Source organism: Phoca vitulina, unplaced genomic scaffold, assembly GCF_004348235.1.
Source record: "Phoca vitulina isolate PV1807 unplaced genomic scaffold, GSC_HSeal_1.0 scaffold24, whole genome shotgun sequence".
Lineage (NCBI taxonomy): Eukaryota > Metazoa > Chordata > Mammalia > Carnivora > Phocidae > Phoca > Phoca vitulina.
This window is the reverse complement of record NW_022589727.1, coordinates 8,233,999-8,377,835: the sequence shown is the minus strand read 5'-3', so window position 1 is coordinate 8,377,835 and position 143,837 is coordinate 8,233,999. Positions and strand designations below refer to the sequence as shown.

The following is a 143,837-nucleotide window of genomic DNA, read 5'->3' as shown; positions in this document are numbered from 1 at the left end:
CATGAATCATCAAAGAATTCACACTGGAGAGAAACCTTACCCATGTAGCCAGTGCAGTAAAATGTTTAGTCGAAGATCAGACCTTGTTAAACATCATAGAATTCATACAGGTGAGAAGCCCTATGAATGTGATGAGTGTGGGAAAACCTTTAGTCAGAGCTCAAATCTTATTCTCCATCAGAGAATCCACACTGGAGAGAAACCCTATCCATGTAGTGATTGTACTAAAAGTTTTAGTCGTCGTTCAGACCTCGTTAAACATCAAAGAATACACACTGGAGAGAAGCCGTATGCATGTAACCAGTGCAATAAAAGTTTCAGTCAAAGCTCAGACCTCACTAAACATCAGAGAGTGCACTCTGGGGAAAAGCCCTATCATTGTGATCACTGTGAGAAAGCCTTCAGTCAGAGTTCTGACCTTATTCTTCATCAGAGAATTCACACTGGAGAAAAACCATACCCCTGCACACAGTGCAGCAAAAGTTTCAGCCAGAACTCAGACCTTATCAAACACCAGAGAATCCACACTGGGGAAAAACCATATAAATGTCCTGAGTGTGGAAAGGCTTTTAGTCAGTGCTCAGCTCTTATCCTACATCAGAGGATCCACACTGGGGAAAAACCATATTCATGTAATCAGTGTGGCAAAAGCTTTAGTCGGCGCTCTGATCTCATTAACCATCAAAGAATCCACGCTGGTGAAAAGCCATATAAATGTGATGCATGTGGGAAAGCCTTCGGCACATGCACTGAACTTACTGAACACCAGAGAATCCAGACTGGGGAGAGACCACACACATGTGTTCAGTGCAGCAGAAGTTTTAGCCAGCTCTCTGATCTTATTAATCATGAGAAAGTCCATTCTGCAGAAGACAGGCTAAGTGTGATGAATGTGGGAAAACCTTTAGAGTATACACCGACTTTATTTCGTACCAGAGACACTATACCAGAAAAAAATCTTAGGAATGCTATTGAGGATTATGAAAAAGGTTTTAATCAGTGCTCAACTCTTCTGCTACATTAAACACACACACACACACACACACACACACACACACTGGACAGAAAACATTAAGTTCTACAATGAATATTTAACTGAGAGTTCAGACATTACTAAACTTAAGAATAATTCTGAAGAGGATCCTGTGAGTAATTGGGAAAACTTTCAATATGAATAAAAGTATTACTGAATGTCAGCAACAATGGAAAGAAATTTCTGTCTGCTATAAGGGAAAACAAGCCTCTGGTTTTTTATTCCAATATAATGCACAAGGGGAGAGTTTTATCATTATAAGAAACGAATAACAATGCAGAACCTTATCAGATATTGTAAAGATCATGTGATGGGGTGTGCAATCAGCTCAGAAGGAAATGTGTTAGTGTTATCTCAAACCTTTAGTGAGCCCTAATTATCTATTGCATATCAGAGAAGTTACTTTAGAGATTGTAGGGAAAACGTAAATCCCATATCTTAATTGGCATTCACTCATAATCGGCATACCACCGACCTCCTGACAACGGAAGAGTCCTACCTGATGCTCACATTAGTTATCTGTCATTAAATTCCCTGTGTGTGAACGTGCTATGCTATTCTGGTATTAATACTTACTAACTACATAACTCCAGTGCCCAGTTTTCCCAGAAAAAAATTTTTTTTCTTTGGCCTAGTTTTGGTTTTCCTAATGAGCTTGAGTTTTCAGGTTCCTGCAATAGTCACAGCAAATATGGACTTATTTTGCTTTTGGTAATGCAGTCCATAGACTAGTGGTTTGAAATCACTTCTTCAATATTACCATTTAATCACAGTTCCTAAATATGTGAAACAGAATTTTTTAAAAAAAATTCCATATGTCAGAGTGTGAAGATTTCTCTAGCACTGTTTATCTTGTCATCTATAGATTGAACAAAAATGAGAGCCAAAGTAATTCCCACATGACTAATTTGTATACCATATTCTGTCCAAAAATAAAAAGACTTACTGAATTTTTCAAGTGGCAACATTTATCAGACTTTGGTTTGTTGATTTCTGATATACATATGATAATAGGCTACTATATGCAAAGTTTTCAGCTGAAAAATGGAAACTTTTTTAAAAATAAAAAATCCAAATTGTTTTTCTAATATTAACCATTTGGTAAGATTCCACTACTATACTTTGAATATTCTCCATAATCATCCAGTTAATATATCACTTTAACACAATTACTGTTATTTACTATGTGCAAGGCATTATTTTAGGTTTTGTAGTATACACAGAATATACAAAGCATATGTGATAAAGCCTGATGTATACAGAAAACACATGTACAAGCATAGAGGTAGACAAGATGCTTGTAAGAGCTCAGGGGAAGTAGGGTTCATTCTGATTGGAAAGAAAAAGTTTGGGGAGCTCCTGAGACTTGAGTTTTGAAGGATGGGATTAGAGACATAAGGGCAGGAAGGGAGTAGTCAACAAAGGCACAGAAGCAAGGAAGTGTAAGAAATGATGTGGAGTATGTGCTTAGTCTTTAATTCATTCAGGACACCTTCTGTGTCAGGCACTACTGAGCACTGCTCGGGGGAGAGAAAGGGTTCCTGCCCTTACGCTCCAGTGTTTCCGCAAATAATGACTAAAATGTACTTAAAAGAGTAAGAATAAGGTGGAAATAAAAATGAAGTAGGAGAAAAGACTGTTAAGGAGTATGATGCTAAACAAGCAGGCACTTAAACTTTCTGGCATTTAGTATCATGTAAAATAGAAAAGTAGTAGTTATGATAGGATTGAGTTTCATATTTCTGCATTTTGTTCTCAAGGTAATGAAGACCACTGAGGTCTTTGAACCAAGGAATGGCGTGATCATCTCACTGCCTTCAGGAGAATAAAATTAAGAGGGGAAGGAAAAGAAAGAAAAACTATTTTGGAAGTCTGGAAATAAAAGCATGAGGGTCACAAGTCGAAGAGCTAAAAGGCATTGACATGACAATAATTTGAGAAGGGAGTAGGAAAAAAGTATAATTAATTAGCATCTGTTCTTTGGGGAATTTAAAAAGTGAAGAAATAGGATGATGAAATTTATATCTGAAGTTTACCCCTCTCTCCTGAGGATAAATTTTATTTATTTATTTTTAAAGATTTTATTTATTTATTTGACAGAGAGAGACACAGCGAGAGAGGGAACACAAGCAGGGGGAGTGGGAGAGGGAGAAGCAGGCTTCCCGCGGAGCAGGGAGCCCGATGCGGGGCTCGATCCCAGGACCTTGGGATCATGACCTGAGCCGAAGGCAGACGCTTAATGACTGAGCCACCCAGGCGCCCCTGAGGATAAATTTTAAGAGCCAGTTGCTTACTACACACTTCTACCTAGTGTCATGAACTTAACACACACCCCCATGATATCCTCCTCCTGAATTCCCTATCCTGGTGAATTGCGCTGCTAAACACCTTGCCATACAGATGAAATCACTGGTAGCCGTCCTGCACTCCCCACTTCCCCAGTTTTCTAAATCCACTTGCTCATTAGGTTTTAGAAATGAGTTACAAAAGTAACACTACTTACATAATTTTTAAAAGTCTGACAATATGGGGCGCCTGGGTGGCTCAGTCGTTAAGCGTCTGCCTTCGGCTCAGGTCATGATCCCAGGGTCCTGGGATCAAGCCCCACATCAGGCTCCCTGCTCGGCGGGAGGCCTGCTTCTTCCTCTCCCACTCCCCCTGCTTGTGTTCCCTCTCTCGCTGTGTCTCTCTCTGTCAAATAAATAAATAAAATCTTAAAAAAAAAAAAAAAGTCTGACAATAACAAGTGTTGAGAAGGAACATGGTAGATCAGTAATTGTATTACATCAGTAATTATATTACATGTAAATGGACTATAAGACAAAAATTCTTGCATTTTTTAAAGTTTATACGGTACTTACTCGAGCAAGACACACTGTAATGGCAAGGATCCGGGGAATTTGAAATTAAAGTATGGAAAAAGATACTCCATTAAAACACTAACCAAAAGAAAGCTGTTAATAGCTGTACCAATATTAGACAAGAAGTAGACTTTAAAGCCAAAGGCTTACTAGAGATGAAAGGGGATACTTCTATTGATAAAAGAGTCAATTTACCAAGAAAATATAAATATCCTGAAGTGTATACATCTAATAATTTTGCTTAAGTATATAGAGCTGAAATCGACAAAACTAAAATGAGAAAGATAAATCTACAATCCTAGTAGAAGACTTTCACACAGCTCTCAGTAAACAAGCGGAAAAAAATGTTTAAGAATATAGTACATGTGGACTTACAGGATATGTTAGCAAAATGACCTAATTGACATATAGGTAACAGTACAACCAACACTGGCAGAAAACTCCTTTTGGGTGTACAAAGAGCATTTACCAAAGCTGACTGTGTGCTGGTTTGTAAAGCAAGCGTCAACAAATCTCATCAGATTGAAATAATTTAGCGTAGTGCTGTCCAATAGAACTTAGTATGTTCTTGTCAGTATTGTTCAATACAGTAATCACACAGCTAATACAGTAGTCACTAGCCACATGTGGCTACTGAGCCCTTAAAATGTGGCTAATGTGACTGATGAACAATATTTTATTTAAATAGCCACATCTGGTTAGTGGCTACCACATTGGACAGCAAGACTTAGCATATGTTTTCAGACAACCGTAAAATTAGCTAGAAATCAGTAACACACACTAAAAAAAAAAAAAATTCCCAAATGTTTAGAAATTAAGACAATTTAAATCACCTGTAGGTAAAAGAAGCAAGCATAGTGGAAATTTGAGAGGTATTTTTGTCTGGATAACAGTGAAAATTATGGGAAAGAACTAAAGCCCTGATTAAAGAGAAATTTATAGCATTCAGTGCGTATATTAGGAAAGAAAGGGCTACAATTCACTGATTTAAATACCCACTGCAAGAAGTTAGAAAAAGAACAGTAAGTAAATGTAAAGAAAGAATGTAGAGAGAGGTTCATACAGTGGTGTTCTGGGTTCCTGTCGTAGCTTAAAGGGCAATTTTCACAATGTCCAGAATATTTGATGTCCTGCAAATGAAGGAAGAGGGTGTTGTCAAATTCCTTGCAGCAGGAACCCACGCAGGTGGTACCAAGTACATCTACAAAAGGAAAAGTGATGGCATCTTTATCATAAATTTGGAGAGAACCTAGGAGAAGCCTCTGTTGGCAGCTCATGCCATTGTTGCTGTTGAAACCCAACTGATGTCAGTATCATGACCTCCAGGAATACTGGGCCAGTGAGTTGTGCCGTACTTCGCTGCTGGCACTGGAGTCACCCCTTATTGCTGGCCACTTCGCTCCCGGAGCCTTCACTAACCAGATGCAGCCTTCCAGGAGCCGAGACTTCTGGCGGTTACCGATGCCGGGGCTGACCACCGGCCTGTCACAGGGGTGTCTCGTGTTGACCTGCCTACCGCAGCAATGGTAGAGCAACTCACCTGCTGTGTGTGGACACAGCCATCGCGTGCAGCAAGGGAGCTCACTCACTGGGTCTGATGTGGATGCTGGCCCAAGGAGGTCTGCGCATGCGTGGCACCATTTCCCGTGAACAGCTAGAGGAGGTCATGCCTGATCTCTGCTTCTACAGAGATCCTGAAGAGATGGCCGGGGAAGAGCAGGCCGCTGCTGAGAAGGCTGTGACCAAGGAGGAATTTCAGGGTGAAGGGACAGCTCCAGCTCCTGAGTTCACTGCTACTCAGCCTGGGGTTGCAGACTGCTCTGAAGCGTGCAGGTGCCCTCGGTGCCTATTCAGCAGATCCCTCCTGGAAACTGGTCTGCAGTTCCCACTGCTCAGGCCACTGAATGGATAGGAATGACTACTGAGTGGTTTTAAGCTGTTCTTCCACAGACACTTCAACAGAAAATGGAAATACAGTCGACAGACAATAAACGGTTTCTTTTAAAAAATGAAAGGAAAAAGAATGAAAGGAAAGAAATTGTAGAGCATGAATTAATGAAATAGAAAACAAACATTTCAGTTCAGCTTTTGAAAAGAATAAAATTGATAATGCCCTAGCAAAACTGATCAAGAAAAAAAAAGAGAGAAGGACCGTCTCTCAGTGTAAGGAGTACAAAAGTGGCCATCAATGCAGATCTACAGCCATTACAGATATAATATGAAGGATATGATTAATAATTTTATCAAAAATTTTGAAATTTTATCCCAAATTAACACAAGAAGAAATATGAAATCTAAATAATTTGGGGTCTATTAAAGAAATCTATCTGTAGTTTAAAATTTTTCCTATAAAGAATATTCCAGGCCAGATATCACAGTGGGGAATACTTCCAGATGTTAAAGGAAGAAATAAACCAATCTTACACAATCTCTTCAGGGTAATAGGAAAAGATGGTACATTACCCAACTAATTTTATGGAAGCTGTAGATTATGCTCCTTACAGGGGAAGATCTCATTCCTGGAACAAGGCCAGGAGGAGCCTGGCTTTCTCCAGGACTTTGGCACACCCATCTCGCCACATCTCCCTAGGATATCCTTTAGGCCTTTGATCACTCCAGCTGTCAGCTGAGCCTCCAGGGCATATTAAAAGGAATCTTTTTTCGGACAGACCAAATCCATCTACAATATCTACAATGCATATTTTATCACATTACACTTCTCTAGACAAAGCGTTTGTTATTTGTTTATAAACGTGGTCTGGGTTAGATATTTTCATTGGAGTTTAGCCTACTTACTCAATGATATAGCTAATTGCATGGAACCAGTGGAATTCTAGACCATCAGTTGGTCCAGGGGGCCCATACGAAGTTCTATAGGAATGGGAACATTTCTTGCCTTTAAAAAAAAAAAAAAAAAAAAAAGATTTTATTTATCTACTTGAGAGACAGAGAGAAAGAGCTAGAGAGCACAAACGGGGGGGAAGGGAGAGCGAGAAGCAGGCTCTCCGCAGAGCAGGGAGCCTGACGCAGTGCTCAATCCAAGGACCCTGGGATCATGACCTGAGCCACCCAGGCGCCCCACCTGTAAACCATTCTTTAGGGAAAGAAGTATCCATCTAAATTACGGGTCAGCAAAGTACCAGGAAGCCCAGGCTGCCACTTGTTTTTGTAAATAGTGTTTTAATGGAACCCAGCCATGCCCATTTGTTCGTGTGTTTCTACGGCTGCTTTCGGCTACAATGGCAGAGTTTCAGAGTTGCAGCAGAAACTGTAGGGCCTGCAAAGCTGAAGATAGTCATTATCTGGCCCTTTACAGAAAACAGTTGCTGACTCCTGACCTAAATGAGAATTTTCTTTATAACTTTTACTGATTTTTTTTTTTTTGCTGATTATAAATATGCTGCTAGCTTATTGTAAAAAGAAAATAAATTGGTAATATGTAAAAGAATAAAGATAAAAATCACTGTCTCCAGAAGCCTATTTTGAGAACCTAGAATTTTGGTGTGTGCCATTCTACATATATATGTGTACTATTTTTCCAAAAACAATACTGGTAATGGTAAACTAAATTTTCCCCATTGTTATTAACATTTTACATGTCCATAAGCACAGCTCTACATCATCACATTAAATCATGGCCAGAGTGGATATTTATAATTGCTTTCTCAGTATTCCCTCCCACCCCACCCCCACCCCCACCCCAAGCTTTCTCAATAATAGCACCTACCCTGATTTTCCTTTAGTAATTCACCCTTACTGGGCCATTATGTTTTCTTTAACTTTGACTTCTGACATAATTTCACACGTATAGAAAATTGCAAGAATAGTACAAAGAATTCCCAGACACCCTTAATCCAGATTCCCCAAGTGTTGGCATTTTATTACAATTTCTTTATAATTTTCTATCTACCTGCTTTGTTTAACCAGATAGATCTGTATCTATCTATCTATCTATCTATCTATCTATCTATCTATCTATCTATTCTATCTATATGTAGGGTTTTTTCCTGAATAGTTTAAGAGTAAATGGCAGATGCAGTGCCCCTTTGACATTTAAATGGAGCAAAAAGGAACAGGATTTTAAGCCAAAGTGACGTGGTCTGACTTCCATGAGCTAGCTGCTGTGTTGAGAACTGAGCAGAGTACAGCAAGCAGGGAAGCAGGGAGGCTATTGGCCTGAGCAACTGGAAGGACAAAATTGCCACTTTCCAAGATAAAGGAGACTATGAAAAGAACAGGTGTGGGGAGAAATTAAAGGTTTGACGTTGGGGCATGTTCGTTTTAAGGTGCCTAATTAGTCATTGTTCCAAACCCAGTTTACAAGCCGCTTCCTATTTGCAGGGTGGGTGTTCCCGCTAACCCTCTAAGACGATTGCCGGCACCATCCACCCCTGAGGTTGCAGGTTCACGGGACTGCGGGTCCAGGGAGCTACTGACTCCCACTTCACCTCTGGCCTGCCGTTCCTCCTGTGTGAGGCTGAATGGTGCCACCTGGAAGTGTGGAGGGGTTCCTGCTCCGTGGTAGAAACTGACCAGGGGGGGAGAGTGCAGAAACGTCGCCTCCCTCCTCCTCCGCGGGGGTGAGCGGGGCGGAAGGGGCCCGCAGCGCGGGTGCTCCGAACACAGGGAGACAGGCAAACAGCAGTGCCGAAGCGGTGAGACAGCTCAGCCACACCCGCTTCTATGTGCTCTCCTCCCTTCTTCACCTCCCATTTACCCTCCTCAACCTTTTCTGGGATTGCGTCACCCCCAAAAAATCCTTAGCAATAAGGTTTTTTTTTTTTAATATTTTATTTATTTATTTGGCAGAGAGAGACACAGCGAGAGAGGGAACACAAGCAGGGGGAGTGGGAGAGGGAGAAGCAGGCTTCCCGCTGAGCAGGGAGCCCGATGCGGGGCTCGATCCCAGGACCCTGGGACCATGACCTGAGCTGAAGGCAGACGCTTAACCAACTGAGCCACCCAGGTGCCTCCTAAGGTTGTTTTGTTTTTTTTTTTAATCTTAGGCTCTGTTTCCTTAGGAACTCAGACTAAAGCAGGCATCAGAGTGGCTATTGCTGGGATATATGAGCCTGTGGTTCAGAGAAGAGGTCAAGGCTGAGATACAGATTTTGCAGTCATAGATTGTATTTAAAGAGATGAGACCGGAGGAGATCACCCAGGAAGAGAATATAGGTAGAAAAGGAAGGAGATACGAAGAGAGATGAACCCTGAGCCCTCAGGCACCGCAGTCCAGAGAGATGAAGAGATAGCGTCAAGACCGAGGAGAAATGCCCCGTGAGTTAGAGGAAAACCAAGCAGGTTGTTCTCCAAGGCAAATGTAAATACGTCAGTTATACAAAATACTGCTGATAGCTCAAGCAATAGACGTCTAATAAATGAGTATTGGAATCAGCAATATGGAGATGAGCAAACTTTACTACAACTCTTTGTGTGGATAAGAATTTGTATAACATAGAGTGATGTCACATCTCTCATTCCTGACATAATATCTATTTTCTCTTTCTTTTCCCGCACCCTCCCCCCCCCACCCCCGCCCCGCCCCGCAACAGTCTGGCAGAAGTTTATTAATTTTATAAACCTTAGCTTTTGGTTTAAAAAGAATATAGAAATTTTCTCTAGTTTTTGTTTTTTATTTTGTTGACTTCCAATCTAATCTTTGCTATTTCATTTTTTTCTCTTTACCTTGGGTTTTTTTTTTTTTGAAAGATTTTATTTATTTATTTATTTGACAGAGAGAGAGAACACAAGCAGGGGGAGTGGGAGAGGGAGAAGCAGGCTCCCCGCGGAGCAGGGAGCCTGATGTGGGACTCGATCCCAGGACCCTGGGATCATGACCTGAGCCGAAGGCAGTCGCTTAACCGACTGAGCCACCCAGGCGCCCTCTTTACCTTGGGTTTAATTTGTTCTTATTTTGGTTTCTTAACATGGAAGCTGAGGTAACTTAATTAAGACTTCTTTTTTTAGAGAGAGCGAGCGAGCGCGCAGGAGTGCCGGTGGGGGGCTGAGGGAGAGACGGAATCCCAAGCAGGCTCCAAGCCAAGGGCAGAGGCTGCCGCAGGACTGGATTCAGGACCCTGAGATCATGAGCTGAGCTGAAATCAAGAGTCTGGCCCTTAACCAACTGAGTCACCCAGGTGCCCCAAAACATTTTTTTCTAATGTGTTTTATTGCTATAGGGGCGCCTGGGTGGCTCAGTTGGTTAAGCGACCGCCTTCGGCTCAGGTCATGATCCTGGAGTCTGAGGATCGAGTCCCTCATCCGGCTTCCTGCTCTGCAGGGAGTCTGCTTCTTCTGACCCTCCCCCCTCTCATGTGCTCTCTCATTCTCTCTCTCAAATAAATAAATAAAATCTTTTTAAAAATGTGTTTTATTGCTATAAATTTCCCCATAAGTACTGCATCCCATAGATTATTTTTTCAAATATTTCTGTATACTTCCTGTCTCACCTTTGAGGACTCAGATTACAATTACACATATCAGGGCGCTTGAAATTGTACCACAGCTGTCGATGCTCTACTCATTTTTTCTCAGTGTTTTCTTTTCCTCTGCTTTTCATTTTGCAGAGTTTCTATTACTATGTCTTATATACTATAATTTTTTTTCTTCCTTTCTTCTATTACACTTTAACTACAATTAATCCCATCTGTGTGTTTTTTGTTGTTTTTGTTTTTGTTTTAAATCTCAGACATTGTAGTTTTTGTCTCTAGAAGTTTAGTTTGGTTGCTTTTTGTAACTTTCATATCTCCACCAAACATGCCGTGTTTCCAGTAGCTTCTTGATCATATGGAATGTAGTTATAATTATCTTTATGGGCTTGTCTATTAATTCTTTGTCATTTCTGGGCCAATTTAGTTGAGTGGTTTTTCTTATTATGGGTTGTATTTTCCTGCTTCTTTGCATGATTTATAGTTTTTTTTTTTTAAAGATTTTATTTATTTGACAGAGATAGACACAGCTAGAGAGGGAACACAAGCAGGGGGAGTGGGAGAAGGAGAAGCAGGCTTCCTGCTGAGCAGGGAGCCCAGTGCGGGGCTCCATCCCAGGACCCTGGGATCATGACCCGAGCCGAAGGCAGACACTTAATGACCGAACCACCCAGACGCCCCACATGATTTTATAATTTTTTAAAATATTTTATTTATTCATTTGAGACACACAGATACAGAGAGAGAGAGAGCATGAGCAGTGGGAGAGGCAGAGGGAGAGGGAGAAGTAGACTCCCCGCTGAGCCAGGAGCCCGATGTGGGGCTTGATCCCAGGACCCTGGGATCATGACCTGAGCCGAAGGCAGACGCTTAACCATCTGAGCCACCCAGGCGCCCCATGATTTATAGTTTTTGATTGGATGCCAGACATTATGCATTGTGCCTTAGCAGGTGCTAGATATTTTTTATATATTCTTGAGTTTTGTTATGGGATGTATTTAAATTATTTGGATACAGTTTTATCCTCTCAGGTCTTGCTCTTAAGTATCTTTTAGGGAATATGAGTCTAGGGTACATTTTTCTCCACTAAGGAGGCAGGACCCTTCCTATTATCCAAACCCAGAGTTTCTCAGCCTCAGCAAGGTTGATATTTAGGGCTGGGTAATTTGTTATGCATTGTAGGATGTTTAGCAGCATCTCTGGCCTCTACCGACTAGATGCCAGTAGAACCCATCTTCTCCGGTGTAACAACCCAAGAAAAGGTCTCCAGATGTTGCCAAATGTCAGGGAGGGGGAGGGCAGTAGTGGTAGGCAAAATTGCACTTGAGAACCAATGTTCTGACGCCCTGTGAATTATGAGGTTTTCTACTCAGATACCCTTGGTGAGCTCCAGTGATTTCTCTCTCTAATCCTTTTGGATCATTCTTTCCCCGCCTCAGGTAGTTTCCCTATACACAGGTGCTCATCAGTACTGGACTCGAGGGGGGCCCTTTGCAGATCTCCAGTGTTCTCTGTCTAGTTCTCTATCTGGTACATTGCCCTGCAAAAGCTAGCCACCGTGGCCTCCGAGGACCCCTGGCTCCATCTTCTCAATTCAGGGAGCCTGCCAGGCTCTGCTTGAGTTCTCCTTTCCTGTGCTGTGTGCTAGAAACTCTCTCCAGGTAGTAAACTGAGACCACTCAAATTTGCTTCACTTGTTTCCCATCTCTCAGGAATCCCATCTCTCTGATCCTTTGCTGTATGTATTTTGCAACGTTTGTTCAGGCAGGTTAGATCTGGTCATCTTGGCCCAATGGATTTTGTGTGTTCATGATTTAAAAACAAAACAAATTTCCATCATAATCAGAAAAATCCAGGAGAGGAAAATTGATAATGCAAGATGGAGAGTGTTGGGAACATGCCTTTGAGTAAGTGTGAGAGGACAGGTTAGGGCCAGTGGAGGATTCAGGCAGAACAGATGATCCAAAGTTAAGAGGGAAGAAGGCATTAGCACACCAAGATATGGACACTTTACTCTTTTCTAACTTTTTTTTCCCCAGTTGTAAATATCAGTGTAATAGGTATAGACGGGGATAGGGATGGAGAGAACATTTATATAGGTGGATAGAGAAAATTAAAATGTTAATGGGATGTTACTAGGATTGTGAACTTATGGGTCACTTTTTGGGTGATTTTTATTTCTAAACTCTATTATTACTTCATAAAGAAAACAGGCAAAGAAACATTTTTAAGAATTTACATAGGGAGCTGGACACTTTGTTCTATTCTCAGCACCTACTCATGCTACTTCTTTGCCCAAAAATGGTTTCCCATCTCATTCAAAGTGTAAGTCATAGTCCTAACAATGGCGAACCAGGTCTTCCACGATCTGGCCCCACCCTCCCCCCTGACCCCATTTATTCCCTGGCTTCACCCACTACTTTACCTCATGTTTATTCTGCTTCAGTGACTCTGCCTTCTGTTTCTTGAACAAATCATTGCTCCCACATCAAGCTATTTGCACTTGCTATTCCCATGCATGGAACGTCTTTCCTCCAGTTTCATGGCTTGCTTTCTTATACTTATTCCCATCTTTCCTCAAATTCCACATTTTTTCCAATTTATTTTCTCCTTACCACTCATCATATGACATACAATATGCTTTTCCTTTCTCTGCTGCCGTGTGTAGTTTCCACACACAAAAGCCACAGACGTAAACTCTAATAAAGTTTTGAACGTTAGCAACTTCAAATCCACGGGTCTGATAATAAAATTAGGGCCCCAGAGAACCATGTTTGGGGAGGGGCTTCAAGGGTCACATACAGGGGGTGCTTGAGGGGAATGCTCCAAGAGTAATGTTTGGAGGTGGGTACAGCATAGACTTGGCAGTGTAATCCCCAGTCTTGAGCCCTAGATTAATGAATCTGTATGAAGGATGGAAGAGAAACGCCAGGCACGATTGTGCAAAAAGCTTTTCATCCACAGATGTTCCCAACACCAATGTTTAGTTATTGTTGGAATGTAAAATGTTATGTGTGTGGTGCAGACAGAGTGGAGTAACAAATGGCAGAAGTTGACAGAGGCCAAGTCATGGAAGGCCATGCTAATTTTATTAACCTATAGTGCATAAAGTGTTAATTCTAGAGTTTAGAATTACAAAGCTTTTCTACAAATAAGAAAATACAAAGAACCTATATTAATCAGGACAGAAACCCAATTCAGTTATTTTAAACAAGAAAGGGACTTTATTGGCTCACAAAACTTTAAAGTTCGGAGGTAGGGCAGGCTTTAGGCACAGCTGGATCTAGGGCCTCCAGAAAAATGACATCAGAACTGAGTTCTCATTCCTTTCTGCTAGCCTCTGAGTTTCTCCTCAGACTCTCTCCACATGATGTAAATTCAGGCTTACACAGTCCTTAGTTCGTGGGATCTCTGTACAGCCTTCTTTCCAATAGTTCCAGCAGAAGTTCTGTCGAGAGCTCTCTTTAGCCTGGCTCGAGTCACATGCCCATTCTTTAATCACTGTGGCTAAGAAGCTGCAGGACTCAGGAAGGCCAGACCTGGTCACCTACTCATCTAAGCCACAGGGAATGGGTTCCCCACAATAAATAAGGATTCTGTTACCAGAGGTTGGGGAAAGAGATGCTGAACAACAACAACAACAAAAACACCCAACAACATAGATCCACACATAACCCAACAGAAAAGCTATTATAGGTAAAGGACATGAACAAACAATCCATGATAAAAGTGGCCAATAAACATATGAAAATAACCTCAACCTCACCATCAATCAGGGAAATACAAGATGATTTTTTTTTCTTTATTGCCCATCAGATAAAAATTAACAAGCATAGGTAAGGCTATGTGGGGAAATGAGCATTTTCCATACATAGGGTAAAAACAGTTATGAAGACCTTTGGGAAGGCTAAGATGGGTCTATCAGAAAGCACATCCTTGGACCCAACCATCCACCTCATACAACTCCATCCTAAAGAAATTCACACGTTTACAGAAATACATGAAAAAGATGTTTACTTTGGCAGTGTAATAGCAAGAGAAAAAATAAGGGAAAAGTTGAATAATGGGATTTTCATAGTAGTGCATCCTAATCAACCATTAAAGAAATTTAAAGACCACAGGATTTTTGAGACTAAAGGAAAAAAAAAAAAGCAAGCTGAACAATACACATCTATGATCTTATTTATGTAAAAATAGCATTTATTTAGTGTATGTATATTCATATGGAAATGTACGGAAAGGCAACTCGATGGATGGATGTCAAACTGCGGACAGTGGAATGTGACAAGTGCTGGAGAAAAGGGTCTCTTTGCTCTTATACTTGTGTATCATTTAAGTTTTGTGTAATGAGATGGTAGTCATTTATACTTTCATAATTAAATGCAAATGGCCAATAAACATAAAAAAGATGTTCCTTCTTATTAATAAAAAGAAAGACACGTTTTGCCTACCAGATTGGTAAAAATATTTCAGGATTCAGGGTTGGTGGGGGTGGAGGCAATCAGGCACTCTACTGATGGGAGTTGTAAATCGGTACCATCTTTTTGGTGATAGTTCTCAAAATGTTAAATGTGCACATTCTCTGACCCGATAAATCTATTTCTTGCTATTTATCCTACAGAAATATCCACACAGGCAGCAAAATAGATGGGTAAGAATGGTAACAATACCTTTATCTATAATAAGAAATTGGAAAGAACTTTTCCGTCAATAAGGGGTTAAATAAATTACAGTATATTCATGCAATGGAGTAGTGAGCAGCTATAAAGAACAGTGTCTTCCTCAAGGCGAGGGGGAGGGGAGGCAAGTTTCAGCGCAGTACACGGAAAATGGGGATATGTACCTACCTCATATGGTTGCTGTGAGGATTAAGAGTTAATCCACGGTAAAGCACTTCCAACACTGCCCGTGTGCAGCAACCACAGTGTCAACTATTAACACATTTTGCTTAAATATGTATATGCCTAAGTCTGGAAAAATAGCAAACCAAGTAATTATTACTTCTAAGTAATAGTGTGAAAAGGAATGTCCTTTTGCCATTTAACATTTCTGTATTGTAGAAAATTCAAATGAACGGGTTTAATAAGTTTTTAAATTTGTTAACCAGAAAAAGCATAAAATTTATCAATCAAGGTTTAACAGCCATCACTCACTGCACTGTGAAAAAATAGATATCCCTGTTAAGTTCCAGAACTAGATTTGAGTTTTAGCTCTAATTGGCCACATGCAAGTCACACAATCTCGGAATCGTTCTTTCCTTGCCTACAAATCTAAGTGAGATAGGTAGAGTGACTAATCCAATGCCTGGCGTGCAGATTATGTCAATACATACACCCCTCCCTTCAATTTACATAAATGTGATCCACATATTGCTAAATCAAATTTTGGGAGTTTAACCTCCAAGAAAACCAGAAGAAAATTCAGCAGTAAGGAGCAAATGCTCAGTAGCTATCGGGCAGTCATCAGCAGTCTGCATGCCAGTAACAATGACTGCTCTTTTACTAACCAAACAGATGGCACTGCTTGGCAACTGACAGATCAGCACCTCATCAGAGGCCGCGCAGCCCCCAAAACTGCTAACTACGATGATCTGTGTGGGTATCAATTAACATCTGGATGAAATAATAAATCACTGAAGAGTTATTTTAAATCAGTTTGTCTAGTGGGGACTTAGCCTACCCAGAGATGGTGAGTACACAGACTGCCATTTCTTTTCCCATGTACCCTAATCCAGTCTTTTTGGGTCCAGCCCATTTTCCCCACAGAGCCTTGCCTTGGCCTCAGAATCCTTTCTAAACAATGCACAGGTATCAGAGCTGACAAGACAAACTCACATTTGCCAAGTCTACCATCACTTTCTCTAAGCTCTGACATTATACCAAACATCTTTGGCATTTGTGACAACTGTACCACAGGGAAGCTTCTTTGTATACAGGAGAGATACAAGATCTAAAAAAGAGAGTGAAATTCTAGCAACTGAGAGGTGCCTCCCTTCTTACCTACTCTGATACAAGAATTCTGTCATCTCAGCAGAAGAATTAAAAATATGCCACCTCAAAACCTACTTGGAAAGAAGCCAGTTATAAATAAATAAATCAACTCAAGATCGTTTTATCTTAGAGCGGAGGAGTTTATAGCTTTATTGGACATTGACTTGTTTCCTCTCAGCCACAAAGAGAAAAAGACCCAAACAAAAGTCCCTACATTTTCTTGTATAACTTAAAATACATTATATCATTACTACATATTTATACTTCAATAAATCTTAATCTATAAAGCACATTTCTTATAATTAATTGTTATCAGAAAAATCTATAAACAAGCTCCATTCTGCCTCACTTTTCCACCAGCTGGCCTTGCATTTATTACTATGCTTTTTAACAGGCTCATGCAAATCTCACCTTCCATTTTTAAATTTGATCCAAGCACCAGATGTAACCAAAATCTCTGGAACTATGAAATCTTTTTATTCACATGGGTCATTTTCCACACAATTAATGCCCACTATAAAAAAGCCTTTTCCGTATTCTCTATTTTAACTTCCAGAGTTTTCCACTAAACAGTAAAACCACAGTACTTGGGATTCTCAGCCAAGGAGTATATAATCCTACTACTACAATGTATTACTTTTATACATTTTTAAAAATGTGTTAAGACTTAAAATTTAAAAAAAAAAATAGTTCAATCAATTCTGATAGTTAATAAACTAGTTGTTAATAGCCTATTGTTTATTTTTAAATAGAACAATCCATTCAACTTAACATGTAAGTACAACCTCGATGCTACTAGAGATTGATTAGTTTTTTTAAAAGACCCACAAACCTCCAAACTGTGATAAGAGTATCTTGGACTCACCTCTGAAGATTGCTGGAGAGCTGGCTAGCTCTTTGAGCTGAGTCTTCCTTTCCCCCAAACACAACACCCTGGTAAGAGAACTATGGCTCTGGGAATCTCAGAGGTGACCTCCCCCAGGACTGCTCAGAGGGAAGAAGCTAACTCACATGAAACAGCTTTAGACCAAATCCCCAATGATTTACAGTGGAAGAAATAGCTACCTACCTACGGTAGGGTTACAGTACCTAGCACAGTGCCTTGTCGGTAGAAAATGTTTAATAATAAATGCATGGCTGTTTTGTTAGCCTGCTGCGCAACCCTTTTGTACCAAAAGAATAAAACAGCAAACCTGATACTTGTTGCCCACCTGTCATGGATTTTTATGTCCTTAACAAAAAGAAAGGCAAAATAATAAATTAGATCTTCAAGTCTCTTTTTGTTTTCTAAAAGCCAAGACAGCCCATTACCCTCATGTTTACATTTGCCCTTCAACACTGCCATTCACTACAAATTCTTCCCTAGCGTTAGAACGTTTACTCTCATAGTTTTAGAAGTGTTTCTTGTTCACACTGTCCATTTTCTACTGGTAACACAGAACAGTAATCTCATTAGCGGGATGCCTTCAAATTAGACAGGATAAGCGGTGTTTTGAGCTTCCCTGCAGGCAGATAATTACACTGAGATAAATTCTTGATATACTTCAATTCTTGGATCAAAGTATTTGTTTATCTTGCCCAATCTAGATGTCCCATTCACTTTTTGATGTTTTATCACCATCACTTATCTGAGTTTTAAGGCTCATTTTACTTTGAGGCTTTTGGTCATCCTTTATCTTCTGTTTTCTGAAACGCATATTCAAATTAGGTAAAAGGAAGCAGAAGGGTAAATTTTTTTAAAAATGGTTTCAGTTTTCAAATTTTATAATTCTTATGTAGCCTTTTAATGTAGAAGGGAATGTACCCTTGCAAAGAACATTCTAATGATCAACACAGAAATAATGTGTCTAAAAAGGAAACTTTTAAGGGACAAAGAATCAGGTAGTTCATTATTTGGAAAAATAATAAGAATATAAACATCACATGGAAGATTTAGGAATTAACACCTGAATTAAGTTTAAAATTTCAGTTTCTAGGCAGGTATGACATTGTTTCTTTCAAGATAAAGTAATAGTGGGTGAAGATTTTCTACATTTCCCAGTGGATTTTCTTAACAGTCTATATAGGGAAATAAAACTATTATGTATCATTTCATGTTTTTAATTTTGTCTTCATTTCTGAAGAAAAAGACCTGAGTGCTGATTTTTTTTTGTAATTTCTTAAACTTTCACAACATTCAGAAGTTTCTCTGCATTGTGTCTTCGCTGATGTCTAAAAAGATTTGAGCTCTGACTATAAGATTTCCCACACTGAACGCATTCATAAGGTTTCTCCCCAGTATGGATTCTCTGATGATTAATGAGCCCAGAATTCTGGCTAAAGGCTTTTCCACATTCAAGACATTTGTAAGGTTTTTCTCCAGTATGGACTCTCTGATGTTGCACAAGGATAGAACTTCTGCTGAATGCTTTCCCACATTCAACACATCCATAGGGTTTCTCCCCACTGTGGATTCTTTGATGAAGAATGAGGGCTGAGCCCTGACTGAAGTGTTTTCCACATTCATCACATATATGTTGTTTCTTTCGAGAGGGATTTCTCTTTCTTTCAAATCTGCCCTTGGGGAAACAGGCTTCTCCGTACTTAAAAATTTGAGGAACACCTATATTGAGAGTGCCAGGAACTTCATGAGATTCTACTGCTGAAGGAATCTCCTGCTTTGGAGCTAGTGCTCCATTTTCAGTCCTACCATCATCGTCTGAAATAAAGAAAAAATGTAAATATCACTCGTTTCCTATTCTGGAAGGAAAGAGACCTGAAGAAAAATTTAGTAAAAGTGAACTAAAAGTAAACAGCTTGCATACATGTACAAACAGCACTCTGAAAAACGGTGTTAAGGTTGCCTACTCCAAAAAAGAAAAAACTGAAATGACTGATTATGAGGCTAAGGGAGGTAATGGCATGCTAACATAATGAGGAATTAAAAGGTTATATCTGAATAAAAGTGGTTAACATAAGCAAGTGGGCTATACAATACTAGTCAGAAAACAAAGGGCAGAATGATGGCAGAGTCTAAGACTGTTAGACAAAGTGATGCAAGCTAGGTCTGGCTGAAACTTCTTAAGAAATATAAAAGTGGCCATTAGGAAATCATTATAATATTCTTTTGCTCTGAGAAAGAAAGAAATCACATCAAAATATAATGGTGTAAATAACAAGCAGTCTGTCAGAAAAATGACTATTTCTGAAATGAGCAAGAGCAGGCAGATCACGGCCAACACTACATTAAAAGCAGAACCTGGAAGATGTCCTAATAAGAAACTGAAGATAGGGGCGCCTGGGTGGCTCAGTCGTTAAGCGTCTGCCTTCGGCTCAGGTCATGCTCCCAGGGTCCTGGGATCAAGCCCCACATTGGGCTCCCTGCTCAGCAGGAAGTCTGCTTCTCCCTCCCCCACGCCCCCTGCTTGTGTTCCCTCTCTCGCTGTGTCTCTCTCTGTCAAATAAATAAATAAAATCTTAAAAAAAAAAGAAAATGAAGATAAACTGGGGGTATTCTCTGTTAACTCAGGACATGACACATATATTCAACAGGCTCTTGGTAAATGAAAAGTTTTCCTGTATATGAAGGTTGCACTACTAGGTATTTGCCATGGTACTTAGAGGAGTTATTATTTCTAAGCCTCAGTTAAATGAGTCCAGTGAAACAAAAGCCTGAATTAATTACCAACATGAGGTACATTACCCACCTGCAGGAAGCAGTATGAACAAGTCTCACTAAGACTTTCCTGAAACTTCAAGCCTTGAAGAGCACAGTTACTAGAGGGTGAGCAGCAGCAATTAGAAAAGTGGTAAACAGTGGGCAAGTCTATAATGATTACCAAAGGGATAAAGTCAAGAGAGAAGACTAACAACAAGAGACTGAAGGGTGCAGGGGATCAGTGAGGCCTGGAGACATGAACAAAAGAGAAGCAAGTGTTAAAGTTATGTGGGGACAAACGGCACAGAAAGAAAGAAGTTCCCCAGTGTGGTAAAGACTAGACCCCTGGAATAAGGCTATTTACAAATAAGGGAAAATTATTCTAAAATTCAGGGAGGTGAGAAATCTTCTACCCAAGAAAACGTCACCTCCAATGACCAAGGATAGTGGTTCTCGAACTTCATTTCAGAGAAGAATGTCCCATGAAACACGTAAAACTACAGGCTCTCAGAAGACCTCAGCCCCACCCCACCAGTTCTGGTTCCCTACACTGTCCCCTCAGATGGGAAGAAAACCTGAGGAGACCCCATCTGTGGCACATACCAGCATTATCTACAATTACCTCAAGGAAAGATTCCCAAAGCAGTCTCGAACAAATATGAACAAGAACCCAGCAGGTTGAGGAATATACTGGCTGGTATCAAAGTATACTAAGTATATGGTGTCAACTGCCAATATACTGGGAAAGACTAGTTTAAACGACTTATTATAATCGTGAGCTTTTTATTTTTCTGTACTTAAAGCATATTTTAGCTACAGGACCTATTTCTGTGTAAATACTTGGAAAATGTGAAGAGTTTTATGCAAATATCATTTCTACAAAAGACGCTTCTTAGCAAAAAAAGACTTTAGGTTGAAGAAAAAACAAAAATAACCAAAAATTTAGAAAGACTTCAGTGGTCAGCAACAAAAAGAATGAATCTGAAGAGGCTTCAGGTAAGCTCATTGTGCCAAGAGGATTAGGCAGGAGACTGAAAGGATATGAAACAGATGACAGAGAATACTGCATGCAAAATAAGGGACCTAGGGGCAACTGGGTGGCTCAGTTGGTTAAGTGTCTGCCTTGGGCTCATGTCATGATCCCAGAGTCCTGGAATCAAGCCCTGCAACTGACTCACTGCTCAGTAGGGAGCCTCCTTCTCCCTCTCCTCCCCGCTGTCGTGCTCTAATAAATAAATAAAATCTTAAATTAAAAAAAAAATAATAATAAGGGACCTAATCGACAAGCGGGTGCTGGCTCAAAATAAGTCAAATGCCAGTCTGAAATGGGCAGGTCTTCAAGAGGTAAAGGGAAGAAAAGGCTAATGATGTTAATATCTAAGAATAAAAGACCTGAGGTCTGCAAACCAACTGTTACAAGAAAAGAATCAAGATCCTACAGTGTGTCTATGTCTACAAAATCAGGTTAAGGTGATTATTCCCTACCCCCTAGTGGGAACAAGCAAGGAGTTCTGGACAAATGGCCCATACTCTCTTTCACCCTCTAGCCCACTTGGGAGTTTTGGTCCTCACCACAGTGCCTTAGGGAATGGAGCTCCCAGGATGCCCACTTGAGCTGGTTCTCCACAGCATCAAGCTCAGAATTTGGTAATCCCTGAGCTTCTTCTTGAGAAACTATCTCCTCTACCAGAACTTCCCGTTTTCGTCGACGGAGAGAAACCTGGAAAAAAATGAAGTTTGATTCAGGTGAGAAGAAATTTGGTAAGATTCAGAACTAAAAACACACAAGAGAAACCGTAACAACACACATACTGCAAGGGCCTGTATGACGAAGCATAGCTAGAGGGGAACAGTGGGGGGAGGGGCGGGGATAAACATAATTCTAATTTAGTTGAGCAGAATTAACTCAGCAGCTTTGCCTACTGCTATGCCAGTGCTTCTGACCCAGGAGAGTGACACGAGCGGACTCACCGGCTGTCCAGGATCATCGAGCTCACTCTCTAAATCCTCCAGCACTGTCACTGCCTCCTCTCCATTCTCTGGATGATGCTCTCGAACCCAAGTCTGCAATTCCTTGGGTAGGATGGCAACAAACTGCTCCAGCACTACCAGCTCCAAAATTTGTTCTTTTGTGTGTGTCTCTGGCCTGAGCCATAGACGGCAAAGTTCTCGAAGCTGACTCACAGCTTCACGGGGCCCAGGTGAATCCTGGTATCCAAACTGCCTGAATCGCTGTCGGAAAACCTCTGGATCAGGAAGATGGTTCCAAGGGATGCTTGATCCCTCTTCACCATCAGGATCCTCCTCCAACTTCACTCTCAGAATTTTTTCCTCTTCATCTGGAGTTGGGATTATTAGTATTGAATCTTCTTCCACGGACTGTGCAGACATCCTGATTTATAATACTTCAAGAAAAGTCAATCAAGGCAGGATACAGGCCTCAGGGAAATACTCTGTTTTCTTCACAGGCACTCCTGAGGGACAAGAAATTAAAACAAACAAACATAAGTAACCAAATATCCTAAGAATTTGAATATATACTGATAAAGGAAGTAAAAGATACTTGTTTTTTTACCGGATTAAAAATTCCAATCAATAACCTACAGCAGAAGTTGGCAAACTACAGCTCACAGCCAAATCTGGCTTGCTGCCCATTTCTGTACAATGCTGTACTAAGAATAGTTTTCACTTTTACATGGTTGCAAAAAATCACAAGAATACTTCATGACATGTGAAAATGGTAAGAATTTAAAAATGTCTGAGTCCATAAATAATTTTATTTGTTCACGGTTCATGCTACAATGGCAGAGTTGAGTCGTTTCAACAGACACAATATGATCTGAAAAACCTAATATTTACTATCTGGCCCTTTGGAAAAAAAGCTGGCCAATATATGACCTACTAGGTCAACAAATCTTATTTCAATAATTAAAAGAGTCCAAATAAGAACCTGTCTAACTCAATGTTTTCTAAATGCATTTGACCCTGGAACACATTATTTGCAACTCAGGACTGCTGGTCCTTGACCCACGTAGGTCTTAAAAGTAGGGACTGCTTTTCTGTTATCTGTTTAAAAATTTTTTAACAAAATGCTTTTTAGGAGTTATGTTTTTTAGGAGTTAAGAACGATCTTTTAAATGTTTAAGAACTCCCTGGACTTGGGGCACCTGGGTGGCTCAGTCGTTAAGCGTCTGCCTTTGGCTCAGGTCATGATCCCAGGGTCCTGGGATCCAGCTCCACATTGGGCTCTCTGCTCAGCAAGAAGCCTGCTTCTCCCTCCCCCACTCCTCCTGCTTGTGTTCCCTCTCTCCCACGGTCCTCTCTGTGAAATAAATAAATAAAATCTTAAAAAAAAAAAAAAAAGAACTGCCTGGACTTAAAATATATGTGAAAAAATATCCATTTGCTCAGTAACAGATTAATACTGAAAAAAACCTAACCACTAGGTGCCATGCAATGCAAACACTATTCAGTCACCCACTACACCATAACTGCATTTAAATCTATAATGACCGGCATTAATCACGGCAAATTCAATGAAGAAAAGGCACTAGCATAACACCTTAACTTCTTGCAGAGGCCCAGAGTCATCATCTCACACTGGATGACTCACAGTTTTCCCAGCTTCTACCTTCAGGGTAACTTTGTGCTATTTCTGATCCTTTCCTTGTATTTGCACAGTCATGCCCATGCCATTGTTTACAACACATACTAGGAATGAGCCATGCAGCTATTCAGTGTATCTATTTAGGGACCAGAATCTGAAAACCAAAGATTTCACACAACTTCCTGAAACCCTAACAAGACTAATTATCAGAAGACACCTTATCAGACAAGTAATGCAGACAGGTTTAATTACTCTGGAGTGTGGTGACCTTTTAAATAGGGTTTAGCCAACAGATTCGTTAGTTCCTATTCCAGGACCCTACCTTATCAAAGGCTCAATCATTCTACAGAAAAGAAATCTTTCTTCCTTTTATGTTCTCTTACAGCAGCCTGCTCGTGGGCCGTCAAGCAGGTGCAAGGAGGGCAGGCCCGTGGTCGCTACAGCATTTGGGCGGGGAGCCGCGTCCCAGGTGATCTCGTCTCACTCCCGCGGAGTTCCCCTGCAAGCCCCGCCCCGGCGTCCTCCACCCCCCTTCCCTGCACTCCCGCCGGCTGATTTCAGATGACCAAAGGCCACACTGCCCCAACAGCGTCGGGGCTACGGCACTTCCGCCCGCGTCCGGCGGAACTACAAGCCCCGGCAGCCCCTGCGCAAGGCCCGCCCTCTCCCACCTCCGCCCAAAACGAGTCCCAGAACCCTCCGCGAGACGCCAGGCCTCGAAATAGAACAAAACCGGCCGATGGGGGATGGGGAAAGACGAGGGTCGCGGAGGACACAGGAGATGGAGGACTCTCCGATAGTGCGGAAAGCCCGATCTGGCCTTCCTTCTACACCTATCCGCCCCCCAACTACTGGACGCGGAGACCGCGGCCTGTCCTCCGCGCCTCCCGGGAAGCCAAGGTCCCCGCCAAGCTTCTTCGCTGATTCCTGCCAAGAGGTCCGCAGCCTCTTAGCCCAGCGTCCCCCTCACGCCCTTCCCCCCATTCTCGCGCAAACCTCCACCTCAGGATCCGCAGCAGCTTCGCTGTCCAAAGCAGACGCAGAAACGCCGCTCACAAACCGTTTCCCAGAAGCCCCCGGCGCGGACTGCTTCCGGTCTGCGGGTCCCAGGAGGCGGGGAGAGGCGAAGCCCCGCGTTGCCATGGAGATGCACTCCGGGAGGGGGAGGGGCGGCGCGACGACAATGACCGCTTTGAGGCTGCACTTGGCCTCGCGCCACTCTGGATAGCCCAGAGTTCTGCGTTCCGCTTAAGAGACAGGGAAAAGAAAGAGAATTCTGCCATTAAGGTAGTCTCTACGGTTTCACAAGCCAACTGACAGGCATTATCTCATACGAAGCTCACGGTAACCCTCTGAAAGAAATAATAAAAGCGAGTATTTATGAGTGCTTACTGCATTGTACCAGCCACCCGTATTGTCATTTTCACAACAGGTCTATGATGGTAAGAACTTTTATTATTATCCCCATTTCTCAGCCGAGATAGATAACTGAGGCACAAGTAAATAACTTGCCTAGAGCTCATAACTAGTAAGGGGGAGAAAAGATTTGAAACCAAAGCATGACTCCCACTTTTGGCTCCCACACATGTTACGCAGCTTTATTTTGACCAAATTATCTGTCAGGGAAACAAGATGAGACTCTTAAGAGCTTTGGCAGTGATCTCAGTGAATTTGCAAAGTGCATGGTCATCTTCTGACTTCAGACTTGACATTTTATACCACAAAACAGCTGCTGAAGTTATCATTGGAAAAGTAAATCAGCCCACTTCATTCCCCTATTTAAAGGCCTTCAAAGGATCCCCACTGCCTTAAGTATGATGTAAAAACTCCTTACACTGGCCTGCAAAGCCCCCTGTGGTCTGTTCCCTGCCTCCCCACTCTGACCTCAGCTCTTAGGCTCAGTGTGACTCTGGATTCTTAGCCTCACTGGAAGTCTCTGCACCCTTCATAGCAGAGGAGAGTGATCTCATTTATTCATTTCCCTGTTCTGTGCTTTTTTTTTTTTGTCTGTAAGTCCCATAAGGTCAAGGACCTTGTTTGTCTTGTACCCCACAGTATCCCCACCTAGTCCTAGGATGCTGACTGGTACATAGAGAACTCAATAAATATTTGTTGAGTAAATGAATGAATGGTGGGCTTGTCACACTGCCCCTTTTGCTAGGTCACATGTCAGGCATCAGAAACCACACAAAAGAGCCCTGTTGTTTAAGGTCTATGTTAGAAGTGCAGGTCCAGCCTTCCAGAAGCATTTCAAGATCCTCAGGCTTCAGCTTTCTGCTTCATTCAGGCCTTCATAAAGTGCCCCCAGCCTCTGCTGGATTCGTGAATGAGAGAGCTAGTGAGCAAGCTGCTGATGGTATAGCACTAATTTACCATCTGACCAGAACTTTGGCTCCCCAGAACTCCTGCTAACTCTGGTGCCTCTTCTCTCTTTCCTCGTTTAGGAGGCTACAAAATCCAGCCATTTCACACTCCTGCTTGGCTACTGCCACCAAGCTGCTTGGCTGTTCTTCCCAACTTTTCCCTCTTTTGTGACCCTAAAGGCTAGCTCAAGGCATTTTTGTTTTATTTTGTTTGCTTTGAGGTTTTACATCTAATGTTAGAAAACAAAAAAGATAAATAATATCAAACAAATAGTTGGGGACATTGAAAGTTGCAAAATTTTATAAAACTCTCTGCTTGGGATTCGTTTTATTATTCTTAATTCTAAGAGAGTAAATGGAAGCCACAATGAGGTTTCCCTAATTTATTCTTTTGAGGGCAGGGACCCACAGCACCCACTTTGAAACACCATCCTTCTGAGCCCCATTATGTGGGCTCTTTCCTGAATGGTGGCCCCTGTTGCCTTCTTAAAATTACAGTCAAGATAGGGCATCATGTTCCTCTGAGCAACCTGAGTGTAAGGAATAGCTCCATACCAGCGCTGGACAACCTTGCCCATACCTACATAGGTCATGTAGGAGAGGTTCGAACTGCAGCTGATTTGGGTCTTGGCAGAACACCTTGTGATCCTCCCAGAATGTGAGAGCATGAGAGGCTTGTGAGGAGCTGCAATAAGGCCATTTGCCACTCATGTCCCTGTCTTCCAAGGAGGCTGGCAGTTCTTCATTTCTTCCTGGGTTGTGATGAGGGTGTCTGCCTCACCTGATACAACAGAGCATTAGCCCCTTAGCAACAAGCCATTCCACATCTCAAGTTGAAGTCATCTGACTCCTTTTGTTTTGGTGTTATCCTTTTGGTGTGAGACAATAGCTGGCACCTTTTGGCTACTCTTGGTTTCACTATGTAGGTACTGATCTGTCTAAATCTAAAAAAGGCTCATTGTTTCTTTACCAGCTAAATCTTTTGACCTTGCTTTGAAAGCATCTCATTCATTAAATAATGGTAAAAAACAAAAACAAAAACCAGGTAGATACTACCTGGATTCCAGAGACCTAGACATGACTATAATGAAGTCATGATTCCTTCTTTTAACATTACTGTCTTGTTTAGGAGATGAACAAAAAAAACCAAGTGTTTATAAGGCAGTAGAGAAGTACTCCAGTAAAAGAAAAACAGAATGCCATGAGGAAGTGTGCTGAAGGGGAAGAGAGGCACCCAAAGATGGAGGAAGCAAAGTAAAAAAAATTTTCACATTGGAAGGGAAAGCACAGCTCTCAGACCTGGTTTTAATCAGATTTCATCCAAGAATAATCATAATCTTTTCTAGCTTTTCTGTAACAATTATTTTGAAGCTCTCAGTCCTTCCCCTTGGTTCAGAAGTATTTCTGTCTGGGCATTTAAAATACATTGGTTAAAGATTCTGTTTTAGCCAATAAGTGCACTGAACTAGGAGTCTTTTGATTGCAAGTAGCTAAAAGCCTGTGGCAGGCTTTGTTTACTCCCTATATAAAACACTCTCCAGTCACCTGGGTGGCTTAGTCAGCTAAGCATTGACCCTTGATTTCAGCTCAGGTCTTGATCTCAGGGTCCTGGGATGGAGCCCTTCTCTGGCTGCCCGCTCAGCAGGAAGTCGGCTTGTCTCCCTCTCCCTTCACCCCTCCCCCTACTTGCTGGTGTGCACATTCATTTGTTCTTTCTCAAATACATCTTTAAAAAAAAAGTACTCCCCATTACTTCTAATATATTCCCGATTTTTGATTGGAGGGGGCAACCCTGTGCCCAGCCACAGAGAGTAAGCTGTGATTGAACTAAGCCCTCCATGACCATTTTGTTTCTCTTTGCCAGATACTCACTTTGCCTCCCTGGCCGCTAGGAATGGCCATGTGATTCAGTTCTAGTCAATGAGATGTAAGAGGAAGTTGTTTGTGTCCCTCAAGAAATTTCTCTATTTCATGTAAGTTGTCAAATTTATTGGCATAAAGTTGTTCATACTACTTCCTTAATATCCTTTTAATGTCTATTGGATTAGTAGTGTTGTCCCCTCTTTCATTCCTAAAATTGGTAATTTTTGGTTTGCTTTTCTTTATCAGTTTGCTTCTAATTCATCAATTTTACTAATTTTTCAAAGAATCAACTTTTGGCTTTGTTTATTTGCTCAATTATTTGTTGTCTATTTCATGGAGTTCTCCTTTTTTAAAACAATATACAGTAAAATTGACTCTTGGCATATAGCTTTATGAATTTTAATACATGTATAGATTTGTGAAACTACCACCAAAATCATAATGCAGAATAGTTCCATCATTCTATAAAACTTCCTCAGGCTGTACTCACAACTTTTCTACATCCCTAACCCGTAGCAACAACTAATTTATTATCCATCAAAATAGTGTTGACTTTTCCAGAGTGTAATATAAATGGAATCATAAAGTATATAAACTTTTACATACCTTTCATTCAGCATAATGCCTTTGAGATTCATCCATGTTATTGCATGTCTCCATTGTTCATTTCATTTTATTGCTGAGTAGTATTTTTCTGCAGCTATCGTAGTTTGTTTCCATTAAATTGCCTTTTCATCATCTTTTTTTTTTTAAGATTTTGTGTATTTATTTGAGAGAGGGAGTGAATGAGAGAGATAGAGCATGAGCAGAGGGAGAGGGAGAAGCAGACTCCCCACTGAGCAGGGAGCCCAATGTGGAGCTCGATCCCGGGACTCCGGGATCATGACCTGAGCCAAAGGCAGACGCTTAACTGACTGAGCCACCCAGGCCCCCTGCCTTTTCATCTTTTAAAAAAATTAATTGGCCATATTTCTGTGGGTCTATTTCCAAACTCTCTAGCCTATTATTCTGATCTATGTGTCTATCTCTTTGATAATACCATACCCTTGATTACTATAGCTTTATAACAGTTAAAAATCTGGTAGTGTGAATCCTCCAACTTTGTTTTTCTTTTTCAAAATTATTTCAAAGATTTAGTTCATTTAGCACTCCATACAACTTTTAGAATTAGTTGCCTATATCTACAAAAATATCGTACTGGAATTTCTATCAGAATTGCATTAAATCTATTGATCAATTTATGGACAATTGGCATGTTAATTATATTGAATCCATCAATCCCTAATACACTATATCTTGCCATTCATTTTGATCTTCTTTGATTTTTTAAATTTTTAAAAATTTTTTATTTTTAATTGAAGTATAGTTGACATACAATACTATATCAGTTTCAGGTGTATAACATAGTGATTCAACAATTATATACATTATGAAATGCTCAGGGGCGCCTGGGTGGCTCAGTCGTTAGGCATCTGCCTTCGGCTCAGGTCATGATCCCAGGGTCCTGGGATCGAGCCCCACATCGGGCTCCCTGCTCAGCGGGAAGCCTGCTTCTCCCTCTCACACTCCCTCTGCTTGTGTTCCTGCTGTCGCTATCTCTCTCTCTCTGTCAAATAAATAAATAAAACCTTAAAAAAAAAACAACATTATGAAATGTTCACTTTGATAAGTGTAGTTACCAGCTGGTATCATACAAAGTTATTATGATAGTATTGACTATATTTCCAGTGCTTGATTTTCTTTGATTTTATTCATTAGCACTTTGTAGAATTCAATGTACAAATCCTGCCCATGTTTTGTTCAATTTATTCCTGAGTGTAACTGGTTTTTGGAGCTATTTAAAATGATATATTAAAATACCTAGTTGTACACTGCCAGTATTTAAAATATACAGCTGACCCTTGAACACGTGTTCAAACTGTGTGGATCTCCTTTTATGGGGATTTTTTATATGTATAAATACAGCACAGTACTGCAAATGTATTTTCTCTTCCCTATGATTTTCTTAATACCATTTTTTCTCTAGCTTACTTTATTGTAAGAATACAGTATATAATATATATACAAAATATGTGTTAATTGACTATATTATAGGTAATGCTTCTGGTCAAAAGTAGGCTCAGGTCATGATCCCGGAGATCTGGGATTGAGTCCCGCATCGGGCTCCCGGCTCAGCGGGGAGCCTGCTTCTCCCTCTGACCCTCTCCCTTCTCATGGTGTTTCTCTCTCACTCGCTCTCTAATAAATAAATAAATAAAATCTTAAAAAAAAAAAGTAGGATATTAGTAGTTAAGTTTTGGGGGAGTCAAAAATTATATATGGATTTTTGACTATGCAGAAGGTTTGGTGGCCCAAGCCCCACATTGTCCAAGGGTCAACTGCAATTGATTTTTGTGTATTGACTTTTATCCTACAACCTTGACAAACTCCTGTATTAATCAGGGTTCTCCAGAGAAACAGAAGCAAAGGGTATATAACATATATATAAAGAGATTTATTAGAGGAATGGGCTCATGCAGTTATGGAGGCTGAGAAGTCCCACAGTCTGCTGTCTGCAAACTGGAGAACCAGAAAACCTGGTGATATAATTCAGTCTGGTTGCTGTCCCAGAGGCAGGAGAATATGGATGTCTCAGGTAAAGCAAAGAGAGCAAAATTGCCCTTCCTTTGCCTTTTAGTTCTGTTTAGGCTCTTAAGGGATTGGATGATACCCACCTGTATTGGTGAGGATGAACTTCTTTCTTCAGTCTACTGATTTAAATGCTAATCTCTTCTGGAGATACCTTTACAGACATACCCAGAAATAATGTTTTATCAGCTCTCTGGGCATCCCTTAACCCAGTCAAGTTGACACATAAATTAACCATCACAACTCCATTAGAAGCTTTTTTATAGATTCAGTGGAATTTTCTATGTGGATAATCATGTTATCTACAAAAAGGGAAAGTTTATTTCTTAATTTCCAAACTATATTACCTTTCCTTTTCTTGCTTTATTGCACTGGTTAGGACTTCCAATACAATGTTGAGTAGGAATGGAAAGACTGGACATACTTTCTTTGTTCCCAGTCATAGAGGGGGAAGGGATTCAGTCTTTCATAACTGAGTATGATATTGACTCTAGGGTTTTTGTTTTGTTTTGTATAAGACTTTATTTTTTTTAGAGCAGTTTTAGGTTTACAACATTGAGACGGAGGTTGGAGAGATTTCCCATATACCTTCAGCCCGCATACATGCATAGTCTTCCCCATTATCAACATCACTCATCAGAATGGTACATATTTTACCAAGGATGAACCTATATTGACACATCATAATCACCCAAAGTCCGTGTTCTACCTTAGAGTTCACTCTTTGTATTATACATTCTATGGGTTTGGACAAGTGATTAATGACATACATCCATTATTATGATATCATACAGAGTTTTTAAAAAATATTTATTTATTTCAGAGAGAGGGAGAGCACAGAGGGAGAGTGAAAGGGAGAAGCAGACTCTCCGCTGAGCAGAGAGCCAGATGTGGGACTCAATACCAGAACCCCGAGATCATGACCTGAATCGAAGGCAGACACTTAACTGACAGAGCCACCCAGGCACCCTCATACAGAGTATTTTAACTGCTCTAAAAATCCTCTGTGCTTTGCCTATTTCATCTCCCCCGTCCCCAGGCAACTACTGATCTTTTTGTCTTCATAGTTTTGCCTTTTCCAGGAAGTCCCCTATATAGCGGAATCATACAGTACGCAGTCTTTCCAGATTGACTTCTTTCACTTAGTAACATGCACTTAAGGTTTCTCCATGTCTCTTCATGGCTTGATAGCTCATTTCTTTTTAGCACTGAATAATATTCCATTGTCTGTATGTACCACAGTTGATGCATCCTTTCAAAACCTCCTGAAGGACATCTTGGCTGCTTGCAAGTTTTGGCAATTATGAATAAAGCTGCTATAAACATCTGTGTACAAGTTTTTGCGTGAATGTACATTTTCAGCTCCTTTGCGTAAATACTAAGGGCATGATTGCCGAATCATAGGGTGAGTGTGTGTTTGGTTTTGTAAGAAACTGTCAAAATGTCTCCCAAAGTGCCCGACCATTTTGCATTCCCACCACCAACGACTGAGTTCCTGTTCTCCATATCTTTGGCAGCATTCGGTGTTGTTAGTGTTTCACATTTTGGCCTTTCTAATTGGTGTGTGGTGAACTCTAGGTTTTTAACAGATGCACTTCATCAGTATGGGGAAGTTACCTTCTATTTGTAACAAAAATGGATGATGAATTTTGTCAAGTACTTTTTCTGCATCAATTGATACGACCACAGGGTTTTTCCTTTTGAAACTGCTCATCTGGTAGATTACTTTGATTTTTGAATACTGGGCCAACCTTATAGTCCTGGGATAAACCCCACTTGGTCCAGGTGTTTTATTCTTTTTATACATTGCTGAATTCAATTTGGTAGTATTTGTTGGGGACTTTTGTGCCTACGTTCATTAAGAATTTTGTTTTTCAATCTGTTAGTCCCAGTGTTGTTTAAATTGGGTAATTTCCGTTGATCTATATAAGTGACTATTTCCTCTGTCATTTGATTTCTTCTACCGAGCTCATCCAGGGAATATTTTACTTTGGTTGTTTTCTTTTTCAGCTATAAAATTTCCATTTGTGTCTTCTTTATATCTTTGATTTCTTTCCTGATGTTTCCTCTTTCCATTCATTCACCCTTACTTCTTAAGCATGGTTATAATACCTGATTTAAAGTCTTTTTCTGACAGTTTTTTTTTTTTTTTTAATTTATTTGAGAGAGAGAATGAGAGAGAGCAAGCACAGGAGAGGGGGGAGGGTCAGAGGGAGAAGCAGACTCCTTGCCGAGCAGGGAGCCCGATGCGGGACTCGATCCAGGGACTCCAGGATCATGACCTGAGCCGAAGGCAGTCGCTTAACCAACTGAGCCACCCAGGCGCCCTTTTTCTGACAGTTTTAACATGTGTGTCATTTAGGCAGTGACATAATTTGATTTTCTTTTTCCTTGCAAATTGAGATGTTCCTGGTTCTTCCTATGCCTAATACTTCTGCATTGTATCTCGCACATTTTGATACTATGTTATCAGATTCTGGGTATCCTTTTAAACCCTAAACAGAAAGTTGATTTGTTTTAGCAGGCAGTTGCTCCAGGTAGGGTCCGGCCACAAGTTCTGGGTGGGCTGTGGTTCCAAAGTCAGTTCAATTTTCTAACATTTCCAGTCCTTTGTGCATGCCACCTGGTGGCCAGTCTGGATCTGGGGAAGTAGTCTACCCTGGAGCTCAGTTCTCAATGCCTGTGCCCTGCTCTTTAGGGTCAGATCCATGCATGTGCACTTTAGAGGTGAGCAGAGGTGTTCAGACATTACTTTTAGGGATTACACTTGATCTTTCTACTCTTTGCAATAAACTCAACATTTTCTGGCTCCCTGAGGCCTCCGCTAGTAGTCTTCCAGCTAGAAAGCTCGGGCTTTCGTTTCCTTGCTCTGCTGTTGACTTCTCTCAACTACATTTGCACCCTGCTCAATCAGTGATAGGACACAGAATAAAAGCCACGGGGATTGGCACCATGCTCTTGGAATCACAGCTCCTCTTATCAGAGCTAAGGGTTCCCCTCCCTCTGAGTTTAAGGTGACTTCCCTGGGACCCCTGCCATTGCTGTGTTGCTGCTGCTGCCATGGCCGTAGTGTTGCCTGGAGGTTGTGGTAGGAGAGAAGTCGAATGAAGAAAAAACGATCTGGGATTGGAGTGCCTGGGTGGCTCAGTCAGTTAAGCGTCTGACTCTTGATTTCAGCTTGGGTGGAGATCTCAGGGTTGTGAGATTGAGTCCTAGGGGGCTCAGTCAGTTAAGTGTCTGACTCTTCATTTCAGCTTGGGTGGAGATCTCAGGGTTGTGAGGTCGAGTCCTGGGGGGCTCAGTCAGTTAAGTGTCTGACTCCTGATTTCGGCTTGGGTGGTGATCTCAGGGTTGTGAGATCAAGCTCCGTGTTGGACTCCACACTGGGCATGGAACCTGCTTAAGATTCTCTAGCTCCCTCTCCCTCTTCCCCTCTCCCACCTCACTCTCTCTTAAAAAAAAAAGGGGGGGGATTTCCCCCATTCTTTCTGACCCTTAGGAGCCCTTTTCCTATAGCTTAAGCCAGACACAGAATATTTCTCTTGGAGTTCTTCCTGTTCTCGCTCTGTGTGCACTTCTGGGTTTCCCGCTAGAAGGCGGAGTCTAGGCTAGGAGATACCAAGAAGGAAAAAAGGGTAAATTCAAAGCAGTTCAGTGGAACTTCAAATTCTAGTTGTCTTCCCCAATCTGCTGGTTATTATTTACTTTGAGGAGCCCTCAGGGAACTGCTTCATTCACTCTGTCCAGCATTCTGTGGGAATCTCTCTGTGGAGAGAGACAGAGTGGAATGTGCTTACTCTACCTTCCTGGAACCAGAGCTTCTGTTTTATTTTTATCATTGTGTCCCTTCTACTTACTTTGGTTTTAAACTCCTCTTTAACTTTTTCCTCCAGATTCTTTTTTTTTTTTTTTTTGCCCCAGATTCTTAAGGTGGATAATTAGGTCACTGATTTTAAACCTTTCTTCTTTTCTAGTGTAAGTATTTCAAGGAACGGAACATCAGGACTTGAGTCCCGCTTCTCTGTAGGTTTCTTAGCTCCTTCCTCCATGGGTCAGCTTCATCTGTCAGCTGTTGCAGCATTCCCTGCCACCATAGCCAGTCACGGCAACATCTGGACATAGAAACGTATCATCTCTTCCATGTCTCCTTTTTAGAGGAAGCAGACTTTTCCTGGAAACCATAAAACAGGTTTCCGCTCATGTCTCATTGACCCAGATTAGGTGATATGCTCGTTCCTCTTTTTTTTTTTTTTTTAAGATTTTATTTATTTGAGAGACAGAGAGAGAGAGCATGAGCACGGAGAGAGGCAGATGAAGAGGGAGAAGCTGACTCCCGTTGAGCAGGGAGCCCGATGCGGGCCTTGATCCCAGGACCCTGGGATCATGACCTGAGCCAAAGGCAGACGCTGAACCGACTGAGCCAAGCACCCCGATATGCCCATTCCTAAATCAAAATCACTTGCAGGTGGAAGAGGATTACCATAACTGGCTTAGGTTAATCATTTGGAGTCGAATGGATATTGAGAGGTCAAACTGTAAAACCACTTAGGTGACAAGACTGCTAATAGGCAATGAATAAAAGCAAAGTCTAATGGATTAATCCCGTTCTGATGCAGCCCCATGACCCGTCCAAGTGGTGATGTTCCACCTGGCGTCCTGACAACTGCAGTACACTGGGGGCGGCAAGAGACAGGAAAAGATAACAGATGTCTACCCGGCTGATCATGAGCTCGGACACTAAAGTTCCCACACATTGCCAGCCAATGTCATTCTAGCCTCTGAAAAAAAATAATCCTTCAGCTGAAGACAAGCTAGTTAATCTGAGCTAAATTCAAATTCAAGTAAGATTAAGAAACCCAAATAAGAAGATACGTCCTTTAGGTAAAATTTCAGGAATCAATAATTAATTTAGCATATAGTGTTATACAAGGAAATACCTTTTTTTTAAAAAAAGTAGGCTCCACACACAGTGTGGAGACCAACATGGGGCTTGAATTCACAATCCTGAGATCAAGACCTGAGCTGAGATCAGTAGTCAGTGGCTTAGCCGACTGAGCCACCCAGGGGCCCCACAAGGAAATACTTTGTATTCAAGATGGAAATTACAACTAATTTTAATATTATTTACTAGCTGTCCAGGATCTGTTACACATATAGTCCATCCAAATCTAGGGCTGCTGGTATAGTCTCATCACTGCCCACCCTCAATGTTAGTGGCAAAGAGAACATATTTGGGCTCACATTCAGTCGGTTCTTTCACCGAACACTTGTCTGGATTTTATCTTCCAGACCCTCTGCCTTTTACAACATTCATTCCATAGGGTTTTTGCTTCTACTTTTGCTAGACCTTATTAGGGCAGGGATTATATAAAAGTAATTTCCTTCTTGTTTCCTTCAATGCTTTTGTTTTTTGTTTTTATTTATTTTTATTTTTTATTTTTTTAAAGATTTTATTTATTTATTTGACAGAGAGAGACAGAGCACAAGCAGGGGGAGCAGCAGAGGGAGAGGGAGAAGCAGGCTCTCCGCCGAGCAGGGAGCCCAATGCGGGGCTCAATCCCAGGACCCTGGGATCATGACCTGAGCCGAAGGCAGACGCTTAACCGCTGAGCCACCCAGGTGCCCCTTGTTTTTTGTTTTTAAAGATTTTGTTTATTTATTTATTTGAAAGAGAGAGAATGAGAGAGAGAGAGAGAGCACATGAGAGTGGGGAGGGTCAGAGGGAGAAGCAGACTCCCCACTGAGCAGGGAGCCCAATGTGGGACTCCATCCCGGGACTCCAGGATCATGACCTGAGCCGAAGGCGGTCGCTTAATCAACTGAGCCACCCAGGCACCCTCAATGCTTTTGTTTTTAATTGAGGCAAAATATACATAAAATTTACCATTTTAACCATTTTCAAAAATATTTATTCATTTAGAGAGAGCATGAGTAGGGGGAAGGGCAGAAGGAGAGGGGAGCATCTCAAGCAGACCCCACGCTGAGCGCAGAGCCCAACGCAGGGCTTGATCTCACGACCCCGAGATCATGACCCAAGCCAAAATCAAGAGTCTGATGCTTAACCAACTGAGCCACCCAGGCGCCCCATACCATTTTAACCTTTTTTTTTTTTTTAAGATTTTATTTATTTATTTGACAGAGAGAGAGCGAGAGAGGGAACACAAGCAGGGGAGTGGGAGAGGGAGAAGCAGGCTTCCCGCTGAGCAGGGAGCCCAATGCGGGGCTCGATCCCAGGACCCTGGGACCATGACCTGAGCCGAAGGCAGACGCTTAACGACTGAGCCACCCAGGTGCCCCCATTTTAACCATTTTTAAATGTATAATTCAGTATTATTAAATACATTCATGATGTTGTGCAACCATCACACTACACATTTCCAGAACTGTTTCTGTAACAAAGAAACTCTGTACTCATTAACTCCTTATTCCTCTCTTCCCCCAGCCCTGGTAACCGCTAGTCTATCTTGTTTCTATAATTTGCCATTCTAGGTACCTTATATAAATGGAATCATACAATATTTCTCTTTTTGTGTTTCACTTATTTTACTTAGCATAATGTTTTCAACTTTCATCCACGTCGTAGAATTATCAGAATTTCATTGCTTTTTAAGGCCAAATGACATCCATTGTATGCATATATCTCATTTTGCTTATCTGTTGATCTATTAATGAAAACTTGGTTATTTCCACCTTTTGGCTATGGTGAATAATACTGCTATGAACAGGGGTGTACAAGTATCTGTCTGAGTCCCTGATTTCAGTTCTTTTGGATAATATATCTAGGAGTGGAATTGCTGGATCATTTGGTAGTTCTATGTTCAGCTTTTTGAGGAGCCATCAAATTGGTTTCCACAGTGGCTACACCATTTTACATTCCCATCAGCAATGCACAAGTGTTTCGATTTCTCCACATCCTTGCCAACATTTGTTATTTTTCTATTTTTTTAAAGATTTTATTTATTTGAGAGAGAGAGAGAGCATGAGCATGGAGAGAGGCAGATGAAGAGGGAGAAGCTGACTCCCAATGAGTAGGGATCCCAATGCGGGGCTCAATCCTAGGACCCTGGCATCATGATCTGAACTGAAGGCAGACGCTTACCTGACTGAGCCACCCAGGCGCCCCTTATTCCACAAGTATTTAAGTGCCTATTATGGGTCAGGAACTGTGCCAGATGCTTCAGAAACACCAGTAAATGGGTCAGTTCATACTCTCAAGAAACATAAAATAGCGGCATCAACACAGAAGCAGATATAAGTGCCCGTTTGGTGGGGTAAAAAGTTATCACAATTCTTCTCAAACATGCAAAGGAAAATGGTGCTAATTTCTTAATAACTGATATTTTTGCTTCTTGAATTCCCACCCCGTTGGGTGGGTGGTGAAAGAATGTAATTATTCAGTCCATTTTCAGTTCAACTCCCTAACATGGCTATTTCCTGCTCTGCCCTTTTTCTGCCATCTGGATATCTGGGGAGGGGGCTTACATTTGCCTAGGTGAGGTGGTGCTATGGACTGGGTCTCAGATGGGCTTGCTGTCCTTCTGTTCTGGTCTCTAGTCTTCACAGGTGGTCGGCCGGGGTGCTTGCTCACCACACCTATGGCAATCAGTGATTTGTTTTTTTGGCTAGGCTGGAGGCCAGTATCTTTTCCTTCATTTGTCATCTCTACATCGGTTCTAGCCACCCTCTAAGGTGTGACTGAGACTCCTAGCTGATCCTGGGCCTGCTGGGTCCTGCAGCTGTTAGCTGTAAGATCCACAAAGTAACTTTGTGCAATGGTCCCGACTCTCCAGCTGGTGCAATCAGTTCTTTTCCAGGGTCCCCACTGAGCAGGGAGAACTGCTATAGATCTTCTAAGTCATATGTTAGCTGGTAGAGGCCCTTTGCCTAACACTGCATTGCCATTTTTAGAATAGTCCAGTGTTGGAAAACAGGAAGTCTGTTGAGCAATTGCCCTCCCAATGCACTCAAGAGAAAGTGGGCCGAACACTTTCCCCTTTCAAGTTCTCTCCCAATCCCCTCTGGCATTTCTGCAGGGGTTGGGTGCAGAGGTAAAGGGACACCTGTGTCTGACCTTCTCTTTGCCTCACCATTATTCCCAGGGGGCAGGAGGTCTTTCACTTTTTTCTTTTGCTATCTCATGACTTCCCAAAGTATCCCGAAGTATCATTCATCCTCCTCTTCCTTGGGGCCATATTTGCAGCTTGATAATTTGTGTGATAAATGTAGTACCAGTAAGAACAGACTGCTATGTAATGAATAGAAGGGTGTGGTAGTGGTCCCCAACCTACTCTTGGCGTGTTAGGGTAGAGGGCTTCCTCTAGGTTTAAGGTTTAAGGGCAGCGACCAACATGTGATCTGGTCTCTGAAGAGAATGAGACAGAGGTAAAGAGGGAACATAGGATTATAAGAAGTGGCATCTAAGCTAAAATACACAGGAGTTAAGTGCAGAAGCTGGTAAGAGTTCCAAAGGAACCCATGCAAAGGCCTGGAGGCAGGAGAACTTCTGATAATCCAGAATGGCTTTGGCATAGAGTATGAAGGATGCAATGGCAAGAGATAAAGCTGAAGTGGTAAGCTGTGGTCAGATCACAAAAAGCCTCAAAACTTTGTGTAAGTGTTAACTTTATATTAAAAGCAATGGAAAGCCTATGTTTTGAGCAAGGAAGGGACATGATCAAATGTATGTTTTTGAAAGATCATTCTGGTTGAAAGAAATGGAGGCATATGAAGAAGTCAAAGCTAGGGCCATTTTGTTCCCCCTCACTTGGGGGATCAGCTACCAGCTCAAATTTTGTAAAGATACGCTAGAAAACTATAGAGTCAGAGGGCCAGTGACATCACCATATTTAAATGTTCAGAGATGCATCCTCAAGGAGGGCAAAGGATGAAGAAATAGGAAAGGGATAATGGCAGCCAAGGTCCTTCAGAAGTGGGAAGGAATGGTGAGGGACCAGAGAGACACCTCTTCTATTCAGAGGGGAAATGATGGGTGAGGTGCAGATAGGTTGGCAAATTTGATGACAGGAGGTTGTAAGTTATCTCTTGTTTCTTTCCCGTAATTCAGGAGGCAAAATCAGCCATCTGCCCATGAAAAGGACGGTGGCCAAAGAGTGTGGCAAACACTGTTGGTTGACCCAATGTCATTGCCAAAACCCACCTGCCCTGCCGTTTTCCCTCTAGAGGTTGAAAACTCATGCTTTACCAAACACATTTGCAACAAGGAAACATAAGCAGAATTTTGTTGGGAGTTTCGTGGAAAGCTTTTACTTTTCCTAGCAAAGGAGATGGCCATGGCTGGAGCTCCAATTCCTCTTTCTTCCTGACTTGGCCCTGGATGTCATTCCTGGAGCTGGGAAGCTCTCTTGCCTGTCTGAGAAAATAAACATGAGGGAAAGGCCAAAAGAAGGGCAGAGACCACATCCAGATCAGTCGTTGTCCACCTGCTGACTGACAGTCAGCAGCAACTCACCTCCAGATCTCTGGTTACAAAGCCTTACTTGTTTAAACCACCACAGGTGGATTTTGCATCCAGAAGCATTCCCAATACAGGAAGGTTTAAGGGCAGTGACCAACATGTGATCTGGTCTCTGAAGAGAATGAGACAGAGGTAAAGAGGGAACATAGGATTATAGCTAATACTAAAGGCCAAGATGAAGTGAAATTCATAAAAATATCAATTTCATTTGGGAGTATTTACTATCTATGGAAATTAATCTAATGCGGGTGCTAACATCCTACTAATTTTTAAAATCAAGGTTAGCCCAAGTCCTGGTAAATCTCCATTTGAATGAACTAGCATTAGGAGACCTATGTAAGTTCATGATTAACTCCCAGGACACAGCAATACCCTTTAAAGATTTTGTCATGTACTTAGATGATATGACTCACACCACCTTCTGCAGGAGAAATTCAGATTATTCACAATGCAAAGAATGCAATCTCTTAAGGTTTATGGCAGCACCAAGTGAAGACAACTTCCCTCAGAATGCCTGATTTGAGATTCTGTCATTTTATTCATAGTAACAAGAAACTCTGTCTTTCCATAATTAAGCAATAATTCACAATACACATATCTGAGGCATTTGCTGCTTTCATAGATGGCTTGTTCCTTTAATTACAAAGAGAATGAACCCAAAGATACCTATACTTTCAATAACTGAAAATATACAAAACCCTCTATATATTAATATTCACTAGAGCTACAAAGTATAATCGCTATCAGAAAACTCTGTAATTACAATTTACACTCACTTCTCCCCTTACCATTCTTACATTATCAATATTCTAAGTAGAGCACAGTAATCCCATAATTGTTTCTGCAGTTACTCTAAGCACTAGATGTGGTTAGGTTTTCTGATAATACAATGTTTATACTTCACAAGGATCCCAAAGTTCACTATAAGCCCCCTCTTCCCTTCTCCCAAGGACTTTCATTTCTAATGATTGCTTTCATATTGGGTAACTGTGGCACCACAGAACACATTTTAATGCATGTATTCTTGTAACACAGTTTTATCAAGAATCCCTAGAAAAGGGAACATCATGTTGTATACTGTCAGAATAATTGCAATAACATATAAGTCAGTCATTTTAAACAGGAAATCTGACTAACTTAAGTATGGGCAAAACTCAGCGGACTCTTCAAAGTAAACTTTAGAAATTTTGTACAAGAGTGTCAAAACACAGGGGCTGGTGTCTTGACAGCTTGTCTAGAAACAAACCTTACTGAGAATGCATAAGACCCTGAAAATGGTTGTCTTGAGATGCCTGAAATATGCTCACAGCTGATTTATGCCAGAAAAGGGGCCTTGAAGAACACTGAAGGAGAGCTGTCAGCTGGTTAAGGGTTTCCTTCTCCACGTGAGCTGTGGCACACTTCTCCATTATAGACCACACTTGCTCATATTCGTGTTCTATCAGTCTTATTTGGACAGTCTTTCTTCACCTCCCTTTTTTCATTTTTTTTTTTTTAAGATTTTATTTATTTGACAGAGAGACACAGCGAGAGAGGGAACACAAGCAGGGGGAGTGGGAGAGGGAGAACCAGACTCCCCGCTTTGCAAGGAGTCCGATGAGGGACTTGATCCCAGGACCCTGGGATCATGACCTGAGCTGAAGGCAGATGCTTAACGACTGAGCCACCCAGGCGCCCCTCTTTTCATTTTAACATGATCATGAACTTTATACAAGCACCCATAGATAGCCCTGTTTATTATAACATTCCTTATGTTTATGCCCTTACCTAAGGCGTGTAGAGCCATCTTGCTGTTTTCACTGAATTATTTCCAAATTACATTGTAAAGGAGATTTTTTTTCCCTACATAGAAAACTACTTAGCGGGCGCCTGGGTGGCTCATTTGGTTAGGCATCTGACTCTGGATTTTGGCTCAGGTCATGATCTCAGGGTTGTGGGCTCCTCGCTCAGCAGGGGAGTCAGCTTGAGAATCTCTCTCCCTCTGCCCCTCTCCCCACTCACATACTCTCTCTCTCTCAAAATAAGTCTTAAAAAAAAAAAAAAGCCTACTTAGTATCATCAATAGTGTAGGCTTTTGTGAATTTTCATAAGAGATTAAATGCCTTTACTCATCTACCCCCCAACAATGACTCTGGACATTTCAGCCTTGGTCTGAAGGTACACATTCTTTTGGGCCTCCTCAATCCTATTCTCATATTTTGAGTCTGGTAACAAAAAACAAATGGTAAAAATTTTTTAAATGCTCTAATCTTTGGTCTGGGAACTCCAATGCTCAAGTTATGGAATGGGGGAAAATACTTATTTTAATCCTGAGTAACTCACACATTCCTTCTCAACAGGGAAAATTTGTCTAAAAAGAAATGTACTAGTTCATTATTTGTGTTAGTAATGGAAATAGAACATGTTTGAGAATGTCTGTTCAAGAGCTGCCCTAGGGATGGAAATCCAAATTAAGCTTTCACAAAAATCTCAAACATCTGAATTGACACTGTATTGATAAGCAGAAGAGCAAACAACGTTGACAGAAGATATTTTACATTCTCTCCTGTAGCTTTTATGACTTTTGAAAGCAAACTAGTGCCCACTGAAATACTAAAGGAGTGTTTGTGCTTTGTGTCTTTTCCTGCTGAAAAAGGTCTGAGCAAATGCTTTGATTCCCTTACAACACTGATGGGACTTTTTCTTTCGTGTGTCTTTTCCTATGTCTGAGAAGATTTGAGCTCTGACTAAAGGCTTTGCCACATTCATGACACTTGTAGGGTTTTTCCCCAGTGTGCGTTCTTCGATGCTGAATCAGGACGGCACTCCGGCTGAAAGCCTTTGCGCACACGCCACATGCGTAAGGTTTCTCCCCACTGTGGATTCTCTGATGGAGGATAAGGGCTGAGCTCTGACTGAACACTTTGCCACATTCATCACACTTGTGTTGTTTTTTTCCAAAAGGGTTTCTCTGTCTTCTTTCAAACTTGCCATCTTGTTCACTGCCTCTTCTATACGTGCAACTCTGGGGAGCATCCACAGGAAGGGTGTTAGAAACGGTGTAATGCAGCTCCATGCCTGGAGAAGTCTTTTGCGTCAAAGCTGAATTCACATTTATAGTTTTCGGGTCTTTAACTGAAATAATACACAGAAAAGCAATGTCACCAGTTCTGTTGACAGAACTCTCTTTCTTTTCTGTTCAGAAAGAAAGAAAGGCAAATAGAATGATCCAAAGGAAATATATATGGATTATTTATTGGCTAGCATGTTTATAAAATAGCACCACGATGTGGAAGATGGAGACAGGAAGTCACAAAACATTGAGAAGATCATAAGGCAAAAAGGAAAGATTTATATATTGAGGAGACAGTCAACTATAAAGACGAAAAGCTCCATGCAAAAGGTAGAATGGTGAGTAGAGTAAAAAGCTATATCAGAGACTGAAAAAAATATCTGGAAGAAAAGGGACTAGAGGATGAGGAATTATGGGAGAAGCAGAGAAGCAACCGATGGAGAGGAGCCAGATGTGGCAGTGGGTAGTAATAAACAAGACTCAGTATGAAGGTCAATAAATAAAAGTTTAATAATGATAAATGAAATGAAGAAAGCCAAGGGGTCAAGAATGAATATGGAAATATGGTCAGAAATACAAATTAGGGGGGAAAGGGGGAGGATTATAGATTAGGATAACTGACATCTCAAATAAATCAAGGGTAGCAGAGTACCCATTTACAAAAAACCTCTACTCTTATATGTATTTTATAGTACTAGCTGAATGGCATTGTTACTGGTGTAAACAGAAATCATTTTGTAAATGGTAAGGATTCTGTCTCAAATTCATTTTTGATAGCTCAAATTCCAAAGTGACTTCAATGTCTGGTCCCTACCATCAAAATCCAAGGATGTCCACTCTCGCCACTTTTATTCAACAAAGTACTGAAGTCTTAGCCAGAGCAGTCAGACAACATAAAGAAATAAAAGGCTCCAAGTTGGTAAGGAAGAAGTAAAACTCTCATTATTTGCATATGACTGATACTTTATCTAGAAAACTCTAAAGACTCCACCAAAAAACTATTAGAACTGATACATGAGTTCAGTAAAGTCGCAGGATACAAATCAATGTACAGAAATCTGCTGCATTCCTATACACTAATAATGAAGCAGCAGAAAGTGAAATTAAGAAAGCAATCTCATTTACAACTGAACCAAAAACAATAAAAGATCTAGGAATAAATTTAACCAAAGATGTGGAAGACCTGTACTCTGAAAACTATAAAACACTGATGAAAGAAATTCAAGACAATGCAAAGAAATGGAAAGACAGTCCATGCTCGTGGGTTGGAAGAACAAACATTGTTAAAATGTCTATACTACCCAAAGCAATTTACAGACTTAATGCAATCCCTATCAAAATACTAACAGCAATTTTCACAGAACTAGAACAATCCTAAAATTTGTATGGAACCATGAAAGACCTTAAATAGCCAAAGCACTCTTGAAAAAGAAAAACAAAACTCGAGGTATCACAATTCCAGATTTCAAGTTATATTACAAAGTGACAGTAATTAAAACAGTATGGTACTAGCACAAAAATAAACACATATATCAATGAGAGAGGACAGAAAACCCAGAAATAAACCTATACTTTTATGGTAAATTAATCTTCCACAAAGGAGGAATGAATATACAATGGGAAAAGGACAGCCTCTTCAACAAAGTGTTGGGAAAACTGGACAGCTACATGCAAAAGAATGATACTGGACCAGTTTCTTACATCATACACAAAAATAAACTCAAAAATGTATTAAAGACCTACATGTGAGACCTGAAAACATAAAAATCCTTGAAGAGAACAAAGGCAGTAATCTCTCTGACATCAGCCATAGGCAACATTTTTCTAGATATGTCTCCTGAGGCAAGGGAAACAAAACCAAAAATAAACTACTGGAAGTACATCAAATAAAAAGTTTCTGCACTGCAAAGGAAACAATCCACAAAACTAAACGGCAACCTACTGAATGGCAGAAGATATTTGCAAATTACATATCTGATAAAAGGTTAGTATCCAAAATATATTAAGAACTTACACAACTCAACACCCAAAAAACAAATAATCCAATTTAAAAATGAGCAGAAGACAAGAACAGACATTTCTCCAAAGAAGACATATAGACGGCCAACACATATGAAAAGATGCTTAACATTACCCATCATCAGGGAAATACAAATCAAAACTACAGTGAGATACAACCTCACACTTGTAAGAATGGCTAAAATCAAAAACACAAGAAAAAGTGTTAGTGAAGATGTGGAGACAAAGGAAGTCTCTTGCACTGTTGGTGGGAATGCAAACTGCTGCAGCCACTGTGGAAAACAGTATGAGGGTTCCTCGAAAAACTAAAAATAGAATTACTCTATAATCCAGGAATTGCACTACTGGTTATCTACCCAACAAATACAAAAACACTAATTCAAAGGGATACACGCACCCCCTATTTTATAGCACCATTATTTACAGTAGCCAAACTATGGAAACAGCCCAAGTGTCCATCTATAGATGAATGGAGGAAGAAGATGTGATGTGTACACACACACACACACACACACACACACACACACACACACAGGAATATTACTCAGCCATAAAAAAGAATGAAATCTTGCCATTTGCAATGACATGGATGAAGCTAGAGAGTATTATGGGAAGTGAAATAAGTCAGTCCGAGAAAGACAAATACCATATGATTTCACTCACATGTGGAATTTAAGAAACAAAACAAATGAATAAAGGGAAAAAAAAGAGAGAGAGACAAACCAAGAAACAGACTCTTAACTACAGAGAACAAACTGATGGTTACCAGACCATCAGTTACCAGGTAGGGAAGTGGGGGGATAGGGGAAATAGGGGATGGGGATTAAAGAGTACAGTCATCATGGTGAAAAACATAAAATGTAAAAAATAAAACAAAATAAAAAATGTAAGAAAGGCCTCTGTGAGGACATTCAGAGGTAGAACGTAGTTCTTGTCAACCCTGGGGTCCCAAGACCTGGCTTTGAGGCTGATTACTTTTGCTGTCACTACCAGAAAAAGCTGCTGAGGTAGGGGTGGTTCCCTCCTGATCCTGATGCAGTGTGAAAAGACTTTCATTGCTCTCTAGTTAAGCCAAGACAACTGCTAGACTGGAGGTGTTAAGTGCCTGGTACAAGCCTCTTGGGAGCAGGTACTTGTCAATTAAGAGAAATACTTTCTAAGTCTCTAAATTTTTGTATTTTGTTTTTCCTATATTTTCTTATCAAAAGTACCTTACATCAAAAACTAATGATGTAATGTATGGTGACTAACATAACATAATAAAATAAAATTAATTAAAAAAAAAAAGTACCTTGGAAAAACTCTAACCCTGCCCTGTGGAATATGGAAGCCGTGCTGGGGGGAGAAGGGGAGATCCTCCCAAGTGGGGTTTCCCTCTTCATTTCTGACTCCCATTTTATCCAGCATGATCATCTAGAAGGAAGGTCTCTGCTCAAATGTCGCTCATCAAAGAGGCTTTCTCCGCCACTTTATTAAATAAGACTCTGTCCCTACTTTGTTTAGTAAAACCTATTCCCCTTATTCTGCTTTGCTTTTGTCCCACAGCACTTACCTTCTGAGTATCTGCAACAGAAGAACAGGTTGCCGTGCAGCCATTTTGGAGCACTTTTGTAAAAAGTGATGCAGGCAGCAACAGAGATCAGTTTAGGGTGTGAGGGTAAAGTCATCTTAGCAGCAGTATGGTGATTTTAACACTGGATGCCACCAGTAACCAAGCAAGAAGCTAGACAGAAAATGATGAGGTAGACTAGTGGTCTTTAGACTGTGCCTCTGGGGTCCCTCAGGGGGGACAGGCCAAGTTGGAGCCCTTGTGGATGGACGCTGCTTGTTCCTGCGTCAGTAGCTGTGCTTTCATCTGTTTTATATACTGGGACTCCAGGCAACATTTCATTTCAGAAAAGGGCCATGCTTTCTTATTTTTTTTTTTAAAGATTTTATTTACTTATTGGGCACCTGGGTGGCTCAGTCGGTTAAGTGACTGCCTTCGGCTCAGGTCATGATCCCGGAGTCCTGGGATCCAGCCCCGCATCGAGCTCCAGGCTCAGCGGGGATCCTACTTCTCCCTCTGACCCTCTCCCCTCTCATGCTATTTCTCTCTCTCTCAAATAAATAAATTTTAAAAAATTTTAAAAAGATTTTATTTATTTATTTGAGAGAGAGAGAGAGCATGAGCACACACAGAGAGAGGGGCAGAGGAAGTGGGAGAAGCAGACTCCCCACTGAGCAGGGAGCCCAATGTGGGGCTCGATCCCAGGACACAAGGAGCAGGACCTGAGCCGAAGGCAGACGTTTAACTGACTGAGCCACCCAAGCGCCCCAAGGGTCATGCTTCTTCAAAAAAGGTTTGAAAATCCCCATGGAGATGATGTAAAGGATTTAAAAATCTGAAAGATATCGTAAGACTCTCTGGGAAAAAAACAAGAACAAAACACTGAGAATGATCATTAGCACAACATCTAATGGTGGAAGTCCCCATGGTGACGAGGAGGCAGGAGGGGAGATTTGAGACCGCTTGCCGAAAGCAGCTGAGACGTGTGTGGTGGGCTGAGAGGCCACCTTTGTCCCCACCATGAACTGAATCCCGCCCCTCACCTTTTTGTCTTGAGCGAAACTCCGGGGATGCCCATGGCAGCGGCTGCTTTCCGGGCTTGATCCGGCTACGTGGGGGCTCCTGAGTGATCTCCCCGGCTGTCAGCTTCTCTGCAGGCATGTCCTCACTTTGTCCAAAAAAGACCTGGAGGCAGTTAGGTATAACTGAGGCTGAAGAAGGGAATCTTGTTGGGACTTTGGGATAAAATAATAGAGAAGAAGGGGCGCCTGGGTGGCTCTGGCTTAAGCGTCTGCCTTCGGCTCAGGTCATGAGCCCGGGGTCCTGGGATCGAGCCCTGCATTGGGCTCCCTGCTCGGCAGAGAGTCTGCTTCTCCCTCTCCCTCGGTCACTCCCCCTGCTTGGGCTCTCTCTCTAACAAATAAATAAAATCTTAAAAAAATATAAAATAAAAAAAATAATAGAGAAGAAACTACACAGAAAAATATCCTGGGATTCAGGAAAAGGGAGGAAGAAAGCAGAGCCACACTCTGTTTTCCGGCACAGGCGGGAGGACATTCACTACCCTACGTGTTTAGTGTGCTGAGTAGGAGTACAGTTTGAGAGCTCTACTCCCAGCGATGCCCCAGAGCTCCGAACTCAACCTGGTCACTCACCCCCACCAGATGCCTTTTTACCTGCTCAGTTGGCTCATCAAGTTCTTTCTCCAGCTCTTCCAACAGGGTCACAGCTTCCTCGCCGCTTTTTGGACTATGTTGCTGAACCCAAATCTGCAGCTCCTCAGGCAGGATGCTCAGAAACTGCTCCAGCACCAGCAGCTCCAGGATCTGCTCCTTGGAGTTCACCGCCGGCCGCAGCCACTGATGGCAAAGCTCCCAGAGCCGGCTCAGGGCCTCCCGGGGCCCCGCGGAATCAGAGCAGCCAAACCGCCTAAAACGCTGGCGGAAGGTCTCTGGGCTGCAGGAGTGGCTCCAGGGGAGGCTGGAGTCCAGATCACAGGCCTGCTCTTCCTCTTCCATCTTCACTATCAGAATGCTGTCAGACTCCTCTGCAGTTTGTGGAAGGAGTGATGACTTGCTCAGCTTTGCAGACATTTGGACTGGGAACAGAGAGGTAGGCTTTAATCTTCAAGAAGGTGAAGTTTTCCTTAAGGACACTCCTTAAATATGATTAAAGAAACAAGTTGGCGGGAGGGGGGGGCCGCCTGGGTGGCTCAGTCCTTAAGCCTCTGCCTTCGCCTCAGGTCATGATCCCAGGGTCCTGGGATTGAGCCCCGCATCGGGCTTCCTGCTCAGCGGGAAGCCTGCTTCTCCCTGTCACACTGCCCCTTCTTGTGTTCCCTCTCTCACTGTCTCTCTCTCTCTGTCAAATAAATAAATAAAATCTTAAAAAAAAAAAAGAAAAACAAACAAGTGGGAACATGACATGGACAAATGTTTCTTAGAACAATACATCTAAGATTAGAAACAGACTATACGGCAAGTATTGCCCTTAATCTTAGTATAAACCACGCTTTCGGGGCGCCTGGGTGGCTTAGTCGTTAAGTGTCTGACTTCGGCTCAGGTCATGATCCCAGGGTTCTGGGATCGAGCCCCGCATCGGGCGTCCTGCTCTGCGGGAAGCCTGCTTCTCCCTCTCCTGCTCCCCATGCTTGTGTTCCCTCTCTCACTGTATCTATCTCTGTCAAATGAATAAATAAAATCTTTAAAACAAAACAAAACCAAAAATAAATAAACCACACTTTCAAAGAATACTTCCTTAAGAGAATCTAAGAGCTAAGATGCATTAATTCATATGCATGAGTAATTCCCAATTTATTCTGCAAATCATGCACACTATTCTGCACATCATGCACACGAGGCTGACTAAGTATCACAATAAGGGATCAGCCAGGATTGTGCAGGAACTCCTGGAGAGCAGAAATAAGGGAAGCTCGAGAAAAATTATGACTCTGGGGCAGGCTCAAAGAGCCAATTAATTTTTTTTCTAGCCTGCTGCAAAGAGTGCTAAGAAATAGTCTCATGAGAGAAGTAGTTTCGTGTGGATTTTTTCAACGTTTACTATTAAACAGTATTAAATATAACATTAGGTTTAATACTATCAAGTAGTATTAAAACAATACTATTTTGACAGTAAAGGAACCATTCAAAAGAAAAAGTAATTGCATATTCCTCCATCTTAATGTGCTTCCATTAATTCATATTCACTTCCGCTTCTGATCCATAACATCTTTATTATTTACCTTTATCATAGAATATTTAGGTTGTTCCTAATTTTTACTATCATAAATAATGCTGGAATGCACATTTTCAGGAATATATTCTTTTTCCCCAAGTTATTCAAGGATATCCCAAGGACTTGGCTTAATTGGGCTCAAAGGAGAGTGGCAAATGGATTGCTATGTATTATGAAATGAATTACAGAAAAGATTGTTTATCAATCCACAATGTCAACAGCAACAGAGTGATGTATGAGGGCAGCAATTTCCCCAAGTGTCATAGCAGAAAGAGGTTAGAAAGACACTTTTAGCACCATTTTAGTATATGCATCACTGGTAACTGATGAATAATTAAAAAATCTTAAATGTGCCCCTGTTTTTCCTCTTTAGGCAATCTACCATTCCCCCCCCCCCACTTCATCAAGCGCTGTCTTAGGCACCAAAGATACAGAGTGACCTGAACAAAGCCTGTGGCTCCTTAAAGCTTATATTAAGAGAGAGACAACAATGTTACCAAATAAATGATACAAAAGTGATTGCAATGTAGCAAGTGATAACAAATGACACACAGATAATTTACCACGCACTGTTATCAGCACCTTAAATATAAACTTATTTAAAACCTCTCAAAAGCCCTGTATGGTTATTTTCACGCCCGCGTTGTAGATGAGGAACCTAACAAGGCAAGCTCAGGTAGCGTGACCACGGAGGGGCAGGGCTGGGGTCTGAATCCAGGCCATCCACTTACCCACGGTGCTGCGTGGTCAAGAGGCCGGAGGCCGGGTCCCAGGGCAGAGAAGGAGCAGCAGACCGGACGATATTGGGCCGGGACAGACTCTAGGGTCGAGACCTGAGCGGCGGGAAGGGTTGAGGCCATGAGTTTGGAAGCCGTTTGGGGGCGTTACATTGAGGGACCCTAAATTAAGCCTCTGGAAGTCACGGAGAGAGAGGGGCGGCCGGGGCGCACTCTGCCTCTTCAGCACCAGCCGCCGACACGTGCCGCCCGCACAACAGCTCTCGGCGCTACACAGGAGACGGGGAGCCCGAACCCCCAACACCGCACGCGAGCTGATAACGAACCGGCTCCGTGGAGCGGAGGCTTCGCGGAGAGCCCCGAATCCGGGTCCTTCCGCAGAGGACCGAGTCTCACTCCAAAATCCCTCCTCCAGCGGGCCGGCTCGCGGAGGGCTGGCGCCCGAGGGCCCTCGGACGCGTCGCCCACCTGCCCCGCCCCGCCCCGCCAGCGCCCCTCCCGCGCGGGTCCCGGCTCCGCGAGACTGCGGGCGGCGCGCGGGCGCTGGGGACGCTGCGCCGAGCGCAGGTGAGCGCGCGCCGGCTGGGAGCCGAGCGGGTTCGGCTGCGGCGGCAGGCGCCGCGGGGCTGCGCGGGGAGGACGAAGGGAGGGGCGCGCGGACCCGCGGTGAGGGGCAAGGAGGTGCGAGACCAGGTAGGAGCCGCGGGAAGCGCCAGGGGCGACAGGAGTCGGGGCGGGTATAAAGAGGGCGGGCGCGGAGGGAGGAGCCGGGAAGGCTGCTTCGCGGTGGTGGCGGGGTGCGTGGCCGCCTCCTCCCACCCCCGGGTGGGGACGCTTCTCCCCGCGGCCTAGGGGCTCAGAAGAGGCCTCGATTCTCACCTCCCGACCGGGAAGAGCGACCCCGCGTTATCCGGAAGACGCCGGGGAAGCGCCGGATTGGAAGCTGCTTCCGGTCCCCGTGGCCGGGTTGGGGGCCGGCCCGGGATGGAGCAGCGGTTGCCATGGAGACGAGCCGCCGCCACCGCCGCCGCCGCGGGCTTTCAGTGTGACGCGGCCCCAGAGTTAGGGGAAGGGGATAACCCCGACGGGTGGGAATCCGGCTGCTCGGCGTCCCTGTTCACATAAACCGGCGTTGTTGTTTCTCATAGTGCTTCTACTTATGTTATTCCATTTACTCTCTCAATAACCCCGTAAGGTTATTCCCAGTTTACAAGAAATAAGCCCCAAAGTTTCGTGACTTGCCCACGATCACAGAGAGGGAAGACTCCTGCACTTTCTACCTTTAAGTACAACTTGCCTCTAATATCCGCGCCACTGGGGTTTTGCTCCAGATAGTGCTGTTTTAAGGAACAGGTTTGACCCCCTCACCCCTGCCCCATGCTTTCACAGGAGAACCTAATGGCCCTTAAAAAGGTGAGAACCCACCTGCACACGTATTTTGGCATATATTTTTTTTTCCTCAGATAATCTTAAGTAAATTTAAGAATAAATTTGGGGCTAAATGAGCTACAAGGCCACGTATTGGCTTCCTCTTCCAAACACTTTCCATAGGGACTCTTGGAAAATGTACTTGTGGAGGGAAGTAGGGAATTAGGAAGAGAACGGAGGATGCTTAAAAACAACTTGCTAATTAATAAACAACAGTAACAGGAAAAAAACCCTGGGCATGATCTCTCCCCGCAAAAAGTATGCCAATACTGGAGTCTGAAATAAAGGGAGAAGAGGCTGCTTTATTCTGTCTATACCAGACCTAGAGGGTTTTGTTTTTTTTTTTAAAGATTTTATTTATTTATTTGACAGAGCGGGAACACAAGTAGGGGGAGTGGGAGAGGGAGAAGCAGGCTTCCTGCAGAGCAGGGAGCCTGATGCCCGGCTGGATCCCAGGACCCTGGGATCATGACCTGAGCCGAAGGCAGATGCTTAACAACTGAGCCACCCAGGTGCCCCCAGACCTAGAGGGTTAGGGGAGAAACCTGTATCTTAATTAATCTACCAGGACTTTAAATTTGAAGAAATTCTTGCATCAATAGGGGACTTTCACAGAATAAGATTTTTTGTTGAGGCAGCTGCTAACACAAATAGCAAGATAGCCCAAAAGTGCAGACAAGAATGTGTTTACTCTGATGGTAGGTAGGTTAATTTAATCAAGGCAACGAGGCATCTGAAACAAGAGCGGTCAATGCCTGACAATGGTGTGAAGTCATAGAAGGTAGTTGAAGGAGAACATGGACAACAGTTGAAAGCTGCAAAGAGAGTAAGGAACTGTGAAAAGCAATAGGATTTGGCAAGAGGTCAGGAGTGAATTGATGGATTTGGATTCCACTAGATATGCAGATCATTCCCAAAGCTGAAGTTAAAAAAACATCTAAAAAACTTATGAAAGTTTCACAGTATGTTTGATAAAGCACAGGTTTTGTTTGCCTTTTATTTTTTTACTTTTGGGGGCAGAGTGAAAAATTAGCAGGAACAAGGTCCTAGTAGAGAGCACATCTACTATATACCAGATGCATGGTACTAACTGAGAATTCAAATGTAATATACAGATTCTTGCTCTTTTTTTTTTTTTTTAAAGATTTTTTCATTTATTCATTTGAGACAGAGAGATACAGAGCATGAGCAGGGGGAGGTCCAGAGGGAGAGGAAGAAGCAGGCTCTCCGCTGAGCAAGGAGTCCGATGTGGGACTCGATCCCAGGACCCTGGGATCATGACCTGAGCTGAAGGCAGAGTCTTAACCATCTGAGCCACCCAGGCGCCCCGAGATTCTTGCTTTTTAGGAACCGATAGACTAAGAAGAAGGGTGTATAAACTGACGGTTGTGAACAACGTGGCAGATGTTCTGATGGAGCTATCTACAGGATGCTATAAAAGCACAAAGAAAGAAGGTGCTGGGGCAGGGGGGAGAGGTGGAGAGAGTGAGACTGGGATTGATGGGGGAAAGCTGAGTGCCATGTAGTCCAAACTGAGGAGCCAGTGCAGAAATTTTATATTTGCTGAGATCGATGGATGGCAAGCCATGAGAGGCTCAGGGTGAGGATGAAGAAAGAAGTAGCTTGCTTTAAAAGATGTGGCAGGCCAGGTAAAAGGCTATGAACTAAAATTTGAAGTAGGATCTGGAGTAAGTGGCACAAGCCTATCTGCAGTTCAGATAGAACTCTGTGATGGCAATGTGAAGGTTGGATTTGGGAGGAGACAAAACTCAAGGCAGGGTGACCAGCTCTGAAACTATTGTGAAGATCTGGACGGCAGCTGTTGGAGATCTGAACTAGTGCAGAGGGAGTGAGGATGGAGGCAGATCAGGAAACATTAGGATGCTAATGCTTGCTTGGTGGGCAGACTGACAGATGATTGGATAGTGTATCATTTAGGTAAATTTTTTAAAAGATGGTATGAGCAGGTTTGACAGTGGGTTATGTGGACATTTGAGGAGAATTTTCAGTAGATTGAATCTGAGGCTGAATAATAGGTGATAATCAATACCCTCTACATAATTGGACATTTTATGAGATTATGTAAAAATAAATATCAAACATGCCATATACCTGAATGCTTCCCTTATATAAGCATATTAAACTCCCTATGAATTTCATAAACCACTTATTAATGCAGTGAAGAGGGCAGTCACTCTATAATATTATATTCACTCTTCTACTTTTCTTCTTCATCACTGTATTTCTTTTTTTTTTTTAAGATTTTATTTTTAAGTAATCTCTACACCCAACATGGGGCTCAAACTCACAACCCCAAGATCAAGGGTTGCATGCTCCATGGACTAAGCCAATTAGGCGTCCCAATCACTGTATTTCTTTATCCCAACATATTTACTCTCCATCTGGTTAGAAACTTTTACAGGTGTGGATCTGTATCCATCTGTACACACACTCATTTTTTTCCTTGCCTAAAGAAGCATGAAGAAGTATGTTAGAGACAAGCTGCCATGTTTCTACAAGGATCCTGAGTTAGAGAGTTAGGTTTAGAAATAAAAGGCAATTTGCCTACAATGGAGCTATGGTTTCCAAGAGGGTGGTGGAGAGTGTGTGTAGGAAGTCCAAGTGTGCGTACATACTGAATAGCTGTGAGAGTTTGGATGAGTGAGCCATGTGTCCCTTTGTGGAAGACAAGAATGAAGTATCAAGTTAGGAAAACAACTAAGGAAGCATCCCAGACTGAGTTTATCTTCCCATACTTACACCCTCAACTGCCATTCTTCTCAGATTCCTTCTTTGATAGTGAAACTCCTGTTGGCTCCGTATTCCAGGCAGAAGTCTTAGAAGTCATCTTGGATATTTCCCTCTTCCTTGTTCACTGTTTCCAGAAGTGAGCAGACAGACCTGGGTTCACTCCTCAACTCTGCCACAAGCCAGCTGTGGGTAAGTTCCTAAAATTTGCTAATCCTTGTCTCATTACAAAATAGGGATCACAATAGTCATCTCGTTGGAAGAAGATTAAATAAACTAATGTAGGTAGGTAAAGCTCCCCAGGCAATTCCAGTGGGCAGCTATATTAGTTTCTTAGGGCTGCTATAACAACCACAAAATTGGTGCCTTAAAACAACAGTTCTGGAGGCCCAAAGTCTGAAATCAGTGGCACTGGCCAAAATCAAGATGTCAGCTGAGCCGCACTCCCTCTGGAGGCTCTAGGGAAGAATCCAGTCCTTTCCTCTTACGGCTTCTGGTGGCTGCCAGCAGTCTGTGGCTTATGGCTGCCTCACCCCAGTCTTTAAGGCCAGCATCCTCAAGTCTTTCCTTTTCTCCCTCTGGTAAGGCTGCATGTAATTGCTTTTAAGGCCTACCCAAAAAATCAAGGGTAATCCCCGCCCCCGCCCCATCTCAGGATCCCTATTTTGTTCACTCCTGCAGAGACCTTTTCTCCAAATAAGGTAATATTTACAGGTTCCAGGAATAGGACCTACTGTCTTTGGGGCCATTTTATTGGTCTCCCACAGCAGCTGAGGTTGAGAACCTCCATATTAACTAAATAAAGAACTGCCTCAAAAGGAAAGCTTGTTTGGGAAAATAAACATCTGATAGGCATTTAGGTTTTTTGGTTTGTTTGTTTTTTATTGAAGTATAGTTAACATACAGTGTTACTTTAGTTTCAGGTGTACAATATAGTGATTTAACAATTGTATACATTACTCAGTGCTCATCATGATAAGTGCACTCTTAATCCCCTTTATTTCACCCCTCCTGCCACCCTGAGAAGAGTTTTAACCCATGGTCTGTGGGCTCTCTATCTGTGTGCCTGATGTGGTAACCACTAAATACATGTGGCTACTTAAGTATAAACTTATTAAAATTAAATAAAATTAGGAATTCAATTCCTGAGTCACTTTTGCCAATTTCAAGTCCTCAGTAGCCTCATATGACCAATGGCTGTCACACTGACGCACAAGCATCACGGTACAGAGCTCTAATGGACACCACTGAACTGTGTGTTTCTAGGTGCGTATGTGTACTTCTCTGGGGACAGGGTCTAACAGAAGACACAAGTTATCAACCTTGACAAAGACTAGCCTGTGATGTGATTTATTTGCCCCATAATTTTGAAATTGAATTGGTTTCCAAAATGTAAATTTTGATTCAATACATTAAAGAAAATCCACACTACTCACTTCTTTTGGAAAACTGAAAAATCTAAGAATACTGATCCTGCATTCCCTCTGGACAAATGTTTCTTGGAGCGAAGTAGCTGCTCCCTGTGGACACTTAGAGCCTGCTTTCCCCAGTTGCTAAAAGTCCCCACCTGCCCCTTTCCAGTTCCATCACCTGCGTAGCTTCTAGTCTGAGATTTCTGGTCTTCATCTTCTGTCTGATTCTCAAAGATGTCCACGACCCATATCACTGCTTCTCCAAGTTGAATGTGCATAGGAATCACTTGAGGATCTTGTTAAAATGCAAATTCTGATTCAGTAAGGTTGAGGTGGGGCCCAAGTTTCTACATTTCTGACACATTCCTAGGTAATAATAATACTTTGAGTAGCAAGGCTCTGATTGAATCTGGGAGCTGGGTCATGATATCTAGCAACAAAGAAACAAAGGCAATGTCTATTTCCTAGACTAACTTAATGAAGAGCCAAATTCAAGCTGCTAGAAAGCTGGTCCAAATATCAGACAGGTTACAGCACTAGGAGCGGTACTGTACAATTGGTTAGTGAAATTTCTCTCCCCATCTTTAAAGTGGCTTGTTTGGTATTTGAGAGTGAATTTGTACCAATTAGAACTTAATTTATTTTTTATTTTTTGAAAGGTTTTATTTTTACTCCACTTATCATACAGTACTATTAGTTTCATTTGTATAATATAGTAATTCAACACTTCCATACAACATCCAGTGCTCATCACATAAGTACATTCCTTAATCCCCATCCCCTATTTCCGCCATCCCCCCACCCACCTACCTTCCCTCTGGTAACCATCCATTTGTTTTCTGTAGTTAAGAGGCTGTTATATGGTTTGCCTCTTTCTCTTTTTTTTATCCCTTTGTTCACTTGTATTTCTTCTTAAATTCCATATATAAGTGAAATCATATGGTATTTGTGCTTCTCTGAATGGCTTATTTCACTTAGCATCATACTTTCTAGCCCTATCCAGGTCGTTGCAAATGCCAAGATTTCATACTTTTTTATGGCTGAGTAATATTCCATTGTATATATATGCCACTTCTCCCTTTTTCTTTTCCCCCTCACATCTAGGGTTAGGGTTCAGGATAGGACTGGGGAAAGGGTGAGGGTTAGGATTAGGGCCAGGGTGAGGGTATGGGCCTTGTATACTGCTGTTCGGAGACCACTCCATAGGATGTTGGTTAGGGTTAGGGGTTAGGGGTAATGTTACGGTTCAGGTTAGGGTTTTGGTATGAGCCTGGTATCCTGCAGTTCAGAGACCTCTCCAGACTTCTGCTTGGGTGTGATTAGACATGGCATCCATCCACCAAGCTGAGGCAAGGGAGTGACTTAGAGCTCTAAATACTCTTTTTTTAAAAAAAGGTTTATTTATTTAGGGGCTCCTGGGTGGCTCAGTCAGTTAAGCATCTGCCTTCGGCTCAGGTCATGATCCCAGGGTCCTGGGATTGGGTGCCACATCGGGCTCTCTGCTCAGCGGGGAGTCTGCTTCTCCCTCTCACTCTCCCGCTGCTTGTGCTCTCTCTCTCTCTCTCTCTCTCTCTCTGTGTCAAATAAATTATTAAAAAAAAGATTTATTTATTTTAGAGAGAGAGAGTATGTGTGTGTGTACACTAGCAGGGGAAGCAGCGGGGGGCAGGAAGCAGACTCCCTGCTGAGTAGGGGAGCCCAAAGCAGGCCTCCACCTCACAACCCTGAGATCATGACCTGAGCTGAAACCAGGAGTTGGATGTTTAACCCACTGAGTCACCCAGGTGCCCCTAAATACTCTTTAATTAGATGTTCAATTGTTACTTCTGTTTTTATCTCCACCTTCACACCCATTTTCAGAAATATTATCAATTCTTAAAGGTTTGGGATCTTCCCCAGAATAACTCGGCTGCTCTCAGCTTTTCTTATTTTGTGTTCAGGAACCCACTTTCTCAATTCTAGTGTTAGGGTTAGAGTTACAGTAAGGGTTAAGTTTAGGGGAAGGTTATGTGCCTGGTATCCTATGGTTCAGAGACCTTGCCAGAGGGTTAGGTTTATGGTTAGGGTTAGGGAAAGAGTTACGCTTAGGTGTTCCAGTTACAGGTTAGTGGTAGGACTAGGGTTTGTGTTAGGGTGATGGTTAGGGTGAGGGTGAGGGCTACTGTATGTGCAAGGTGTCTTACAGTTCGGAGACCTTTCCAGAGAAGAAAATCCTAGACTTCTGCATAGGTGAGAATAGACGTGGTAGCCATCCACTGAGCTGAGGCATGGAAGGGATTGGGTACTCTAACTAATCTTTAAACAGATACTCAGTTGTTCCTTCTATTTTTATCTCTGTCGTCACACTCATTTTCAGCGCATTATTATTTAAATACCCATTAGTTAAATAGTAATATTAGTTCCAGGTATAATATTAGTTCCAGGTGTATAACATAGTGAGTCAGCATTTCCATACGGCGCCTGTTGCTCATCACAACAAGTGCTCTCCTTCATACCCATCACCTATTTCACCCATTCCTTCTCCCACTAAAACTAGTTTAATTATTGCACAGATATGGGTGGAGTTGTTTTTAATTGCCCACTCAGCAAATGTCTCCGAGTTGAAGTTTGCCTCAGATTCTTAGCAGAAACCATTTTACCAAACATTCTGAAGATGATCAAACAACCTAAAGATGATACATATCTTCCTAGTGTGGATTTCTTGAATGACCAATAAGGGCTGAATTCTGACTCCCCATTCCCCAGTGTGGATGATGCAGTGCTGAATAAGGGTTGAGTTTTAAGTAAAGGTTTTTCAAGAGAATGTCCCAAAACTGAAATATGGGAATTCACAGATTAAAAGGGCCAACGCTTTGCATGCACAACATGAAGGATGAAGACCTATATCATTCTGGAATTTCTCAAAATATAGGACAAATTTGAGATCCTAAGAGCTTCCGGAATCTAACTAGCTGCAAACTAAAAATTGAAAAACGGGATGATATTAGACTTCTCAGTCTAGAAGATGATGAACAATGCCTTCAAAATCTTGAGGAAAATTAATTTCCCACTTAAACTCTGATGAATGATATTCAAAGTAGGAATAATTTTCAGATATGCAAAGCATTAAAAAAAACGTTACCTCCCATGCACCCTTTCTCAGGAGGTTACTGGAGGTCTACCTAAAAGAGAGAGTAATCCAAGTAACAAGCATAGGGGATTCAACATAGTAGGTAATGGAAGAAATTCTCGAGAGGGTGATAAAGGAGATCGAAGTTGAAAGTTTTGGAGCTAAGAAGATGGAGAGTTCAAGGCACATGCCTCCAAGGGGAAAAGTACTGCAGACAGAGTACTCGGTGTGTTTGTTATGTTCCATTGCTGAGAGCAGATGCATACTTTGGGGTGAAAGTTTGCAATTCTGGCAGGATTAGTGATGGGTACATAGAAGACTAAGCAAAGGGGGGAAACCATACTCACTTATCATTAAATCCAGGCAAAATGGTGTGCAAGAAATTTAATTATAGTACATTAGAAGGCTTAGCTATGAATAATACATACATCATCATTATAATGTGAACACTGAAATCTGATCTAACCAAAATAAGTTGGAAGTATATTGGGAGGTTTGAGGGAAGGGGTGAATGACAATTCTGTATATGAAGGTAATGTGGCTGTGTAAGAGAGCTAAATCCTTATATTCCCTAAAATGAACTTAATAACATGTAAAAGGCAAATATCAAAAGAGATGGCTGTCTTAAGTTATTTAGAACGTGTAAATAAATCCCCATAGAAACAGCTATACGAATAGGAATTTGGATGCAGTTCTGCAGAGCAGGACTTAGTGGTGGGATGGGGGGGAAGGGACTGCCCTTGTCCATTCCAGGTCTTATAGACCAATTTGACTTTTCCATTATGAGTATCATAACATCAGTTATAGAGAATAAACTACAATCGCACCTCCCATTCCCTTTAAGCCTTCTGTAAGGAGCTTCTACCCTTAGCCCTTCCCTTGTCTTCCCTATTGTCAAATATAATTCACTTATTTTAGTCCTTATCTTCTCAGCATTTCCCATTATTACCTACAGTACTTCTTCCACTTTGAATTCTGTCCTCCCTTACTCCTCTGTCTTCGGGTTCTCTTCCTTCTTCTGAACACTCCTTACAGTGGTTCTTCTTGTTCGGCATTCCCACATATTATTCGTGTTCTTCATTGTTCTGCCTTTGGTTCCTGCACTTTTCATGCTCTAGGCTCTCTTTGGGCTAGCTCATCTATTTCTACATATAAGCCTTCAACTACCATCTCTAAACCAGTGAGTTCCAGTTTAGATCCTGAGCCTGAGCCTTTTCTTGAGCCTCCTCCGCATAGAGGTGACTTGAAGAAACATCACTACTTGTTTGTTTCACAGGCACCGTAAACCAAACCTGCGTTCTTCCTCACTTCCTCTCCACTCGCCTCTTTCTCTTCCTTATCTCCTGGATGAACACCACCATCCCCCCAGTAGAAATCTGGGATCTTCCAAGAAGTGTCTCTGTCGCTCCTGTGCATGTCAGATGGGGTCTGTGTCCCATTCATCCTTGTGTTCTCTGTGTCATTTGTTCCCTTGAAGGTAGCTGGCACAGTGATCTCTAGTTAATTCTTGCTCCATAAATATGTGAATAAAATGAGGATCAAACTGATAAAAGGGACAGTTTCTGAAATTTAACAGACTGTTCAGATAGATTTCAAGGCACAGAAGACAGACAACCCGCAAGGAGAGCCCACTGGTCAGAGAGCTGCTGCAGGAGGATATGTTGGAATAAAGCATGATGGCTTCATGACATTTTCACGTGAAGAGACGGACATCTGAAATTTCCCACAATACCGAAAATCCACGTCTGATAAGACAGTAAAGCCTAATGAGAGGAGAGATGTATGGTAGAATTTCAGAGTCTGCTATAATCTTGGGTGTTCAGCACATTGTCCATACAGAATCTTGCTTCTCGCCTTTCTCCCAAAGCATAGGGCTTCAGCTATTCATTCATGAGTTGGTTCTCCCCAAACTGGAACTGAGCATTTGGTAATAACTGGGTTTGGTGCTGTATTAGCTCCCTAGGACTGCCATAACAAATTGCCATGAACTTGGTGGCTTAGGACAACAAGAATTTATTATCTCATTGTTCTGGAGGCTAGAAGTTTGAAATCAAGGTGTTGGCAGGCCCATGCTCCCTCAGAAAGCTCTAGAGAAGAGTCCTTCTTTACCTCTTTCCAACTTCTCATGGTTGCTGGCAATCTCTGCCTCTGTCATCACATTTATCTGCTTTCTTCTCTCTGGTCTAAGTGCGGCTCCATGTCTCATTTCCCTTTAAAAGGACACCAGTCATTGGATTTAGGGCCCACCCTCATCCTGTATGACCTCATCTTAACTAATTACATCTGCAAAAAAAAGGTACATTTCTAAATAAGGTCACGTTCCAAGTTTCCAGGTGGACATGAATTTTGGAAGGATACTGTCAACCCATTACAGTGCTTTTGCCAGCTAGCAGTTCATTGAAATTCACCCTTTACCTGGTCTGTAAACATGAAATGGGCCTCTTAAATATTTTTCCTTTACCAACAAGCATGATGTTATGATTTGTCAAGTAGGAGGCTCTGGAAGACATTACAAGAGAAAGGGGCTTCCCGTCCTGGTTCTGGTGGGCTGGCTCGACAAGCTTAGCATGCAGCTCTCCAGGAGGCAGCAGCAGATCTCCCTGGCAGCAGTTTCTTTCTGCACCCTCTTGGGCCGGTTCAGAGCAGAGTGCCACTAGTGAGATACTTCAGAGTGAATGACTTTCCCTTGCACTCTGGAGAAAAGGCTTCCAGTAAGTTCCATTACCGTGGCACAATAGAGACTTCTCTGCTGTGCAGTGAGCCATGGCTGTGCACTGTAAAGGAGGCTGCTCATAATCAGGTGGACACTCCATGGATATAATTCAGTCTCTTACCCTAGTCACCCCAGTGCTTGCTCAGGGAGCCATAAACAAAGTGGCCACAGTGGTAGGGATGGAGGCTATGCATGGGGTTCAGAAACATGGACTTCCCCTACTCAGTGTTGATTTGTGTAACATTACTGCTGAGTAGCGAATCTGTCAACAGAAGAGGTCAACACTAGGCCGCTTATATGGCACCACTCTCCATGGGGACCAAGCAGCCACCTGGTGGCAGATTGATTACACTGGACCTGTTTCTTCACAGAGGAGGCAGAGATTCATCCTCCCTGGAATATGCATGTTTTCTGAGTGCGGAGTTGCCTTCTCTCAAGATAACACTTCAGCCAGCTGTACATCTGTGTACTTACGGAATGCTTTATGCATCATTGTGCTGTTCTGCACGGCATTACTTCTCAGCCAGGAGCCCATTTCACAGCTAAAGAAGTACAGCATGGGGCTTATGCTTATGGAATCAGCTGGCCTTAACCCTCATATTCCATCACCTAGGAGCAGATGGCTAATTGAGAGTTGGAGTGGCTTATTGAAGACTCATTTGTGGTGCCATTTGGGAGACAATACCCCAAAACAATGTGATTCTGTCTCACAGGATACAGTGTAAGCTTCGAATCAGCAACTGTTATAGGGTGTTCTCGCTCCCATAGCCAGAACACATGGATCTGAGCATCAAGGGGTAGAAGTGGGAGTGGCCCTTCTCACTCTTAAACTCAATAACCCATTTGCAGGATTATTTTTCCTGCCCCAGAAACTTTGAGCAATGCTGTTATGAAAGTCATAGTCTCCAAGGGAGGAATGCTTCCATTAGCAGACACAGTGGTTCAATTGAATTGGAAAGTGAGAATGCCTCCTGGACATTCTGGACTTCTTATACCATTGAACCAACTGGCCAAAAAAAAAAAAAGTCACTCTAGGTGAGGTGAACTCGAGTTGCTGCTATAAATGCAGACAAGAAGGACTATGAAACCCAGGGAGTTACTTGGAGGTGCCTAGGAGTGAAGGTTTTGGTCACTCCAGGTGAATTTCAGGCTGAGGATGGGGGAAATGTGGACTGGGGAGTGGAAGAAGGAAGATGTAGATATCATTGACAGCCTCACAGCAAATTGCAGAAACCATGACAGCAGGAGCTTTGTGTATTCTCTGTTATACATACGTGTTTATTTTATATGCTAAACAGTTTCTTCCATCTCCTTCCCGTTGTTATTTTATGTACCTAGAGTTGAAAGTTAACTTCACAATGTATTCGTTAGGTAACAGAATATTTAGTGGGACTTTGCCTGAATTTGAGGAGTAGTTAAGATCACCAGTGATGGATACAATGACTTTTGGCACTGTGTCTCTCCGTATTTTGAGGAAAAGGTGAGAACTTTACCTTAAAGACAGATAGTTGTATTTTGTTACAAGAAAAACTGGAGTTGTTTTATTGATGTACAGAAGTTCAAAAATGTATAGAAGAGTGCACATGGAAGCTGAATAGCCACAGAGCTACCCTCATTTGTATTGCTGTGCTTTTGCTTAAGCTATTCTTTGAGTCTTAAATGGCTCTTCTTATTCTCTCAAATTTGAGGCCCAGCTTGTTTCACCATGAAGTGAACCAATTACTTTACCCTATAGTGATTTCCTCCCCTCATGTCCCTGAAGAACTTGACTACATCACACATTTAGCACCTAATTATACTCTGAATGTAATTTTCCTCTAATTATTTGATGTGTTATACTGCCTTTCCACCAGCCCCAGTCCACCAGATCCAAAGCTCTTTAGGACTATGGCTCTTTTTCTTTCTTTTCATTATCCATCAAAAACACACATATGAATACACACTCAATGAATACGTCTTAATTAAATAGCTGTCCTCACTCACTTGCTGCACTGGTTAATCTGCTTCTTGCTCCAAATTCACTTTCAGCTAATACAGTGTTTCCCAACCTAATTTGACTAGAGAGTACTTTTGACATTAATATACAATGTCTCAAAACCACTTGGGAATTTAAAAAAATCTCATCAGTTTTTTGCTTTGTATATAGTAGTGATTTATATAAAATATTTTATTTTGGATTAACATATCATAAAATTCTTTTAAAAATATACTCTATAACGTTGGTTAATATGACTTTTCCCATTTCTTAAAAATAATTATGTAAGAAGAATTAAAAGGACATACTGTAGTTCCTCAAAAAATTAAAAATATGATCCAGTAACTCCACTTCTGGGTACAAACTTAGAAGAACTGAAAACAGTCTTTTTTTTTTTTTTAAAGATTTTATTTATTTGACAGAGAGAGACACAGTGAGAGAGGGAACACAAGCAGGGGGAGTGGGAGAGGGAGAAGCAGGCTCTCCGCTGAGCAGGGAGCCCGATGTGGGGCTTGATCTCAGGACCCTGGGATCATGACCTGAGCTGAAGGCAGACGCTTAACGACTGAGCCACCCAGGCGCCCCTGAAAACAGTCTTGAAGAGGTATTGTTCATAGCAGCATTATCTACAATAGCCAGAAGATGAAAGTCAAACAAGTGTTCACCGAGAGATGAATAGATAAACAAAATGTGGTATTATACATGCAATGTAAAATTATTCAGCCTTAGAAAGGAAGGAAATTCTGACACATGCTACAACATGAATGAATATTGAGGATATTATACTAAGTGAAATAGGCCAGTCACAAAAAGACAAATACTATGTAATTCCACTTACATGAATGGAATCAATAGAGCAGTGAAATTCATAGAAAAAGAAAATAGAATGGAGGTTGCCAAGGACTGGGGGGGGAGGGAGAGGGGAGTTGGTGTTTAATGGGTACAGTTTCAGTTTTGCAAGGTGGAAAGAATTCTGGAGATTGGTTGCGCAACATGAATATGCTTAACACTACTGAACTGTACCCTGAATGGTTAAGATGGTAAATTTTATGTTGTGTATATTCCATCACAATTTTAAGAAATCCAACAGAGTCTATAAAATGAAATTTATAGAGAAGATTATTCAGGAACCAGTAAAAAAATATTGAGAAAAATTAAAGAGGACCAAAATAAATGGAGTGATTAGAAGGATTAGAAGACCTGATATTGTGAAATGACAATTCATTCTAAAATTATTTGTAGATTTATCTGTAGATTTATTGCAATCCCAATAAAAATGTCAATACTTTTTCTGGAAATTAAAAAGGCCTGGTACTAACATTTATATAGAAACGCAGAGTTTAGAAGAGCCAAGACACTCTTAAAGGAGAAGAATGAGGTGGTACCCTATTGCCTGTCAAGATGTATTAAAAGTCTGCAGTGGGGCACCTGGGTGGCTCAGTTGGTTAAACGTCTGCCTTCGGCTCAGGTCATGGTCCCGGGGTCCTGGGATCGAGCCCTGCATAGGGCTCCCTGCTTGGCAGGAAGCCTGCTTCTCCCTCTCCCACTCCCCCTGCTTGTGTTCCCTCTCTTGCTGTGTCTATCTCTGTCAAATAAATAAAATCTTTAAAAAAACCAAAAAGTCTGCAGTAACTAGAACAGTGTAGTATTAATGTAAGGATAATAAACATATCAGTGGAAGAGATTAAAGATTCCAGGAATAGATGCACACATACATGGTTATTTGATGATTGACATGAATAGCACTGCAGAATAGTAGGTGAAAGATGGTCTTTTCAGTAAATAATGTGGCTCAGTTAAATATCTATATAGAAAAAGTAAAATAAAATTTTATTCTTACCTCACACCATACACAAAAATCATTTCCAAGTCAGTGGTAGACCTAAATGTGAAAATCAAAACAATAAAGATTTTGTAATATAACGTAGGAAAATGTCTTCAAGGTATTGGGATAGGGAGTGATTTTAAAAATAGGATACTAGGGGCGCCTGGGTGGCTTAGTTGGTTGTGCTTCTGACTCTTGATTTTGGCTCAGGTGATGATCTCAGGCTCAGTGGGGAATCTGCTTGAAATTCTGTCCCTCTCCCTCTGCCCCTCCCCTCACTTGTGTGTCCTCTCTCTCTCTCAAATAAATAAATCTTAAAACAATAAAACAAAAATAAAACACTAAAAGCACTAGTCACAAAGGGAAAAATTATGAATTTGACTTATTAAAATTCTGAACTTCTATCCCTCAAAAGACTGAAAAGGCAAGCAAGTGTGGAATCCCAGGATGATTATTGCCGTGCAACAATGAGGGGGTAAGTAATTAGTCTTATTTGAGTGGCAGCACTGAAGAGAGCTCCACTAACTTTTTTTTTCTTTTAAGATTTTATTTATTTATTTGACAGAGAGTGAGAGCAGGAACACAAGCAGGGGGAGTGGGAGAGGGAGAAGCAGGCCCCCTGCTCGATGTAGGACTCAATCCCAGGACCCTGGGATCATGACCTGAGCTGAAAGCAGACGCCCAATGACTGAGCCACCCAGGCACCCTCCAATAACTTTTAAAAGTAGTATTGTTGGAGGTTCCAGATTTGTTTAAAAAAAAAAATTAAAGGACCTTACAGCTTCAGTAAAGAGTTTGGGCTTTAACTTTGATAAGTACCTAGAAGACTAAGCAAATAAAAAAATGAAGCCATGTAATGATTTTACAGGAGCAAAAATATACAAGGATGTTACCAGAAAGAACATATAATTATACAGTACTTTTTGGTTCATCTCTGAACAGTATTTATGAGCTCATAAATCATAATATGGTAAACATGATTCGTTAATATTATAACTATATTTAGATATACTGTATATGTTTAAATATAGAATAATATAACATTAAAATTAAACATAGAATATTTATATTTAAATATATTTTTATTCATTAACACTGTTATAACTACATTTAGAGAAGAAGGAGGTGATAGGGAAAGAAGTAAATCCCTAGCTTCCCAGGCGGTGATATAGTGTTCTTTACCCTCTTCTCCACAAGAGGGCACAAGATGAATAAGATTTTCAATTCCATTGTTTCATTGCTGGCTTTTGGTTGTTACCAGCCAACCACCGCGTACTTCCATTTTGGTATTGTTGACAAACTGCTATTGTTAACATCTAAACAACCATCTTTGAGTTCAGGGCACTGTGAAAGGGATGTCCAGACAAAAAGGCATGATTCAAAGCACTCAGAATCTAATGGGATCACAGAGGGGAAAAGAACAATCCATTTGGAGGACATGCTAAGGGCCCAAGGAGTCCTGCAGGTCACGAGCTGGGGGTGTTCCTTTGGAGAGGTTGGAGTGGTGGGGTGGGGGGAGGGTGGGGCACAGCCGGCAGCAATGTCAGTGATGCATTTGGACATTGCATTTGGACGAGGCAGTGGGGATGGGATAGACTGCACGTGGTGGTATCAACTGTGAGAGCACTGAGGGCCCAGGATGGCCCTGGGAATGCAGGAGATTGTACTCTAGAAGACTTGCGCGTGGGGAGGAAAGGTTTCGCCACCAAGACTCTGCCTGCAAACACTGGGCAGAGCCAGGTCTGTTCTCCCTTCTTTGCTCCTTGCGGCCTGCTATGTTCCATGTTCACTCAAGGCTCCATGACCTCCACACACACCCACCCTGCCCTGCCCACCACACCCCATGGCCGTCTTCTGGTGTACTTCACCCTCTCCTCACAGAGGCCATTTCCTGGTCCAGGGCTCTTTTCTCATCGAGACGTGTTTTCCTTCAGGCCTCTCCCCACTTATCTGAAGGTTTGCTCTCACATATCAAGCCTAGGCTACCTTCTTGTGCAGGACCTCTAAGCTCCTCTGACCAACTATTCCCCTTCTTTTGTTTTTTTATTTTATTTTATTTTTTTTAAAGATTTTATTTATTTATTTGAGAGAGAGAGAGAGAGCACATGAGAGGGGGAGGGTCAGAGGAAGAAGCAGACTCCCCGCTGAGCAGGGAGCCCGATGTGGGACTCGATCCCGGGACTCTAGGACCATGACCTGAGCCGAAAGTAGTCGCTTAACCAACTGAGCCACCCAGGCACCCCTATTCCCCTTCTTTTAGCCTGTTTCCTTTCTTGAGCTTCCCTGGTCTCTAGGCCTCTTCTCCTCTCCCACCACCGACATTGTCATCCTTCTTTCCCATGGTGTCACATCTGTCACCCAGTCAGCTAACCTCTCTGAAGGCCCGGAAACGGACTGACTCCCAGGACCCATGGGGTTCTCATGAATATGGCTGGCACTGTTTACACACTTCCATTCCTCCTTTTATGGCCTCTTCAAGCTCTATTCTTGGCATTTCAACTGAATACAAGTATTTTCAAAGCCATGGCTCTGCTTTGGACTGAACTTGAGAAGTAGAAAGGTATGCACTACCTTTCAAATGTTACTAGGAGAGGATTTTTTTTTTAAGATTTTGTTTATTTATTTGACAGAGAGAGACAAGCGAGAGAGGGAACACAAGCAGGAGGAGTGGGAGAGGGAGAAGCAGGCTTCCCGCTGAGCAGGGAGCCCCATGTGGGACTCCATCCCAGGACCCTGGGATCATGACCTGAGCCGAAGGCAACTGCTTAACAATCGAGCCACCCAGGCGCCCCTAGGAGAGGATTTTTAATTGAGCTTGTCCACTGTGCCATATAATGGTGTCATGGAAATCACACCAAACCAGGGGTCCTAATGCACAGGCTGGTCTCCTGTTGCTGCCCTTCCTGGCCAGGGCACCTGGGGCAAGTGAATTTACCTCTTGGAGTTTCAATTTCCTCGTCTGTAAAATGAAGGCAATGGTAGTAATTACCTCATAGGAATGTCTTGAAAAATAAATGAGGTAATAAATGAAGGAGTATTTGCTAAGTGTCTACACTAAAAAATGTAGCTATTATTATTACTATTATTTCTTAATCTGTAAAACTCAAGTGAGATTGCCAAGGGAAGACTGAATGATCTCCAAGAGGCTCCTTCAGGCTCTGTCTTCTGAGTTTGTCAAATACAATTTGCCATATTTGCTGGTCATGCTCTCTCCTTTTCTTCTCTGACAACTTCCACGTCACTGCAGCCCTTGGAACACCTCCATAAACAGCTCTTTGCACTAAATTCCTCTCTGCTTGAAAGAGTGAGTTGTTTCAGTTTCTGGGTGCAGAGTGGCTTTACCATCTGGGGAGTCAGCCCCAGACACCTGGGGCACACAGACCAAACCAGAGGAGTCACTGCCACTTCTGCTCACATTTGGGTTTCTAGGTATGAAAATGGGCCAAAAGATGCCATATTGGTTGCCATGACAAACCACCGGTTGTATACACATGTTTTTATTTCTATTCTGGAGCGAAATCTCATACAGCCTGCAATGGGGCAGTTTTTCTGGGCCTGAGGGAGGGCTGAACCTTCACTGATGTGCTGAACTGATCAGGTTGCCCAGCCCCCCTTAGGACATTTCTGTTTTTTGGCTTTTTGCTGCCTTCCTGCTTTAGAACAGTAGCCGTGAGTCAACCCGTTGTTCATCGCATGTGTAGTCTAGCATGGCAGAATTTGAAAATGGAGCTAGAATTGCCCCAGTTTGGGCTGAATGATAGGTGCTCGTTTCCCGGGTATGGTCAAGACTACTTACAAAGGAGGTTTCCAAAAACTGGTTCTGTGATCCCAGCTAACTTCCTATCTCTGGCCTAGAAAAGAGGTTTAAAAGACTAGAAAAGGCTGGATATGAGAAGGGATTTTGGAAAGAGCTGCTGGTGGTGCTGGTCCTAGCCTGTGCAGTGGAGGGAGAAACCAGAGGGCCTGTGTGGGAGGGGCCTGTGCTCCCACAGTTTGTAGGGGCAGAGGGAATGTGTGAGTGTTTTCCAAGGACCAGACTTGGGCCCTCCAGTGAGAAAGCCGGCATGGGGTTGTTTTCTGTCCCAACCTAGAAGGCTGCCTGATGAGCAGAACCCCACAGCAGAGTAAGGTCTGAGGCTCCATCAGACACATAAACATTGAGGAAGGGGTCTTGAGTGACTGGCTAGAAAAAGATCCACACACTCCATGGAATCTCTGAAAACCCCACTAAATTACCTCAGGAAGGAAAGCGCTTGCTTCATGGGGAGGGGCTGATGCCAGATCATCATAGAATTCCAAGTTGTGTGAGAACTTTCCTGCCCCACTTTCACCTCCACCCTGGGTGGGGTCAGAAACCATGGCAAAGGGTGGAGTGAAAATCATGAAACAGGTCGGAGAGAAGAGAAATCTATCAGGACTTTTCCCCCTGCCAACTGGCAGAGGAGGAAAAACCCAGCCCAAACATGAAGTTTAAAGTTAATTATTATTATTTGCAACCATGTGGACAGAACTAGAGGGTATTATACTAAGCGAAATAAGTCAGAGAAAGGCAAATATATGATTTCAGTGATATGTGGAATTTAAGAAACAAAACATGAACATAGGGGAAGGGAAAGGAAAAATACAATAAGGTGAAAACAGAGAGGGAGGCAAACCATAAGACTTTTTTTTTAAAAGATTTTATTTATTTATTTGACAGAGAGAGACACAGTGAGAGAGGGAACACAAGCAGGAGGAGTAGGACAGGGAGAAGCAGGCTTCCCACGGAGCAGGGAGCCCGATGCGGGGCTCGATCCCAGGACCCTGGGATCATGACCTGAGCCGGAGGCAGATGCTTAACAACTGAGCCACCCAGGCACCCCAAACTATAAGACTCTTAACTCTAGGAAACAAATAGGGTTGCTAGAGTGGAGGTGATGAGTGGGGGAATGGGGTAATAGGGTGATGGGCATTAAGGAGGGCACTTGATGTAATGAGCACTGGGTGTTATATGCAACTGATGAATCACTAAATTCTACTCCTGAAACTAATAAAAAAAATAAAGTTAATTATTATTATTATTCTGGACACCACACTTGAATTACTGGCTTGACAGTGACTAGAGGACCTTTTGTTACTCGTAAGGAACCAAAAAGTCTTAGGAGCTGCCCAAGTGTTTCTCCACAGGGCAGGGAAGAACTAACCCCACAACAGGGGAAAAGAGTGATGCTCTCTGGTCCCCATCTCCATGAAGCTTGTTTGCTCCATAGAAAGGCCAGGCTGGTATTCTGTGCCAGAGTTACGAGTCCATAGAGTGGCCATAAGGAGTGGCAGTGGCTCTGGGCTTTATTCTGGTGCAGGATCCTGAGCCCAAGAGTGTTCTTGCCCCACTCCTAGGAGCAGAGGGCTTTCATTTCTCCCAGAAACAGTAGATCTCAGCAAAGCTTGAGATGGGATGGGGGGAGTAGAGAGAAAGGGGAAGGTGTGAAATAGACTGTTCAGAGGAAGGGGATGTGAACTTGTCTAAGGAGTGTGGTGAGCCTGGCTGGCAGGGCTGGTGCTCAGTTGAGATTTGTGAAAGAATCTTCCTGGCTATGACATCCCTGTCTCTGGTACCTGCTCCTCAGGTTTGATGGCTGAATGGTTCTGGTTAACCAGCACTGGGGTAGAGAACAGTTGCAAGGTGATTAAGGGTATCAGAAGGCAAGGGGTGATGTGCTGGACCACGGATTGTCTAAGCTAAACGAGGAAGAAAATGAAACATTGGCCCTGCAGACCATGCCCTATGGGTCCAAGTGCTGGAGCTGGGATTCTGCAGAGAGTGGGAACCACAGGAAATGGTGGTACCAGGACAGCAGTCTTCCAAGCAGGCTTCTGAAAGCAGTACATTCACTTGTGAGAATAAAGATCTGGGGTTAGGATGTAGGCATCGATAGCTGAGCTATTATGGAGGGAGAGGGAGAGATGGTTGTGGAGATAATGAAGGACTGAGAAGCCAGAGTGTGGTGGCTCATCCCTGGTATGGAATTGACAGCAGAAGGGTGGAGAGGACTGGTTCAGTCAGTCAGGTGCTAAAGTCGCCTCAGAATGAGGAGGTGAGTAGAAATCAGCCAGAAGGAGAGTCAGGTGTGATAAAGTCTTCTGAGCCTGAACTTTCAGGGAGCTCCACTTCAAGGGAGGAGAAATAGATTGGAAATGGATCTGGATGGTTGCAGTGACTGGAATGCTGCAGTACAATATTCAGTTATTAAGCTCTAGACCTTCCCCCCCGCCCCCCCACACGGCCTGAGCTGACCAGGCCTGGACCATTATGCAGTCTCAATCGAGGACAAACGGACCTTACCCCGCTCACCATCACCGACACCCTCCAGAGGGCCCTTAGGACAGGATGTGCTGCAGGAGGAGTGAGGCTGGGAAGGCCTGGCATGTTTTCCTTCAGCCCTTCTGCCTTCACTCCTTCATTTGGGGCAGAGAATTATTTGTCTGGTGCAGGGGCTAGCAAGGCGCCACATTAGTGCTCTCCAAGTGTCTTCATGGCTGACGGGTGGCTGAGGCCGGCAGTTAGACGCAATCATGTTTGATAGGTCCTGGTGTTTGAACCAGCAGCTATAGAAGGGTAGTGACCTCTGTCATTTCTCTGTACCACATATACACGGGTAAAGTAAACTGGAACAACACGTCTGAATGGCTCTTTCCCCCCAGGGAGGGGAGTTTCAACATGTAAATCATACTTCTCTTAGCACTTTGAGACAATGAAGGCTTATTCAGCATCCTAGGTTGATATACTGCTCTGTGCTTGCATGAAATATCAGATGTTACAATCACTCGTCCGTGGGAACGCCCTGTTCTGGATCCTCAGTGACACTGACTTGTCAGTGTTCAGGTGCCACGCCTGAAACAGCAGCCGTGTCGTTAGCATCCCACTCTCCTCCATGACTCCAGCAACCGGCTCGGGACCTAGTCCGAGGCCTGACACACGCCCCTGGTCTGCAGAGTCTTCATTCTTCACCCCCAACCCTCCATCACGGTTGAGGTCCTCAAAGCCACAGGAGCCTATGGGTTTTCCTGGAAGAAGTGAAGGGGCTTCAGCAGAACAGGGAGGGAACACAAAGAGGGGCAGAAGGAGAGTGGAGGGGTGAAGGAGAAGCAGGGGAAGAGAAGGGTGTGGGTCTGCAGTGTGGGACACTACCCATGCAAGCAGGACAAGAGAGATGTTGAGAGATGCTCGTGAAGCCTGGGGGTGGGGTATGGCAGCCAGATTGCAATCGGGCTAGGTGTGAGGAAATGGGAGAGACAAGTGCAGACAGTTCTTTGAACAAGTCTGGCTGAGAAAGGGCAGGGGAGAAATGGGGCAATAACTGCAGGGAAGGTGTTTTTATGATGGGTGAGGTTTGAGCATCAACAAAAAGCCCACTTTATGTTTAAATGCTCCTTGGTTCTACAAGGCCAAGGCGGTATGTAGTCAGTCGTAGGTAGGGACAGTATGACGAGCTTTGACACCTCTGATGAGACTGTGGTGGCACCTGATCACGTGTATATCACAGCACCCGTGGTTCTTAGCCGAAGTTCCACTCTAGGACAGTCTGGGCTGGGGAGGGCGGTGCACAGTGCCGGGATTATTTGGAAGCACTACAGGTGGTTGGCAAAAAATAAATAAATAATAAAAATAGATTATTTATTGAAGAACAAGAAAAGAGAAAATAACTCAGAAAAATCTTCATGTAATTGAAAATTACTTCTAAAAATCTACCAACACCTAAAAGCTATGTTGGATTTAAAAACAAATATCACCCCCCCCCCCCCCCCCCCCCAGCTCTGAAGAGGCTTGCCTAGAGCCCAAGTGTTCTATGGATATTCTAGGGCAATGATCCCAATTTTAGGAGACAGTCAAGCTATAGTCAGAGAGTATCTGATAACTAGAGACACCTCGTCATAAACACATGCAGTTTGCACCAGCTCATGGGGAAAAAGAGAGTGTGGAGTCTGGCACTTGCTGGTTATAGGCAAAGGAGGTTAACTTGGGAGAAATGGGCATATTTTATTACAATATAAGTTAACAGAATGATTTCAGAGTGGTGAATGTCTTGGTAAAAACATGATCAAATGACATCATACCTCAAAAAAACTAAAATTAAAATTGAATAAATTTTAAATTGAATAGGATGAGTGTAACTGATAAACTAAAGCACATAAATTGTCTTTTATTTATTTATTTTTATTTTTTTAAAGATTTTATTTATTTATTTGACAGAGAGAGACACACAGCAAGAGAGGGAACACAAGCAGGGGGAGTGGGAGAGGGAGAAGCAGGCTTCCTGCGGAGCAGGGAGCCCGATGTGGGGCTTGATCCCAGGACCCTGAGATCATGACCTGAGCCGAAGGCAGATGCTGAATGACTGAGCCACCCAGGCACCCCACAAATTGTCTTTTAAAAGGGCAGAATTCAGGGCACCTGGGTGGCTCAGTCGGCTAAGCATCTGTCTTGGGCTCCCATGGTCCTGGGATTGAGCCCTGCATCGGCCTTCCTGCTCAGCAGGGAGACTGCTTCTCCCTCTGCCTCTCCCCCCACTCATGCTCTCTCTCTTTCTCTCTCTCAAATAAATAAGTAAAATCTTTAATAAAATAAAAGGATAGAATTCTGCTCCTTGCCAAGGTAGAGTAGCAAGAGACTGCATTTGCCCTCCTACCTGAAACAACCAAAGAAAGAAAAATGAACAAAATATATGAAACAGTGGTTTTGAAGAGACTGAACCTCAGGCAAAAAAGACCGTGATCCCTGAGATCAGGGAAACGAATGAGTGTCCCAGCTTATTTGAGAGTTTTCAGGCAACAGTACAGGGAAGGGGACCCAAGCAAAGTAAGACCCAACTACATGTTGCCTACATGAAATCCACGTAATATAAAGACATAAATAGAGGCAGAAAGCAAATTGGTAGTTTCCAGGAGTGGAAAGAGGGAAAACAGGAAGTGACTGCTTAATGGGTATAGGGTTTTCTTTTGGGGTGATGAAAATATTTGGGAACTAAATAGAGGTAGTGTTAACACAACATTGTGAAGGTACTGAATGCCATGGAATTGCCATTAAATGGTTATTTTGATGTTATGTGGATTTTACCAGGAAAAAAAAACTGACCAGGCACACAAGGGAACAAAACAATGTAAATGACAACCAGCAGAAACCAGAGACCCACAGGAGATCTAGAGAATGCAGTTATAAAACTCAGACTTTAAGATAATTGTGCTTGCTGCATTCATTGAGAGATGAAAGATATGACAGTATTTTGACAGAGAAATGTAAACTATAAAAAAAAGAAACCAAAGGGAAATTCTAGAACTGCATGTAGAACAATCAATATTAGTAACTCAGTGGATGGGTTTAATAGCAGAATAGATAGGTGAAGAGAAAATTAATAAATTTTTGATGGATTAGAAGACAATATCCAGAATATAGTATTGAGAGATGAAAAGATTAAAAACACAAAGGTGAAGATTAGAGACAAAGAAGTTATAGAAAGGAATCCTGTAAGGAGAGGAGAGGATAGGTGGGACAGAAGCAGTATTTAAAGTGTTAATAGTTGGGAATTTAAAAAAATGGATTAAAGATATTAAGCCATAAATTTATATCTGACTTCCAAGCAGAAACAATGGAATCTGGAAGACAATAGAATGGTATCTTCAAAATGCTTAAAGAAAATATCAGCCAATAAATTGCGTAGCCCGCAAGTGCTCTAGCAGTTTATAAGTGGGACATTAACTTAGGATAAGAGAATCACAAGAGATGGGTAAAGATTGTACAGTCCACTAAAGAGGCATTAGCAAGGGATGTTTTCCAGGCAGGTGGTTAGGAAATCTCAAGGACTACTAGTAGAATAGTGAGTTGGTCTGTTTGGGTGAAGCTGAGCTCCCATTACTAGGGGTGGGATGAAAATTGAGTCTGGAAAGGGTCAGTAGGAGCAGGATGGTGAATGATCTCATTCTACAAGTGATGGGAAATACTGAAGGTGTTTTTGTGGCATCCTGCTTGCTTCTTGGTAGGATACTACTACTAAAAGTCTTTCTCACATTTTCCTGCTACTACCCAATAGGTATAAATCATACTGTCTCTTGGTACTTTACAATGAGTGAAATTAAATTTAGATAAGTACCAGCTTCAGTCTGCGCTGTACTTTCATTCCCTTGAGAGGAAATATTACTGATTACCACTTTTAAAGAATCCAATTGCAAAGAATCTTATTTCCTCTTTGACTTGTTCCTCTGGAGCTAGAGTGAGACAGTAAATTAGGGAATGAAGGGAAAATAAAGAAGTTCCCCTTCAGAGTTGTTTCCATATGGCTGACCTTTAAATGACTCTCTCTCTTTCTAAGCACCATACTTTCAGTCCTAACCTTTGCCTTTCTGTCTCCATTAGGGCAGGAATACTCCTTATATACCCATACTGTCTTAATCAGTCAACGTGAGCCCCATTTTGCTGTAATTGTGTTTTCCTCACCTCTGAGTGCCACTCCCATTTGTCCCCCTCCTCTAGAGACCAACTCTGATATGATACCATATGATCCAGCAATCCCACTTCTGGGTGTTTATCCAAAGGAATTAAAATTACAATCTTGTAGAGATATCTGCACTCCCGTGTTCATTGCAGCATTGTTCACAATAGCCAAGATATGGGAACAACCTAAGTGTCCTTCACCACGTGAATGGACAAAGAAGAGATAGGTACAGGTATAGGAATATATACACATATACACACGGTGGAATGCTATTCAGCCATGAGAAAGAAGGAAATTCTGCCATTTGTGACAACTTAGATCAATCTTGAGAACATTATGCGAAGTGAAATAAATCAGAGAAAGACAAGTTCTGTATGATATCACATATGTAGAATCTAAAAATGTCAAACTCAGAGAAACAGAGTAGAGTGTTAGTTACCTGTGGTGGTTGGAGGGTGGAGGAAGTGGGGAGATACTGGATAAAAGGTACAAACTTCCAGTTACAAGATTAACAAATTTGGGGATCTCATGAACTGTGTGGTGATTATAGCTATTAATACTGTATCATATACTTGGATGTTGCTAAGAGAGTGGATCTTCAATGTGTTCACACAAAAAAAATGCTAACTATGTGATGGATGAAGGTGGTAGCTAACACTTATGGTGGTAATCACTGTGTGATATGTAAATGTATCAAATCAACACTTTGTACACCTTAAACTTACACAATATTAAGTGTCAGTTGACCTCAAGAAAGCTGGAGGGAAAAAAAAGATTTCTCAAGTTTAATTTATAGCCCTTTTGCTGATTTTAAATTTCCACTATACATTTGGTATAGTGCTCTACTTCCAACTGCTGTGTGCGATGTGTAACTTTCCAAGCAGGGTGTACACAAGGGGCTTTCAGGGTCACGGATATATGTACACATTTAATTTCATTAGGTGGTGTCAGGTTGCTCTTGAGAATAGTTGCACAAGTCTTTCTCTCACCACCAGAGTATGAAAGTTCCGTTTCCTACAAGTTTGCAAACATTTGGTATTATCCAACTTTCAAATTTTAGCCCATCAAATGAGTATAAAGTGATGCTTCATTCTCTCATTACTGAGGTTGAGCTTTTCTTCACATACTTATTAGCCATTTGGGTTTGCCTTATTTATATCCTTTGCCAATTTTCTAATTAGGTGCCCTATCTTTTTTTGTGTTCTGCAAGATTTCCATATATATTTTAGAGCAGTACTGTCCAGTAGAACTTTATGAGATGATGGGAATGTGTTCTTTAAAAAAAAAAAAAAAAAAAAGACTTTATTTATTTACCTGAGAGAGAGAGTGTGTGTGTGTGCAGGGGGAGGGCAGAGGGAGAGGGAGAGAGGAAGCAGACTCCCTGCTTAGTGGGGAGCCTTATGTGGGGCTTGATCCCAGGACCCTGAAATCATAACCTGAGCCGAAGTCAAATGCTTAATGATTGAGCCACAGGGCGCCCCTGGAAATGTGTTCTGTTTGTGCCCTCCCAATATGGTAGGCACTAGCCATGAGTGGCTGTTGAGTACTTGAAATGTGACTAGTGCAACCAAGGAACTGGATTTTAAATTTTATTTAATTTTAATTAATTTTAACTTAAATGTAACTAGCCAGATGTGACTAGTGACTACTACATTGGACAACGTGGGATCCAGGTATTAATACCTTGTCAGTTTTTGGCATTGCAAATATCTTTTCCTGATTTGTCAGCTGTTTAATAGCTTAAAAGAAGTTCTTAATTTTGATGTGTTTAAATCCATACATCCTTTTGCTTTATGGTTTGGCTTTTTTAAAGGGTCTTTTTTAGGGAAGAATTCTCTATAAACTTCAGTATCACAAATATAATCTCTGGAATTTTCCACTGGTACCTTTAAGCTTTCCCTTTAACATTTAGTTCTTTAATCCAACAGAGGCTCTTATTTGTAAATAGTGTAAAGAACGTGCTTTGTTTTTCTGCACATAATGAATCAATTTTCCCAACTCAATTCATTAAATGGTGCTTTCTTTTTCTGGCAGAGTGTGGAAGCATTTTTTAAAAGATTATATACCAGGTCCAATAATACCTAGATCTGTTTGTTAGCCCTTTGTTCTGTACAGCGGTCCATTTGCCTGTTCCCATGTGAGAATCCACTGTTTTAAAACTTTAGCTTTATAGTATATCTTCATAATTAATTGGTAGGACAATTTGTTTTTCTTTGCTTTTCATGATCAAATTGAGTATTTGAGAAGCCTTATTCTTCTGTTAAATTTTAGAATAAGTTTATCATTTTTTTCAAAACTCTTGGTGAATTTTAATAGGGATTGCATTTAATTTATAGTTTAATTTTGGAAGAACCAAATTCTTAACGTGTTGTTGTTATATCCATGTACATTTATGTAAATCATTCAGGGTTTTTTTTCATGTTTAACAGCTTTTTTTCCCCCACACCTTTTTTTTTTTTTTTTAAGATTTTATTTATTTATTTGACAGGGAGAGAGAACAAGTAGGCAGAGAGGCAGGCAGAGGGAGCTGGAGAAGCAGACTCCCCGCTGAGCAGGGAGCCCGATGCAGGGCTTGATCCCAGGACCCTGGGATCATGACCTGAGCCGAAGGCAGCGGCTTAACCGACTGAGCCACCCAGGTGCCCCTCCCCACACCTTTTTTTTAAGGCTTTATTTTTAAGTAATCTGTATACCCGACATGGGACTCAAACTCACAACCCTAAGATCAAGAGCCGCACACTCCACCAACTGAGCCAGCCAGGTGCCCCATCATGTTTAACAGCTTTATAAAAATAAAATCATCATACAAAATCCTGCACATATTTGAAATGTGCAAATTGGCAGGCTTTGACATTTGAATGAGGCCATGAAACCATCACCAATATCAAGATAGTGATAGTGAACAAATTCACCCACCCCAAATTCCTTGTGCCCCTTTGTAATCCTTTTCTCCTATCCCTCCCCACACCCCACATCATGCAACCAGTGATTGCTTTCTATCACTATAGGTAGAAAGAGTCCTTTGCATTTTCGAAAGTTTTTAATATATGGAATCACACATTATCTGGCTTCTTCCACTCAGTATAAAAGTTTTGAGATTCATCAATACTGTAGCATGAATCAGTAGTTCATTCCTTTTTATTGCTGAAGAGTATTCTACTGTATGGATATACCACAAATTTGTTTATCCATTCACCCATTGGTGGACATTTGGGTTGTTTCCAGTTTGGAGATATTACAAATAAAACTGCTATGACCATTTGTGTAAAAGTTTTTGCATGCAGATATATTTTCTTTACCCTGGGTAAATATTTAGATGTGAAATGGTTGGGTCATATGGTAGATGTAAGTTTAACTTTTTAAAAACTACCAAGCTGTGTTTCCAAGTGTTTGTACCTTTTTACATTCCCATGAGCAGTATATAAGGGTTCTAGTTCCTCTGCATCCTTCCCAACAGTTGGCATGGTCACTCTTTGTAATTTTAGCCATCCTGATAGGTGTGTAGAGGTACCTTGTGGTTTTAATTTGCATTTCCCTTATTAATTTGCCAAAGGTATTGGGCATCTTTTAATCTGCTTATTTACTATCCATACATCCTCTTCAGTGAGCTGTATTCAAATCCTTTGCCTATTTTAAAAAATGGGTTGTATTTTTTATAGTGCTTTGAGAGTTCTTTATATGTTCCATGTAGTAGTCCTTTATCAGATATGTAATTTGCAAATATTTTCTCTCAGTCTCTTGCTTGTCTTTTCATTGTCATAACAGAGTCTTCTGAAAGCAGAAGTTTTACTGAATAGGTCTAATTTGTCAAATTGTTTTATAGGTTATGGTTGTGTATAAAGAAATTACATGTAAGAAGTGTTGCATAGATGAAACCTTTGCCTAACTCATTTATAAAGAATTTTTCACAGAAGTTCTGTCATCTCAGGTTTTACATTTAGGTCTGTGTTTAGTATTGCTGCATAACAAAATTACCTCAAATGTAGTGACTTAAAACAACACAAATTTGGGGGACTTTGGGGAAGATGGTGGAGTAGGAGGACCTTAAGCTCACCTCATCCCAGGGATACAACTAGGTAACACCTGCGTCAGTGTAAATAATGCAGAAAATGACCCCGAGACTGGCAGAACAGGTTCTCCACAGTTAAATGGAGAGAAAAAGTGACAGTGAGCAGGGTAGGAAGGGCAGGGTGCTTTGGGAGCTAAATGGACCACAGCTGTCCATGGGTGGTGGGGCGGAGGGATGCTGCCGGTGTGGAGAAGGGAGAGAAACAGACGCTCACACTAGGGAGCCCACATGGGGAAGATGAATCCACATAACATTTGGCTTTGAGAACCAGAAGGGCATAATTTCATGAATTCTTATAATCAGTAGGGCTTAACACTTGGAACTTTAAAAATCGGTGGGCTCAGCTCTCGGAGAGCAGTGGGGGGTTGGTGAGAGGAAACTGAGTCCTCACCCTTAAAGAGATGGCACAAAAAACATCCACGGAGATACAGCACAGAAGCAGCAGTTTGAAAAATGCCTGGCGTATACGGGAGGGAGATTTGCTTACTAATCTCAGAGTATATGCTAGAGGGGCAGGGATTGTTGGGACTTCTCCAAGAACAAATGAGCTGGCGGGTGCCATTGCCCTCCCCCCACCCCCTAGCCTAGGGACACCAGTGGGAACCAGTGCTGCACCAACATGGCTACCTAATGTGCTAACAGTGCTCCCCACCCCCTTGTTCTCTTGTGGACACACACCACCCTGCAGCTAGGCCTGGTTCCACGTCCCCTCCCACAGCAGACCCACCTAAACCTTGCTAACACTGCAACCCCAGCCCCACATGCTGCTGCTTCTTTTTTTTTTTTTTTTTTTAATATTTATTTGACAGAGAGATAGCAAGAAAGGGAACACAAGCAGGGGAAGTAGGAGAGAGAGAATCAGGCTCCCTGCTCAGCAGGGAGCCCAACGTGGGGCTCAATCCCAGGACCCTGGGATCATGACTGAGCCAAAGGCAGATGCTTAATGACTGAGCCACCCAGGGGCCCCACCCCACCTGCTTCTGTGAGTCCACCTGAGACAGTGGACCTGTGTAGACCTTGCTGACACTGGGTACCCTGCCTCCACATTCTCCTGCTGACCTGCACCCTCCAATATGCATTGGCTAGACCCCATCTAAAGTGATGCCACAAGCCTGGCAGTGTACAAGCAGCCCTGACAGGGGCCAACTCCACTCCAAAGGGATTCTTCCCTGGGGAGAGGGGAAGATAACCACACATACCAGTCTGACTGCACTGCCATCTGTGAGCTGGGAGCAGGCATTTGGTCTGACTGTCGGCCCCATTCACTAATGAAAGCTTTTCAGGGGACAACACAGGGAAAGCACCCTGCAGTTCTGTACTGCTGCATCTCTGGCAAATGTCTGGTCTGACTCAGCTCAAGCCCAGGTCAGTCCCAGACTGGCCCCTTAACAACACAGGGACCAAGCATGCCAAGCATGCCCACAACAGGCAAAGAGAGCTATTGCAGATGACTGGACTGAAGGCAGTTGCAGCTCAGCCACAACAGCAGGGTGCACCCAACACACATGGGGAACACTTCTGAAGTGACAGGTTTTGGAGAACAGGGAACATTGTACTGCAGGGCACTACAGGACCTCATCTTCATAACACCACTATTTTCAAGAGCAGGAGAAATAGCTGATTTTCCTAACACATAGAAACAGACACAAAGAGTTAGACAAAATGAGGAGGAGGAAGAATATGTCCCAAATGAAAGAACAGGACAAAAGCACAAGAGATCTAAAAATATCACAGCAAGAGACCTAAATGAAACAGATAAGTAATATGCTTGATGGAGAATTTAAATTATCGGTCATAAAGATACTCACTGGACTTGAGAAAAGAGTGGAGGACCTCAGTGAGACTCTTAACAAAGAGATAGAAAACATAAAAAAGAACCAATCAGAGATAAAAAAAAAAAAAAACTCTATACCTGAAATTAAAAATACAGTAGACTAGAGGAAGCAGAAGAAAAAAAATCAGTGACCTAGAGGACAGAGTAATGGAAAGCAATCAAATTGAACAGGAGATAAAAAATAATAATAAATGAGGGTTAAGGAAACTCAGTGACACCATCAAGCATAACATTTGCATTGCAGGGATCCCAGGAGAAGAGAGGGAAAGGGGGCAGAAAAATTATTTGAAGAAATAATAGCTGACAACTTCCCGAATCTGGGGAAGGAAACAGAAATCCAGATCCAGGAGGCACAGAGGTCAACCCAAGGAGGTCCAGACCAAGACACATAGTAATTTAAATGGCAAAAACAGTGATAGAGAATTTTAAAAGCAGCAAGAGAAATCAGTTACATACGAGGGAAACCCCAAAAGGCTATCAGCTGATGTTTCAGCACAAACTTTGCAGACCAGATGAAAGTGGCATGATATATTCAAAATCCTGAAAGAAAAAAAAAAACCAACAAACCTGCAACCAAGAATACTCTATCTAGCAAGGATATCATTCAGAATAGAAGGAGATAAAAGGTTACCCAGACAAACAAAAGTTCAAGGAATTCATGACCACTAAACCATCCCTACAGGAAATGTTAAAGGGGATCCTGAGTGAAAAGGAAAGATCATAAGTAGGAGTAAGAAAAGTAAAAAGCAGAAAAGAAGTAAAATTAAGTATTTCTATAAAAATCAGTCAAGGGATTCCCAAAAGGATGTTAAGTATGACACCAAATATCCAAAACATGGAGGGGAGAGGAGTGAAGAATGGGTTCAAATGTGAGCAACCATCAACTTAATACGGATTGCTGTGTGCATAAGATGTTATATGCAAACCTAATGGCAACCACAAATCAAAAACCAGTCATAGACTTATGATTACCAGAAAAAGGTGGGGGTGGGGAATGGGTTAAATAGGTGAAGGGGATTAATTTAAATTCCAGTTAACTAAATTCCAGTCTTATCTGGAATTTAAATTAAAACTTAAAAAAATAAAAAATAGTGCTTACTTTGGCAGCACATCTACTAAAATTAGAATGATACAGAGATTAGCATGACCCCTGCTCAAGGATGACATGCAAATTCGTGAAGGGTTCCATATTTTAAAAATAAAAATAAACGAATAAAAGTATAATTTATTTAGATATTTTCAAATATTAAAAAAACTAGTCAGATATGCAAAGAATAAAGAGAAAGGAATCCAAGTATATCACTAAAGAAAGCCCGCAAACCATGAGAGAAGAAAGCAAGAGAAGAAAGGAACAGAGAAGAACTACAAAGCAATCATAAAACAAGTAACAAAATGGCAATAGGAATGCTCCTATAAATAATTACTTTGAATGCGAATGGACTAAATGCTCCAATCAAAAGGGTGGCAGAATGGATAAAAAGCAAGACCCATCTATGTGCTATCTACAAGAGACTCATTTCAGACCTAAAGACGCATACAGGTTGAAAGTGAAGGGATGGGAAAACATTTATCATGCAAATGGAATGAAAAGAAAGCCAGGGTAGCAATACTTAATATTGGACAAAATAGACTTTAAAACAGACTGTAACAAGAGACAAAGAAGGACACTCCATAACCATAAAGGGGAAAATTCAACAAGAAGATGTAACAATTGTAAATGTTTATGCTTCCAACATGGGAACACCCAAATACATATAGAGCAGCTATTAACAAACAAAGGAAGAAATCAGTAGTAAAACAGTAATAATAGAGGACTTTAACACCCCACTTACACCAATGGATAGATCATCCAAACAGAAAATAAATAAGGGAATAGTGGCCTTTAGTGACACATTGGACCAGATGGATCTAACAGATATAGTCAGAACATTCCTTCCCAAAACAGCAGAATACACATTCTTCTCAAGTGCACATGGAACATTTTCCAGAACAGATCACTATTAGGCCACAAACAAGTATCTTCAACTTTGTAAATCTTTTTCTTCTCTAATATCTGGTAGTTAACTTTAGGGTTTATATTATACATCTTTAACTTATTACAATCTACCTTCAAGTGATGTATCACTTCACTTATAGTATTAGAAACTTATAACACTTTACTTACATTTCTCCCCTCCTAGAATTTATCATCCATTTTATACATTTGTTAAAAACTCTACAATGAAATATTATTACTTTTGTTAAGCTGTCAATTATTTTTATTTATTTTTTATTTTTATTTTTTTTAAAGATTTTATTTATTTATTTGACAGACAGAGAAAGATAGCGAGAGCAGGAACACAAGCAGGGGGAGTGGGAGAGGGAGAAGCAGGCCTTCCGCTGAGCAGGGAGCCCGATGTGGGGCTCGATCCCAGGACCCTGGGATCATGACCTGAGCCGAAGGCAGATGCTTAACGACTGAGCCACCCAAGCGCCCCCAAGTTGTCAATTATTTTTAAAGGGACTTAAATAATAAGAAAAATATATGTATTTACCCATGTAGTTAGTTACCATTTCTGGTGCCTTTCATTTCTTTGTGTAGATCCAGATTTACTTCTGACATCATTTCCCTTTTGCTGGAAGGATATCCTCTAATATTTTTTTGTAGTGCAGTTCTGATGCTGATGAATTCTTTCAGCTTTTGTGTGTCTGAAAACATCTTTATTTTGCCTACATTTTTTAAAAGATATTTTCAGTGGCTATAGGATTTAAAGTGCAGTTTCTTCTTTCAGTACTTTAAGGATATTGCTCCATATCTTCTTGCTTACATTGTTTCCAGCAAGAAGTCTGTTGTTCTTACCTTTGTCTCTCTGTACATAACTCCCCTGACCTCCTTCCCCAGCTGCCTTTAAGAGTTTCTGGTCACCGTTTTTAAAAATTGCTTTTGGGGCGCCTGGGTGGCTCAGTCGTTAAGCGTCTGCCTTTGGCTCAGGTCATGGTCCCAGGGTCCTGGGATCGAGCCCCGCATCGGGCTCCCTGCTCAGCAAGAAGCCTGCTTCTCCCTCTCCCACTCCCCTGCTTGTGCTCTCTCTCTCTCTCTTTGTGTCTCTCTCTGTCAAATAAATAAAATCTTTGAAAAAAATTGTTTTGTGACTTGGTGTAGTTTTCTCCATGTTTCTTAGGCTTGGGATTCATTGAATTCCTTGGATCTTTGGAGTTTTGTTTGCAAAAAACTAGGGAAAATTTCAGCCATGGAATAAAATATTTTTGACCTCCCATTCTCTTCTCTCCTATGAAGACTACATTTATATATATGTTAGGCTGATTGAAATTGTCCTGCAGTTCACAAAGGTTCCCTTCTACCTTCTTCTTCCTCCTCCCCCTCCTCCTCCTCCTCCTTCTTCTCTGCCATTAATACCATCCAGCGCATTTTCATTTCAGACATTGTAGTTTTCTTTAAAAAAAAAAAAAGATTTTATTTATTTATTCATGAGACATAAAGAGAGAGAGAGAGAGAGAGGCAGGCTCCCTGCAGAGCAGGGAGCCCGATGCAGGACTCAATCCCAGGACCTTGGGATCATGACCTGAGCCGAAGGCAGACGCTTAACCGAATGAGCCACCCAGGCGCCCTGGACATTGTAGTTTTCATTTCTAGAAATTTAATTTAGGTACTTTTTAAAAATATATATCTTACATTTCTATTTAAAATTTTGAACATAGAGAAGACAGTTATAATAATTGTTTTAATAGCTTTGCTTATTCTAACATCTGTGACAGCTGTTGGTTGGTTGGTTTCAATTTATTGATTATTTTTCTTATTGTGAATTGTACTTTCCTACTTCATTGCCTGGCGACCTTTGTTTTAATACCAGACATTTAATTTTACCTTGTTGAGTGCCAGGTATTTTTTTGTTGTTGTACTGTTAATATTTTTAAGGTTTATTCTGGGATGTAGTTAAATTTCTTAGAAAAAGTCTGATCCTTTCAAGTCTTATTTTTATGATTCTAGTGGGTCCAGAGTAGTGCTTAGTCTGGGTCTAATTATTTCCCGTTACTGAGGCAAGGCTTTTCTGAGTATTCTACTTAATGCTCTGTGAATTATGAGTTTTTCCAGTCTGGCTGGTGGGAATAGGCACTGTTCCCAGCTCGGTGTCAGTACCAGCCACTGTTTTCCAGTCCTGTCAGATAGTTCTGTTCCTTAGTCTTAGGCAGTTCCTCTCCTCCTGTGCTGGTAAATACTTCTCTGCTAAATACTCAAGGGTGACCCTCTCAGATCTCTGGGATTCTCTCTCTGTCCTAAGCACTTTAACCACCTTGCTCTCCCTGTGACTCTTCAACTCAGGGAGACTGCTAGTCTCTGCCTGGGTACCCTCTCCCTAAGCTCTTAAGGCAGTAAGCTGGACAAAAGAGCTCACGTTATTCTGTTCTTGTCTATCAGGTTAATGTTTATTATTGCCCAATGTCCAATATCTTTAAACCTGTTGTTTCATATATTGTGTCTTGGTTTGTTTGTTTATTTGAGGCAGGGATATAAAATCCTGTTTTATGCTCTTGTTAATCCATCTTGAGTGGAAGCAAATGTCTTTTCCTTGATTTTCTCAATTTGAGATTTTAATTAGTTTCCATAAATATTATGTGCATTCTTGAATTTTTTCTTTCTTTTTTTTTTTTTTTTAAAGTAGGCTCCACGCCCAGCATGGAGCCCAACTCGGGGCTTGAACCCACGACCCTGAGATAAAGACCTGAGCTGATATCAAGAGTCAGACACTTAACCCACTGAGCCATGCAGGCGCCCCTTGGATTACTTCTTTGACAGTTTTCTTCCTTCTGTTTACTCTGTTCTCTCTGAAATTTGTCATTTGGATGTTAAATCTTCTGGACTAACCCCTAATTTCCCTAACCCCTAATAATAATGCTTTTTTTAAAAATTGAAGTGTAGCTAACATACAATATTATTTTTAGTTTCAGGTATACAACATAGGGATTTGACAGTTATATACATTACAAAATGCTCACCATGATCAGTGTAGTTACCATCTGTCACCATACAAAGTTATTATAGTATTATTGACTTTATTCCCTATGCTATTTTTTATTCCCATGACTTATTTATTTTATAACTTTATTTTATTTTGTACCTCTTAACCCCCTTCACCTATTTTACCCACTCTCCCCCCCGCCAGTTTGTTCTCTGTTTATGAGTCTGTTTCTGTTTCTGTTCGTTTGTTTTGCTTTTTAGATTCCACATATAAGTGAAATCATGTTAATTGTCTTTCTCTATCTGACTTATTTCACTTAGCATATAGTTTGCTTCCATATCTTGGCCATTGTAGATAATGCTGCAGTGAGCATAGGGGTGCATATATCTCTTTGAATTGGTGTTTTTGTTTCCTTTGGATAAATACCCATAAGTGAGAATGCCTGGCTGGCTCGGTTGGTAGAGTATGTGACTCTTGATCTTGGGATCTTGAGTTCAAGCCCCACGTTGGGTGTAGAATAGATTACTTAAATAAATAAATAAATCTTTAAAAAAATACATGTAAGTGGAATTGCTTGATTATATTTCTATTTTTTATTTTTTAAGGAACCTCCCTACTGTTTTCCATAGTGGCCGTACCAATTTACATTCCCATCAACAGTGCACAAGGGTGCTCTCCACATTATTGTCATTATTTCTTATCTTTTTGGTACTAGCTATTATAACTGATGTAAGATGATACCTCATTGTAGTTTTTATTTTTATAGTTGATATACAATGTTACATTAGTTTCAGGTGTACAATATAGTGATTTGATAAGTCTGTGTTATGCTACACCCACCACCAGTGTAACTACTACCATCTATCACCATACAGAACTGTTACAATACCATTGATTATGTTCTCTATGCTGTACCTTTTCTCCCTGCAACTTATTCATTCCATAACTGGAAGCCTGTATCTCCCATTCCCCTTCACTCATTTTGCCTATCCTCTACCCCCTGGCAACCATCAGTTCTCTATATTTATGGGTCTGTTTCTGCTGTTTGTTTGTTCCTTTGTTTTGTTTTTTAGATTCCACATATAAGTGAAATAATGTAGTATTTGTCTTTGTCTGACTTACTTCACTTAGCATAATACCCTCTAGGTCCATCCATGTTGTCTCAGATAGTCAGATTTCTTCCTTTTTTATGGCTGGGTAATAGTCCTCTGTGTGTGTGTGTGTGTGTGTGTGTCACATCTTCTTTATCCATTCATCTATCGAAAGATACTTGGGTTGCCTCCATATCTTGGCTATTGTAAATAATGCTACAATAAACATAGGAGTGCATATGTCTTCTCAAATTAGTGTTTTCATTTTCTTTGAATAAATACCCAGGAAGTGGAATTACTGAATTGTATGGTAATTCTATTTTTGACTTTTTGAGGACCCTCCATACTGTTTTCCATGGTGGCTACACCAGTTTGCATTTCCACCAACAGTGTAGGAGGGTTCCCCTTTCTCCACATCCTTGCCAACACTTGTTTCTTGTGTTTTTTTATTTTAGCCATTACAGCAGGTGAAGGTGATATCTCATTGTGGTCTTGATTTGCATTTCCTTGATGATTAGTTGTGTTGAACTAATTGAATTGTCCGTTGGCCATTTATGTATCTTTTTTTGGAAAAATGTCTATTCAGGTCCCTTCCCATTTTTTAATCATATTGTTTGTTTTTTTAGTGTTGAGTTGTATTAGTAATTTATATATTCCAGATATTAATCCCTTATTGGATATATCATTTGCAAATACCTTCTTCTATTCAGTAGGTTGCCTTTTTGTTTCCTGGTTTCCTTTGCTGTGCAGAAGCCTTTCAGTTTGATGTAGTCACAATTATTTTACTTGCATATGTGCATAAAGGAACCAACTAGGCAAATAAACAAAGAAATACTGTTCTACTTCCACACTAACATAACTTATTAAGACTTGTTGAATTATAGTGAATTGGAGTAAAACATTTGAGTGCAGGGCAGATTGGAGCAAGCAAAACATTGGAGCACACTCCTAACTCTTTTATCTGACTTTTAGTTTGAACCAAGACTATGGCTACAACATGGATCATGCTTCTTATATTTATTTGCTTAACTTCAAAAGAAAGACTGGTCTTGCCTTTGTCCCACGCAGGCCATGTGCAATGAGCCCCCAGCCATCTGTGCGGCCAGTGTCGGAGGACAGACATTGAGCCTCAGATAGTTGCCAGGCTCCTCTCTCGTGGACTTGCGAGCAGGGACCCTCTTGGTGGCTGCATGGGCACCTCAGCACTGCCCTCAGCACTTATCCTCCGGATTAGATCGTGCCAGGTTCTCTTCCAACTCTGCCAAGAATGTCTTTGAGACAGAGACTGATGGAAAGAAAGTGAGTAGGAAAGAGCTAAAATGAGGTTTAACTCTGGAGTTTCACTGTGCTGGTTATACTGTTTGACTTTATAAGGAGCCTGCCCTCCAAGTTTCAGGCATGTCTCAGGACTTGTGACTACTCCTAAATCTGAGATCTAGAGAGGTTGGGGAACCCCTCTGGCTGGCTAGGGGGGAAACAAAAGGAAGCCCTATGTGTCTGCACTCTGCTGTCATTCATTACAAAAGGCTTCTTTCTCTCTCCTGTTTTTTGTAGGGGAAAGGGTTGGCAAAATTTAGAAGCTCTCTCTCTTGAATGAGGGAGGGAAAGAGGAAAGAAGAGAAGGAGAAGTTCATCTTTGTTTGGGGAAAACTTTAGGTCCGTAACAACAACAAACATCAGTTGTGGTGGGTAGCCTCAGCCTTGCCGAAGGAAATCCAGGCCACATTAAAATCCAGGGAATTTGAAATGGCGGCGTTTGTGGTGGCTTGCAAATTTCCATTGGTGATTTCTTCAAAGCCAAAGAATTATAATTAAAATAGAAATGGATCCAATTATATCTGCCTTCTGTCTGAAAGGATGTAGCTGGTAATGAGAATCACATGTCTAAACTTCATTTCCTTCTATTTCCAAGCAAGTTGTCCCCTGAGAGAAATTCCTTCTTTTCAGCAAAGCTCAGTAAACCACATTTCTCCCTCCTCCTTGGCTACTGTGGTTTTGCACCAATTTCTTAAAATCCTAGCAAATGGAGCTCAGTCATAGTAAATGCTCTCATTTCTGTCTCCTTTGTTCTCTTTATCAGACAGACCAGGGTGATATGACATATCTTTTTGTTTCAAAGAGACAATGATAAGGAGAGTAGGATCTATCTTAACCAGCCAAGATGCACCCTATTGTGAATAACAGACTGGGTGGCTTAGGCCATTGCCACCTGGGATATTGTGAGGCTGTGAGGAGATGGCTAGGTGACCCGGGGATAGTGAGGAGCTTACTAGGTGGCCAAGGGAGGTCTTAGGGAGAATTTTACCCACTGGGTGCGTGAGGCTTAGATAACACGATGGTCGTCACTGTGCCTTGAAACTGGCAGAGCCTGGACTGGAGCAGAATGCCGTGGTTGCCAGGAATAAACCCATTATATAATAGTATTGTTCTTATCGTTACTACAACTCATGATCGATTTGATTTGTGTACTGCAGATCCATTCAAGCACAGCAGGGCAGCCCAACACTCTCCTCCTTCCAGGAAGCCCTAGAAGCAACAACAGGGGCAGAGTCAGCCCCAAGTGCCCAGCTGTTGTAAACGTTCACATATAAGTCTTTGTATAGACATATGTTTTTTGCGTGCTTATTAATCATTTGAATATCTTCTTTGGTGAAATAGCTATTAAAATCTTTTGTCCATTTTTAAATTCTGTTGTTTGACTTCTTATTCGTATATTCGAGATACAGATCTTTTCTCAGACATGGATTAGCAAATATTTTCTTATAGACTGTGGTTTGTCTTTTTATTTTCTTAATGGTATCTTTTTAAGAGCAAAAGTCTTTAATTTTGATGAAGTCCAGTGTATTACTTCTTTGGTATCATACAGTGCTTTTTTTGTATAATATTTTAGGACTCTTTACCTAACCCAAGGTCATAAAGATTTTCTGTAATGTTTTCTAGAAGTCACTTTTATTTTTAAGCCTATAATTCATTTTGGGTTAAATTTTATATGTTTTGTGAGGTGAGGTTCCTAGTTCATGTTTCTGCATATGGATATCCAACTGTTCCAGTAACATTCATGGAAGACCATTTTTTACTCAACTGAACTACCATGGCACCCTTGATGAAAATCAGTTGACTAAATATAAAGGTTTATTTCTGAACTCTTAATTCTGTTCCATTGATCTACATGTCTGTCTTTGTGCCAATACCACATTGTCTTGATTACTGCGATTTTGTAGTAAGTTTTGAAATCAGGTAGTATGAGTCCTCCAACTTTGTTGTTCTTTTAAAAAAATTGTTTTGGCTACTGCCATGTGTTCTGCATTTTCATATACATTTTAGGATTGGCTTGTCAATTTCTACAAGCAATTCTACCAGGATATTGATGGGGATTCTATCAGTCAATTTGGGGAAAACTGCCGTCTTAATAATATTGTTTCTTTCCATCCATTTTGAAGATGGAATATATCTAAATTTATATAGATCTTTAATTTCTCTTGTAATGTTTGGTACTTTTTAGCATACAAGTCTTGAACTTCTTAAGTTAAATTTACTCCTCTAAGTATTCCTTTGAATGCTATTGTAAACAAGATTTTCTTAATTTTGTTTTTGGACTGTTCATTGTGAGTACATCGGAAAAATTGGTATTTTGTATATTGATCTTTTATTCTGAGATTTTCTACATACTGGATTATACTGTGAATAAAACCAGTTTTTCTTTTTCTTTTCCAGTTTGCATGTATTACATCTGGTTAATCTTTCTTGTTTCATTGTACAGGCCAGAACCCCCAGTATTGAGCTGAATAAGAGTGGTGAGAGCAGATACCATTTTGCTTTCAACCTATTTGTGTCTTTGAATTGAAAGTGTGTGTCTTATAGGCAACATATAGCTGGATTTGCTTTTTTATCTACTCTGACAATTTGTGTCTTTTTACTGGGATATTTATTCTATTCACATTTAATCTAGTTACTAATATGATTGGATTTATGTGTCATTTTGCTATTTTCTATATGCTTCATGTCTTTTTTGTTTCTCTGTTTCTCCTTTACTTCTTCTGTGTGTGTGTGTGTGTGTGTTAAACAAAAGAACTTTAATTCCTTGGTTGATTTTTTAAATTTTTTAAAATTTTATTTTTTTCTAAAGATTTTTTTTCTATTATTTGACAGAGAGAGAGAGAGATAGAGCACACAAGCAGGGGGAGTGGCAGGCAGAAAGAGAGGGAGAAGCAGGCTCCCCACTGAACAGGGAGCCTGATGTGGGGCTTGATCCCAGGACCCTGGGATCATGACCTGAGCCAAAGGCAGATGCTTAACAAACATCTGAGCCACCCAGGCGCCCCCTCCTTGGTTGATTTTTAAACTATATTTTTCAATTATTGTCTTAGTATTTGCTCTAGGAATTACAGTATACATTTTAACATATTACAATCTACCTCAGGTTAATACTAACTTAATCCAGTAAATTATAGCAGCCTTGTTCCAATATAGCTTCCTTTTCTCCCTACCCCACCTTCACTTTTGTGCTGTTAGTATCATATATATTAACACATCTATATATGTTGTAAACCCCAAAATATACTTGCTCTATATAATTTTATGCCACCTAAAGAAATAGTAAAAGATGTATATTCTATAAGTCTTTTATAATTACTTACATTTTTTACCATTTCTGGCATTAATTTCTTCATTTCTTTTTGTGGATTCAAGTTACCAAGTGAAGTAATTTTCTTTAATCCTGAAGGACTTGGTTTAGTATTTTTTGTAAGGCATGTATCTTAGTCTCACATTATCTCAGTCTTTGTTTATCTAAGACTATCTTTATTTCACTTTCGATTTTGAAGAATAGTTTTGCTGGATATAGAATTCTTGGCTGACAATTGTTTCTTTCAGCACTTTGAATTTGTCATTCTAATGCTTTCTGGCCTCCATTTTTTCTGATGAGGTTTAGTCATCCTTTGTAGTTTTGATCCCCTACATATGATTAGTTTTTCTCTTGCTACTTTCAAGATTTCCTCTTTGTTTTTTGCTTTCAAGAGTTGGATATGACTAAGTGAAGATCTCTTTGTTTTTCCTAATTGGTGTTCATTAGGTTTCTTGGATCTATAGATTAAAGCTTTCATAAAATTTGAGAGGTTTTCAACCATTATTTCTTTTAAATTTTTTTCCTGCCCTTTTTCTCTCTCCTCTTATTCTGGGGTTCCCATTATGCAGTTGGCATGCTTGATGTTGTTCCACAGGTCTCTGAGAATTTGATCATTTTTTTTTTCAATTGTTTTTCTCTTTGTTTTTCAGACTGGAGAATTTCTATTGACCCATCTTCAAATTCACTGATTCCTTCTTCTAATATCTCAAATTTGCTGATCTCATATAATAAAATTTTCATTTTGTTACTGTATTTTTCAACCCTAGGATTTCCATTTGGTCCTTTAAAAAATTATTTTATTTTTATTGATATTCCTACTTTTCGAGTCAATAATATTTTCTTCAAATTCTTTAAACATGGTTTCCTTTGGTTTTTTTTTTTTAACATACTTAAAATAGCAGCTTTGAAGTCTTTGTCTATTAAATCCAGTATTTGGGCTACTCAAAGACAGTTTCCATTGGCTTTTTCCTCCAACTATGGGTAATGCTTTTTTTTTTTTTTTTTGCATGACTCATACATTTTTGTTGAAAATTGAATATTTTAGATCATGTAACTAATCTAGATTCTTTTTATCCTCTGAGATTCTTAGTTGTTACTGATTTTTGTTGTTTTTAACTTGCCTGGATTTTGTCTGTAGAATCTGTCTCACACACACACACACACACACACACACACACACACAACCCAGTGTGCATCTACTGATGATTCTGCTCAGTTGTTGTGTTTTTTTTTTTAATTCTTATTTGTATTTTTTCTTTTGGGGGCCTAGCTTCTTTTGGGTCACCTTTGTGTTTGCATAGCTTAGTAGTTACTCAGTAATTGGTCAAAGGTTGTGCATAAACACTATGAATCTATGTTTGAATTGGGGGACATATTTAAATCTGGCAATTTCAACTCTGCCTCTGGTGTTACTTTAACTCCAGGCCCTCTTGGGTCTCTTCTGTGCATATGCACAGGCTCCTAGACAGGCAGGGTTATGTGGAATGTTTACCAAGACCTCAATGGCTATCTCATCTCCAATATTTCCTATTCAATTTCTTATAGTCTTAAAGTCTTATATTGCTCATCCCAACCAGGATAGCAGCTTCAGGTTAGGAGATCTGCAGGCTTTTCCCATTTGCTGCTGGCTGTGAGTTTCTGCTCTCTACTCCAGACCAAGTGAAGGCCAGTCCTGTCCTGGCAGAACAACCAGGGTGACTGGGCTGGGATGAAGGGTGACTGGACTGGGATGAAGGGTGGAAGCAGTCTCAGGCAAGAACCCACCTGTCTCCACTGTTTTCACCTGAATCTTTATATTTTTACGATTATATGTTTCTCAATTTGTTGTTTACCTGTGGTCAGTTTTCAGAGCCCCTGCAATGATTGTTTTTTTACAATGATGTCCAGTTTTATAGTTGTTTCTAGGGGGGGAGGATTTGTTGATCTCTTAATTCCTTTATAGCTGGAAATCCCACCTACATACATTTCTTTTTTAAAAAAGATTTTATTTATTTATTTGACAGAGAGAGAGAACAAGCAGGGGGAGCGGCAGAGGCAGAGGGAGAAGCAGGCTCCCCGCCGAGCAGGGAGCCCGATGTGGGGCTCGATCCCAGGACCCTGGGATCATGACCTGAGCTGAAGGCAGATGCTTAACTGACTGAGCCACCCAGGCACCCCATACAATACATTTCTAAAGAAATGTGTTTTATTATTTTTAGGCATGACATGTTATCATTTTAGCTGTGAATGAATACTAATAAGTAAAACTATATTTAGAAAAACTGGATTGCTTCTTTGCTTTTTGGCTAAGATAAAGCATAGAAAAACTGTAATGTGACTTTGACATTTTATGGTCAGAAACAGAAAAGCTTTCCAAAAGGCATTTTGAAATCATTTCTAAGATTTCAAGTCTTTGATTTGAAAAATCTATTTATCTGAATAGCAAGAGTCTTGTATTTTTACAGCAGAAATTTTTTTCAAGCTTTTAACTTAGCAACAAGCATATGAATGAACTAGAGTCTAAATTAAAGAACCCTGAATTTATTTCTCACCATGGTTGTTATTGAGGCATAATATAAATATTTCCCTGGTATACTACAAGGGGTTGAAGGAATCTAGGGGTCATGATTTGCCATCCTCTTTTAAATGGATTCAGCTGTAATGTCTGTGGCACCAGGAGAAAGTAGAAGTCTACACATGGACCAGGACTGTGGCCATTTCAGGCACTCAGCCAGACCACCTCCCCTGGTCCTGAAGTTCACTCCTCCTTTTCAGTCCAGTCCTTTTGCTGCAGCTCTGATGAGGACATGGGAAGAGGGGCTGCAGGACCTGAAGGACATCTTGCCCTGGTCTCAGAGGCCACATGGCCACCAGGGGAGACTGAGACATCCTAGGACCCTGGAAGCAGGGCAAAGAGCCACCCCTGCCTGAGGAGGATAAGAGGACATGTGGAAAGGAAGGCCTTCCCACCTGAACCACTACATACTTGTCTCTGGTGAAGTTTGAAGCCATTGACCTTCTCCTTCTACTTGAAGCTCTCCTTTCTGCGAGCTCTTGTTTCATCACTGACCAACCCATCTCTCCTTAAGAACCACTCTCTCCTAAGGAGAACCTCTAAGGTTCATCTTTATCTCCCCCAAACTGGGAGCTTTATGTAATCTGTACCTTCATATGGATGGTTCCCAGTTCTTGACCCTTTCACCTCTACTTTAATTCCAAATGCCTCCTGATTTGTCCCCTCCATCCTGCCTTGCCCAGGCCTGAGAGACCCCGTGTTTCCCACATCATTCCCCTGCTGGGGACTGGATGGCTCCCTACTGCCTAGTCAGGCTAGTCTAGGTCCTGCTGACTTGCTGGGTCTTCTGTGATCTAGCCTGGCCTGGCCTTACCTACTCCTGCTTACTTCCCAGCTGGACAGTGTGATGGCCACGGGGTGCAGGACAGGGAGAAGGCCAGGGATTGGGCTGGCACAAGTGTAAGTGACTGTGCCACTAACAAAAATTCCCTAGTGTCAGCACCAGAAAAATACTTTTTACATAAAATCAATAACAGAAACGCTTAGGGTAAAGCATGTTTTTAAAGGCATTAGTGGGGATGATTCAGAATAAGCAGATCCAGGGTGTGGATGTGAGCTCAGAACAGCTTCTCTGGTGTGAGATCTGTGACTCCATCCAACAGCTGCCCAGTACTTTCTAACCACTCTCCTTTCCTGGCACAGTATTGCTTCGTGGGTTGTGTGTGTCCTCCCAAAAGATATGTTGAAGTCCTAACCCCAAGTACCTCAGAATGTGATCTTATTTGGAAATAGGGTTGCAGATGTCAGTAGTTAGGATGAGGTCATTCGGGTGGGCCCTCATCCACCATGACTGGTGTCCTTATAAGAAGAGGGAAGATGATATGAAGACAGACACGCAGGGAGAACACCATGTGAAGACGCAGGAACACAGAGACACAGAGGGAAGACAGCCATGGGAAGATGGAAGTAGAGATTCGAGTGACACTGCCACAAGCCACGGGTGCCTGGGTTACCAGAATCTGAGAGAACCAAGGAAGGATCCACCCCTGGAGACTTCAGAGAGAAGATGCCCCAGCTGATGGCTTGATTCTGGGCTTCCAACCTCCAGAACTGTGAGAGAATACATTTCTGTTGGTTTAAGCCACCCAGTTTGTGGTTCTTTGCTCTGGTAGCCCTAGGGAACGGAGAAGCATGGTGTGCATGTTTTGTCACGCTTCACTCCATCTTCCTGGTTCCCTGCATGGTCATGCCAGGGGGGCCAGTGGCTTTAGGAAGCAGGCACATTTTATAGACTTAGATTTTTACAAGACAGCCTTTTGGTTTCGCCCACAATTTCTTACACTTATCAGCATCTCATATGTTATAGAGGAAAGTATCTTTCGTGCTCACTGTGCAAATACAGCTGTTTCTTAGGCACTGTTGAAGAACTAGCTGGGCCTGACTCTGTGACTCTGTAACAGAAATGGCAGGAGTATGAGGCTGGTGCCCTGGATACGAAGCGCTGTCCTGGGCAGAAGCCAAGCAGGAAGTGGACTGAGCAGTGTGACAGTGGCATGTGGCTGCCTCTCTGGACACTGTCCCACCTCCTCCTTGCTCATACAGGCTGCTCCCTCTGCTGGGGACTGTCCAAGCTGGCTCTTTGTCCCACTGAATGGCTCAACCCAAGTGTCACCTTCCACCTAAGGGAGTTCTATTGTCCCCCTTGCTATTCACATCCTTCCCAGCCCATTCTTTGTTTGCTTCCTAACCTTTATTATGATTTGTCACTATTTGTTTATTTGCCCACTTGTTTATGGCCATAGTGAGCTCTCTGAGTATAAGAGCTATTCCAGGTTTACTCCCACTCTATCTCTGTACTGGGCACCGGTCCCCAACACATAGCAAGTGCTCAAAACCTCCTGAGGAAGGCATTCCTACTTGAAAGACTCAGTGACGTGCCTGTGAACACGCTGGACATCATCCAGGGCATTCTTCTTTCGATTGTTCTAAACCACTAGACTCCCAGACCTGCCTCCCATGGGCCCCCAGGCTTAATGATAAGTTGTAGCCTAAGGTTCCTGTTCTTTGGTGGTTCCTCATCTTCGCCTTTCTGACCCTCACCCTCAACCACGCTGTATGCTCTCCATGGGTCACCAATGTAGACTCGGGCTTTGGGGACCAGTGCTTCTTCAGGAGGCTCCTGCAAGCATTCCCAAACATCTAAGTGCATGCGCACTCAGGAAAGATATAGACAGGGCCCGCCAGGGCAGGGGAGACAGGATCATCCAGGGTGCCTCTTATGGCCTCCTTACTGTCTTCCTGCTTCTGCCCTGGCCCCAACAGTCTATTTTCCTCTCAGCAGCCAGGGGCGGGGGGGTGTCTATTAAAATGAAAGTTGGCCCATGTCACTGTGCTGCGCAGAATGACCCATGGCTCCCCTGACCACCAAGAGTGAAAGTCCAGGGGCGCCTGGGTGGCTCAGTCGTTAAACGTCTGCCTTCGGCTCAGGTCATGATCCCAGGGTCCTGGAATCGAGCCCTGCATCGGGCTCCCTGCTCAGCGGGAAGCCTCCCTCTCCCACTCCCCCTGCTTGTGTTCCCTCTCTGGCTGTCTCTCTCTCTGTGTCAAATAAATAAATAAAATCTTTAAAAAAAAAAAAAAAAAGGAGTGAAAGCCCAGGGCCTCACTGTGCCTGCCACGGCCTCTGGGGTCTGGCCCCAGCTGCCCCTGTGATTCATCTCCCATGCCTACCCAGATAAATGCATGTCTGTCTCCTCCACTTCCTTCAAGTCTTAGTTCAAATGTCACTTTCTCAGTGGACCCACCTGGGCCACCCTATTTTGGGAGTCATTAAACTTTTTTTTGTGAGGCAGTTGTAGATTCACATGTAGTTACGAGAAATAATACAGGCAGATTGGCTGGGCCCCTCCCGCAGTTTCCTGCAGTGTTAACATCTTGCAAACCTATAGTACAATAGCACAACCAGGACATTGCGGTCAAGATACAAAATATGATATCGTTTACAGTTGATACAGTCAAGATACAAAATATCTCCCTCCCAGCAAGGATCACTCATACTGCTCGTTTATAGCCCCGCCCCTTCCCTTGGCCCCGCCCCCTCTATAGCCCTGGCGACCATTCAGCTGTGCTCCATTTCTATAATTTTGTCATTTCAAGAATGTCGTATAAATAGAATCATATAGTATAAGGGCACTTACACCATTTATGGTGTAAGTGCCTCTCTGGACATATAGTATGGTATAAGTCTACCCTGAGGGAGAGACTTTTTTTTTTTTTTAACTGAGAATAATTCTCTGGAGATTCCCCCAGGTTGTGGGTGTATCAATAGTTCATTCCTTTCCATTGCTGAGTAGTAAGTATCCCACAGTAAGGAGATGCCAGTTTGTTTGATCATTCCCCCTATGAAGGACAGCTGGGTTGTTTCCAGTTTGGGGTTTGGGGCTATTACAAATACAGCTGCTCTGGAAATTCATGTTTAGGATTTTGGGTGAACACAAGTTTTCATTTCTCTAAGATAAACAGCCAAGAGTACAATCGCCAGGTTGCCAGGCCATTCTATCTTGAACTGTAAACTCCCCACACATTCCCGGAAACACCCAACATCTTTCACCCTGATCTACTTTCCTATTTTCCACGGCTTTCACCTTTTCATATACTCTATGAAGAGCTTACTTATTTATGAGGTGTCTTCCTCATGCACCCCTGCTGTTATTCAGGGCTAGAGCATGGTAAGAAGTGCTATGCTGGCACCAGACCTGATGTCCCCTGCCTCAGGGGACTGTTTGCTGGGCTTATGAGGGCACATAAACGCCGCCATGCCCATGAGCGGCGTCATGGGGTTGTGACGACAAGACAGAGCCCATGCATGGATTCCCCAGATAAAGCAGTCTGCTAGGCTTACAACCAAGTCACACTGAGCTCAAAAGCCAAATCAGTGCTATCCCCAAATAAAGCTTACTGCTCAGGAAAGGTTTAACTCAGAAACTGTGATTTATGACCTGGCCAAGCAGAGCTGCAGTCCGTGCAGACCCCCTACCCCCAGCCCTGCTTCAAGGCACCCACCAGTCCCAGGGGAAGGACTCATTCTGCAAATGAGCAGAAAGGATTCTAGTTAAAGAAGTCAGAGAGTTCCAGAGGCAGGAGAATCAAGACAGGACTGTATTTCATGCTGAAAAGTGAAAACCAAATAAACAAAGCTGCCTGTCGTGGCAGCCGGCCAGCTCAGCTGTGTAAGTGAATAGCAAAAACATTCCTCTGCTCTGTGGAAGCCCCTGGAAGAAATCCAGAACCTTGTGTACTTAGCCTAACTGGGGGCTTGTTGTCATTATTATCATTACCACAAATTAATCTATTTCTTAATACATTGGTTTCTTTCATTTTGCTTGACATTTGCACTGATTAGGTGAATGCTGGAACAAGTGATTAAATAATTTTGTAAAATAATGCTTTGGCTTGATTCAAAGTGGAAATGTTTATAGTGTTCCCATTAACACCAGATGATGTCAGCCTGACTATTGTGCTGCTTTTTCAAAAACACACGGGGCTGAAAAAAGCCTTCCCAAACAATCCAAAATGAGTCAAGGCTCTAAAAAGACTTTTCTCCATAAACACCCTCCTCTGTGATTTGGCCCTAGCAGCAAAACCCACGAGGATGTTGGGAGCACAGTGGCTCTGAATTGGGGATTCACACGTCTCGTCCTCTGAAGTGCCATCCAGAGAGATGACTGTGTCAGGTGCCACCTGTGTCCCCGCCCAGCCTGGCTCTGCGGGGTCGGACATCTCTGGGCTTGGATTCCTGGGACTCCTGCCCCCCCTTTTCTTCCCTCTTCTCCCCCACCCTAAGCTAAACCAACTAAACTAACCAAGTAGCCCATCTAGACCTCAACCCTAAAGCATGAGCGTTCCTATGGAGATAGAGCTGTAGCCGCGGTGCCACAAGCCGCCACCCTCACCCAGGAACCACAGCTCCCCCCCTCAGCCCTGGACAGCTGGCAGGAGGAGAGAGTAGCCAGGCCCAGGGAGTAACCCGTGCCAGGGGGCAGTTCTCAGTGTTCCTGCCCAAGCAGATCCACCCTGTACAAGCCCCATGTGGACCTTGTCCCGGCCACGTGCGCTTCCTCAGTACCCCCAGAGAACCAGAGGAAGCATAGGAGATAATCACTGTGGTCTCTTCACAGTGTTGTGGGGTGGAGGGTGGGGTCTGAAGAGGGAGGTTTCATTGCAGGCTTCAACATGATATCTGGGGAAGATTATTTTCAACTTGTGGGGGAAAGGAAAATCCATTTCTAGAGTCCTCGATGACTAAACTATAAATGCTGAGTGAGCACTGCAGGCCAGGACAGGCAGGACCCTGCCCAGGCCTGCATCCTGGGTCAAGGAACCACAGTAGGGACCATTGTCCTCAGAATCAGAGGCCCCAGAGCCTGGATCCATAGGCCAGGCTATATTGGGCTGATCTCATGGTGGCTCCTGTATTATTCTGCTCAAGCTCCCATAACAGAGGACTATAGACTGGGGAGCTGAAGGACAGAAATTTATTTTCTCACAGTTCTGGAGGTTAGAAGTCCAAGATCAAGGACTGACAGGGCTAGTTTCTGGTGAGGACTTTCTTCCTGGCTTCCAGACAGCTCTCCTCACTATGTCTTCACACAGCTTTTCCTCCATGTGTATTCTCAGAGAGAGAGAGAACTCTCTGGTGTCTATTGATTGATTGACTGAGAGAGCACATGTGAGTGGGATAGGGTCAGAAGGAGAGGGAGAATCTCAAGCAGGCTCCAGGCTCAGTGCAGAGCCCCATGCAGGACTCGATCCCACGACACCAAGACCACAATCCGAGACAAAATCAAGAGTTGGATGCTCAACTGACAGAGCCACCCAGGCATCCCTCTGGTGCCTCTTCATATAAGGGCATTAACCCTATGGAATCAGAGCCCCACCCTTATGACCTCATGTACCCTTGCTCACCTCCTCACAGGCCCCATCTCCACATACAGTCACATGGGGGGACAGGAAGAAGGAACAGGCCATGATGCATCATATGTAGCCAACTAGCCTGCATATGAGAAGGCCAGGCATCCTCTCCCCACTTCCCTCCCCATGCGGTGGGGAGAGTACCATGAATGCTGTGCCCTGTGCGGTTGTGCAGCACTTGCAGGAGCTCATGTATGTGGAGCCTTGAGCAGTAGAGGGAGAAGCACTCAGGAGGCGGAGGCAGGAGGAGATTAATCTCACTTTTTCATGGTGCCCCAGGGAACAGTCCTAGCTGCCATCTCTCTCTGGCCTTATGCCTCCCCACTATCTGTTTCTAAACCTAGACTCTGAAAGAGCCACCATGTGTCTGTGGACGAAAATTAGGGACCTACTGCCCTTGCGGCTGTTGAATGCAGAGCAACCTAGAATGTGGCCTGCGGTGCAGGGCAGCTTGGTGGACCTAGCAGCTGCATGGACCAGCAAGAGAGCTGCCTGCCTCAGGAAAGAGGGTGTGTGTGTGTCTGTGTGCACGCACGTGCGTGCGTGTATGTGTGCGCATGCACATGTATGTTGGCAGTGAGGGTCGTTGCTCTGAGTCCTAGCAATTAGCTGTGACTCTGGGAGGCCGGAAACATGGCCCAAGCTGACAGTACAATTCAGCACCTTGGGTCCCACTGTTCCCAAAAGCCTGTAGTCCTGGCCTAGGACAAGGCCCCGAAGAGACTGGGGAGCCAAGTGGGGGAGACATGCATTATGGCAGATGTCTGAGCAGTGTGTCCCCAGAAACCAAGGCCCTTTGTAGAAGTGTGTATGTGAGTATGTGTGGGGGAGGGGTTAGTTAGTGTGTAACACTGATCCCCACTCTCTCCTGTCCCCTTGAGAAGAGAGAACCCAAGAAGAAGCTGAAGCAGAGACTTGTGATCCTCACATGGGGTGGGGAAGGCAACTAGGCCCTTCTGCAGCCAGCACTCCTAGCTGGGTAGCTGGGGAGGTAGATACCTGCTTCTACCCTTAGCAGAAAAGAGGCAAGAGGACTCAAGCTTTTAGAAAAGGTAACGATATTTTAAAAGAAGAGTAAAATTACTTAACTGGCAGCCACAAAGAGGTGTCAGGATTCTCCAATATGGTGTGGACAGCCAGCCCTAATCTGAGTTATATGATGTATGCTAGCCCCTCAGTTACCTGAGTTGGTCATGGAATATGCTAGCCTCAACAGGACACCTATGCAACAGGTTTCTAGAGTCTCCGAGGTATGCTAGGCCAGTAAAGCCCTAGAGATACAGCAAACCAGACAGAGTCCCATCCCATGGAGCTTGCACTTAAAGCGGGAGGAGACAGACAATGAGCCACTAACAGAGTAAATCAGTAAATTTCACTGTGTACCAGAAGTCAGATCGGTGCCACAGAAAAAGAAAAGCCAGAAAAATAAAAAGAAGAGAGGTGGGCAGTGATAGGGCGGGTGGAACAGGTTACAATTGTGGTCAGAGAAAGGCCTCCGGGGAAGGTGACATTTGAGAAAAGACGGAACAGGAGTGAGCCAAGTGGATATGTGGAGGAAGAGCCTTCCAATCAGAAAGAAGAGCCAGTACAAAGGCCCTGAGGCAAATAAGATAAGGGAGAGTTCATGGGTAAGGTTTACATGGGCCAATATGGAAGAGTGGAAAGAGAATGGTATCCACATAAATCAGGGCCCTCCTCCGTGTGAAGTTCAGAAAGTCCCCTCACCTGATTATCTGAGCCACAGGCCTTCCCAGGCCGTGAGGCCAGCACCTCATGAAGAAAGACTTTATCTCACTGAGCACATCCCACTCAGTCTCTGGACTTGATTCCAGATTGCTAATTTCAGTCATTACGACTCTGTTTCCCAGCAGCTCCTTGCCTCACCTTCCCCTGTGGTGGGTGAGCTTTTCTTATGTCTGCTTTACCTTTCACTCCCCTGATCATGGTTCACACTCCTCTAGGTACACTCTGCTTGGCTCCCTCCAACCCCACCCTCAGAAGGGTCTCCTGACTCAGTCCAGCTGCTGGAAGCTTTTACTTCAGAATCTAGAAAACACACTCCCACTCCCAGGTTTTCCTGGACCCAGAGTCGGGGTCAGGACCAGTTAGCCCTCACAGAGCATTAGATGAAATGATTCATTACATCTTTCCTGGATCCCAAGAGAAATCTTGAAAAATGTAATACATTCCTCACTGCCTTAGAACCCAAGGCAATGGACACCTTTTACCCTTCTTGCAAAATGCAATCACGATTACAATACTATAGAATCTTTTTTTTTTTTTTAAGATTTTATTTAATTTGAGAGAGAGAATGAGAGAGAGAGAGCACATGAGAGAGGGGAGGGTTAGAAGGAGAAGCAGACTCCTTGCTGAGCAGGGAGCCCGATGGGGGACTCGATCCTGGGACTCCAGGATCATGACCTGAGGCGAAGGCAGCAGAATCTTAACACATTTGGATAGGTCTTTGGGAACATTCATCGCGCTCTTCTTCAGAGACACAAAGGAGATGGAGACCCCAGGGAAGATACTGAAGTGTACCTGCTTGTAGAAGCATATGCTTTCAGCTTGTTTTTTCATTTGTGCTTTTGTTATTTGACTTGTTCTCACTAAAGTAAAATGGAGATCTCAGCTCTGCCCCTCCTGAGCAGCAACATCTAGAAAAATTCCTTTCTGACTGAGAGATGCTGTTTCTCTCAGCAAATTTCCTCCTCACAATAACTCTTGTTCAGCACTACCAAACCCTCTGAGGTACGCATCAGTCTACACCTTATCTTCTCATCCGGGCTTCCTGCCTGCACAGGCTCTCCCACTGATTAGACTGTACTCCCCCTGAGGGAAGGAGCAGAACACCGTAAACCTCTGTAGGTATTGTCTTGGCCACTGAGGAGCCGTAACATGGCAGGCCTTCAACAGACCTGCTGAAGTAGCTCTAAACCGCTTCTGAGGTTCCTGTCAGAACAGCCCAAATGTCTCATCACTTCTAGGGGCCTGAACTCTCAGGCTCGACAGAGAAATGTCTTCATGCCCCACAGCAAAGTTGTACAGAGTAAAGTTATTTATGTGGGATTTGTACCCACAGGTAGCTATGCTATAAAAGCAAACATCTGCAAAATCTCTAAGGCTTAAAAGGATAATGTTTTATTCCTTACTCATACTCCAAGTCCGCCATGGGCAGCTGGTGACTCTGCTTTGCTCTGTGTTGCTCACTGAAGAATTCAGGCTGACAGTCTCCCCAGTGGGGAGCATCGCTGTTGTTGTGATGGAGTGTATTAGTTTTCTATTGCTCCTATAACCAATTATCACAAACTTAAGTAGCTTAAAACAACACAAAGTTATTGACTTAGTTAGGGAAGTCCAAGTCCAAAATGCACTAAAATCAAGGTGTTGGCAGGGCTGCTTTTCTTCTGGAGGTCTAGGGGAGAATCTGTTTCCTTCCTTCTCCATCTTCTAGAGGCCACCTGCATTCCTTGGCTCATGGCCCTTTATCCATCTTCCATCAGAGCAAGCAGTGTAGCATTTTCAAATCTCTTTCTCTTTCTCTCTGTTACTTCTGCTACCATCTCTCACTCTGACTCTTCTGCCTACCTCTTATGAGGGTCCTTGTGATTACACTGGGCCTACCTAGAGAATCAAGGGTAATCTCTTTATGTCAAGACTCCCAGCATTATCACATTTGCAGTATGCTCTCTGTCCAGTGAAGTAACATATTCACGGGTTCCAGGGATTAAGATGTGCACATTTTCGGGGGCCATTATTCAGCTTACCACACAGAGTGACAGTGTCCAATCATACACAAGGATATTTGCCTTGAAGCATTCACACTTTACACATTTCTTTGGTCAACCAAGTCACATGGCCATACCTAACTTTTATGAGGCAGGAAGTACAATCTCTCATATATAGAGAATGAAGAGAATAAGAAGAAACACCTTCAGTTCTTCTTCAGGATTAGGAATGAAGAAGAATGCAAAAGGCCTTCAGGACCATGACAGCAACAAAAATAAATCTAGATGAACTAAGAACCATACATTTCTATTTGGTGAATGAGTTGTAGATACAGGGAAGCCTGACTAACTGAATTTTAGGTGGAGATGAGCCCCTCATCATTAAGCCAACCTAGCCTGGGTGCAGGTAGGTAGAAGAACAGGCCTGCTATAGAAGAAGACACTGTGGCTGGGAGGCAGCCAAGCTTTAAATGACAGTTAGGTTATGATTAAACAAGAGAAAACAAATATAAACCCACAAACCCAAGAAGCTGAGCAAGTCAAAGGCAAAGTAAATACAAAGAAAAACACACTCAGGCACTTTGTAGTCAAAGTGCTGCAATAAAGTTAAAGAAAAATGTTAAAAGAAGCAAAAGGAAAAAGACACATTATATACATACAAAATTAAAGCTGACATCTCATCAGAAACAGTGAAGGCCAGAAGACAATGGAACAAAACCTTTTAAGTCCTATAAGAAAAACACCTGCAACTTAGGGTCAGTAAACTATAACTACCAAAAATAGCTTTTAAAAATTAAGGCAAAATAAGGCATTTTTAGATAAACAAAGGCTGAGAATCATCTTTATCAAATTCACACTACAAGAAATGTAGGTTGATAGAAAATGATATCATTAAGTCAGTGAGAGAAAACACAAATTTCAAACATCAGTATTAAGAGGGGGTTTCACTAGCAGTCATGCAGACATAAAAGATTAATAAAGGTTAATAGTTTTTGAATAATTTTATGCTAAAAAGTACTAACAAGTTAGATAAAATAAATTCCTTGAAAAACAATATTTATCAAAACTGACACAGGAAGAAATAGAAAATCTGAAGATCTCCATGTTGATTTTTAAAATTGAGTGTGCACCTAAAACCCTTTTGTGATTGAAACCTTTTCCAGTCACAGATGGTTTCACTGGTAAATTCTATCAAACTTGCAAGGAAGCAATTATACCAACTGTACACAGACTGTTTCAGAGAATAGAGGAGGAAACCATTTCCCAATTTTTAAATTTTTTGGCCAGCCCAACCCTAATACCAAAAGCATACAAAGACATTACCAGAAGAGAAAACCACAGACCAATATCTCTCATGAACACAGACATAAACATCCTTAACAAAATATTAGCAAATTTAGCCCAGCATTCTTTTTAAAAAGGATAATACAACATGACCAAAAACAGGGAAATTTCCCCAGGAATGTAAGGTTGTTTAAGTTTTTTAATAGCAATCAATATAATTCATCACATTGTCAGAATAAAAGAAAAATCATATGAGCATCTCAATAGATACAGGAAAAGCATTTTACAAAATTCAATGGTTCTTCAGGATAAAAACTCTCAGCACACGAGGAGTAACAAAGAAACTTCCTTAAAAAAAAAAAAAAAAACTTCCTCAACCTGATAGAGCGAACTTCAAAAAACCTACAACTAACAGCATACATAATGATGAAATATTGAAAGTTTCACCTTAAAATGAAGAGCAAGGTAAGGCTGCCTACTCTCACCACTTCTATTCAACATTGTACTGGACATCACTATTCACTGGGACAATAGGGCAAAAAAAATAGGCATAAAGATTGGGAAGAAAGAATTAAAATTGTCTAGAACTAGTCTTGCATTCAGCAAGGTCCCAGAATACAAAATCAATATTCAAATGTAAATTGTATTTCTATGCACTTGTAGCAAACAAGTAAAAATTAAATTTAAAAATACCATTTCACAAAAAGGGCCAGAGGGAACACTTTGGGGTATTGAAATCTTGTTTATGATGGTGGTAATGCACAGTCTGAAAATAGAGAAAGCAATTCTATTAGAAAAGCACGAAAGGAATAACATACATAGGAATAAGGAGGCAAAAGACTTGTGTATCCTGAAAACTACAAAACATTGCTGAAAGAAATTAAAGTAGACCTAAGTAGAAAGACATCCCATTTTCATGTATTGGAAGACTTAATATTGCTATGCTGACAGTAGTACCCAAAGGCAATATGTAGAGTCAATGCAATCCCTATCCAAATCCCAATGGCATTTTTTTTTTTTTTTTACAGAAATAGAAAAGCCTAAAATTTAAATGGAATCTTAAGAGATTCCAATTGCCAAAATAAATTTGAAAAGAACAAAATTGAAGGGGCGCCTGGATGGCTCAGTCGTTAAGCGTCTGCCTTCAGCTCAGGTCATGGTCCCATGGTCCTGGGATCAAGCCCCACATCGGGCTCCCTGCTCCACGGGAAGCCTGCTTCTCCCTCTCCCACTCCCCCTGCTTGTGTTCCCTCTCTCGCTGTGTCTCTCTCTGTCAAATAAATAAAATCTTAAAAAAAAAAAAAAGTTAAGTTCTCCCGATTAAAAAAAAAAAAGAACAAAATTGAAGGACTCACACTTCTTGATTTCAAATGAACAGACATTTCTCCAACAAAGATATACAAATGGCCCAAAAAGCACATAAAAAGATGCTCAACATCATTAGTCACCAGAGAAATGAAAATCAAAATCATAATAAGATATGCCTTCATACTCACTAAGATAGCTATAATAATTATAAAAAACAGCAATAGAAAATAAACTCTGTTGGAGGGGATATGGAAAAATTGGAATTGTCATGCATTGCTGGTGGGAATATAAATTGGGTAGCCACCGTGGGAAAGAGTTTGATGGTTCCTGAAAAAGTTAAACATAGAATTACCAAACGATTCAGCAATTCTACTACTAGGTATATACCAAATAGAATTGGGAAAAAGTATTCAAGCAAAAACTTGTACATGAGTGTTCATAGAAGCACTATTCATGATAGCGTAAAGGTGAAACAACCCAAATGTCCATCAACTGATGGAGAGATAAACAAAATGTGGTTTATCCATACATATGATGGAATATTATTCAGCCATAAAAAGGACTGAAGTACCGACACCTGCTACAACATGGATGAACCTTAAAAACATGATGCAAAGTGAAAGAAGCCAGATGCAAAAGGTCACATATTACATGATTCCATTGATAGAAAATGTCCAGAATCGGTAAATCCATAGATACAGAAAGCAGGTTTGTTGTTGCCAGGGACTGGGGAGAAGAAGAAATAGATACTGCTGATGGATGCGGTTTTGGGTGGGGCATTATGGAAATGTTCTAAAATTAGATAGAGGTGATGGTTGCACACCATTGTGAGTATACTAGAAACCACTGAACTGTATGTACACCTTTAAAAGGTTTTTATTGTATGTAAATTATATCTCAATTTTTAAAATTCTATGTGAAATAGAACTGCACACCAAAAAAGTGAATACTACCTCTGTCCACCTATTAGAATGGCCAAAATCCAGAACACTGACAATACCAAATGCGGAAAAGGATGAGGAGCTAAAGGAACTATCATTCATTGCTGGTGTGAATGCAAAATGGTACAGTTACTTTGGAAGACAGTTTGACATTTCATACAAAACTAAACCTGCTACGTGATCCAGCAGTCATGCTCTCTGGTATTTACCCAAAGCAGCTGAAAACTTATGTCCACACAAAAACCTTCACAGGCATGTTTATAGTGGCTTTGTTCACAATTGCCAAAACTTGGAAGCAACCAAGATGACCTTCAGTAGGTGAACAGATAAATAAACTGTGCTGTATCTAGCCAATGCAGTATTATTTATTACTAGAAAGAAATGAGCAGGGGAAAAAAGAGTGATCAAGCCATGGAAAGAAATGGAGGAAACTTAAATGCATATTACTAAGTGAAAGAAGCCAATCTGAAAAGGCTGTGTATAATTCCAGCTATATGACATTCTAGAAAATGCAAAACTCTGGAGACAGTAAAAAGACCAGTGGTTGCCAGGGGTCGGGGGGGAGAGAAGAGATGAATAAACAGAGCACAGAGGATTTTTATGGCACTGAAAATACCCTGTACAATACCACCGTGATGGACACATGTCATTATACATTTACACAAGCCCTAACGTCATACTCAAAGTAATTAGTTCAAGATGGATAACAAATCTAAATAGAAAAGGGAAACTAATGGTTCTAAAAGAGAGCATAGGAAAATACCTTCATGACCTTGAGGTCGGCAAATATTTCTTAGAATACAAAAAACACTAACTGCACAAGAAAAATAGTGATCAAAAAAAGGGCATCAAAATTAAAACTCAGCTCATCAGAAGATAGCATTCAGAGAATGAAAAAAATGCAGAGCCCGGATGACCCACTACAGCCGCAGGTTCCAGCAACCTTTACCGGCATCTCAATCTCCTCTTCCAAAGGCTTGAACCATGTAAAAGACCGTGTCAACTCCTACCCATCTTTTCTCACTTAGAGTGACAGATTGACAGTTTGTAAAGCAAATGTCTGGCCCCGACCAGTTCAAGAGCTTTCCTGTCTAACATTAGTTTCAGGAGTACAACATAGTGATCCAGTATCTCTCTACAACACGCCGTGCTCACAAGTGTAGCTACCACCTGTCACCATACAACACTATTAACAATTCCATTAACTACATTCCCTATGCTGTACCTTTAACCCCATGACTTATGCATTCCATAACTGGAAGCCTGTATCCCCCACTCCCCTTCACCCATTTTGCCCATCCCCCCACCACCCTCCCCTCTGGCAACCATCAGTTTGTTCTCTGTATTTATGGGTCTGTTTCTGCTGTTTGTTTTGTTTTTTTAGATTCCACATATAAGTGAAACCATATGGTATTTGTCTCTCTCTGACTTATTTCACTTAACATCATACTCTAGGTTCATCCATATTGTCGCAAAGGATAAAATCTCATCCTTATTCATGATTGAGTAATACAGTCCATTGTGTATATATACACATCTTCTTTATCCATTCATCTATAGGTGGACACTTGGGTTGCTTCCATATCTTGGCTATTATAAATAATGTTGCAATAAACGTAAGAGTGCAAATATTTTTTTCATATTAGTGTTTTTGTTTTTGTTTTCTTTAGGTAAGTACCCAGTAGTGGAATTACTAGATCATATGATATTTCTATTTTTCATTTTTTGAGGAACCTCCATACTGTTTTCCGCTGTGGCTGCACCAATTTACATTCCCACTGACAGTATATGAAGGTTCCTTTTTCTCCACATACTCACCCACACTTGTTACCTTTCTTGTCTTTTTGATTCTAGCCATTCTCAACCTTTTTAATATTCAATTGGTAGTCAAGTTCCAGGTGCAGAAGGCCTTAAGAACCACATTTTGAATATCATAATGAAATTGACAGTTCTGAAACTGCCTGCATCACACCTCAGCTTGCTCAAGAAGCATCTTCTGTAAATTGTATACCATGAATACTACGGCACCTCACAAAATTCTTTTACATGAAATTTCACATAAGCTGCACAACATGCAGGATTATTACCTTCATTTTCATTTCACATTAAGATTTCTGAGCATTCTTGTAACCTACCCTCCTAAGTGAAGGCCTGGAGCTTAAACCCAGATCCTTGGCCTCCAAATCCAGCACTTCCCACCTCATTGTCAGGCCTGGCTGTGAAATGATGGTGAAAATATTATCAGTCACTAATTCTGCTTTGTCAGCAAGGGGACGAATCCATTTGCAAACAGCATTTAGCAGAATTTACAGAACAGTGGGGAAAACAGTCGGACACTTTGCCCATCCCAACATGACCATGCGCGGAGTGAGCAGCTGCCAACACTGGGCCGCCACAGGCTCTAAGAAACCTCGGCTGTTGTTTTATGGAAGTAAGCAGCACCTGGACCCCCAGACAGGAGCAGACCAGCCAGGTTTGCTTCAACGGGGGATCACTGGTCACCAGCAGAGGAGAAGTGAGCAAACCGCCTAAAGAGAGAATCTCATCAGGCCATCCCTCTGGGTGTGGGCCTTTAAGATGTGGACGACAGTCCGTTGCTCTGCAGCTTTTTGATTGGCTGATTGTTTCATTTTGAAATGCCGAAGCCATTGCTAACTAAATGAGACAAACTGTGAGGAGCGTTTGACAAGGGATTGGGCATCCAGAGGACTCGTTAGAAGTCCTGCTGACAGCCCCCTGGTTTCTGCCCTGACTCCTACACAGGTGAAGGATGTGCGCGAGACAGGGAAGAACAGGAAGCCAGGAAGAAGCTGGTAAGGGGTAAAGCGTAGGGGGACAGGACTGAGGTGGGAAGAAGCCCAAGAGGCAAGCGAGCTGGAACCACTGCTGGCAAAACAAAACAGTGAGATGTTAGCCTTGCCGCGATGGGGCAGGTATGCGTGCCGGGGCACAGGGCATATTTCAGGGTATCAAAGGCATTGGCCAGCCCGTTATTTTCCTTTCAACCGAAAGTCTTCCATAACTTGATTCCATGATGCTAGAATGATGTGTCACGTGCCAAATAGGTACATCAAGGCACTACTGTTTGAGATATTCCTACTAACAAGAAAAGCTTCTCCCCACTTGCCCTTGATAATCTCTCTCCCCTTCTCAAATCCTACCATCCCCATTAAACAACAGCACAGGAAACTCATGGTGGATACAACCAGAGTAACATATATTTACAGCCTCACAAATTACTCCAGGAGACAATGGGCCAGACTTTGCATATGCACAATAAGATGAGGAATCTGTTTATCTGAGTTTTGTCACATCTAGCTGTTACTGGAGATTACTGCTTCATTATCACAGTTCCTACAAGGTAGAATGTGGTAGAGCCGGTGAGCATTCTGAGTCATTTCCAAAAATGCTCTTAATGGAAGTTCTGCAAATAATAGTATTTCTTAAGGGAGAAACAATTTTGACAACAATTTCCTTTTTTCAAGTGGCACCAAGTAACAGATTACTTTTTGAATTAGAAACAAATCGAACCAGAATTTTTTTTTTTTTTTCTTAGATTTAATTCTTTATTTGAGAAAGAGAGAGAGAGCGTGGGAGGGAGGGGCAGAGGGAGAGAGAGTCTTTTAAGCAGACTCAGAGCTGAGTGCAGAGCCCATCTCAGGGCATGATCTCACAACCCTGAGATCACGACCTGAGCCAAGAGTGGGACGCTTAACTGACTGTGCCACCCAGGCGCCCCCAAACCAGAATTTTTAAAGTGAATGGACTGTGGAATGTATAATAGATATTTAAAAAACAGTAAAGGAGGCTAAAGTGGATAAGTTTCACTTAGTAAGTAGCTGATACTCTATTATGCCTGTGGTTTGAAAGGCAGCATTTAGGATCCATGATAAAATTTTCTTCGATGACATGTGATCCAGCAGTTGCTGTCCCATTGGGGGTTTTAGGATGACTTTTTTTTTAAAGATTTATTTATCAGGGGCCTGGGTGGCTCAGTCGGTTAATAGTCTGCCTTTGGCTCAGGTCATGATCCCAGGGTCCTGGGATCGAGCCCCACATTGGGCTCCTTGTTCAGGGAGTCTGCTTCTCCCTCTGCCCCTCACCCCGCTTGTGTTCTCTCTCTCTCACTTTCTCTCACTCTCTCTCTCAAATAAAATAAAATTTAAAAAAAGATTTATTTATGTAAGAGAGAGTGAGAGAGCAGGGGAGGGGCAGAGGGAAAGACACAGACTCCCTGCTGAGCATGGAGCCCCACATAGGGCTCCCTCTCACAACCCAGAGATCATGACCTGAGCCAAAATCAAGTTGGACACTCAACTGACTGAGCCACGCAGGTGCCTCTAGGATGACATTTTTAAAAAGCTTTTATTTTTTAAATAAACTTTTAATTCTAGAACAGTTTTAGATTTACAGGAAAGTTGCAAAGATAAAGAATTGCCACATAACCCCACAAGAACGCAGTTTCCTTGATTATTAACTTCTTATATTAGTACAGCATATTTCCTAGAATTAATGAAGCAATACTGATACATTATTATTAACTAAAGCTCATACCTTCTTCACATTTCCTTAGTTTCTGTTTAATGTCCCTTTTCTGTTCTGGGATCCCATTTAGGATGCCATATTACATGTAGTCATCATGTTTCCTTAGGCTCCTCTTGGCTGTGATGGTTCCATAGGCTTTCCTTGTTTTTGATGACCCGGACAATTTTGAGGAGTGCTGGTGAGTTCTTTTGTAGAATATCACTCAATTGGGATTTGTCTGAGGTTTTTCTCATAACTGGACTGAGCTTATTGGACTTTGGAGGGAAGAGCACAGAGGTGAAGTGCTATTCTCATTATGTCTCATCAAGAGTGGGTGCTGCTATCAACATGACTTACCACCGTGGCCGTTAATAGGGTGATGTTTTACCTCACCGAGGAAGCAGGGAGCTCCCTGAAGGCTAGGCCAGAACCCTAGCCCCCAGGTGTGTGTAGGAGAGGTTGTAGGGAGAGGGGCCTGAACTCCAAACTCCACGACAGATTTAAAAAGTGGAGAAACCTGATGAGGCAGGTGCCTATGCCTCCCAAGAGGCCCCACTGATCTACTCTGCCGAGTGACAAGATTGCTTCCAAGGTGGGAGAAGGTGTCCTGTGCCCTAGTACCACCTGGATGCCCAGGAAGGGTTTTGACTGCAAGGAAGCCCAGTGACTGGGGGGGTGGGGGTGTTGTGGGATGGGGCAGGGGTGGGGGTGAGGGGTGGTTCAGGTGGGAGTAATTTATGAATGTGGATATTTACTTAGCAGGCAGAGGCTATGTTTAAAATGCAAGCCCATTTAAAGGAATATTCTGGGTCAATCAAGGCACAAGCATGACACAGATATGGCACAAACCAGTCTGGTAGGAGAAGCATGTCTGAGGTTTGAGTCCATGGGCTGGAAGCCACAGAGCGTGGGGCACCCAGGCTACCCTGAAAAGGGTTCCACACAGCTCATGGAAGGCAGGGCTCTGGAAGGCAGGAGGCCGCCAGGCCTGTAACGAAGCTGTCTGTAGAGCGCACTGGCCGTCAGCCCTGCTTCCTTCCCGATCTCCGCTGTGCTGTGGTGGCGCAGGGTTAGCATTTCCCCTCATCTCTCCTTGCTCACGCGCAAGGACTCTGCCTGGCACGCAGGCCAGAATTCTCTCGGGCCATGGCTTTCCACATATGTTCCTGCATGGAAAGTCCCCAGGCTGCCCCAGGATGTCCTCTGCAGGGTCCCATCCTGTCCTGCCGATCGCAGCTGCAGGCGACCTGCGCCACATCCCTCCTGCCTGAGTCACCGCCCAGGCCACATGCTGCCTTCCCTCCAGCGGGGCCTAGGGACCAGCCGCTGTCCCATTCCATCCTGCGGCGGGTCCCTTTCTTCTTCAAAACTGCTACATGTTGATTTTTACTGCCTACATGAAACGGCGATTTATTATCCAAGGAAAATTTTCCATACTTAAGTTATCCCCTTTCCTTTCCTACTTCCTGCTTAAGATCTAGCCTATCCCATCCCTGCTGGGCCCCACTCCTAATTACAACATTATTTGTGTACTTCTTTTTCCCTAGTTTTCCTTGACAGTTACAACACCATTTTGGTCAAAAGGCTAGCCTGTCCTTTGAGGGTGGGGGTTGGCGGATCCATGTACTCCCCAACCACCAGTCAGCACACTTCTGATCTTCTCCTTCTTGCGTATCAATGTCTTCTGTCCTTGACCACCTTACTACCCCTCCTGTGGCAGGAGGCTTCCATTCCCCATATGAATGGATGGATGAATGAAAAATGAACAAGCACGATGATGCCAAATGTCTAAACCAAGTGATTTTTAATTTGTTGAATTGACCAGAAATTTTGAGACCAGATGGATCTTATTTATCTTAAATAATTGGCAGGCCCCTGGAATTGTATCATATGGCATTTCAAGTTTAAAATACTTATAATACATAATTTGAGGCTACATTTTATGCCAATTACTAGATTCTGGAGAAGGAAAAACATGCCAATGGTTTTAGAAAATTTATGGGAGGAAAACTTAAAATTAAAAACATTCTCAAAAATAAAAAAAATTAAAGCATTGCATGTACTATAAAAAAATTTCTTCGTGGCCATTGACATTTTACCCAGATATGATGGTAATACTGCCTTGAGTCTCCACCGCATAACTTAGGTCAGGGGTTATTTATTCACTCTTAAGAACTATTCTATAAATATGGAATGCCCATTATGTATCAGGCAAGGGTACTAGTAATTTCTAGTCATTTTCCCCTGTGAAAAGGAAATAGTCCCTGGTTTACTCACTTTTATTGGCTCTACCATGGGCCAGACCCTGCTCAGTGTCAGGCTCGCTGACCTCAAGGATCTCAGCCTGGTGACTGTGCCAGGCAACAAACATGGAGCCTGTGCACTGTGGACTTGGAATTCTGGGGCAGGGAAGACACAGGGAAGCTTTCTGGAGGAGGTGACTGCTAAGCTAAGTGCTGAGGGATAAGGGACCTCTCCAAGTGATAGTGGGCAGGGAATGAGCTTGCCACATTGTGGGAAATGAACGTTGCTTTGAACACAACTTATATGAAAGAAGACATGAGGCCAAAATGTAACTGGGAATGAAGAAGCACTCCTCTATACCCAGGATGTGGCCTGGGGACGGTGGAGGCAGATGTGAGGCCTCAGGCCCTTCATTAGGATCTGCTCTCCAGGAAGTGGTGAGGCTTGGTGAATGGGGATTCCGGAGAAGTGAGGCACATCCTCCCAGACACCTTTCTCCTTCCCAGCCACCTCCTGACCAGCTTGGACCATGACTCCTATGTAGCCTTTGGGCACACTGCCCAACATCCCTGGGCCTCAGTTTCCTTCCTGGTTAAAGTGGGAGCATTGAAGCTGCCCTATTGGAAGCTGTTTCTTTGGGTTCTTCTCCCAGCTCTTGTAAAGTGCAAATACTGCTGGGCAAAACACATAAATGAGTTCATGCTGGCCTCAGCATCATGCCCATGGTAGCAAGAGAGTGTTTGCCTGTGGTGGTGGGGGGTGCGTGGACAGAATGGGCACCTCCTTACAGAAAGGATGGTCCAGGGCCCCTGAGGAGAAGGTGAGATGCACTTCTGAGCTCTTCTTCTGGTCCTGCCAGTCCACATTTACTCTGATGTAAAAGACAAAACAAAAACTATAGTTTTTGGAATGATGATGGGTCATAGAATCTTCAGAAATGGAAGGCATCTTACCACTCATTGCTCCCACCCTCCCTCCTCTAATTTAATCAAGACAATTTTTGTTCCTTTCCTTTAGAGTGATTCATAAGGGAACGAAATAATAGTTTAAATAAAAATCACACCTGGCAGGGCGCCTGGGTGGCTCAGTCGTTAAGCGTCTGCCTTCGGCTCGGGTCATGATCCCAGGGTCCTGGGATTGAGCCCTGCATCGGGCTCCCTGCTCAGCGGGAAGCCTGCTTCTCCCTCTCCCACTCCCCCTGCTTGTGTTCCCTCTCTCCTCGTCTCTCTCTCTGTCAAATAAATAAATAAAATCTTTAAAAAAAAAAAAAATCACACCTGGCAAAGCCATTGAGCGTTTTTAGTCTGGCTGTTGGTTTTCACTCAAATGTTTATGAAGCATATAAGATGGGCAAGCCTCACTGCTAGGTATGACAATACCAAGAAAAGGTAGTCTAAATTAAATGTGTCCACCCTTCAGGGAAAGTGTATTGGTCAGGGTTCTCTAGAGAAAGAGCTAGTAGAATGTGCATATATATGAAGAGAAAGAGATTTATTTTAAGGAATTGGCTCACAGGAACATGGGGCTGGCAAGTCTGAAATTTTAATGGCAGACCAGCAGGCAAGAGATCCAGGGTAGGGTTGCTATTGAGTCCAAAGGCAGCCTGGAGGCAGAATTCCCTCCTCTTGGGTGGTCCTCAGTCTTTTTCTCTTAAGGCCTTCAACTGATTAGATGAGACCCACCCACATTATGAAGACTAATGATTTATTCAAAGTCTACTGGTTTAAATATTAATGTCATCTAAAAAAGCAAATCTAGACTGGTGTTTGACTCAATACTGGGCACCATGGCCTGGCCAAGTTGCACATAAAGTTAACCACCCCAGGACATTTAATTCCAGGGGCATGTGCACTTACATGGTGTCCTCATGTTCCAGCCGGGCAGAGTGCCTGTGCTCCTTCTTACCGTCGTCAGGTAGCACCACGCCAACCGTCTTCTGCCAGAGGCAGCAGGGGCCGGAAGGAAGCCTGAGTGTGGGTGCAGGGGGCCTGCCTCCCAGCAGCGGTGTGGTTTCACGCCTTGAGCTTCAGCTCCCTCGGGTGTACAGTGGACACACTGCTATCCCGGCGTCGCAGGATCGCCGTGAGCATCACGTGAGGACAACAGCGGGGTGTGCTGTGTATTCCCTGAGGTGTAGCATTGCGCTGTCGGGGAGTGTTAGCGGCCCTGCCACGTGGCAGGACAGAGGGTCTCGTGTCTTGGTGGGCAGGGCGGGCGGTGAGGGGCTTTCCTTATGGACCCAGGAAGCCTGGGAGGGAGGGTCCCACCTCAAGGACAAGCCTGCATTCCATGGGAAGGTGAATACTCCCAACCCAGAGCACCTAAATTGACTTTTTTACTCTTTTTAAAAAGACTATGTGCTCTCTCTCCCCCCAAATTCCAGAATTTCAGAGTAAAAAGTGTAAGTTCCCCTTCTTCATAACTCCTACCCCAAATCTACTCCCTTCTCCAAAGAAGACTATTCACTTCTTGGCATGAATCCTTTCACATCCTTTATTATTGATGTTTTTGTTACTACAAAAATAGGGTTCACCTATGATTTTGTGATTTTTTTCATGCACTTAGCAATATGCCATTCATGGTTTTCATGTCTAACTCTGACTTTTCATATATCATGTTTCTTTTTCTCCCATCCAAGTACTAACCAGGCCAGACCCTGCTTGGCTTCCAAGATCAGATGAGATCAGGCGCATTCAGGGTGATACAGCCATGGACTTTTTTTTCTATTAAATTAGAGAAAACAGATAAAGAAGGAAAATAAATAAATAAGAAGCTCCTTATAATTAAAGATGAACCTTGCCAGAGGCCTAGGAAATCAGAAAGCTTCTGAGAGAGAGAAATCTGAAAGCTTCCTCTGAGGAGGGCCCTGGTCCAGGCAGTGCGACTACGAGGGCTTGCCTTCGCTGTCCCAGAACCAGCGTGCGCCCGGCACTCCTGTGCACACGCTCCATTCCTTGCCCCTCTCTCCCTCTGTTCCCATAGCCATGTTTGCCTCTGAGCAAAGCCGAAGGCCCCTGCCACTCCACAAGCAGGGACAGTAGCGTCGAATTTGTGGGAAAATGGTAATGAGTGGCACAAATACTTAGGTTATTGTATCTTTGCAAAACCTTCCAGACAGGCAAGCAAGGAGTTTGGGGGGAAGAGAGCTAATGTGTACTTTTGGGACACCTCGTTTTCAAGGTCTGATATTGTCTCTAAAGGGACTTTTTCTTTGAAAAGACCAGAAACTCTGCCATCTTTATCTCTAGTTAGCAGCTTCCTCCCCAGTTGTTATGAAGGGAGATATCAGTCACCAAGGCCTTGGTTAGATCTCTGAAAAAAGCCCTTGCTGTGTTCCCTATCACAAAGCCGCAGGCCATGCCCTTCTGCATTCATGCTGGAAAGATCCAAGGCTCTGAGTCCCCCGGGCTGGTGGAGGTGACTCATCTCTCTGACCCTGAGTGGAAGAGAGTGGTGTGTTTGGTGCACACGGTGCGCCTGTCAGCAGTCAGCATCCTGTTGGCCAGGAAAGTGCAACCTCTTCCCAGGAAAGCCTTTGTCTGCTGCAGAGACAGAAGCCCCAGTGCACAGAGCCACTGAGTCATAGAAGAAAACCTGGCTGAATCCTGGGCTTCTGTGTTTGCAGTGGGGGGAAAGCTGCCCCATTTTCACACCCAGCCCTGCCACCAAAACAAGTAGACAACTTGCCCCTTTTCTGTTTTTAAGGATTCGATGGCCCGTTATTACAGGGAAACAAACAATGGTAGCATACGTGATGAATACCAAGGAAGGCATAAAGCAGCAGTGATTTTTTTTTTTTAAAGATTTTATTTATTTGTCAGAGAGAGAGAGAGAGAGAACACAAGCAGGGGGAGCGGCAGGCAGAGGGAGAAGCAGGCTCCCCGCCGAGCAAGGAGCCCGATGTGGGGCTCGATCCCAGGACCCTGGGATCATGACCTGAGCTGAAGGCAGACGCTTAACCGACTGAGCCACCCAGGTGTCCCAAACAACAACGATTTTGAAGAGGCCCAGTGGGTTGTTTCTGTTGGCCCCTCCTCTCCCTGTTACTCCGATGAAGTTCATTTATCAAAGTCCTCTCCTGTCCACCCCCATGACTCCTCTCTTCCCCTGGCCTAAGTCACAGATGGCTTATTTATTTAGCTAGTTATTTACTCCTTCCCTTATGCCATTAAAAAAAAAAAAATGAACCGGCTTATAAAAATACACAGAAGATGGAATAGATGACCAAGATAAGCCATGAAGAAGACAAGGAAAATAGTTGATAGAGCCAGCAGTAAGATCAGCACACGGAAACATCTGTCATGTGATGTTGTTCAGTTACTACAGGTGGGCGGCAAATATGGATCTAAGAGTCGCAGAAGCCAAAGAAAAGAGAAAAAAAATTTAAAAAACAAAGAACAGAGAAAAAAGAATCCGGCAGAAGGAGTACATTGGTGAGTTAGAAGAAGACCTGCCTTTCTAAAGCAGAGCCCAGAGGGAGGTGAGTGAGCACAGTTCACGCTTGCTGGCACATGGGCCACACTCCGAGTTAAATGCTCTTCTGACGTTTTCTCATTTGATCCTGGCAATCTGGTGGGGTAGATACTATGATGATGCTCATTTTACAGTTCAGAAAACTGACAGTTTGAGAGTAAGTTAGTAATTTGGCCAAGACCAGAGAGTTAGTCAGTTACAGAAAGGAGATTCAAAGCCAGGCCATCAGGCTCCATGTGCGGGTGCCCCACCAGGAAGCTCCCCCTGCACGGGGTATCTGCATCAGACGCAGTAGCAAGTTTTGTAGGCCTGTGTCTCCAGCAGTAGATCAACCGGTATTTTCTCAAACCACAGTCAGTCATTCTAATGCATCCCAAACCTGCTCTAGTACAAATTATTTAAACACCAGGAGAAACTTGAAGCTGAAGTCTTTGGTCTCTCCACTCCCATGCCTATGTCAGGAACTACTCTTACAGTGCTCTGGGATCACAGAACACGCTAAAGGACAACTTCACCTGCCTTGTGGTTCTTTGCTTCCAACGTGTCCTTTGTGCAATGCTTCAGGAATTGGATATTCCCTCTATTCAAGACCTCATGCTCTTCAGGCAGCAGTTCTCAAACTGCCAGCACACAACGTCAAGCTAATGCAGACCACCAATTTTAGGTAAAAATGTATTTAAATTTTTAGTATTAAAAACATCATAATATTTTTTTTTTTAAGTAGGCTCCATGCCCAACATGGAGCCCAATAGGAGGCTTGAACTCACAACCCTGAGATCAAGACCTGAGCTGAGGTCAAGAGTCAGACACTTAATCGACTGAGCCACCCAGGTGCCCCAAAACATCATATTCTTTTAAAAAGCACTTTATGGGGCGCCTGGGTGGCTCAGTCGGTTAAGCGTCTGCCTTCGGCTCAGGTCATGATCCCGGGGTCCTGGGATCAAGCCCCGCATTGGGCTCCCTGCTCGGCGGGAAGCCTGCTTCTCCCTCTCCCACTCCCCCTGCTTGTGCGCTCTTTCTCTTTCTCTCTCTCACTGTCAAATAAATAAATAAAATCTTTAGAAAAAAAATAAAAAGCACTTTACTATGGAGAAATTCAAACACATATGAAAGCAGAATAATATAATGAACCTCCACATACCCATCACTCAGCTTCGACAATTATTGACTCGTGGCCAATCTTGTTTCAACACTACTCCCATCCACTTCCTCTCTCCCATATTGTCCTGCAGCAAATCCCAGAGATCATATCATTCCATCCATAAATATTTCAGTGTCTCTAAAAGATACCAATCCTTTTAACATTACAAGACCATTATCACAACTAACAGTATTCCTAAGAGTTCCTAAATATCATCAAATATCAAATGTCCAGTTGTCTCAAAAATGTTTTGTCTTTTTTGTTTGAATCAGTATCCAAATAAGACCTACACATTCCTATCAGAGAGAACATTACTTTAAATAACAGTTATCATTTCACGCATTTGGAAGAGGACATCATTCTCAATCTCTTCCCCAGGTACCTGTCCTATTTGGTTAGGTTCTTTACTCCCTACTCCATCCGTTTCTTTCGTTACTCTTTATTTTTACTAAGTTAAGCACTTCCAACTCAATTATAGGTCACTGGAAGCAGCATCCAGAGTCTGATGTCTCTTTACAATGGCCATGGATTCAGAAATGAGAAATTTCTCACTGAAAACACTTTTGGCCCAATTATAAAACAAAATTCAAAATTCAGATGGAAGTATGCTTTAACTTGGGAGACAGGAGCAAAATGGGTCCCTCTCATCCACCTGGGCCCTGGAGGGCATTTGTCCAACATTGCAAGAGGTTCTAATCTATGTGCAATAATAGATTCTTCTCCTCTTAAAGTGAAGACAAGTATCAGACAGATATTGGGAAAGAGTCAAACTCTACTTAGATCAGATTGGACCTGTTTGGTCTTATGAAAACAATCTGATTTCTCAGCTAATGTTTTCTTTTTTAAGGGACTGAGTGTATCCTTTGGATACTATAGGCCAATGCCAGAATTGATAAGGTATCTGAGACAAATCACCTGTGGACGTGCCGTGATGGGCAAAGTCAAGTTCTCATCCAAAGCTGAGGAAGGATCCTCTGCCGGCAGAGGGGAAAGCGGAGGGGTAGGGATCAGACCCTTGGAAAGGGCAGTTAGGAGAACACTGAAAATGTCCAGGAAGGAGGTGATGTGCTCCTCAAGTCAGGTAGGAACAGGACCGGACAGAAGGGGAATGGTCAGTACGAGAGAAGAGGGGATATGGGAGTGGGGAGTAAAGAGGAAGAGGGAGGAATCGCCCACGTGCACGCACACGCGCGCACACACACACATACACACACACACACACACGGAACCTCCTTCCAAATTGTCCATGGCCTTGCAATGGAAAGAGCTGGCTGATCTATGGATTAGAAAACATACCCCATGTGAAATATCCACTTTGTAGTTAGAGCAACAAGGGTTCTCGACACTGGCTGCACATTAAATCACCTGGGGAGTTTGAAAATACTGTGCCCAGGCCCCAGCTCCAGCCAGTTGAATCAGAATCCCTGGGTCTTTTTACACCTCTCCCCACCATCCCCCCCATTAGCGACCGAGGGGATGCTAATGTGCAGCCAGGGCTGAGAACCTCCGGGCTAGGCATGGACAGCAAGGGCTCTTTCAGCACAAATCACCTGCCTGGACTCCTGGTTGGAAGTGCTCACAGCTTGAAGCTTAGCTTGGCTCAGCTTGGACCCCTGTTGCTTGGGGTGAACTGACCTGACCTTTGGAACTCAGCCCTCTGTGCAGAGACCGGCAAGGACAGCCTGGCGGGGGAACAGGAAAGAAGGGAGCCAGGTGTCCGCACACGTGCTTCCCTCTGCCCGTGGGAGGTGGTGCTTTTCACACTTCTACGTGTCCCATTCACGAGGGGATGTTTGTCAAATGCAGATGCCTGGGTCCCACTTCCTCCTACGGTCAGAAGGCTAGGCTGCGGCCCAGGAATCTGCTTTTTAACGGGTCCCAGGTGACCCTGACAGAGGGCTCTCAGCACACATGCGCACGCGTGCACACAGCCCAGAAGCCCCGAGAGGCCTGCAGGAGCAATGGTCTGTGGGCCCCCATGAGGGACACATACGGGGCAGGGAATCCCTTTCATCCTGGACCCTGGCCCAGGAGTCTGAATAGTTAAAACTGAGGTAGCGCCCAGCAGTTAAGTGTTAGAAATGATTAGAACTTCCATCTCTAGAAATGGTTAAAATTGGATAGTGGGGCACTATCCAACTGGGGGCCTTTATGGAAAAGAAGCGGACCTGCCCCAAGTTTTCTTTGTATAATAGAAGGTGGAAGTGAAACAGGAAGGGCCCTTGGCTCACTTACTCCCTATTTCCACCAAAAGGGAAACTGGGGGATTTTCCGAGGCTGCCTCCTGGCAGCAAGTGCAGGAGCGAGAGGGGGAGCCCAAGAAGCACCTCTGGTCTCTCAGAGAACTTCCGTTTCCGGTTTGAGGATTCCTGCACCAGAGGCTCAAATGTTCAGTGTGCATGGGCTTCAGAAAGGTTCCCACCTCTCCTGGTCCTCCCTTACTCCCTTTCCGTGGGAGGGGAGCCACCCTGCACTCCTCCCACTCTCACCCCTGGTTACTGGGATGACCCAGGGGCTGCTGTACCGGAAGGAAAGGAAGCCCAGCCAGCAGGCCACTCTCCCGGCTTTGTTTTTCTTTTCTCTAAGCCAGGAGAGGTTGCAGAAGGGCATTTGGCACCTGGCCTCCTGATCCCCCAAGGCAGAGGCAGCTCAGGCCCTGAAGCCTCAGGCTCTAGTTCACTGTCCTCCCTAGAGAAACATGGGAGTGGGCTCAGAGAGGCCCAGGCCATGTCTCCACGCTCTGCCCCGCTCTCCCCCTACGAGAGGGGGAAGCCAACACTGCTGTTCCAGAGCAGGCTTCAGTCAAAGGGGCAGCACCCTGTACCAGGACAAGAGTCCTTCTCGGAAGAGGTGTGGGTGTTCGCACCCCACACTCCAGAAGTGGGGCTAGGGCTGGTGTTTTAGCCAGCTAAAGCAGCCACACAAAATGCCAGACTGGGTGGCTTACATAACAGACACGTATCTCTCTCAGTTCTGGAGGCTGGAGAGAGGCTGGCCCCATGCAGCGGGGGGAGTACTCAGCTCTTTCTTCGCCAGTCCCAATCTTGGACCTCCTCCAAGCATTCTGATAAAAAAAAACAAACACACAAAACAAAAAAAAAAACCCAAAACCTAATCTGCTCTAAAGTGGGAGTCACCAGGACCAGGAATAATCCAGCCCTGATGTCAGGATTCACTGTAGAGTCTTTAAATGTGTAATAGGAGAGTTCACAACGTTGAAGCAAAAACTTGGGGAGGTATGTGGGTTAAGTTAAAAGCACAATTTTATATTTTCTTGTCAAACAACTTTACTTGAGGCAACAACTGAAGTATAATTTAATTCAACAGGAAATATCACACTTGGAGGGAAAACATAGAAAAGAAAAAAAAAAAGAACTGAAATTAAAGCCAAACATTCTTTCCAAGGCACAGCACTGACATTTCCAGATTGACAGCAGAATGAGTTTGTTTCCATGAAACAAAATCATGAGTCCAAAGTCTGCCTTTGAAACAGTCTTCCACCTCATCCCCATTTCTCAAGGCTCAGGGAACGATGCTTGTGGCCTTCCTCAGGGCCAGGTAGCCAGTGACGACGTCGGAGGGCAGCCTCCGGATGTAGGAAAACTCTTCGATGGTGCTGAACCGCAGTTTGCTCTGGGGGTCAGTGTAGTTGGCCTGGGTGGGAAACGGGCACAGAGAAAGGCAGAATGTTGGTGGTCGTGGTGAATATTTGAAGTTCAAGTTTAAAAAATTTTTTTCTATTTTACTTCAAGTGAAGTATCTTCATTTTGTCTTACTCTGTCACCAAGAACACTAAATTGCTCATTTTGGCAAAGACTTGTTAATCTTCCCAGACTTGAGAAATACTTCAGGGTACAGTCGGGAGGAAGAGGAGGAACCACGTCAGACACTAGGGCTGTGGGCTGTGGGTGCCGCAACAGCTCCAGGCAACAGGCCCAAATGGAATTCCTGATGATCGTCCCTCCCTGGCCCCTGCCTTCAAACTCCCACCTGCTTCCGACAGAGGTTCCAGCTCCATCCCCCAAGGCGGGACCGGAGGCTTGCCAGGCACACCCGCCCCTCCCTGTTACACCCCCTCCCTGTTACACCCCGCTTTGGAGCCTCTCCTGCTCCACGCCCTCCCCACGCCACTCCCATGGCTCCCCGGGCTACACCGCAGTGCTGATGGGCCACCTACCCCCACCCTCCCACTGGAAGGGACTGCCACCCCACAGCTGCAACCAAGGTCATCTCCACAACTTGCACTTCTGATCGTGTCATTCCTTGGTGGGAAATCTCTCAGTGGCTCAAGTCCTCAGCATGGCTCCTCAGACCCCGCAAGCTGGCCTGGGCCCTCTTCCTTCCCAAGCCTCTTCCTCAGCCACACGTCCCCACTCTGGTTCCAACTGCCCTGGCTCTCAGTCCCTCCCTGCATTCATACCCCACTCGCCCTTCCCTGGGGAGGGGCCGCTCTGCTCCCTAATGGCCTGCTCATCCTTCAGGGCTCAGCCCCCAGTCATCTCATCAGGGAAGCCTTTTCTGCTCCCCCACTCTCCCCACATCTGTCTCCTATAGAATGCTTCTGTCTCTTGCTTTCACGTTTATTATCTGCATGACTCTAAGCAAGGTCTAGGCTGAGAGGCTCCATGGGGCAGGAACCCTGTGGTTTGCTTATCACGGCATCCCTGCTCCTAGTGGAATGCAGAGCGCACAGTGGGCCTTCAGGTAGTGTCTGTACAATGAGTGATGAATGAACGAACGAACGAACGAACAAATGGATGATCGGGACAATCACAGAAAAGAGAACTCACTTCTCACTGACATCAAAATTCTCTTCTGGTCTGTGTTCCTCACATGCAAAATGGAGGAAATAAATTCCCTTACGGTATACCTCAAGTCAAATGGCTTCTACAGATTTTGAAACAGAAAACATGAGGGTGAGTCACTTGGAACTCCTTTAAAAAATTATAAAAGATGCCATTAAAGTCTAGACAGATAACGTCCAGTTACTGCAGTGCAGACCGTCTGTGTGGGCCCCGCCGGGCGGCAGTGCTGTGTCACCGAAGAAGGGAGGGGAGGCCGAAGAAGCAAGAGCTGAGGGGAACTTAGTCACAGGGTTCTCACACCCTACAAAGTCCTCAATTCTGCCTCAGGGGATCTCCCTAAGGTAGTTAACATCTGCATGGCAGGAAAAGGAGATTATTCCTCAAGATTAATTAAAGCTCTCCATTAAATAAAACCTTGATCCTTTGGCTTTGTCTAGATCTTGCCTTACTGTCCCCTTTAATGACAGTAATATTAAGGAAGGCTTAACCAGAACAACAGCCACAAGCCCCTCTGGAGAACTGGCCACGAGGCAGTGAGGTGCGCGGACCGGGGCAGGAGAGGCCCCCCTGCAGCTACAAGCAAGGGGGCAGGCCTGTGCAGCTGGCTTTGATCATCTGGCCTCCAGAGAGGAACCAGCCTCCGCCTGGCTCCATTTCTGTGGCGGCCTCACTCCTACCACCAAACTGTGCTGAGCCGGCCCGCCCAAGTTCAGACCTCACTGCCAAGAAGGCTGCTTTAAATAAGGCACAATACACAGATACCCTGGCACCCACAGAAAGGTCACCAACGAAAGCTTGCACAGACCAGACCTGACCTAGTATTCTGAACAGAAGGGAGGATGCCAAGTGACACCCCAGCGTTGAACGAGTAAAGAACTGCACTCCTCCAGTCTGCCTTCCTCTGGCTTCCATCCCCGGAGCCTGAGCCGAACAAAGGCAGCCTTCCCGGAGGGCGGCAGTAAACGGCTCAAAGGCCTCCCCTGCCGCAAGGTGACAGGCGGCGCTCACTGCTCTCCCCAGCTCAGCCACAGCCGCGGTCCTTCCCATGGCTTTGGAACAACGACTGCACACAGGTGGACCCCGCCCGCCTCCCTGCCACGGCCACGCACGTCGGCCGGCCCAGGTGCGTCCGGGTACCCGGGAGCGGGGCTTTATTTTGTAATCATGCAACTTGAACTTGCACAAGTAACAAATGGACCTATTCTAAGAAAGAAAGAGAGAGAAAACATTATGAATAAGACTCCAGGCCCCTTTTCCAACCATCTGCCATCCAAAAGTCCTTGCCTTTCCCCGAGGAAACCACTGTACGTGGGCACCCTTCCAGACCTTGTTTGTATATGCTCTTACACACGTATATAAACACGCCAGGGAAATCACCCCACTATTTTTTTGCGAGTGTGTGTGGGTTTTTGCTTAACTGGTAGCATGCTGCTTATGCTCCTTTGCACCTTTCAGTAAACGACACATCTTGGAAGTTTATCCCTGTTGTTACCTACACATCAGGCTCACAGAATAGGATGAAAACATCCCCACCCCGTGCCCCGGTTGACTGACCTTTATTGTGTTCCCAGTATTTTGCTCATAATCCTATTTTCTCATAATCATTTCTGCACAAAGCCCCTTGTACACGCTATTTCTCTAGGGGGCGCCTAGCAGGCAAATTGCTGGGCATAGGCTTTCGCGTCTCTGTCCTGACAGGTGCTGCCAAACATCCTCCAAAGAACCCGGACTCATGTAGTCCCACCTCAACAGGGCCGTGTATTGAGGATATCCATTTCTCTATGCTGATGATGTTTATAATCAAACATCCTCATTTCTTTTCTGCTGAGGAGCCTTTTTCCTAATTATCAGTGAGACTGAATATCTACTTACTGATCATCTGTATGTCCTCCTTGTAACTGTCCTCATACCCTTTTAGTCAGTCCTTCTATGGGATTGCCTTTCAATGATTTGGTAGAGTTCTTTGTATATTCAAGATTCCTTAATTCTTACATACAGTGGGGCCAGAGGTTTTAGGTTACGTATGACATGACAAGTCCTTGCCTGTAGCATAAAGGGCCTGCAACAATGCTTCTCAAAGTGATTTTCATGCCTCCTAACATGTGCAAGCCACTGCGCTAGCAGATGAGCTGTCTCAAGGTGAGGATAAAGCTACCTTCTCAGGGAACCTCTAAGTCTGCCCTTAAACCATGGCTTCTCCAAGGAGAAATGTCCATCTGGGGCTGGGACAGAACAGCTGCTCCCACAGTAGTTCTCCTGCTATAAACAATTATTAAAATGGGTCAGATCGATGAGGTGACTATTTTCCGGCAGGAGAAAAGAGATCGTGTAAGGCCACAACACTGCTCGTAAGGGTGAAGTCCCCTCTGAGGTTAGAAGAAGATACGCGCCCTGAACGGATGGCAGAAGAACCCACCACACGCACACGCACACGCACACACGCCATGTTACAGTACCTCTACTCTGCCTGTTGTTTTTTATGATCACTGTATTTAAGGGTCTATGTTAAAAAGTTTATAGTACAGGGGCGCCTGGGCGGCTCAGTCGGCTAGGTGTCCGACTCTTGATCTCAGCTCAGGCCTTGATCTCAGGGTTGTGGGTTCAAGCCCCACATCGGGCTCCACACTGGGCGTGGAGACTACTTTAAAAAAAAATTTGTAGTACACGGAGGAGTGTGTGCTCTGTGGAGGAGAAGCTACAACATACAACTGATTCGGAGAAAATAACATTATTTTCAAAAATATAAGAAAAATTCAAATCTTTCCCAGCATAAAACGTGTATCATTGATTTAGTCAGTTTGTTACAGAAGTTTGGAGGTCATACATTTTCATAAAAATGTAAAGCATTTAAATGATATGAATGAGTTTTCAAAAGTGAAATGCCCCATTTTAGCTTAACTATATTTTTAAAAGTACAATCATCTCTAAAATAGGAGAAATTTTTTAAATTTCAGCAGTAAAAAAAGAAATTGTTTCTTTCATGTTATCTCATGTGTTAACAAGCAGAGGAAGGGGAGGTGAAAGCCAGGTCTTGCACTTTCTGGAGCAATCTTCCCTCCGGGCTGCTCACACGGAGGCCCCAGGTTGCGGCCACTCTAAGATAAGCATGTGAGCTCTTCAGCACAAACCCAGTACCCAGGCTCCAGGCAGGGTCAGGGGCGGCCCCTGTCAACACTTTCTAAATGGTATTGTGAAATCTCCTTTCCAACTCAATGCTATGAGACCTAGAGATGGAATTATACTCACAAGAAGACCTGAAACATCGGAATACTTCTTAGCTGGTTTAAAGGAGGGAGGAGCGTCAATACTGAAGTCTGGGGGGAGAAAAAAGAAAGAAGATAACTAAGCTGGCTTTAAAATATTCAGATCCCTTTCCTTTTTTTCTCTGAAAATGCTGTTGGATGATATTTCTGAAATTTTTATTCTGTGAGTAAGTCCTCACAGAATTCTCTGGGGAAGTAATACAGTAGGTCACAGACCAAGCGCAGGCTCTGGATCGAGCTCTGCCCTGTCCCTGGGGCCCCTCCACTCCGGCCCAACACCGGAAAGCTCATCTGCCCACAGGCCACTCCCACTGCGGCAGGCTACACAGGCTGTGGGCGGTGCCAAACAACCCACTGATCGGATCTGAGCATCCGGACACCGGAATGATCACACCCAGACCCTGACTAGCTCACCTGTCACCCGTCTGAGTCACCCCCATGAAAGATGTGCTGTGGGACCGGAGATGGAGGGAACTTTGACCTGTTCTTTCCAGTGAGGCTGAACAGAACACACCACAGTGCTTTCCATGGACGTGAAAATACTGCAGCGTAAAGCATTTACTCTGACAGCGACTGCACAGAGTACAACAGAGTTAGCCTTGAAGATGGTTGTTAGAAACCCTCCTAAATCTTGGGCAATCCTCTTCCTGGAAATACATTTTAAGAGTAGACTCCTGAATCAGAAGTCTGTCTGACAGAAACACCAGTGTTACCATATCAGGACCGATTGCTCCAGACTGAAATGTGAACAGCGCCGCTAATAACCACACGTCCGTGACAACACAAACAGGTTCAGCACAGTTACGTGCACACGGTCTCCTGTGCTGATGCACCCCTCCGATCCCCGAGCTACAAGTTGTTCCCTACGTTAATGCAAACACAGGCAAGTCACGGAGCTTTGTTACGGTTCCTACTCTGAACACGATAAACACACAGAAGGCTCTAGACAGCTCACAGTTAGGATCGTTCAGTTGCCACGGCAATGCCCTTTCAGAAGCGAGGATCTGTTTCAGATTCTTCCAGGTTCTGTTCTTCTTGCCAGCGACCGCGCCACCATGGCCAGAGTGCTGGAATGAAAGACGTGGAGCAGAAGAAACAGAAATCAGGGGAGGCTATTACTTCAGGATCTGAATCACGCTTATTCCTAATGGTAACACACCCCTCATTCTGTCAGCTCATTTGTACCCCGAAGGGTTGGGTTTTTTTTTTAAGTATTACACTGTACACTTTAATCTTGCTTATAAAAACACAAAGCTTTTGGTAGGTAGCCTGTCATGGAGTAGAAATAAAAGGGTTTTTTTGTGTGCATGTTGTCCTTTTTTATATGCTCATAGAAGATCACATCCTTTACTGGAACTAACTTTAGAGAATTCACTCATGAATTCCCCATTGCTTTAAAATAAATTTATTACAAAGTTAGATTTAAACTCATGACCACGTCTCTTAACTCCCTTCTGAGGGCTGGTCCCCGCCTGGCAAATTACTGGGGATGCTGGAAAACCCAAGTAAGCCTCAACCATGGCATGGCAAGCCCCCTGGAAATTTGGGGAGTTCTGTTCTGTAAATATGATAAAATAAAATGGAAAAGAATATCAAAATCTGTTGCAGGTGCCGGTAATACTGTATTTTTAAAACTAATGAAAAACAAACTTCTAATGATACAATATGAATCTCTGGAATTATCATAGCTCTCAAGAATGAAAGGAAGAGTAGCCTATTTCTACTTTACAGCAACACAAGTTAGATTTACTTAAACTAATGAGGAGAACTCCTCTTTTAGTTGTTTTAAGCCTCATCTAAAACTTACATAAGCCCAATGAAAAGGGATGGTGAACAATCGTGGAAATGACCCACCCTCAAAATAGTATCTTCTAACCAGTTCCACGAGGAGCACCAAAATCCTGGGGAACCGGCCCACTGGGTGAGCAACGAGAAGGGCCCCCCTCCTGCCCCCACCCTCTCCTAACATCCCCCGGCAGAGAAGGTGGCGACTTGGACTGACAGAGAAAGGGACACCAGTGCCACCCGGGCTGCAGGCCCAGCAGGATCAGAGGCTGGGGTGTGGCTGTTTGGTTTTTTCATTTATAAAATACCTTAGAAGCTTACCACAAAGTTTGGATCCTTAAATGGCAATGGCTTGGCAGCTTTTTCCATAGGTCCTGTGCTGAAATCAGAGGGCACCATCTTATTCTCACTCATGGCTTCCATGCTGATACCCTTAAAATATAATGACAGTGAGTCAGTTTCTTCTAGGTGAGGTCCCTAACTCAGCTCCCAACAAGACCTAAGATGATACCACGGGACATGTGAAGGAAGACAGTGCCCCAGAGCCCTGGCAGGTGGCCTGCACCACAGAAGGGCAGGCCAGACTGGGAGCAGCACCTGTTGTGTGGAAGCCACGGGAGAGACAGCCAGGACCCCAGCTGCCACGCTTGCTGGTTCCCCCATGCGCCAAGCAGTAGGAATGGCTGTCTTCCCCGAGCAGGTTCGTTGTTGACAACCGCTGTTACCCCCAGTTTCCAGAAGAGAAAACTGAGGCTCAAGGATATAGGTTCAAGGCCACACAGTGATTACCTCTGGATTCAAACCCAGGTGGGGCCAATTCCAAAGCCCTCACCATCTCCACAACACCACATCGTCCCTACTCCTGCTGATCTTGTCAAACTGTGCCTTAAAACACCGAGACCAAAAAAGGTCCAGCCCCTGGAAGGGTGCCATCAGCCAGAGAACCCAGGCTACAGCTCTTCTGCTCCAAGCGAGCAACGGGACGCAGACACGGAGGAGGGGAGGAGAGGGAGGGGGGCTGCACGGCCCCGGGTCAGCTGGCTACAGCCAGAGCGCCCCAACAAGCAGGCTAATGCCTTAAAACAAAAAACCTTCCAAGTTCACCATCACCAAGAAAAAACAAGCCAAAGTAAGAAACTGCTTCTGATTTTTAATGCAATTTCCAGTCTTCCCAGACTGCGATAAATTATTTTTAATTGATATGTAATTTACATACAGTGAAATGCACAGATCGTTACACTTGTTTAATCCGTGTCTCTATGGAGATACAGAACATTTCCGTCATCCCAGAAAGTTCCCTCATGCCCCGTCCTAGTCAGTACCTTCCACCTCAGGGGCAACCGCTGTTGCTGTTGTGATTTCTACCACGCCACTTTTGTCCCTTTTACAGCTTCATATAAAGGGAATCTGACAGCATGTACTCGTGTTTGGCTTCTTTAGTTCAGCATAGAGTTTTTAAGGTTTCTCCATGTTGTTGCAGAGGTCAGTAATTTGTTTCACTGTATTTGTGTGCATTGAGCAGAGTGGTATTCCACTGTATGGATGTACAATTTGTTTATCCATTTGCTGTTGATGAACATGTGGGGCAGTTTCAGTCTTCAGCTATTATAAATAACGCTGCAGTGAACACTCCGTACCAGGCTTTGTGTGGACCTGTGTTTGCACTTCTCTGGGGTGGAGCGGAATGAGTGCGTGATAGGGTAAGTGTATGTTTAACATTATAAGAAACTGCCAACTCCTCTTCCTAAACGGTGGCCCTCATTGACACTCCTAGCAGCAGTGTATGAGAGTGCTGGGTGTGTGTGTGTGTGTGTGTGTGTGTGTGTGTGGTCCATCACCCCCACTCCCACCCCTGCAGTGACATCCGTGGGGGCACATGGGGGCACTCACTCTGCTACGTAGTTCTCTGAATGGTCTCCTCGCCAACCCCTTCCCAGACGCTTTGCCAGGGTCTCTGCACACAGGCTGTGCGCCTCCTCGGTCCACCTCTTTTGTCTGGCATGCCCCTCAACTTATCCCCCCTACCCTTCGTGATCTTTCCAAAGCCCAGCTCAACGTCAACCCTGTAAGAAGTAAAAGGCCTCCAATTTCTCAACCTTTCCCACCGCCCACAGCCACAAGTGTTCCTGTGTGTCTCTCTCTCCTGCCGCACTCCCTCCCTCCCTCTCCCAGCCTCTTTCCCACAGTCCCCAGCCCTTATCTGACACCTTCTTCAGCTGGCTGTCTCGTAGGAGGGGCTCTGTAGTGCACAGTGCGGCACTCTTAAATGCAAGCCTGATGGGGCTCCCCTCCCTCACAGCGGGCCGGCGGGCCCCACGGACCCTGACATGAGAAACATCCTGGCCTCCTCTCCAGCCTTACCTTCCACTACACCTCCTTCCTGCAGTTTGTATTTTCTGGTACAAAATCCACTGAGTCATTTTCTACGTGGCACAAAGAGTTTCCCATTTTCCCGTTTTCATTTATGCTTTACTAAGATTATTTTCATCAGGATTAGTCCATGTCAGTTGTAATTTTATAACAAGATTAGATCTAGGGGCGCCTGGGTGGCTCAGTTGGTTAAGCAGCTGCCTTCGGCTCAGGTCATGATCCCAGGGTCCCCGGGATCTGCTCGGCGGGGAGCCTGCTTCTCCCTCTCCCTCTGCCTGCCTCTCTGCCTACTTGTTCTCTCTCTCTATCTGTCAAATAAATAAATAAAATCTTTAAAAAAAAAAAAAAAGATTAGATCTAGCATTTTGTACATAACTAGCTCTTATTGCCCTTGTAATTTTTCCTTTGTGGTCCTGGCATTTCTGCCAGGTACACGTCTCCTGGGAGGCCCAATCTGATGAGGAAAATTTGATTTTCCCATCACATTTTTTTTTATTTTTTTAAAGACTTTATTTATTTGACTGAGAGAGACACAGCGAGAAAGGGAACACAAGCAGGGGGAGGGGGAGAGGGAGAAGCAGGCTTCCCGCTGAGCAGGGAGCCCAATGTGGGGCTCGATCCCAGGACCCTGGGATCATGACCTGAGCAGAAGGCAGACGCTTAATGACTGAGCCACCCAGGTGCCCCTTTCCCATCACATTTAATCAATAACCCACATTACCTCGTATAGTTTTAGCCAGCTGTCAATGTTATTTTGGGTTGACTAGTTCTAAGACTAGTATCTATCATAAATTAGATATATGATGGATAGTTTGTATTTATGTCTTAGTCAAGGAAAAAACAGCAGGGCACAACAGACCAGAAGGAGAGACCAAAGAGAGAGGTGAGCAGACAGGGGAAGAGAGAGCCTCAGGGCGGTTGCACACCCTGCGTCACGGTGTGACTCGCTCTTCCGCCCCCCACACCTAACTGGATCAGACTCTGCTGTATGTGTATCCTGAGGAGGAGCACAGAAGGAACAAGGGGAGGCTAGAACGCCTGTGCTACTGAACTGAAATCAGAGGTTCGCAGCGTGCACTCAGGCTTTAACACAGCTCAGGCAGAGAAACTGAGAAACAGACACAGAGTATGGGGCGGTACACACATCCCTATCCTTCCTAGCTCTCTCCCCCGAGACGGCTGCAAACAACAGGCACACCTGTGCTCAGATCCTGGTTTCTAAATGTGATTCTCCAGGAACCACTGATCCTTAAAAAAGTAGCTGGTTCTAGGGCTGGGGCAGGAAAGTACAGGATGAACCTTGTGGTTCAAGAAAGTAAGAAAATAGCTGTATCAGTCGGCTAGGGCTGCCCTGACAAAATACCACAGACTGGGTGGGTTAAACAACAGACATGTATTTTCTCACAGCTCTGGAAACGACAAGTCCAGATCAAGGTGTCGTTCGGCGGGGTTGGTTTCTCCTGAGGCCTGGGTCCTTGGGGCTTGTAGACGTCTGTCTTCTTGCTGTGTCCTCACATGGCCTTTCCTCTGTACACTCCCCTCCTTGGTGTTTCTTCCTCTTATATGGACAACAGTCGTATTGTATTAGGGCTCCACCTTTATGACCTCATTTAACCTTAATTGCCTCTAACAGCCCTATCTCCAAATACAGTAATGTTCTGAGGTATACTGGGGGCTAGGACTTCATATGAATCTCGAAAGGACACAATTCAGTTCATAACAGCACTAAAAAAAATGATGGGGGTCTATTAAAGCACAAAGAAACCAGTTTGAAGAGGTTCCCACTAGTGAAGGACAATTTGAGCAACAAAATAAATAACGCTGATCCAGAATATATAAAGAATTGTTGGGCGCCTGGGTGGCTCAGTCGTTAAGCGTCTGCCTTCGGCTCAGGTCGTGATCCCAGGGTCCTGGGATCGAGCCCCGCATCGGGCTCCCTGCTCCGCGGGAAGCCTGCTTCTCCCTCTGCCACTCCGCCTGCTTGTGTTCCCTCTCTCGCTGTGTCTCTCTCTTCAAATAAATAAATAAAATCTTTAAACAATGGCACTAAAAAAAAAAGAATTGTTATCACTCAACAATGACAACAATTCTATTTTAAAAAGGGCCAAGGATTTCAATCAACATTTCTTCTTTTATGGCCAGCATAAAAGATGTTCCACATCATCAAAACCACAGTGAGATACCACTTCACACCCACTGGGATGGCCACAATCAAAGACACTTAATAACATATCAGCAAGGACGTGGAGAAACTGCAACCCTCACACATTGCTTGTGAGAAAGTAAAAGAGTGTGGTCACTTTGAAAAACAGTTTGGTGTTTCCTCAAAATGTTAAACAGAATTATCAAATGATCTAATAATTCAACTCCTAGGTATATATCCAAGAGAATTTAAAAAATAAGTCTATGCAAAAACATATGCATATTCATAGAAGTATTTCCCATAATAGCTAAGACGTGCAAACAACCTGCATGTCCATCAACTGATGAATATACAAAGTGTGGTATATCTGCACAATGGAATATTACTCAACCATAGAAAGGAATAAAGTACTGATCCATGCAACAACACGGATAAGCCTTGAAAATAGTATGGTAACTGATGGGTGCCTGGGTGGCTCAGTCGGTTAAGCACCTGGCTCTTGATTTCAGCTCAGGTCATGATCTCAGGGTCATGAGATCAAGCCCCTGCATTGGACTCCATGCTCAGAGCGGAGTCTAACTTGAGTTTTTCTCTCCTCCTGTTCCTCCCCCTCACACACTCTCTCTCAAATAAATAAATGAATCTTAAAAAAAAAAAAAGGAAAGAAAATATTATGGTAATTGAAAGCAGCCACAAAAGGCCACATATTATATGATTCCACTAGCCTGAGGCTACAGTAGTCAAAGATCAGAGGTGGTCAGAGGCTCAGAGGAAGGCGGAATGGGAGTGACTGCTAATAGGTAGAGGGTTTCTTTTTGGGGGTCGTCGAAATATTATAAAATCAGATGGTTACATAACTCGGAATATACTACAAACCACATAAGTGCACATTTTAAGAGGGTGAATTTTATGGTATGTGAATTAGAACTCAATAAAGCAGTTACAAATAAACAAATTTATGGATGAATGAATAAAGCTAGTCTCAAAGTATCTCCCCACAGGATACTTTACTGCAAACAGGAAAACAGTAACTTCACAGTGGAGAGACCTGGCAGACAGCACCTTACTAAAGTGCTCAAAGCTAATGTTGTCAATAATAGAACATAGGCCATCATGTGCCATGACATGATGCACTGAGAAGGGGACAGCGTCACTTCTGTACTCTTGCCAAGAATGTATTAACCATATCTGATCATGAGGAAATGTCAGACAAGCCCAAACTGAGGAACATTCTATAAAATAAGTGACCAGTACTCAAGTGTCAGGTCGTGAAAGATAAAGACCAGAGAACTGTTCTACACAAAAGGAAGCTAAAGACACATGATAACTAAACACAACTCGTGATCCTAGACTGGATCCTGGACCCAACCAGAGACAAGAACACAGTCTATGGATTAGGGGTCAGTGTTGCTTCAGTGTTAATTGCCTAAATTTGATGGCTGTACTATTGTTATGTAGGAGCACGCCTTTGGTTTTAGGAAATCCACACTAAAATATTTAGAGCATTAAAAAAAAAAAAATACAGTGGCCAAGAGAAACCTCTCCCCTGGGGTACGCCCTACTGCTAACCTGACAGCGAATGAGCCAAGGGTTCCACGGACCTCAAGAGGAAGCTACGGCTGGCAAGTGGGTCAGGAAGAGTGACTGTCACCTGCTCTCCTGAGGCTGTGGTGCAGGGGCGGAGGAGGAAGCCTTGCTCACTGGCTGGACAGCACATGAGATGAGCAGGTCTCAGGAAACCGGCCAGTGTCAGAAGCAGCCAAGTGGTCTCCTCTCCAAGGAATCGAGTGATTCATAAGGGTAGCCACGGCGCTACTCTGTGAGGAGCAGGCCGATGGGCAGGGACCATGAGGAGGCTGGCCTACAGGTGGCCTCAAGTACATGAGAGAGAGAAAGACAGCCCTAAGAACTTCACAGGGAGCGTCTCGTCAGAACAGAAAAGCCTGGGGCGCCTGGGTGGCTCGTTAAGCGTTAAGCGTCTGCCTTCGGCTCAGGTCATGGTCCCAGGGTCCTGGGATCGAGCCCCACATCGGGCTCCCTGCTCTGCGGGAAGCCTGCTTCTCCCTCTCACATTCCCCCTTCTTGTGTTCCCTCTCTCACTGTCTCTCTCTCTCTGTCAAATAAATGAATAAAATCTTTGAAGAAAAAAAAAGAACAGAAAAGCCAGACCACTAGGGACAACTCAGGGGAAACAGGCAGAAAGTGAGGTTTCCTGGGGCCAGATACATTTAAGTTGCAACCTTACTGTTGCAGTTTTTCATAAAGAAAATATGACTGCTTATGTAATGCTTCCATCTGGGAGAAAATACCCAAACGGAACTGCTAACGAAGCCAGGGGCCGATCCCAGGGGGGAATGGGGAAGCAGGCCCCTGGGCCCCCAACAGTGATTACGGAACGCACCCCGCTGGCGGCCACCATCCTCAAGCAATGGCCTTAGCTTTTCCTCCTGTGCAGGAAGGGCACAGAGACTGCATCTCTCCCCTTCTCTAGATGCCCCGTCCCTGATTCCTAGTGGGTAAACTCCAAGTGCTGTGTGCACAGTGACATCCCGGGAAGGAATCAGGGCGCTCTTTGATGTAGGCCGTTCCCAGGCCCCAGGAACAGACAGGAGAATGCTGGTAGGCAGAAAGGCCTCGTTGAGACTGGGGAGGCAGTGCTGCCCCTAAGGCCACCGAGAGAAGCAGGTACCTCAGCAAGTGTGTGTGGGCTGGGAGGTCTGGGAGCTCTGCCAGGGGAGAGGATGCACCCTCAGACAGGTGCATCTGCTGGGAAGAAGGGGAAGGTGTGGGAGAGAGTGCCAGAAGTCTGCATCGCCATTCTGGGCAGCAGGCTGGAGAAGAGGCAGCAAGGGCATGGAGCGATGTGCGTGAGCACTGAGTTTCAAAGAGGACCCCTCCTGCTCATTTGGTCCCTCCATCCCCCCCTTGTCAGTAGGGCTGGTGAGGAGCCACGCGGAAGGGGCAGAGAAAGGAAGCCATCCCAACAAGAACTGAGCCGCATCATTCCAGAGCTGCATCCCGCCTGTGAAATAGGACTCTCTTCCCTCTCAGATCAGGATCTAAAAGAACACCCCCCTCTGGGCCCAGAACTGGGTGTTGTGCCATTCCTTCCTCCTTAACCCCACCCTGCATGATACCGCACCCTCCTTCTTCCCCACCCTGGACTTCAGCCGTGCTTCGACTCTGGTGCCTATTACCGAGGAATGAAAGGGAGCGGCCTTCAGTCAAAGGGAGGATCAAGTCTGTGAGGCTGGAGCACAAGAAAATAAAATTTTAAATGATGTAGTTTCCACATTATTAAGCCACTGTTAACACTAAAGGACTTTATGAGATGAACCCTCCCATCCCTGAGACACGAACACCCTATGAAGAGGAGAGAAGTAATGCTTAGCATTCAGGGCTGTCCCCTCTTCGCAGCTTGAGAAGAGATGATGCAAGTCCCAGGGAGGAGAAACCTGGCCCTATCAAAGCAGCACCTGCCTGCCTCTAACAGAGACTACAGTCAGCAAGGCCTCCGCTCGCCAAATAAACAGCTTCGTTTCTCCAGACAGCAACCTGCATAACTGACTCAGACGTGAGGACAGCGTGGTCACAAAGAAGGGAGACAAATGGCCTTTGTCTTGTCACTGGGAAGTCAAATGCCCAATTACATCGATCTAACAGTATTCTAGAATAAAATCACTGAGCCTAATCTAGAAATGCAATGTTGTAGTAGGGTGACTTAAAATAGAATTGTGAGAAGCAACCTAAATATTCGATAAAGTCAATTAAATAAGAGCATCCAATTCCTTGAGAAGCCTGTCAACGTAGGGAGATTCGTGAAAAAACGCTGAGTGAAAAGTAGGGCTCACAATGTTATACATCGAGGACAATAATGAAAAACTATCTCCACGTAGAAAACACAAATTATAATAGTTGTCAGGGAAGAAGTCGGTGACTTCTTATGTCCACTTTAAAAACAGAAAAAAGTGGGGGGTGCCTGGGTGGCTCAGTCGGTTGAATTGGACTCTTGATTTCAGCTCAGGTCATGATCTCAGGGTTGTGAGAAAAAACCCCCATCAAGCCCCCCATCGGCTCCGTGCTCAGAGGGGAGTCTACTCGAGATTCTTTCCCTCTGCCCCTCCCCTCACTTGTGTGCATGCGCATGCTCTCTCTCTCAAAATCAGTAATTTTTTTAAAAAAATAGAAAAAAGGAACTTCTAAAACTAACATTATCATGATTTTTTTTTAAAGCTGGGGTAGGGGCACCTGGGTAGCAGTTAAGGATCCGACCCTTGATTTTGGCTCAGGTCATGATTTCAGAGTCCTGGTGTGGAGCCCTGTGTCAGGCTCCACACTCAGCTCAGAGTCTACTTGGGATTCTCTCTCTCGCTTCTTCTGCCCCACCCCCCACTTGTGTGTGTGTGGGTGTGTGTGTGTGCGTGTGCACTCTAAAATACATAAATCATAAATCAAATCTTTAGAAACAAAACAAAACACAGAGGTTTATTTTAAGAATTAAATGAGAAAGGAAAAAATAAATAAATAAATAAATAAATGAGACGGGTGGGGCGCCTGGGTAGCTCAGTCAATTAAGCGTCTGCCTTCGGCTGGGGTCATGATCCCAGGGTCCTAGGATAAGGCTCCTTGCTCAGCGGCGGCGAGCCTGCTTCTCCCTCTCCTTCTGTCCCTCCCCCCTCATGCTCACTCTCTCTCAAATGAATAAATTAAATTAAATAAAAAAAATACATGGGGCGTCTGGGTGGCTCAGTCCTTAAGCGTCTGCCTTCGGCTCAGGTCATGATCCCAGCGTTCTGGGATCAAGCCCCGCATCGGGCTCCCTGCTTGCGGGGGAAGCCTGCTTCTCCCTCTCCCACTCCCCGTGCTTGTGTTTCTTCTCTCGCTGTCTCTCTCTCTGTCAAATAAATAAATAAATAAATCTTTAAAAAAACAAATAAATAAATAAGATGGGGGTACCTGGTTGGCTCCTTTGTTGGGAGCTTGCGACTCTTGATTTTGGGGTTCGAGCCCCATGTTGGGTGTAGAGATTAAAAAATAAAATCTTAAAAAAAAAAGAATTAAATGAGATAGTACTTAGAAAGTGCTTAGAACAGTGCCTGGACAGTGCTTTCTTTTATTGCTTGAAATAAAATGCAGGAGCTGAAAAAAACAATAACCTAACCAAACCACTCCTCTCCAGAAAATCTTTGTTGTTATCGTGGAGCCTAGATTACCCAGAGCCATGAGGTCTGTGCCAGGCACTGTGCTGAGGGCTTTCCGACCATGATCTCAGGGAATCTTTTTACCAACTCCATGGAGTAAGACCAAACCACTTTGGGACGGGAAACTGAGTGTCAACAAAGTACGTTTCTGAGAATGAGGGAAGCCATCAGTATCAGTACTTCTTGGTATTCCTCCATTTAGCACATTAGGGCGCCCTGCACCTCACGGACACTCAGTACACATCTGTAGAAAGGACCAAGGTGAGACACGCGATTTTGTGCTTGACTGAAACTCACAGAAAAGTCCTGCGCCTCAACCTGAACGCAACGGGAAGGGACGATCATTCCACTAAGTCCGTAATAACATCCCCACCTCGCCTGCTCTCAAGGACAATGCGACGCGGGTGGTGCTTGAACCAAAGCCCACTTGTCCACATTAGGGAAAAAATGTTTCATTTGCACCAGCGATCCACACCCACCGGAGCCGAGACCTCAAGGTCCAGCACCTTCGCCATGCCCCGCCCTGTCCTGTGCACGCGCCCTCGCCCCGCCCCGCACGGCCCGCGCACGCGCAGGCCAGACAAGCCGCCGCATACCTGCGTAAAGCTGGAGGAGGACACTTTTTTCTTCTTACTAGCGCTGTAACCCCCAGCGCTGCTGCCGTTGTGGGAAGGACTGGCTGGCCTCTTCTTGCTGTTCCGGGCTATCCCCGGAGTGGAAGTGGTGGCCACAATTGGAATTTGAGCCGCCATTCCTACCTTAAGTCTTCCTCCTCCCCCGCCCCCACTTTCTCGGTTGCAGGCTTAGGAACTTCCGGCTCGCCCTTACTTCCGCCTTCGGGCGCGAAAATCCGGCCTGGACTCTCAGCGCGTGCGCGGGTTTCTTCGGCCAACTCTAAAAGGCGGAGGTCGGAGCAGTCCAATCCGTGGAGGCCGGAGGGTGTCAGCCAGGCGGTGTCCTGCTCCTCAGGCTGTCTGAACCTGGGCACGTGCTAGGAAATTCGCCGTGATTGAGGAACAGAACATCTCGTGATCTTTTTTCAAACACTGGATTCTTTTAAAAATTAATAACCGTGTTGTCTTTTCTAACGTTAAGTCAGAAGACTGATCACTTTTTTTTTTTAAGATTTTATTTATTTAACAGAGAGAGAGTGAGAGCAGGAACACAAGCAGGGGGAGTGGGAGAGGGAGAAGCAGGCTTCCCGCCTGGGCAGAGAGCCCGATATGGGGCTCGAGCTCAGGATCCTGGGATCATGACCCGAGCCTAAGGCAGATGCCTAACGACTGAGCCAGCCAGGCGCCCAAAGACGGATCACTTTTAATGTCTAAGTAAAGTTAGGGTTGTTCTGAGTGGATTGAACAGACTGCCAAGCTGCTGGCTTTCCCCGTGGTCTCTGCTTTGGCCTGCGGAACAAGTTTGTGTATACTGGCTGGGAGTCCAAATGGACTTTACCTTTTAGGAGCCCCAGACCCCATGGAGCATGTAAGCCCCTCTCCCACCCCCACCAAATGTATGGAAGTGTAGACAAAATCTTACATGTGGATTTCAGGGAATTCACAGACCTGCTAAAACCTAATTATGAACTTCGATGGGACACCCTCTCCCCCCGCCCCTTACTTGCCACGTACTACATGGATTGTAATAAGTTGGTTAATGTCTTTTTTTGGCTCCTGCTAGAATGTAAATTCTATGAGGTAAAGGCCAGTTATGTTTTGTTCATTTACATTTTTCTGGGTGATACTACCTTGCAAGTCTTTGGAACAATTTTTTTGTTCTTAAGTAATTCATAAATGAACAAATCCCCTGCAGTAACTAGTTGAAGCTATATGAATCTGGAGATTTGAAGGAAACAGGCTGCAGGAAGACTTAAGAGGTGAGAGAGAAGAGTTAGGGAAACTAGCAATAATGTTACATCTTTTCTCCTTTGGAGAAAGGAATGACCTACCAGTGTGGAAATGTCGTCTCCCACACCCCAGTAGCCACCCTATCTTCATCTAAATCTAGTCTTCCTTATTCTTTATCTCAGTGACTGACACCTCCAACCAGTCGGTCACCTAAGCCAGAAAGTAGGTGTTGACCCAAGGCACCCCTCTCTAGTACCCCACCCCCTCAGCTCACTTCTTTACTCCTACCCTGATGATTCCATCCCCCTTCATCTGGACTCCTTGCAACAACTTCCTGATGGAAGTTTGGGCTTCCATCTTTTCCTAATCCTCCCTGACCCCAAACCATCCTTCACACTGGCTGCCACAATGGTCTATCTGAATCACAAATCTAATCATGCTATTGTTTTCTTGTATTCTTCAAGGCCCTTTTACCTTGAAATGCAAAGAATTTTTACCTTGGCATATAACTGGGCACTGCACCCCCCCCCCGGACCCCCGCCCTTCCCTTGTTTCATTCCCAACAGCTTAATCCCCTGTGCTCCAGCCAGGGACTAACTCTATTTCCTAAACTGGAGGTAGTTTAACTCATCATACTTCTACTTTCATTATTTCCTCTCCTAGGACTTCTTAGCTCCTTTGCCTCCATTCAAATGCTACTTCAGCGCAAAGCTTTCTGCCATCTAGTGCACCCCCCTCTCCTCTTCCTCCCCTGCCCCCACCCTTTGCACCCTTCTCTGAGAACTTTGAGTCCCAGAAGCTCTGCTGGGCTTCTCCCTGTAATCCCTTGTCAATGTTTGTGGAGTTCAAACACCAATTCCCTACTTTTAAGGAGTCAGGCAGGTGGATGCACCACCATCTGGCTTCTGGTTGGTAAATTCAGTCCTGATCTTGTCTGAGCCCTTCTTCCTGAAACCCTTCCCTTGGGATCTGGAAGGCCACCATCCTTTTATTCTCCTCTCTCCTAACCACCTGTCCCCTTTTACAGTCATCATCTCCTACCACGTGGGTTCTAGTCCTACTACAGGTTTTTCAAAATACAGGTTATATGGTC

General features: G+C 43.2%; 4 protein-coding genes, 1 long non-coding RNA gene and 1 other non-coding gene across 8 annotated transcripts in view; 3 read left to right on the top strand and 3 right to left on the bottom strand.

The window, feature by feature from the left end:
- ZNF397 (zinc finger protein 397) overlaps nucleotides 1-3,078 on the top strand; it is a 46,572-nt gene extending 43,494 nt beyond the window's left edge. The window contains exon 6 of the mRNA XM_032421437.1: nucleotides 1-3,078. This exon is cut by the window's left edge and continues 725 nt beyond it. Within this exon, the coding sequence (XP_032277328.1) occupies nucleotides 1-1,024 (1,024 nt within the window). The 3' untranslated portion in view covers nucleotides 1,025-3,078.
- A 9,639-nt stretch (nucleotides 3,079-12,717) lies between these two features.
- On the bottom strand, nucleotides 12,718-24,964 carry ZNF24 (zinc finger protein 24). 2 transcript variants are annotated; one of them, XM_032421433.1, is made up of 4 exons: nucleotides 24,553-24,964; nucleotides 21,921-22,423; nucleotides 21,522-21,669; nucleotides 12,718-19,010 (listed from the first exon to the last, which is right to left on the bottom strand). In XM_032421433.1, exons 2-4 carry the CDS (start codon nucleotides 22,338-22,340, stop codon nucleotides 18,472-18,474), a joined length of 1,107 nt encoding a protein of 368 aa, XP_032277324.1. In that variant the 5' UTR covers nucleotides 22,341-22,423; nucleotides 24,553-24,964; the 3' UTR covers nucleotides 12,718-18,471. The 2 variants fall into 2 exon arrangements, with proteins under 2 accessions (XP_032277324.1, XP_032277323.1); XM_032421432.1 differs by having other exon boundaries at nucleotides 24,559-24,964.
- A 16,919-nt stretch (nucleotides 24,965-41,883) lies between these two features.
- ZNF396 (zinc finger protein 396) lies at nucleotides 41,884-51,442 on the bottom strand. Of its 2 annotated transcripts, XM_032421434.1 has the most exons (5): nucleotides 51,356-51,442; nucleotides 50,471-50,572; nucleotides 48,182-48,603; nucleotides 47,549-47,690; nucleotides 41,884-42,999 (listed from the first exon to the last, which is right to left on the bottom strand). In XM_032421434.1, the coding sequence occupies exons 3-5, from the start codon at nucleotides 48,596-48,598 to the stop codon at nucleotides 42,545-42,547; spliced, it is 1,014 nt and encodes a 337-aa protein (XP_032277325.1). In that variant the 5' UTR covers nucleotides 48,599-48,603; nucleotides 50,471-50,572; nucleotides 51,356-51,442; the 3' UTR covers nucleotides 41,884-42,544. The 2 variants fall into 2 exon arrangements, with proteins under 2 accessions (XP_032277325.1, XP_032277326.1); XM_032421435.1 differs by lacking the exon at nucleotides 51,356-51,442 and having other exon boundaries at nucleotides 50,471-50,925.
- LOC116642839 lies at nucleotides 50,980-120,839 on the top strand. The gene is made up of 3 exons (XR_004301398.1): nucleotides 50,980-51,043; nucleotides 54,733-54,844; nucleotides 120,037-120,839. It is a non-coding gene; the product is annotated as an uncharacterized LOC116642839 (long non-coding RNA).
- On the top strand, nucleotides 83,147-83,250 carry LOC116642880. The gene has a single exon (XR_004301411.1). It is a non-coding gene; the product is annotated as a U6 spliceosomal RNA (small nuclear RNA).
- A 3,322-nt stretch (nucleotides 120,840-124,161) lies between the features above and the next one.
- On the bottom strand, nucleotides 124,162-141,865 carry INO80C (INO80 complex subunit C). Its single transcript, XM_032421436.1, has 5 exons — nucleotides 141,497-141,865; nucleotides 131,508-131,618; nucleotides 130,357-130,468; nucleotides 129,385-129,452; nucleotides 124,162-124,987 (listed from the first exon to the last, which is right to left on the bottom strand). Exons 1-5 carry the CDS (start codon nucleotides 141,650-141,652, stop codon nucleotides 124,856-124,858), a joined length of 579 nt encoding a protein of 192 aa, XP_032277327.1. The 5' UTR covers nucleotides 141,653-141,865; the 3' UTR covers nucleotides 124,162-124,855.
- Nucleotides 141,866-143,837: the final 1,972 nt, after the last annotated feature.

Bases quoted from the DNA above. Each gene is read 5' to 3' on its own strand.
- ZNF24 (XM_032421433.1), bottom strand. From the start codon at position 22,340: ATGTCTGCACAGTCCGTGGAAGAAGATTCAATACTAATAATCCCAACT. The intron at 21,670-21,920 runs GTGAGTCCGCTC...ATTTTTTTCCAG, and splicing joins TCGATGATCCTGGACAGCCG to GTTTCTCTCCGTCGACGAAA. The intron at 19,011-21,521 runs GTGAGGACCAAA...TCTTTATTTCAG, and splicing joins CCATTCCCTAAGGCACTGTG to ACGATGATGGTAGGACTGAA.
- ZNF396 (XM_032421434.1), bottom strand. From the start codon at position 48,598: ATGTCTGCAAAGCTGAGCAAGTCATCACTCCTTCCACAAACTGCAGAG. The intron at 47,691-48,181 runs GTAAAAAGGCAT...AACTGCCTCCAG, and splicing joins TTGATGAGCCAACTGAGCAG to GTCTTTTTTGGACAAAGTGA. The intron at 43,000-47,548 runs GTGAGGGGCGGG...GTATTATTTCAG, and splicing joins GTTTCGCTCAAGACAAAAAG to TTAAAGACCCGAAAACTATA.
- INO80C (XM_032421436.1), bottom strand. From the start codon at position 141,652: ATGGCGGCTCAAATTCCAATTGTGGCCACCACTTCCACTCCGGGGATA. The intron at 129,453-130,356 runs GTGAGCTGTCTA...TTCTCCCCCCAG, and splicing joins GCAACTGAACGATCCTAACT to ACTTCAGTATTGACGCTCCT. The intron at 124,988-129,384 runs GTGAGTATAATT...TTTCCCACCCAG, and splicing joins CCGATGTTTCAGGTCTTCTT to GCCAACTACACTGACCCCCA.